Genomic DNA, 138,819 nt, shown 5'->3' with positions numbered 1-138,819 from the left:
CAGGCATTTTTGGGGGGTTCCCGAACTCCTGCGGGTGAAATTCGGGAAGTTCGGGAATTTGGGGAATTTTGGGAAATTTTTGGGAATTTTTGGGATTTTTTGGGATTTTTTTGGGAATTTTTTGGGATTTTTTTGGAATTTTTGGGGATTTTTGGAGGCATTTTGGGGGGATTTTTGGAGGATTTGGGGTGAATTTCCCGGAATCCTCGTCCCCCTCGGGGTTCTCGAACTCCTGCGGGCGAAATTTGGGAAGTTCGGGAATTTTGGGAATTTTGGGAAATTTTTGGGAATTTTTCGGATTTTTTGGGATTTTTTGGGAATTTTTGGGAATTTTTGGGGATTTTTTGAGCCATTTTTGGAGCTTTATGGAGGCATTTTGGGACATTTCCCAGGCATTTTTGGGGGGTTCCCGAACTCCTGCGGGTGAAATTCGGGAAGTTCGGGAATTTTGGGAAATTTTTGGGAAATTTTTGGGATTTTTTGGGATTTTTTGGGAATTTTTGGGGATTTTTTGGGAATTTTTGGGGATTTTTGGAGGCATTTGGGGGGGATTTTTGGAGGATTTGGGGTGAATTTCCCGGAATCCTCGTCCCCCTCGGGGTTCTCGAACTCCTGCGGGCGAAATTCGGGAAGTTCGGGAAAATTTGGGAATTTGGGGGAATTTTGGGGAATTTTTCGGATTTTTGGGGAATTTTTGGGAATTTTTTGGGGATTTTTTGAGCCATTTTTTGAGCTTTATGGAGGCATTTTGGGACATTTCCCAGGCATTTTTGGGGGGTTCTCGAACTCCTGTGGGTGAAATTCGGGAAGTTCGGGAATTTTGGGAAATTTTTGGGAATTTTTGGGATTTTTTGGGAATTTTTGGGGATTTTTTGGGAATTTTTGGGGATTTTTGGAGGCATTTTGGGGGGATTTTTGGAGGATTTGGGGTGAATTTCCCGGAATCCTCGTCCCCCTCGGAGTTCTCGAACTCCTGCGGGCGAAATTTGGGAAGTTCGGGAAAATTTGGGAATTTGGGGGAATTTTGGGGAATTTTTCGGATTTTTTGGGATTTTTTGGGAATTTTTGGGGATTTTTGGGGGATTTTTTGAGCCATTTTTGGAGCTTTATGGAGGCATTTTGGGACATTTCCCAGGCATTTTTGGGGGGTTCCCGAACTCCTGCGGGTGAAATTCGGGAAGTTCGGGAATTTGGGGAATTTTGGGAAATTTTTGGGAATTTTTCGGATTTTTTGGGAATTTTTGGGAATTTTGGGGGATTTTTTGGGAATTTTTGGGGATTTTTTGAGGCATTTTGGGGGGGATTTTTGGAGGATTTGGGGTGAATTTCCCGGAATCCTCGTCCCCCTCGGAGTTCTCGAACTCCTGCGGGCGAAATTTGGGAAGTTCGGGAAAATTTGGGAATTTGGGGGAATTTTGGGGAATTTTTCGGATTTTTGGGGAATTTTTGGGGATTTTTGGGGATTTTTTGGGAATTTTTGGGGATTTTTGGGGATTTCTTGAGGCATTTTTGAGGCTTTATGGAGGCATTTTGAGGCATTTTTGGGGGGTTCTCGAACTCCTGCGGGCGAAATTTGGGAAGTTCGGGAAAATTTGGGAATTTTGGGGAATTTTGGGGAATTTTTCGGATTTTTTGGGAATTTTTGGAGGCATTTTTGGGGCATTTTTGGGGTTGTTTTTGGAGTGGATCTGGGGTTTTGGGGATTTTTTTTTAGGTTTTCGGGGGTTGTTTTTGGGGTGAATCCAGGGTTTTTGGGGTGGTTTTTGGGGTGAATCCAGGGGTTTTGGGGTTGTTTTTGGGGTGGATCCGGCGTTGTTTTTGGGGTGAATCCAGGGGTTTTGGGGTGGTTTTTGGGGTTGGTTTTGGGGTGTTTTCGGGGTGGTTTTTGGGGTGGTTTTTGGGGGTTTGGGGGTTGGTTTTGGGGTGTTTTCGGGGTGGTTTTGGGGGGTTTTGGGGGTTGTTTTTGGGGTGGTTTTGGGGTGTTTTCGGGGTATTTTTCGGGGGGGTTTGGGGGGTTGTTTTTGGGGTGGTTTTGGGGTGTTTTCGGGGTGGTTTTGGGGGGGGTTTTGGGGTTGTTTTTGGGGTGTTTTTGGGGTGTTTTCGGGGTGTTTTTCGGGGTGGTTTTGGGGGGTTTTGGGGGGTTTTTGGGGTGTTTTCGGGGTGGTTTTTGGGGTTGTTTTTGGGGGTTTTGGGGTGTTTTTGGGGTGTTTTCGGGGTGTTTTTCGGGGGGGTTTTGGGTGTTGTTTTTGGGGTTGTTTTTGGGGGTTTGGGGGGTTGGTTTTGGGGTGTTTTCGGGGTGGTTTTGGGGGTTGTTTTTGGGGTTGTTTTTGGGGGTTTGGGGGGTTGGTTTTGGGTTGTTTTCGGGGTGGTTTTGGGGGTTGTTTTTGGGGTGTTTTTCGGGGTGTTTTTCGGGGTGGTTTTGGGGGGTTTTTGGGGTGGTTTTTGGGGTGTTTTCGGGGTGTTTTTCGGGGTGGTTTTGGGGGGTTTTGGGGTGTTTTCGGGGTGGTTTTGGGGTGTTTTCGGGGTGTTTTTCGGGGTGGTTTTGGGGGGTTTTGGGGGGTTTTTGGGGTGGTTTTTGGGGTGTTTTCGGGGTGTTTTTCGGGGTGGTTTTGGGGGGTTTTGGGGGTTGCTTTTGGGGTGTTTTTGGGGTGTTTTCGGGGTGTTTTTCGGGGTGGTTTTGGGGGGTTTTGGGGGGTTTTTGGGGTGGTTTTTGGGGTGTTTTCGGGGTGTTTTTCGGGGGGGTTTTGGGGGTTGCTTTTGGGGTGTTTTTGGGGTGTTTTTCGGGGTGGTTTCTGGGGTTTTTGGGGTGGTTTTGGGGCCGCACCTTGAAGCCCAGGTGGCCGCGCTTGCAGCACAGGCAGGTGAGGAGGAGGAGGACGAAGGCCACGAGCCCCGAGCACGAGAGCAGCAGCGCGGCCCAGGGCGGGGGCGGGGCCCGGCCCGCGGCAACGGCGCCTGCGGAAACGGGCGGAAAAACGGCGATTTTGGGCAAAACCGGGGAGAAACGGGGGGAGAAACGGGGGGCGGGGGGGGCATGGGCTGGGGGGTGGACGGACGGACACGGGGATGGACGGACGGACACGGGGGGGACGGACGGACACGGGGATGGACGGACGGACACGGGGGGGACGGACAGACTGACACGGGGGGGGATGGAGGACACGGGGATGGATGGACAGACGGACAGACACAGGGCTGGCTGGATCCAGGGATGGACAGGGGGGTCCAGGGATGGACAGACGGCCACGGGGATGGACACAGGGCTGGACGGACAGACGGACACGGGAATGGACAGACACAGGGACGGACGGACGGACGCGGGGATGGACAGACAGACGGACAGACGGACACGGGGATGGACAGACAGACGGACACGGGGCTGGATGGACAGACACAGGGATGGACAGACGGACACGGGGATGGATGGACAGATGGACGGACACGGGGCTGGCCGGACCCAGGGATGGACACGGGGATGGACGGACGGACACGGGGCTGGACAGACGGACGGACGGACACGGGGCTGGCCGGATGCAGGGATGGACACGGGGACGGACAGACGGACACGGGGCTGGACAGACGGACAGACGGACACGGGGATGGACAGGCGGACGGACGGACACGGGGATGGCCGGATGCAGGGATGGACACGGGGACGGACAGACGGACACGGGGCTGGACAGACGGACAGACGGACACGGGGATGGACAGACGGACACGGGGATGGACAGACGGACGGACGGACACGGGGATGGACAGACGGACACGGGGACGGACAGACGGACACGGGGCTGGACAGACGGACACAGGGATGGACACAGGGACGGACAGACGGACACGGGGCTGGACAGACGGACACAGGGACGGACAGACGGACACAGGGACGGACAGACGGACAGACGGACACGGGGACGGACAGACGGACACGGGGACGGACAGACGGACACGGGGCTGGACAGACGGACAGACGGACACGGGGATGGACAGACGGACACGGGGACGGACAGACGGACACAGGGATGGACACAGGGATGGACAGACGGACACAGGGATGGACAGACGGACACGGGGCTGGACAGACGGACACAGGGATGGACAGACGGACACGGGGACGGACAGACGGACACAGGGACGGACAGACGGACACGGGGACGGACAGACGGACACAGGGATGGACACAGGGATGGACAGACGGACACAGGGATGGACAGACGGACACGGGGCTGGACAGACGGACACAGGGATGGACAGACGGACACGGGGACGGACAGACGGACACAGGGACGGACAGACGGACACGGGGACGGACAGACGGACAGACGGACACGGGGACGGACAGACGGACAGACGGACACAGGGATGGACAGACGGACACGGGGACGGACAGACGGACAGACGGACACAGGGACGGACAGACGGACAGACGGACACGGGGATGGACAGACGGACAGACGGACACGGGGATGGACAGACGGACACGGGGCTGGACAGACGGACACAGGGACGGACAGACGGACAAGGGGACGGACAGACGGACACAGGGACGGACAGACGGACACAGGGATGGACAGACGGACACGGGGATGGACAGACGGACACGGGGATGGACAGACGGACAGACGGACACGGGGACGGACAGACGGACACGGGGCTGGCCGGATGCAGGGATGGACACGGGGACGGACAGACGGACACGGGGAATAAAATGACCAATGGCCTGAATGATCAATAACCGATAACTGATAAGTGATGAATGATAACCGATAACTGACAAATAATAACCGGTAGCCGATAAATGATAACTGATAACCGATAACGGATAATCAATAACCGATAACTGATAACTGATGATCAATAAGCAATAACCGATAAATGTTAACTGATAACCGATAACTGATAACCAATAACTGATAACTAATAACTGATAACCAATAACCAATAACTGATAAATGATAACTGATAAGTGAAAGCCGATAACTGATAACCGATAATCAATAACAGATAACTGATAACCAATAACCGATAAATGATAACGATAACTGATAACTGACATTTGCTAACCGATAACTAATAACTGATATTTGCTAACCGATAACCAATAACTGATAACTGATAACCGATAATTGATAATCGATAACCGATAACGGATAAACAATAACCAATAAATGATAACTGATAACAGATAACCCATACCCGATAATGGATAGCTGATACCTGATAACAGATAACTGATAACCTATAACTGATAAGTGATAACCACTAGCCAGTAACAGATAACCAATGACCGATAGCCGATAACCGATAACAGACAAGTGATAGCCGATAACAGATAACCGATAACTGATAACTGACAACTGATAACCGATAACCAGTAACAGACAACCATTGACCGATAAGAGATAACAGATAACGAATAACCGATAACAGATACCCGATAACCGATAACAGGTAAGAGCTACCAATACTCGATGACAGCCGATAACCAATACCCGATAACTGATAACAGACAACCAATGACCGATAAGAGATAACCGATAACAGATAACGAATAACCGATAACAGATAACCTGTAACCGATAGGAGATAACCAATAACCGATAAGAGATAACCGATAACCGATTGGAGATAACCGATAACCGATAAGAGCTACCGATACTCGATGCCAGACAGCCGATACCCGATAACAGATAACAAACAACCGATAACAGATAACCGATAAGAGTTAACCAATAACCGATAAGAGCTACCGATACTCGATGCCAGACAGCCAATAACCGATAACAGATACCCGATAACCGATACCCGATAACAGATACCCGATAACCGATACCAGATAACCGATACCAGATAACCGATACCCGATAACCGATAACAGATAACCGGTAACAGATAACCGATAACCGGTAACAGATAACCGGTAACAGATAACAGATACCCGATAACCGATAACAGATAACCGATAACAGATAACCGATAACCAATAACAGATAACCGATAACAGATAACCGATAAGAGATAACCAATAACGAATAACCGATAACAGATAGCCGATAACCGATACCCGATACCAGATAACCGATAATAGATAACCAATAACAGATAACCGATAACAGATAACCGATACCCGATACCCGATAACAGATAACAAACAACCGATAACAGATAACTGATAAGAGATAACCAATAACCGATAACCGATAAGAGCCACCGATACCCGATGACAGACAGCCGATAACCGATAACAGATAACAGATAACAGATAACCGATACCCGATAACAGATAACCGATAACCAATAACCGATAACCGATAACAGATAATTGATAACCAATAACCAATAACAGATAACCGATAACCGATAACAGATAACCGATAACCGATAAGAGCCACCGATACCCGATGACAGACAGCCGATACCCCATAACAGATAACAGATAACCGATACCCGATACCAGATAACCGATAACCAATAACCGATAACAGATAACCGATAACCGATAAGAGCCACCGATACCCGATGACAGACAGCCGATACCCGATAACAGATAACAGATAACCGATAACCGATACCCGATACCCGATAACCGATAACCAATAACCGATAACCGATAACCGATAACAGATAACCGATAACCGATAAGAGCCACCGATACCCGATGACAGACAGCCGATACCCGATAACAGATAACAGATAACCGATACCCGATACCAGATAACCGATAACCGATAAGAGCCACCGATACCCGATGACAGACAGCCGATACCCGATACCCGATAAGCGAGAGGAGATAACGGCCGCACGTGCGGATATCTGGACGTCCGTCCGTCCGTCCGTCCGTCCGTCCGTCCGCACTCACCGCGGGCCGGGGGCGCCCCCAGCGCTCCGGGGGGTCCCAGCGAGGCCATGGCCGCCAGCAGCAGCGGGGGGAGGGGCAGCGGGGGGAGGGGCAGCGGGGGGAGGGGCGGCCCCGCCCTCCTCATCCCCACCCCGGACCCCTCCTCGGTTTTTTTTTTTTTTTTTTTTTTTTTTTGGGGGGGGGGGGGCGGGGAGGGGTCAGTGAGGACCCCCCGGGGGGGGAAGGGAGGGTGGGGAGGGGGGGGGAGGGGAGGGATGGGGCATGGTGGGGGAGGGGGGGGGGGGAAATGGGGAGAAAAGGAGGAAAAATGGAGAAAAAAGGGGGGGGGGTTGAAGGGGGGGGAAGGAGGAAAAAATGGGGAGAGAAGGGAAATGTGAGGGGGGAAATGAGGAGAAAAAAGGGAATTTGAGGGAGAAAAAGGAGGGGAAAGGGGAATTTGAGGAGGGGGAAAGGAGGAAAAATGGGGGAAAAAAGGGGGAAAAAAGGGGAATTTAAGGAGGGGAAAAGGGGGAAAAATGGGGGGAAAAAGGGGAAATTAAGGAGGGGGAAATGGGGAAAGAAGGGAATTTATGGGGGGATTTCGGGGGGGGCGGGGAAGGGGAATTTAAAGGAGGGGAAATGGGGGAAAAAAAGGGGGAAAACGAAGAAAAAAGAGAGGAAAACCGGGAATTTCGGGGGGGGGGGATTTAAGGGGGGGACAAAGAGGGGGGGTTGAAAAAAGGGGCGGGGGTCGCGCGGGGGGGGCGACAAAAGGTGGGGGGGGGGTCCCGGGGGGGTCCCCGGGTGCGGAGGCGGCCGAGGCGCCGCTGTCGCGACCGATCGGGACCGACGGCGACCCCCCCCCCATCCTCCCGGACCCCCCCCGAGCCCCTCCAAATGGTCCCGCCCAGCCCGGAGCCGGCGCTGATTGGCGGAGGAGGCTGTCAATCAACGGCCGAAGGGGCGGGGCGGGGCGATGCAGGGGGTTGTCATGGCAACGGGGGACGGGGATGGGGATGGGGGATTTTGGGGGGATTTTGGGGGATTTGGGGGAGTTCGAGGTGGATTTTGGGGGGGATTTGGGGGGATTCTTGGGGGATATCGGGGACATTGGGGACATTGAGGGGACAATGGGGACAGTGGCGGAATTTCGAGGGACATTGGGGGGGGGGGATTTTGGGGGAATTTGGAGGGATTTTGGGGAGTTTTGGGGGGTATTGGGGACACTGGGGGACATGGTGGGGGGTACACAGAGCCGACCCCTCCGCGAGTCCCCGCCACACGCGGGACACTTGGGAACACCCCCGGACAGGTGCGTGACCCTGCAGGGTCCCCGCAATGTCCCCGCAATGTCCCCAAAGTCCCCAAAAAGTCCCCAAAAAGTCCCCCAATGTCCCCCCAATGTCCCCCCGCTCTCGCTCGGAGGACCCCGCGCTGCCCCCCTCCCTCAGGCAAAGATGGCGGCGCCCGGCGCGACCGCTCCTCATCTCTATGGTTCCCCCGCCGCGCGCTCCCATTGGCTGGCGGTGCGCGAGTGGGCGTGGCCTCCGCTCCTGGTGTATATAAACCCGCGCTGGCGGCCGCCGCCTCTTTTCCGTGCTCGCGACCGCGGCGGAGCTGAGGTGAGGCCGGACCCGCCGGTACCGGGAGGTCTTTCCGGGCGTCCCCTCCCAGGTCCCGGAGCTCTCCCGGAGCCCTCCGGGGCCTCCCCGGGCCGGGCCGGGAGCGGCGGCAGCGCCTTCGGGCTGCTCCGGGGCCTTGGCGAGGCTGCGGGGCCTGCGCGGGGCCCTGAGGGCGCAGGCGCGGCGCGGGCGCCCCCTGGCGGGCGGCGAGGACGCGCATGCGCGGAGCGCGGAGGGCGCGACACGTGGTGGGGGAGCGCCGCGTTTTTTGGGGGAAATTTGGGATTCCAGAAGCGCCTCCGGGGGCATTTGGGGTCTCTGAGGTATCGGGGACTCGCTGATGGCATGGGGGTGGCGCTCCGCTCGAGCTTGAGGGGGCCCGTGTCGCGACATGACGCGCGGGAGTGACAGGCGACAGCTCGGGGAGGGGGCAGGATTCCCTTAGGCCTGATTTTGGGGCGATTTTGGAGGGATTTGAGGGGTCCCAGCTGCTGTGGGTGGGGTGTGTGTGTATCAAACTCCTCCGAGCCGGGTCTCATATCGCGATATGCCCCGTTCTAGTCGCGATGCCGGTCGCCCGGAGCTGGGTGTGTCGCAAGACCTACGTGACCCCTCGGCGCCCCTTCGAGAAGTCGCGACTCGACCAGGAGCTAAAGCTGATCGGTAAAACGGGGCAGAAAAACCCCAAATCGGTCCCTGTGGGGGCGGGGGGGGGGTTCGGAGGCGGGGGAATTCCCGGTTTTTCCCGAATTCCCGGTTTTTTAGGGGAATACGGGCTCCGCAACAAGCGCGAGGTGTGGCGGGTGAAGTTCACGCTGGCCAAGATCCGCAAGGCCGCGCGGGAGCTGCTCACGCTCGACGAGAAGGACCCGCGGCGCCTCTTCGAGGGTGCGTTTTGGGGCAGAAAATCCCCTTTTCCGTCCCCTTCTCCTCCCCGCTTCGTTCCCCGGTTTTGCCCCTTTTGTTCCCTTTTTTTTTTTTATTTTTCTTTCATTTATTCTGGGTTTTTTCGTGGTTTGTGGGGCTTTTGGGTAGTTCTTTTTTTTTTTTTTTTTTGCCTTTTTCTTTCTCGTTTTCCTTCCCCCTTTTATTCCCAAGTTTTCTGGTTGTTTTCCGCATTTTTTCCCTGTTTTCCCTCTTTTTTTTTCCCGTTTCCCCCAGCGTTTTTCCTCCTTTTTTCTTCTCTTTCCCCCCTTCTTTTTCCCCCGTTTTTTCCCTTTTTTTTTTCCCATTTCCCCCAGCGTTTTTCCTCCTTTTTTCTTCTCTTTCCCCCCTGTTTTTCCCCCCTTCTTTTTCCCCCGTTTTTTCCCTTTTTTTTTCCCGTTTCCCCCAGCGTTTTTCCTCCTTTTTTCTTCTCTTTCCCCCCTGTTTTTCCCCCCTTCTTTTTCCCCCGTTTTTTCCCTTTTTTTTTCCCATTTCCCCCAGCGTTTTTCCTCCTTTTTTCTTCTCTTTCCCCCCTGTTTTTCCCCCCTTCTTTTTCCCCCGTTTTTTCCCTTTTTTTTTCCCGTTTCCCCCAGCGTTTTTCCTCCTTTTTTCTTCTCTTTCCCCCCTGTTTTTCCCCCCTTCTTTTTCCCCCGTTTTTTCCCTTTTTTTTTCCCATTTCCCCCAGCGTTTTTCCTCCTTTTTTCTTCTCTTTCCCCCCTGTTTTTCCCCCCTTCTTTTTCCCCCGTTTTTTCCCTTTTTTTTTCCCATTTCCCCCAGCGTTTTTCCTCCTTTTTTCTTCTCTTTCCCCCCTGTTTTTCCCCCCTTCTTTTTCCCCCGTTTTTTCCCTTTTTTTTTTCCCATTTCCCCCAGCGTTTTTCCTCCTTTTTTCTTCTCTTTCCCCCCTGTTTTTCCCCCCTTCTTTTTCCCCCGTTTTTTCCCTTTTCCCCCCCTTTTTTCCCCCCTTCTTCCCCTCTCCCTCCCTGCTCAGGATCCTCCCACTCTCCCTGATCCATCACGTTCCCATTCCCTTTCTTAATTCCCACTGCTCCATCCCCATTCCAGTTCCCTTTCCCAATTCCCGCTGATCCATCCCCTTTTTCCTGTTCCCTTTCCTAATTCCCGCTGATCCATTCCCATCCCTGTTCCCTGATTCATCCCAATTCCCACTGCTCCATCCCCATTCCAGTTCTTTTTCCCCATTCCCTCTGATCCCGTTCCCATTCCCTGTGACCGATCCTCATCCCATCCCAATTCCCTCTGACCCCAATCCCATCCCATCCCCATTTCCTGTGACCGATCCCATCCCATTCCCTCTGACCCTGATCCCGTTCCCTCTGACCCCGATCCCATTCCCATTCCCTCTGACCCCGATCCCATCCCATTCCCTCTGATCCCGTTCCCATTCCCTGTGACCGATCCTCATCCCATCCCATTCCCTCTGACCCCGATCCCATTCCCTCTGACCCATCCCATCCCCTCTGACCCATGCCATTCCCTCTGATCCCGATCCCATGCCATTCCCTCTGATCCCGTTCCCATTCCCTGTGACCGATCCTCATCCCATCCCAATTCCCTCTGACCCCAATCCCATCCCATTCCCATTTCCTGTGACCGATCCCATCCCATTCCCATTCCCTCCATTCCCATTCCCGGTGACTGATCCCGTTCCCTCTGACCCATCCCATTCCCTCTGACCCCATTCCCATCCCATTCCCTCTGATCCCGATCCCATCCCATTCCCTCTGACCCCGATCCCATCCCATTCCCTCTGACCCCATTCCCATCCCATTCCCTCTGACCCCGATCCCATCCCATCCCATTCCCTCTGACCCCGATCCCATTCCCATTCCCTCTGATCCCATTCCCATTCCTTCTAACCCCATTCCCATCCCATTCCGGGCGCAGGGAACGCTCTCCTGCAGCGCCTGACCCCGATCCCATTCCCTCTGACCCCGATCCCATTCCCTCTGATCCCATCCCATTCCCTCTGACCCCGATCCCATCCCATTCTCTCTGACCCCGATCCCATTCCCATTCCCTCTGATCCCATTCCCATTCCCTCTGACCCCGATCCCATCCCATTCTCTCTGACCCCGATCCCATCCCATCCCAATTCCCTCTGACCCCATTCCCATTCCTTCTGACCCTGTTCCCATTCCCTCTGGCCCCATTCCCACCCCGTTCCCATTCCCTCTGACCCCGACCCTGATCCCATTCCCTCTGACCCCGATCCCATCCCATTCCCTCTGACCCCGATCCCATTCCCATTCCCTCTGATCCCAATCCCATTCCCATTCCCTCTGATCCCATTCCCATTCCCTCTGACCCCGATCCCGTTCCAATTCTCTCTGACCCCGATCCCATCCCATTCTCTCTGACCCCGATCCCATTCCCATTCCCTCTGACCCCGATCCCATTCCCAATCCCTCTGACCCCGATCCCATTCCCATTCCCTCTGATCCCATTCCCATCCCATTCCCTCTGACCCCATTCCCATTCCCTCTGATCCCGATCCCGTTCCCATTCCCTCTGACCCCGATCCCATTCCCATTCCCTCTGACCCCATTCCCAATTCCCTCTGACCCCGATCCCATTCCCATTCCCTCTGATCCCGATCCCATCCCATTCCCTCTGACCCTGATCCCATTCCCTCTGACCCCGATCCCATCCCATTCCCTCTGACCCCGATCCCATTCCCATTCCCTCTGATCCCATTCCCATTCCTTCTAACCCCATTCCCATCCCATTCCGGGCGCAGGGAACGCTCTCCTGCAGCGCCTGACCCCGATCCCATTACCATTCCCTCTGACCCCGATCCCATTCCCTCTGATCCCGATCCCATTCCCATTCCTTCTGATCCCATTCCCTGTAACCCCGATCTCGTTCCCATTCCCTCTGATCCCATTCCCTCTGACCCCGTTCCCATTCCCTCTGATCCCATTCCCTCTGATCCCGTTCCCATTCCCTCTGATCCCGATCCCGTTCCCAATCCTTCTGATCCCATTCCCTGTAACCCCGATCTCGTTCCCATTCCCTCTGATCGCATTCCCATTCCCATTCCCTCTGATCCCGTTCCCATTCCCTCTAACCCCATTCCCACCCCATTCCGGGCGCAGGGAACGCTCTCCTGCAGCGCCTGACCCCGATCCCGTTCCCATTCCCTCTGACCCTGATCCCATTCCCTCTGACCCCGATCCCATTCCCTCTGATCCCAATCCCTCTGATCCCATTCCTATTCCCTCTAACCCCATTCCCACCCCATTCCGGGCGCAGGGAACGCTCTCCTGCGGCGCCTGGTGCGCATCGGCGTCCTGGACGAGGGCAAGATGAAGCTCGATTACATCCTGGGGCTCAAGATCGAGGATTTCCTCGAGCGCCGCCTGCAGACCCAGGTCTTCAAGCTGGGCCTGGCCAAGTCCATCCACCACGCCCGGGTGCTCATCCGGCAGCGCCACATCCGGTGGGTGCCCCCCAAAATCCCGGGAATTCCGGCCGGGAACGCCCCAAAATCGCCCGGCTCGGCCGCGCCCCCCTGCGGCGGCAGCCACCCCCCCCCAGGGCGGTGCTGCTGGGTAAAAACCCCAAATCCCGGGATTTCGGGGCATTTCGGGAGGGTTGGGGTGTCAGCATCCCTGAATTCCGAGGTGATTCCCAAATTTTGGGGCTTTTCCCATGGTTTTTGTCGTTTTCTCAGGAATATTCGCTGGGGTTTTTTCAAAACTTGGGAGGTGAATTTTTTGGAGGTTTTTATCTCAAATTTTGGGGTTTTTTCCCAAATTTTTATGGGGAATCAGCAAGGGAGACCCTGCTGGATGAATTTGGGGTGGTTTGGGGTGTTTGCATCCCTGAATTCCGAGGTGATTCCCAAATTTTGGGGCTTTTCCCACGGTTTTTGTCGTTTTTCCCATGAATTTTCGCTGGGGTTTTTTCAAAGTTCAAGAGGTGAATTTTTTGGAGGTTTTTATCCTAAATTTTGGGCTTCTGTTCCCAAATTTTTATGGAGAATCAGCAGGAGAGACTTTTGGGGTGGTTTGGGGTGTTTGCATCCCTGAATTCCGAGGTGATTCCCAAATTTTGGGGCTTTTCCCACGGTTTTTGTCATTTTCTCAGAAATTTTCGCTGGGGTTTTTCAGAGCTCGGGAGCTGAATTTTTGGTGTTTTATCCCAAATTTTGGGGTTTTTTTCCCAAATTTTTATGGAGAATCAGCAAGGGAGACCCTGCTGGATGAATTTGGGGTGGTTTGGGGTGTTTGCATCCCTGAATTCTGAGGTGATTCCCAAATTTTGGGGCTTTTCCCATGGTTTTTGTCATTTTCTCATGAATTTTCGCTGGGGTTTCTCAAAACTCGGGAGGTGAATTTTTTGGAGGTTTTTATCTCAAATTTTGGGGTTTTTTCCCAAATTTTTATGGAGAATCAGCAGGAGAGACTTTTGGGGTGGTTTGGGGTGTTTGCATCCCTGAATTCTGAGGTGATTCCCAGATTTTGGGGCTTTTCCCATGGTTTTTGTCATTTTCTCCTGAATTTTCGCTGGGGTTTTTCAGAGCTCGGGAGCTCAATTTTTGGAGGTTTTTATCCCAAATTTTGGGGTTTTTTCCGAAATTTTTATGGAGAATCAGCAAGGGAGACCCTGCTGGATGAATTTGGGGTGGTTTGGGGTGTTTGCATCCCTGAATTCCGAGGTGATTCCCAGGTTTTGGGGCTTTTCCCACGGTTTTTGTCATTTTCTCAGGAATTTTCGCTGGGGTTTTTCAGAGCTCGGGAGGTGAATTTTTGGTGTTTTATCCCAAATTTTGGGGTTTTTTTCCCAAATTTTTATGGAGAATCAGCAAGGGAGACCCTGCTGGATGAATTTGGGGTGGTTTGGGGTGTTTGCATCCCTGAATTCCGAGGTGATTCCCAAATTTTGGGGCTTTTCCCACGGTTTTTGTCGTTTTCTCAGGAATTTTCGCTGGGGTTTCTCAAAACTCGGGAGGTGAATTTTTTGGGGGTTTTTATCTCAAATTTTGGGGTTTTTTCCCAAATTTTTATGGGGAATCAGCAGGAGAGACTTTTGGGGTGGTTTGGGGTGTTTGCATCCCGAAATTCCGAGGTGATTCCCAAATTTTGGGGCTTTTCCCACGGTTTTTGTCGTTTTCTCATGAATTTTCGCTGGGGTTTTTCAAAACTCGGGAGCTCAATTTTTGGAGGTTTTTATCTCAAATTTTGGGTTTTTTTCCCAAATTTTTATGGAGAATCAGCAAGGGAGACCCTGCTGGATGAATTTGGGGTGGTTTGGGGTGTTTGCATCCCGAAATTCCGAGGTGATTCCCAGGTTTTGGGGCTTTTCCCACGGTTTTTGTCGTTTTTCCCATGAATTTTCGCTGGGGTTTTTTCAAAGTTCAAGAGGTGAATTTTTGGAGGTTTTTATCTCAAATTTTGGGGTTTTTTCCCAAATTTTTATGGGGAATCAGCAGGAGAGAATTTTGGGGTGGTTTGGGTGATTTACATCCCGAAATTCCAGGCCAGATTCCCAAATTTTGGGGTTTTTCCCCACGGTTTTTGCTGTTTTCTCATGGATTTTCACTGGGGTTTTTCAGAGCTCGGGAGGTGAAATTTTGGAGGTTTTTATCCCAAATTTTGGGCTTCTTTTCCCAAATTTTTTTGGGGAATCAGCAAGAGAGACTTTTGGGGTGGGTTGGGGCGTTTGCATCCCCAAATTCCGGGGGTGATTCCCAGGTTTTGGGGTTTTTCCCACGGTTTTTGCCGTTTTCTCCTGAATTTTCACTGGGGTTTTTCAGAGCTCAAGAAGTGAAATTTTGGAAGTTTTTATCCCAAATTTTGGGGGTTTTGCCTCAAATTTTTTTGGGGAATCAGCGGGGGAGACCCTGCTGGATAAATTTGGGGTGGTTTGGGATATTTGCATCCTCAAATTCCAGGCTTAATTCCCAAATTTTGGGGTTTCTCCCACAAATTTTCACTGGGGTTTTTCAGAGCTTGGGAGGTGAATTTTTGGAGGTTTTTATCCCAAATTCTGGGGTTTTTTTCCCAAATTTTTTTGGGGAATCAGCAAGGGAGACCCTGCTGGATAAATTTGGGGTGGTTTGGGGGATTTGCATCTCCAAGTTTTGGTCCAAATCCATCAAATTTTGCCGTTTTCCCCTAAATTCCTGTCGTGATTCTCCAAGGCCCTGCTCCAGTTTTGGGGGTTTTGTCCCAAATTTGGGTTTTTTCCCCAAATTGTTTCTGGGAATCGCTCGGGGAGACTCTGTGGGAATTTGGGATGGTTTGGGGCACTTGAATGCCAAAGTTTTACCCCAAAAACGGGATTCAGGATCCCCAAAAACGCTGAATTTGGGGATTTTTACCCCTAAAAACCCCAAATTTTAGGATTTTGACTCGGGAATTTTTTGGGAAGCCCCAAAATTTTGGGATCCTCCTTTCAAAGACCATTCCCAGACCTTTTCCCCAAATAAATCCTCATTTTCCCACCCAAAACTGGGACTTCCTAACCCGAAACCGCGGAACTTGGGCATTTTTGCCTCTAAAAAACCCAAATTTTGGGATTTTAACCCTGGATTTTTTTTGGGAATCGCGGAATTCCAGGGTGAGGAAGCAGGTGGTGAACATCCCTGACTGTTATCCCGCTAAATCCCCATTTTCCCACCCAAAACCCCCCAAAACCGGGACTTTCCAACCCCGAAACCGCAGAATTTGGGCATTTTTGCCTCTAAAAAACCCAAATTTTGGGGTTTTAACCCCGGATTTTTTTTGGGAATCGCGGAATTGCAGCGTGAGGAAGCAGGTGGTGAACATCCCTGACTGTTATCCCGATAAATCCCCATTTTCCCACCCAAAACCCCCCAAAACCGGGACTTTCCAACCCCGAAACCGCGGGATTTGGGCATTTTTGCCTCTAAAAAACCCAAATTTTGGGGTTTTAACCCCGGATTTTTTTTGGGAATCGCGGAATTGCAGCGTGAGGAAGCAGGTGGTGAACATCCCTGACTGTTATCCCGCTAAATCCCCATTTTCCCACCCAAAACCCCCCAAAACCGGGACTTTCCAACCCCGAAACCGCCGAATTTGGGCATTTTTGCCTCTAAAAAACCCAAATTTTGGGGTTTTAACCCCGGATTTTTTTTGGGAATCGCGGAATTGCAGCGTGAGGAAGCAGGTGGTGAACATCCCTGACTGTTATCCCGCTAAATCCCCATTTTCCCACCCAAAACCCCCCAAAACCGGGACTTTCCAACCCCGAAACCGCGGGATTTGGGCATTTTTGCCTCTAAAAACCCCAAATTTTGGGTTTTTAACCCCAGATTTTTTTTGGGAATCGCGGAATTGCAGCGTGAGGAAGCAGGTGGTGAACATCCCTGACTGTTATCCCGCTAAATCCCCATTTTCCCACCCAAAACCCTCCAAAACCGGGACTTTCCAACCCCGAAAACAGCGAATTTGGGCATTTTTGCCTCTAAAAAACCCAAATTTTGGGATTTTAACCCCGGATTTTTTTTGGGAATCCCGGAATTGCAGCGTGAGGAAGCAGGTGGTGAACATCCCTGACTGTTATCCCGCTAAATCCCCATTTTCCCACCCAAAACCCCCCAAAACCGGGACTTTCCAACCCCGAAACCGCGGAATTTGGGCATTTTTGCCTCTAAAAAACCCAAATTTTGGGATTTTAACCCCGGATTTTTTTTGGGAATCCCGGAATTGCAGCGTGAGGAAGCAGGTGGTGAACATCCCTGAATGTTATCCCGCTAAATCCCCATTTTCCCACCCAAAACCCCCCAAAACCGGGACTTTCCAACCCCGAAACCGCGGAATTTGGGCATTTTTGCCTCTAAAAAAGCCAAATTTTGAGATTTTAACCCCGGATTTTTTTTGGGAATCGCGGAATTGCAGCGTGAGGAAGCAGGTGGTGAACATCCCTGACTGTTATCCCGCTAAATCCCCATTTTCCCACCCAAAACCCCCCAAAACCGGGACTTTCCAACCCCGAAACCGCCGAATTTGGGCATTTTTGCCTCTAAAAAACCCAAATTTTGGGATTTTAACCCCGGATTTTTTTGGGGAATCGCGGAATTGCAGCGTGAGGAAGCAGGTGGTGAACATCCCTGACTGTTATCCCGATAAATCCCCATTTTCCCACCCAAAACCCCCCAAAACCGGGACTTTCCAACCCCGAAACCGCCGAATTTGGGCATTTTTGCCTCTAAAAAACCCAAATTTTGAGATTTTAACCCCGGATTTTTTTTGGGAATCCTGGAATTGCAGCGTGAGGAAGCAGGTGGTGAACATCCCGTCGTTCATCGTGCGCCTGGACTCGCAGAAACACATCGACTTCTCGCTGCGTTCCCCCTACGGCGGCGGGAGGCCCGGCCGGGTGAAGAGGAAAAACGCCAAGAAAGGCCAGGGGGGGGCGGGGGGAGGCGAGGACGAGGAGGAGGATTGAGCCCCCGGAGGCCAAAATTTGGGATTTGCCCAAATTCGGTGAGTTTTGGCAGGAAATTGGGGGGTTTGGGGGAAAAACTGCGGGGTTTGGTTGGAGTTGAAGGGGTTAAAAAGTGGGGGTTGGTGGGGGGTTTTGGGGGTTCAAGGGGATTTCGGGGGGGGTTTAAAGGGTTCAAATGGGATTTTGGGGGGTTTCAAGGGATTTTGGGGGAGTTTCAAGGGGATTTTGGGGGTTAAAATGGGAATTTTGGGGGGTGTTAAGGGGATTTTTGGGGGGTTTAAAGGGGATTTTGGGGGGTGTTAAGGGGATTGGGGGGGTTTAGGGGGTTAAATTGGGATTTTGGGGGAGTTTAAAGGGTTAAAATGAGATTTTGGGGGGTGTAAAGAGGATTTTGGGGGGGTTTAAAGGGTTAAAATGGGATTTTGGGGGGTTTAAAGGGATTTTGGGGGGGTTTAAAGGGTTAAAATGGGATTTTGGGGGGTTTAAAGGGATTTTGGGGGAGTTTAAAGGGGATTTTGGGGGTTAAAATGGGAATTTTGGGGGGTGTTAAGGGGATTTTTGGGGGGTTTAAAGGGGATTTTTGGGGGTTTAAAGGGGATTGGGGGGGTTTAAGGGGTTAAATTGGGATTTTGGGGGGTGTAAAGACGATTTTGGGGGTGTTTAAAGGGTTAAAATGGGATTTTGGGGGGTTTAAAGGGATTTTGGGGGGGTTTAAAGGGTTAAAATGGGATTTTGGGGGGTTTAAAGGGATTTTTGGGGAGTTTAAAGGGGATTTTGGGGGTTAAAATGGGAATTTTGGGGGGTGTTAAGGGGATTTTTGGGGGGTTTAAAGGGGATTGGGGGGGTTTAGGGGTTTAAATTGGGATTTTGGGGGAGTTTAAAGGGTTAAAATGGGATTTTGGGGGGTTTAAAGGGATTTTTGGGGGTTTAAAGGGTTAAACTGGGATTTGGGGGGGTTTAAAGGGTTCAAATGGGATTTTGGGGGGTGTAAAGAGGATTTTGGGGGGGTTTAGGGGGTTAAAATGGGATTTTGGGGGGTTTCAAGGGATTTTGGGGGAGTTTCAAGGGGATTTTGGGGGTTAAAATGGGAATTTTGGGGGGTTTAAAGGGGATTTTGGGGGTTTAAAGGGGATTGGGGGGGTTTAAAGGGTTAAATTGGGATTTTGGGGGAGTTTAAAGGGATTTTTGGGGGTTTAAAGGGTTAAAATGGGATTTTGGGGGGCTTCAAGGGGATTTGGGGCGTTTAAAGGGTTCAAATGGGATTTTGGGGGGTTTAAAGGGATTTTGGGGGGGTTTAAAGGGTTAAAATGGGATTTTGGGGGGTTTAAAGGGGATTTGGGGGGGTTTAGGGGGTTAAAATGGGATTTTGGGGGGTTTCAAGGGATTTTGGGGGTGTTTGGGGGGTTTAAAGGGGATTTTGGGGGGGTTTAGGGGGTTAAAATGGGATTTTGGGGGGTTTAAAGGGATTTTGGGGGAGTTTAAAGGGGATTTTGGGGGTTAAAATGGGAATTTTGGGGGGTGTTAAGGGGATTTTTGGGGGTTTAAAGGGGATTTTTGTGTGTTTAAAGGGGATTGGGGGGGTTTAGGGGGTTAAATTGGGATTTTGGGGGAGTTTAAAGGGATTTTGGGGGGTTTAAAGGGTTAAAATGGGATTTTGGGGGGTTTCAAGGGGATTTTGGGGGGGTTTAAAGGGTTAAAATGGGATTTTGGGGGGTTTCAAGGGGATTTTGGGGGTGTTTAAAGGGTTAAACTGGGATTTTGGGGGTTTCAAGGGGATTTTGGGGGGTTTAGGGGGTTAAAATGGGATTTTGGGGAGTTTAAAGGGGATTTGGGGGGGTTAAAAGGGTTAAAATGGGATTTTGGGGGGTGTAAAGAGGATTTTGGGGGGGTTTAAAGGGTTAAAATGGGATTTTGGGGGGTTTAAAGGGATTTTGGGGGAGTTTAAAGGGGATTTTGGGGGTTAAAATGGGAATTTTGGGGGGTGTTAAGGGGATTTTTGGGGGTTTAAAGGGGATTGGGGGGGTTTAGGGGGTTAAAATGGGATTTTGGGGGAGTTTAAAGGGTTAAAATGGGATTTTGGGGGGTTTAAAGGGATTTTGGGGGGTTTAAAGGGTTAAACTGGGATTTGGGGGGGTTTAAAGGGTTCAAATGGGATTTTGGGGGGTGTAAAGAGGATTTTGGGGGGGTTTAGGGGGTTAAAATGGGATTTTGGGGGAGTTTAAAGGGATTTTGGGGGGTTTAAAGGGTTAAAATGGGATTTTGGGGGATTAAAAGGGGATTTTCGGGGGTTAAAATGGGATTTTGGGGGGTTTGAAGGATTAAAAAGGAGATTTTGGTTTTCAAGGGGATTTTGGGGGAGTTTAAAGGGGATTTTGGGGGGTTAAAGGGTTAAAATGGGGTTTTGGGGGCTTAAAATGGGATTTTGGGCATTTCAAGGGGATTTTGGGGGGATTTAAAGGATTTAGGGAAGATTTTGGGGGAGTTTTAGGAGAATTTGCGGGGATTTTGGGACTTTTAGGGGCTTTAAAAGGGTTAAGTGGGGGATTTGGGGGATTTGAGGGGTTAAAATGAGATTTTGAGGGAGTTTAAAGGAGATTTGGGGGGATTTCAAGGGTTAAAATGGGATTTTGGGGGGTTTCAAGGGTTTAGGGAAGATTTTGGGGTGTTTTAGGAGAATTTGGGGGGATTTGGGGATGTTTTGGGGGAGTTAAAGGGGTTAAATTGGGAGTTTGAGGGGTTAAAATGGGATTTTGGGGAGTTTAAAGGAGATTTTGGGGGGATTTGGGCGGTTTTAGGGGAGTTCAGGAAGATTTTTTGGGAAATTCGGGGATTTTTGTTGGGGTTGTAGGGGTTAAAAGGGGATTTTGGGGGGTTTAGGGGTTTTAAAGAGATTTGGGAGGGTTTCGGAAGATTTTGGGTAAATTGAAGGGGTTTTCTTGGGGTTAAAGGGGATTTAGGGAAGATTTGGGGGAATTTGGGGGAGTTTTAGGTTTTGGGGTGAGTTGAGAGAATTTTGGGGGGGTTTGAGGAGAATTTTTGGGGGAGTCTTAGGGAATTTTGGGGCACTTCAAGGGGATTTTAGGGGGATTTTGAAGGGATTTGGGACAATTTGGGGACTTTGATACCCCTGAACCCCCCCAAAAATTAACACCCACCCCCCCCCCCCCCAGGTGATTTTTGGGGCGATTCAGAGGAATTTTGGGGTATCCTGGAGTGGGATTTGGGGGAATTTTGGGGATTTTTTTGGGGGGGGCCCCCCATGATGGCAGCACTGGGCTCTGACCCTCCCTGAGGATTCCTGTGCCCCTCCCCCCGCCTGGGGGGGGGTCTGAGGGGGCCCCCGAGGGAAAATTTGGGAATTTTTGGGTGGAATTTGGGGGATTCCCTTTAACCCCTCCCCTTTTCTCTCTCCAGGTGACGCCGCCCGAAGTTGGGGTCGGGGGGGTCCCGGCAATAAAAATTTGGCTTCAAAAAAGTCTCTGGGGGGTTTTTTTTGGGGAATTTTGGGATATTCGGGGATTTTATCCCGGATTTTGGATGGGTTTATTATGGGATGGGGGGGGGGGGGGGGGGGGGGGGAGTCACGCTCAAGATGGCGGCGCCCATACGGCAGCACTTCCGGTCGGAGCAAAGATGGCCGCACCCGCTCGCCGGAACTTCCGCTTTTCCCTTCTCAATATGGCGGCATCCGCGACTTCCGGTTCTCCCTTCTCAATATGGCGGCGCTCAGGACTTCCGGTTTTCCCTTCTCAATATGGCGGCATGCGTGGCTTCTTACTTTCCCTTCTCAATATGGCGGCATCCGCGACTTCCGGTTTTCCCTTCTCAATATGGCGGCGCCCACAGGGAGGCGGGATCGGAGCCGGAAGTACCGCGTCACGTGGGTCCAGATCAACCAATCGCCGCGCACTTCCGGGGTGTGCCCGCCATTGGCGGGAGATCCTCAGCGGGGTACGGGCGGCTGGGGTGAGTCCGTGAGGGGAAATTTGGGCAATATTGGGATTTTTTGGGGGAGTTTGGGTTTTTTTGGGCTCTTTGCGAGCTTTAGAAGCGTCTCGGGAGGTCCCCGCGGAGTTTTAGGGGGATTTGAGGGGTCCTGAGGCACGGGGCGGCGGCGCGGGAGCCGTGAGGCGACGTGAGGGGGAGGGGCGGGCTCTGAGGGGTCTTTGGGGTCCCTGAGGGAACTTTGGGCTCTCCGCGGATTTTGGGGGTCCCAGAGGCTTGGGGGGGGTGGTCCTGGGGGATTTTTGAGGGGTCCCTGAGGGGATTTGGGGCTCCCCAGAATTTGGGGTGCCCCGGGGTGAGGGGGGGGTCCCAGCACTGAGACCCCCGCACCCCAAAATTCCCAACTTCTACCCCCCCCCTTCAGTCCCATGGAGGCTCCGAAGCGCCCGGGGACCCCCGGGGGTCCCTCTGGGGGCCCCAAAAAATTCCGGGGGGGCCCTGGAGGGGGTCCCAGAGCCCCGTCCCAGTTCGAGGAGGAGCTGGCGCAACTGGGAGAACTGGAGGAACTGGAGGAGGAGCTGGAGATGGGGGGGGAAGGGCCCCCCCCGGACCCCGAGGGCCAACCCAGCGGTGAGGGGGGGGGTTGGGGGAATTTTGGGGGGGTTTGGGGAGGATTTGAGGGGATTTGGGGGGGTTGGGGGAAATTTGGGGAGGATTAAGGGGGTTTGGGGAGGATTTGAGGGGATTTGGGGAGGGTTGGGGGAATTTGGGGGGGGATTAAGGGGGTTTGGGGGAATTTTGGGGAGGATTTGAGGGGATTTGGGGGGATTTTGAGGGGGTTTGAGGGGGATTAAGGGGGTTTGGGGAGGATTTGGGGGAATTTTGGGGGGGTTTGGGGAGGATTTGAGGGGATTTTGGGGGATTTTGAGGGGGTTTGAGGGGGATTAAGGGGGTTTGGGGAGGATTTGGGGGAATTTTGGGGGGGTTTGGGGAGGATTTGAGGGGATTTTGGGGGGGTTTGGGGAGGATTTGAGGGGATTTTGGGGGGGTTTGAGGGATTTTGAGGGGGATTAAGGGGGTTTGGGGAAGATTTGGGGGGATTTTGAGGGGGTTTGGGGAGGATTTGAGGGGATTTTGGGGGATTTTGAGGGGGTTTGAGGGGGATTAAGGGGGTTTGGGGAGGATTTGGGGGAATTTTGGGGGGGTTTGGGGAGGATTTGAGGGGATTTTGGGGGGGTTTGGGGAGGATTTGAGGGGATTTTGGGGGGGTTTGAGGGATTTTGAGGGGGATTAAGGGGGTTTGGGGAAGATTTGGGGGGATTTTGAGGGGGATTAAGGGGGTTTGGGGAAGATTTGGGGGGATTTTGGGGGGGATTAAGGGGGTTTCGGGAGGATTTGGGGGTGTTTGGGGAGGGTTTGGGGGGATTTTGGGGGCATTAAGGGGGCTTGGGGGAATTTTAGGCGGGTTTAGGGAGGATTTGAGGGGATTTTGGGGGGGATTAAGGGGGTTTGGGGAGGGTTTGGGGGGATTAAGGGGGGGTTTGGGGAGGATTTGGGGGAATTTTGGGGGCGTTAAGGGGGTTTGGGGGAATTTTGGGGGGGATTTGAGGGGGTTTGGGGGGATTAAGGGGGTTTGGGGAGGGTTTGGGGGAATTTTGGGGAGGATTAAGGGGGTTTGGGGGGTTAAGGGGGGGTTTGGGGAGGATTTGAGGGGATTTTGGGGGATTTTGAGGGGGATTAAGGGGGTTTGGGGAATTTTGGGGGGGTTTGGGGAGGATTTGAGGGGATTTTGGCGGAGTTTGAGGGATTTTGAGGGGGATTAAGGGGGTTTGGGGAGGATTTTGGGGGGATTTTTGGGGGGAGTTGAGGAGTTTGGGGGTGGTTTGAGGAGGATTTGGGGGGGATGAAGGGAATTTTGGGGGCTTTGGGGAGGGTTGGCAGAGAATTTGGGGGGGTTGGGGGGATTTTGAGGGGATTAAGGGGTCTTGGGTGGATTTTGGGATGGTTTGGGGGCGATTGGGGGAGTTTGAGGAGGATTTGGGGGGGTTTGGGGAGGATTAAGGGGGTTTGAGAAGGATTTAGGGGGTTTTGGGGGCGGTTGAAGGGTTTTGGGTGGATTGGGGGGGGATTAAGGGTTTTGGGGGGGATTAAGGGGGTTTGAGGAGGTTTTGGGTGTTATTTTGTGTCATTTTGAGGGTTATTTTTGTGCTTTTTGGGGCTGTCTTGGGGTAATTGTGGGGCTCCCAGGGGCCGTTTTGGGGCTATTTTGGTGTTATTTGGTTCATTTGGGATTTTGAAGATGATTTTGGGATGTCTTGGGGTGAATTGGGGGCTGTTTTGGGGTAATTTGGGGTTGTTTCGGGAGGTTTTGGGGTGCTTTGGGCTCTATTAGGGTGGTTTGGGGTAATTTGGGGCTGGTTTGGGGTGGTTTTGGGAGGTTTTAGGGCAGTTTTGGGGCTCTTTGGGGTGATTTTAGGTAACTTGGGGATGTTTTGGGGTATCCGGGGTGGTTTTGGGGTAATTTTGGGGTACATGGGGTGGTTTTGGGGATGTTTTGGGGTGATTTTGGGGTACTGGGGGTGATTTTGGGGATGTTTTGGGGCAACTTTGGGGTACTGGGGGTGATTTTGGGGATATTTTGGGGTAACTTTGGGGTACTGGGGGTGATTTTGGGGATGTTTTGGGGTCATTTTGGGGTACCTGGGGTGATTCTGGGGATATTTTGGGGTCATTTTGGGGTACCTGGGGTGACTTTGGGGATGTTTTGGGGCAACTTTGGGGTACTGGGGGTGATTTTGGGGATATTTTGGGGTCATTTTGGGGTACTTGGGGTGATTTTGGGGATGTTTTGGGGATATTTTGGGGTACTGGGGTGATTTTGGGGATGTTTTGGGGTGATTTTGGGGTACTGGGGGTGATTTTGGGGATATTTTGGGGTCATTTTGGGGTACCTGGGGTGATTTTGGGGATGTTTTGGGGCAACTTTGGGGTACTGGGGGTGATTTTGGGGTGATTTTGGGGTACCTGGGGTGATTTTGGGGATGTTTTGGGGTGATTTTGGGGTACCTGGGGTGATTTTGGGGATGTTTTGGGGATGTTTTGGGGTACCTGGGGTGATTTTGGGGATGTTTTGGGGTAACTTTGGGGTACTTGGGGTGATTTTGGGGATGTTTTGGGGTCATTTTGGGGTACCTGGGGTGATTTTGGGGATGTTTTGGGGTGATTTTGGGGTACCTGGGGTGATTTTGGGGATGTTTTGGGGTCATTTTGGGGTACTGGGGGTGATTTTGGGGATATTTTTGGGTGATTTTGGGGTACCTGGGGTGATTCTGGGGATATTTTGGGGTAACTTTTGGGTACTTGGGGTGATTTTGGGGATATTTTGGGGTAACTTCGGGGTACTGGGGGTGATTTTGGGGATGTTTTGGGGTAACTTCGGGGTACTGGGGGTGATTTTGGGGATGTTTTGGGGTCATTTTGGGGTACCTGGGGTGACTTTGGGGATGTTTTGGGGTAACTTTGGGGTACTGGGGGTGATTTTGGGGATGTTTTGGGGTCATTTTGGGGTACCTGGGGTGATTTTGGGGATGTTTTGGGGTACTGGGGGTGATTTTGGGGATGTTTTGGGGTACCTGGGGTGATTTTGGGGATGTTTTGGGGTAACTTTGGGGTACTTGGGGTGATTTTGGGGATATTTTGGGGTGATTTTGGGGTACGTGGGGTGATTTTGGGGATGTTTTGGGGTGATTTTGGGGTACCTGGGGTGATTTTCGGGATGTTTTGGGGGTGATTTTTTGGCTGCTCTCACCCCCCAGGGAGTTTCTTTGTGGGGGAGGTGCCCCCCAAGTGGCGCCGGCCGGCCCCTCCCCCCCAGCCCCCCGAGACCCTGCAGTTCCTGCAGCTCGACATCGACCACTACGTGGGTCAGGCACCCCAAAAACGCCCGGAACCACCCCAAAAACCCCCCTGGCACCCCCCAAATCCCCCCCAAACCCTCCCAAATCCCCCCAAACCCCCCCCAAATCCCCCCAAACCCTCCCAAATCCCCCCCAAACCCCCCCAAATCCCCCCCAAACCCTCCCAAATCCCCCGAAACCCCCCAAATCCCCCCCAAACCCCCCCAAATCCCCCCAAACCCTCTCAAATCCCCCCCAACCCCCCCCAAATCCCCCCCAAATCCCCCCAAGTCCTTCCCAAACCCCCCCAAATCCCCCCCAAACCCCCCCAAATCCCCCCAAACCCTCCCAAATCCCCCCAAATCCCCCCCAATCCCCCCAAGTCCTTCCCAAACCCCCCCAAACCCCCCCAAACCCCCCAAGTCCTTCCCAAATCCCCCCCAAACCCTCCCAAATCTGCCCCAAATCCCCCCAAGTCCTTCCCAAACCCTCCCAAATCCCCCCCAAATCCCCCCCAAATCCCCCCCAATCCCCCCAAGTCCTTCCCAAATCCCCCCCAAACCCTCCCAAATCCCCCCCAAATCCCCCCCAAATCCCTCCCAAATCCCCCCCAAATCCTCCCCAAATCCCCCCCAAACCCTCCCAAACCCTCCAAACCCCCCCCAAATCCCCCCAAACCCTCTCAAATCCCCCCCAAACCCTCCCAAATCCCCCCCAAATCCCCCCCAAATCCCCCCCAAATCCCTCCCAAATCCTCCCCAAACCCCCCCCAAATCCACCCCAAATCCCCCCAAACCCCCCCAAATCCCCCCAAATCTCCCCAAACCCCCCCAAGTCCTTCCCAAACCCCCCCAAATCCCCCCAAACCCTCCCAAACCCTCCCAAACCCTCCAAACTCCCCCAAATCCCCCCAAGTCCTTCCCAAACCCCCCCAAACCCCCCCAAACCCTCCCAAATCCCCCCCAAATCCCCCCCAAATCCTCCCCAAACCCCCCAAGTCCTTCCCAAATCCCCCCCAAACCCTCCCAAATCTGCCCCAAATCCCCCCAAGTCCTTCCCAAACCCCCCCAAACCCCCCCAAACCCTCCCAAATCCCCCCCAAATCCCCCCCAAACCCCCCAAGTCCTTCCCAAATCCCCCCCAAACCCTCCCAAATCTGCCCCAAATCCCCCCAAGTCCTTCCCAAACCCTCCCAAATCCCCCCCAAATCCCCCCCAAATCCCCCCCAAACCCCCCAAGTCCTTCCCAAATCCCCCCCAAACCCTCCAAACTCCCCCAAATCCCCCCAAGTCCTTCCCAAACCCCCCCAAATCCCTCCAAATCCCCCCCAAATCCCCCCCAAATCCCCCCCAAATCCCCCCCAAATCCTCCCCAAACCCCCCCAAATCCCCCCCAAATCCCCCCAAATCCCCCCCAATCCCCTCCAAAGCCCCCCAAATCCCCCCAAATTCCCATCCCTGGTTTCAGGGCCCCCTCCCGAGGGGTTCCCGGGGTGGCCCCACCCCTCCCCCATCCTGCGGATGTTCGGGGTGACCCGTGAGGGGCTCAGCGTCTGCGTCCACCTGCACGGCTTCAGCCCCTACTTCTACGTGCTGGCACCGCCAGGTGAGAGCCCAAAAACCCCCAAAATCACCCCAAAATCACCCCAAAAACCCCGACCCCAAAAACCCCCAAATTCCCCCCAAAATCCCGCTCGAAATTGCTCGAAAATCCCCAAAATCGCCCTCAAAACATCCCCTAAACTCCTCTGAGATCCTAAAATTCCTCCTCTGGAAACCCCAAATCCCTCCAAAATCACCCCAGAATCACCCCAAAATCACCCCAAAAACCCCAGCCCCAAAAACCCCCAAATTCCCCCCAAAATCCCGCTCGAAATCGCTCAAAAATCCCCAAAATCGCCCTCAAAACGTCCCCTAAACTTCTCTGAGATCCTAAAATTCCTCCTCTGGAAATCCCAAATCCCTCCAAAATCACCCCAAAAACCCCAGCCCCAAAAACCCCCAAATTCCCCCCAAAATCCTGCTCGAAATCGCTCAAAAATCCCCAAAATCGCCCTCAAAACGTCCCCAAAACTCCTCTGAGATCCTAAAATTCCTCCTCTGGAAACCCCAAATCCCTCCAAAATCACCCCAAAATCACCCCGAAATCACCCCAAAAACCCCGACCCCAAAAACCCCCAAATTCCCCCCAAAATCCCGCTCGAAATCGCTCAAAAATCCCCAAAATCGCCTTCAAAACATCCCCTAAACTCCTCTGAGATCCTAAAATTCCTCCTCTGGAAACCCCAAATCCCTCCAAAATCACCCCAAAATCACCCCAAAAACCCCGACCCCAAAAACCCCCAAATTCCCCCCAAAATCCCGCTCGAAATCGCTCAAAAATCCCCAAAATCGCCCTCAAAACGTCCCCTAAACTCCTCTGAGATCCTAAAATTCCTCCTCTGGAAACCCCAAATCCCTCCAAAATCACCCCAAAATCACCCCGAAATCACCCCAAAAACCCCGACCCCAAAAACCCCCAAATTCCCCCCAAAATCCTGCTCGAAATCGCTCAAAAATCCCCAAAATCGCCCTCGAAACGTCCCCAAAACTCCTCTGAGATCCTAAAATTTCTCCTCTGGAAACCCCAAATCCCTCCAAAATCACCCCAAAATCACCCCAGCCCCAAAAACCCCCAAATTCCCCCCAAAATCCCGCTCGAAATCGCTCAAAAATCCCCAAAATCGCCCTCAAAACGTCCCCTAAACTCCTCTGAGATCCTAAAATTTCTCCTCTGGGAACCCCAAATCCCTCCAAAATCACCCCAAAAACCCCGACCCCAAAAACCCCCAAATTCCCCCCAAAATCCCGCTCGAAATCGCTCAAAAATCCCCAAAATCGCCCTCAAAACGTCCCCTAAACTCCTCTGAGATCCTAAAATTCCTCCTCTGGAAACCCCAAATCCCTCCAAAATCACCCCAAAATCACCCCAAAAACCCCGACCCCAAAAACCCCCAAATTCCCCCCAAAATCCCGCTCGAAATCGCTCAAAAATCCCCAAAATCGCCCTCAAAACATCCCCTAAACTCCTCTGAGATCCTAAAATTCCTCCTCTGGAAACCCCAAATCCCTCCAAAATCACCCCAAAATCACCCCAAAAACCCCGACCCCAAAAACCCCCAAATTCCCCCCAAAATCCCGCTCGAAATCGCTCAAAAATCCCCAAAATCGTCCTCAAAACGTCCCCAAAACTCCTCTGAGATCCTAAAATTTCTCCTCTGGAAACCCCAAATCCCTCCAAAATCACCCCAAAATCACCCCAAAAACCCCGACCCCAAAAACCCCCAAATTCCCCCCAAAATCCCGCTCGAAATCGCTCAAAAATCCCCAAAATCGCCCTCAAAACGTCCCCAAAACTCCTCTGAGATCCTAAAATTCCTCCTCTGGAAACCCCAAATCCCTCCAAAATCACCCCAAAAACCCCAGCCCCAAAAACCCCCAAATTCCCCCCAAAATCCCGCTCGAAATTGCTCAAAAATCCCCAAAATCGCCCTCAAAACGTCCCCTAAACTCCTCTGAGATCCTAAAATTCCTCCTCTGGAAACCCCAAATCCCTCCAAAATCACCCCAAAATCACCCCAAAAACCCCAGCCCCAAAAACCCCCAAATTCCCCCCAAAATCCCGCTCGAAATCGCTCAAAAATCCCCAAAATCGCCTTCAAAACATCCCCTAAACTCCTCTGAGATCCTAAAATTTCTCCTCTGGAAACCCCAAATCCCTCCAAAATCACCCCAAAAACCCCCAAATTCCCCCCAAAATCCCGCTTGAAATCGCTCAAAAATCCCCAAAATCGCCCTCAAAACGTCCCCTAAACTTCTCTAAGATCCTAAAATTCCTCCTCTGGAAACCCCAAATCCCTCCAAAATCACCCCAAAATCACCCCGACCCCAAAAACCCCCAAATTCCCCCCAAAATCCTGCTCGAAATCGCTCAAAAATTCCCAAAATCGCCCTCAAAACGTCCCCAAAACTCCTCTGAGATCCTAAAATTCCTCCTCTGGAAACCCCAAATCCCTCCAAAATCACCCCAAAATCACCCCAAAAACCCCGACCCCAAAAACCCCCAAATTCCTCCCGAAAAACCCCCAAATCCAACCCCCCCCAGCACCAAAAATCACCCTCAAAACGCCTCCAAAACCTCCCAAAAACGGGAAAATCCCACCCCAAATTCCCCCCAAAATCCCCCCAAAAATCCCAGCCCCAAAAACCCCAAAATTCCCCCCCAAAACCTCAAAATTCTCCCAAAAAACCCCAAAGTTCCCCAAAAAACCCCAGAATTCTCCCCCCAAAAAATCTCAAAAATTCCCCCCAAAACCCCCAAAATTCTCCTCAAAAAACCCCAAAATTCCCCCCAAAAAGCCCCAAAATTCCTCTCAAAAAACCCCAAAATTTCTTCAAAACCCCAAAATTCTCCTCAAAAAAACCCAAAATTCCCCTGAGATCCCAAAATTTCCCCCAAAATTCTCTCAAATCCCCCCCAAGGTCCCCAAATTTTTGGCTTTTTGGGGAGAAATTTTGGGGAGTTTTGGTGTTTCGGGAGGAATTTGGGGAATTTGGGGAGATTTTGGGGGATTTGGGGATTTCCAGGGGGAGTTTTTGGGGGGGAAATTTGGGATTTGGGTGGAATTTTGGGATCTCGGGGAATTTGGGGGGAATTTGGGATTTTGAGGGATTTTGGGATGGAATTTGGGGGCAATTTTTGGGACTTTGGGGATTTTTGGGGCCGTTTTGAGGGATTTGGGAAAGATTTTGGGTTGGATTTGGGGCATTTTGGGGTGGATTTGTGGGGATTTTGGGGTTTTTTGGGGGGAACTTGGGGGGTTTTGGGGTCAGGGATTTTGGGAGGATTTGGGGAGAATTTGGGATTTCAGGGGGGACTTTTTGAGATTTTGGGGGCATTTTGGGGTGGATTTGGGGCATTTTGGGGTGGATTTGGGGCATTTTGGGGTGGATTTTGGGGTGGATTTGTTGGGATTTTGGTGTGGATTTGGGGCATTTTGGGGTGGATTTGGGGCATTTTGGGGTGGATTTGGGGAATTTTGAGGTGGATTTGGGGTGGATTTGGGGTGGATTTTGGGGTGGATTTGGGGCATTTTGGGGTGGATTTGGGGGAGAATTTTGGGGATTTTTGAGGGATTTGTTGGGATTTTGGGATCCCCCCCAACCCCCACGGCCCCTCCCCCCTTCCCAACCCCCTGAATTTGGGGCATTTTGGGGTGGATTTGGGGCATTTTGGGGTGGATTTGGGGCATTTTGGGGGTGGATTTTGGGAGCATTTTGGGGTGGATTTGGGGGATTTTGGGGTGGATTTGGGGAATTTTGAGGTGGATTTGGGGTGGATTTTGGGGTGGATTTGCGGCATTTTGGGGTAGATTTGGGGGTGGATTTTGGGGTGGATTTGTTGGGATTTTGGTGTGGATTTGGGGCATTTTGGGGTGGATTTGTTGGGATTTTGGGGTGGATTTTGGGGTGGATTTCGGGGTGGATTTGGGGCATTTTGGGGGTGGATTTTGGGAGGATTTTGGGGTGGTTTCCCGGGATGATTTTGTTGGGAAAGTTGCTATTTTTCTGGAGGGGGATTTTCAGGTGGATTTGTTGGGATTTTGGGGTGGATTTGGGGCATTTTGGGGTGGATTTGGGGGGAGAATTTTGGGGATTTTTGAGGGATTTGTTGGGATTTTGGGGTGGATTTTGGGGTGGATTTGTTGGGATTTTGGGGTTTCCCGGGATGATTTTGTTGGGAAAGTTGCGATTTTTCTGGGGGGGGGGATTTTCAGGTGGATTTGTTGGGATTTTGGGATCCTCCCCAACCCCCTGAATTTGGGGCATTTTGGGGGTTTTTGGCAGGAGTGGCCCCGGAGCACCTGGAGCCGCTGGAGCGGGAGCTGGAGGCGGCGCTCAGGAGGGAGCCCCGGGCGGGCACCCCCAAATCCGGGCCCCCCAAAAATGTCCTGGGGCTGCAGCTGGTCCAGAAGCAGAGTGAGGAAACCCCCAGCCCCCCCAAAAATTTGGGATCCCAAAATTTATCCCGGGAATTTATCCCGGGATAGCGAAAAAAGCGGCGAAAATGGGTCCAAAATGGCCCCAAAACGGCTCCAAAATGGCTCCAAAATGGCTCCAAAATGGCTGAAAACTGGCCCCAAAATGGCCCAAATACGGCTTCAAAATGGCTCACAAATGGCCCCAAAAATGGCTCAAAAATGCCCAAAAATGGTCCCAAAATGGCTCAAAAGTGGCTCAAAAATGGCCCAAAAATGGCTTCAAAATGGCCCAAAAATGGCTTCAAAATGGCCCCAAAATGGCTCACAAATGGCCCCAAAAATGGCTGAAAAATGCCCCAAAATGGCTCAAAAATGGCCCCAAAACGGCTCCAAAATGGCCCAAAATGGCTCAAAAATGGCCCCAAAATGGCTTTAAAATGGCCCAAATACGGCCCCAAAATGGCTCAAAACCGGCCCCAAAATGGCTCAAAAGTGGCCCCAAAATGGCTCAAAAGTGGCCCCAAAATGGCTCAAAAATGGCCCAAAAATGGCTCAAAAATGGCCCAAAAACGGCTCAAAAATGGCCCCAAAAATGGCTGAAAAATGCCCCAAAATGGCTCAAAAATGGCCCCAAAAATGGCTGAAAAATGCCCCCAAATGGCTCCAAAATGGCCCAAAAATGGCCCCAAAATGGCCCAAAAATGGCTCAAAGCCTCAAGTTTTGAGCCTAAAAATTCCTGGTGGGAGCCCCAAATTGGAGCACAGAAAATTTGGGAATCCTGGAATTTATCCTCGGATCCCAAAATTATCCCAGGATCCCCAAATTGTCCTGGGATGACAAAAAAAGCACCAAAAATTGGTCCGAAATGGCCCAAAAAGGCAAAGTTTGAGCTCAAAAATCACCCTGGGAACCAAAATTGGAGCCCAAAAAATTTGGGGATCCCAAAAATCATCCTGGGATCCCCAAATTTTTGTGGGATCCCAAAATTTATCCTGGGAGTCCCAAATTTATCCTGGGATAGCGAAAAATGGCCCAAAAATGGCCCAAAATCTCCAGTTTTGAGCTCAAAACTCCTTTGGGATCCTAAAAATTGTGGATTTTGGGGGGAATTTTTTGGGAATTGTTTGGGGTGATTTTGGGGCATTTTTGGGGGGTTTTGGGGCTGGTTCTGGGTAATTTTGGGGGGATATTTTGGGGGTGATTTTGGTTGATTTTTAGGAGGTTTTTGGGGTTGGTTTTGGGGGGATTTTTGGATGATTTTTGGGGTGATTTTGGTGGATTTTTGGGGCATTTCTGGAGGATTTTGGGACAATTTTTGGGGTGGCTTTGAGGGCATTTTTGGGGCATTTTTAGAGGGTTTTGGGGGTGGTTTTGAGTTGATTTTTTGGTGGATTTTGGGGGCATTTTTGGGTTGGTTCGGGGGCGTTTTCAGAGGGTTTTGGGGCTGCCTTTGGGATATTTTTGAAGGGTTTTTTGGGGCATTTTGTGCTGGTTTGGGGGAGATTTTTGGGGTCTTTCCGGGCGGTTTTGGGGCATTTTCGACGCCGTTTTCGAGGCGGTTTTGGTGCGTTCCTGCTGGGTTTTTTTAGGGAATTTCGCCTTTTTTGGGGGGGGTTTTTTTTGGGGGGATTTTTTTGGGGGTGACCCTCTCCCCCTTCCCCCTCCCCCCCCAGGTATTTTGGGGTTCCACGGGGGTGCCCAGGTGCCCTTTGTGCGGGTTGGGGTCTCCCTGCCCCGCCTGGTGCCCCCTGCCCGGCGCCTCCTGGAGCGGGGGCTGCGCTGGGGGGGGCTGGGGGTGCACCCGGCCCCCCCCTTCGAGGCCAACATCGACTTCGAGATCAGGTAACCCCCCCAAAACCCCCCCAAAACCCCCCCAAAACCCCCAAATCCCCAAATCTGACCCCCCCCCCCAAAAAAACCCAAAAAAATCCACCCTAAAACACCCAAAATCGGAGTTTTTCGCAGCAAACTTGACCCTAAATTCCCCAAAATGGGAGTTTTTCACAGCAAACCTGACCCCAAAAACCCCAAAATTGGAGTTTTTCACAGCAAACCTGACCCCAAAAGCCCCAAAACTGGAGTTTTTCACAGCAAACCTGACCCCAAAAACCCCAAAATTGGAGGTTTTCACAGCAAACTTGACCCCAAAACCCCCAAAATTGGACTTTTTCACAGCAAACCTGACCCCAAAAGCCCCAAAATTGGGGTTTTTCACAACAAACCCGACCCCAAAAACCCCAAAATTGGAGGTTTTCATAGCAAACCTGACCCCAAAAACCCCAAAATCGGAGTTTTTCACAGCAAACCTGACCCCAAAAACCCCAAAATCGGAGTTTTTCACAGCAAACCTGACCCCAAAAACCCCAAAACTGGAGTTTTTCGCAGCAAATTTGACCCCAAAAGCCCCAAAATCGGAGTTTTTCACAGCAAACCCGACCCCAAAAGCCCCAAAATCGGAGTTTTCACAGCAAACCTGACCCCAAAACCCCCAAAATTGGGGTTTTTCGCAGCAAACCTGACCCCAAAAACCCCAAAATCGGAGTTTTTCACAGCAAACCTGACCCCAAAAACCCCAAAATTGGAGGTTTTCACAGCAAACTTGACCCCAAAACCCCCAAAATTGGACTTTTTCACAGCAAACCTGACCCCAAAAGCCCCAAAATTGGGGTTTTTCACAGCAAACGTGACCCCAAAACCCCCAAAATTGGAGTTTTCACAGCAAACCTGACCCCAAAAACCCCAAAATCGGAGTTTTCATAGCAAACCTGACCCCAAAAACCCCAAAATTGGGGTTTTTCACAGCAAACCTGACCCCAAAAACCCCAAAATCGGAGTTTTTCACAACAAACCTGACCCCAAAAACCCCAAAATCGGAGTTTTTCGCAGCAAACTTGACCCCAAAACCCCCAAAATTGGGGTTTTTCGCAGCAAACCTGACCCCAAAAGCCCCAAAATTGGAGGTTTTCACAGCAAACCTGACCCCAAAAGCCCCAAAATTGGAGTTTTTCGCAGCAAATTTGACCCCAAAAGCCCCAAAATTGGAGTTTTTCACAGCAAACCTGACCCCAAAAACCCCAAAATTGGGGTTTTTCACAGCAAACGTGACCCCAAAAACCCCAAAATTGGAGGTTTTCGCAGCAAACCTGACCCCAAAAACCCCAAAATTGGAGGTTTTCGCAGCAAACCTGACCCCAAAAACCCCAAAATTGGAGGTTTTCGCAGCAAACTTGACCCCAAAACCCCCAAAATTGGGGTTTTTCACAGCAAACGTGACCCCAAAACCCCCAAAATTGGGGTTTTTCGCAGCAAACCTGACCCCAAAAACCCCAAAATTGGAGGTTTTCACAGCAAACCCGACCCCAAAAACCCCAAAATCGGAGTTTTTCGCAGCAAACCTGACCCCAAAAACCCCAAAATTGGATTTTTTCGCAGCAAACCTGACCCCAAAAACCCCAAAATTGGAGGTTTTCGCAGCAAACCTGACCCCAAAAGCCCCAAAATTGGGGTTTTTCACAGCAAACCTGACCCCAAAACCCCCAAAATCGGAGTTTTTCACAGCAAACCTGACCCCAAAAGCCCCAAAATTGGGGTTTTTCACAGCAAACGTGACCCCAAAAACCCCAAAATCGGAGTTTTTCACAGCAAACCTGACCCCAAAAACCCCAAAATCGGAGTTTTTCACAGCAAACCCGACCCCAAAAGCCCCAAAATTGGGGTTTTTCACAGCAAACGTGACCCCAAAAACCCCAAAATCGGAGTTTTTCACAGCAAACCTGACCCCAAAAACCCCAAAATCGGAGTTTTTCGCAGCAAACCTGACCCCAAAAGCCCCAAAATTGGGGTTTTTCACAGCAAACGTGACCCCAAAAACCCCAAAATTGGGGTTTTTCACAGCAAACTTGACCCCAAAAGCCCCAAAATTTGAGTTTTTCACAGCAAACCTGACCCCAAAACCCCCAAAATCGGAGTTTTTCACAGCAAACCTGACCCCAAAAACCCCAAAACTGGAGTTTTTCGCAGCAAATTTGACCCCAAAAGCCCCAAAATCGGAGTTTTTCACAACAAACCCGACCCCAAAAACCCCAAAATCGGAGTTTTTCGCAGCAAACCTGACCCCAAAAGCCCCAAAATCGGACTTTTTCACAGCAAACCTGACCCCAAAAGCCCCAAAATTGGGGTTTTTCACAGCAAACGTGACCCCAAAAACCCCAAAATCGGAGTTTTTCACAGCAAACCTGACCCCAAAAACCCCAAAATCGGAGTTTTTCACAGCAAACCTGACCCCAAAAACCCCAAAATTGGAGGTTTTCACAGCAAACTTGACCCCAAAACCCCCAAAATTGGACTTTTTCACAGCAAACCTGACCCCAAAAGCCCCAAAATTGGGGTTTTCACAGCAAACCTGACCCCAAAAACCCCAAAATTGGACTTTTTCACAGCAAACCTGACCCCAAAAACCCCAAAATCGGACTTTTTCACAGCAAACCCGACCCCAAAAACCCCAAAATTTGAGTTTTTCACAGCAAACCCGACCCCAAAAACCCCAAAATTGGAGTTTTTCACAGCAAACCCGACCCCAAAAACCCCAAAACTGGAGTTTCTCGCAGCAAATTTGACCCCAAAAGCCCCAAAATCGGAGTTTTTCACAGCAAACCCGACCCCAAAACCCCCAAAATTGGAGGTTTTCACAGCAAACCTGACCCCAAAAACCCCAAAATCGGAGTTTTCACAGCAAACCTGACCCCAAAAACCCCAAAATCGGAGTTTTTCACAGCAAACCTGACCCCAAAAGCCCCAAAATCGGAGTTTTTCACAGCAAACCCGGCCCCAAAACCCAAATCCCACCCCCATCCCAAAAAAATCTGGTCCTCCCCAAAAAATTCCACCCCAAAACCCCAAATTCCTCCCCAAACCCCCAAATTTCCCCGTTCCAGCCCCAAATTTCCTCCCCAAAACCCCCAAATTTTGCTCCTCACCCCCCAAACTTCACCCCCACCCCAAATTTTTCCCCCAAAACCCCCAAAATCTCCAAATTTCCTCCCAAAACCTCCAAATTTTTCTCCTCACCCCCAAATCTTCACCCCCCACCCCAAATTTTTCCCCCCAAACCCCCAAAATCTCCAAATTTCCTCCCCAAAACCCCCAAATTTTGCTCCTCACCCCCCAAACTTCACCCCCCACCCCAAATTTTTCCCCCAAAACCCCCAAAATCTCCAAATTTCCTCCCAAAACCCCCAAATTTTGCTCCTCACCCCCCAAACTTCACCCCCACCCCAAATTTTTCCCCCAAAACCCCCAAAATCTCCAAATTTCCTCCCAAAACCCCCAAATTTTGCTCCTCATCCCCCAAACTTCGCCCCCCACCCCAAATTTTTCCCCCAAAATCTCCAAATTTCTTCCCCAAAACCCCCAAATTTTTCTCCTCACCCCCCAAACTTCACCCCCACCCCAAATTTTTCCCCCAAAACCCCCAAAACCTCCAAATTTCCTCCCAAAACCCCCAAATTTTGCTCCTCACCCCCCAAACTTCGCCCCCCACCCCAAATTTTTCCCCCAAAATCTCCAAATTTCCTCCCCAAAACCCCCAAATTTTTCTCCTGACCCCCCAAACTTCACCCCCCCACCCCAAATTTCCTCCCCAAAACCCCCAAAATCCCCCCAAATTTCCTCCCAAAACCCCCAAATTTTGCTCCTCACCCCCCAAACTTCACCCCCCCCCAAATTTTTCCCCCAAAATTTCCCCAAATTCCTCCCCAAACCCCCAAATTTCCCCGTTCCAGCCCCAAATTTCTTCCCCAAAACCCCCAAATTTTTCTCCTCACCCCCCAAACTTCACCCCCCACCCCAAATTTTTCCCCCAAAACCCCCAAAATCTCCAAATTTCCTCCCAAAACCCCCAAATTTTTCTCCTCATCCCCCAAACTTCGCCCCCCACCCCAAATTGTTCCCCTAAAACCTCCAAATTTCCTCCCAAAACCCCCAAATTTTGCTCCTCATCCCCCAAACTTCACCCCCCCCAAATTTTTCCCCCAAAATTTCCCCAAATTCCTCCCCAAACCCCCAAATTTCCCCATTCCAGCCCCAAATTTCTTCCCCAAAACCCCCAAATTTTGCTCCTCACCCCCCAAACTTCACCCCCACCCCAAATTTTTCCCCCAAAACCCCCAAAATCTCCAAATTTCTTCCCCAAAACCCCCAAATTTTGCTCCTCATCCCCCAAACTTCGCCCCCCACCCCAAATTTTTCCCCCAAAATCTCCAAATTTCCTCCCCAAAACCCCCAAATTTTGCTCCTCACCCCCCAAACTTCACCCCCCCCCCAAATTTTTCCCCCAAAATTTCCCCAAATTCCTCCCCAAACCCCCAAATTTCCCCGTTCCAGCCCCAAATTTCCTCACCAAACCCCCAAATTTTTCTCCTCACCCCCCAAACTTCACCCCCCACCCCAAATTTTTCCCCCAAAATCCCCCCAAATTTCCTCCCCAAAACCCCCAAATTTTTCTCCTCACCCCCCAAACTTCACCCCCCACCCCAAATTTTTCCCCCAAAACCCCCAAAATCTCCAAATTTCCTCCCCAAAACCCCCAAAACCTCCAAATTTCCTCCCCAAAACCCCCAAATTTTGCTCCTCACCCCCCAAACTTCACCCCCACCCCAAATTTCCTCCCCAAAACCCCCAAAATCTCCAAATTTCCTCCCCAAACCCCCAAATTTTGCTCCTCACCCCCCAAACTTCACCCCCCAAATTTTTCCCCCAAAATTTCCCCAAATTCCTCCCCAAACCCCCAAATTTTGCTCCTCACCCCCCAAACTTCACCCCCCCACCCCAAATTGTTCCCCCAAATCCCCCCAAAACCCCCAAAACCTCCAAATTTCCTCCCCAAAACCCCCAAATTTTTCTCCTCACCCCCCAAACTTCACCCCCCCACCCCAAATTTTTACCCCAAAACCCCCAAAATTCCCCCAAATTTCCCCCACAGGTTCATGGCCGACTCGGGCCTGGTCGGCTGCTGCTGGGTGGAGCTGCCCCCGGGGGGGTTCCGCTGGCGGGGGGACCCCAAAATCCCCCCGGGGACCCCCCAAAACCACCCCGGGGACCCCCAAAATCGCCTCGGGGACCCCCAAAATCGCCCCGGGGACCCCCAAAATCGCCCCGGGGACCCCCAAAATCCCCCCAAGGCCACCCTGTGCCAGCTGGAGGCCGACGCCCACTGGGGGGCGCTGCGGGGCCACCCCCCCGAGGGGCCCTGGCTGGGGCTGCCCCCGCTGAGGGTGCTGAGCTTCGACATCGAGTGCGCCGGCAGGAAGGGTACTGGGAGCACTGGGAGGGACTGGGATGGACTGGGAGGGACTGGGAGCGACTGGGAGGGGGATTGGGGGGGATTTGGGGCAGTTTGGGGGGGATTTGGGGGCACTGGGAGCACTGGGAGGGACTGGGAGCACTGGGAGCTGGGGCTGCCCCCGCTGAGGGTGCTGAGCTTCGACATGGAGTGCGCCGGCAGGAAGGGTACTGGGAGCACTGGGAGGGACTGGGAGCGACTGGGATGGACTGGGAGGGGGATGGGGAGGGACTGGGAGCACTGGGATGGAGTTTGGGGGGGATTTGGGGGCACTGGGAGGGACTGGGAGCACTGGGAGCTGGGGCTGCCCCCGCTGAGGGTGCTGAGCTTCGACATCGAGTGCGCCGGCAGGAAGGGTACTGGGAGCACTGGGAGGGACTGGGAGCGACTGGGAGCGACTGGGAGGGGGATGGGGAGGGACTGGGAGCACTGGGATGGAGTTTGGGGGGGATTTGGGGGCACTGGGAGGGACTGGGAGCACTGGGAGCTGGGGCTGCCCCCGCTGAGGGTGCTGAGCTTCGACATCGAGTGCGCCGGCAGGAAGGGTACTGGGAGCACTGGGAGGGACTGGGAGCGACTGGGATGGACTGGGATGGGGATGGGGAGGGACTGGGAGCACTGGGATGGAGTTTGGGGGGGATTTGGGGGCACTGGGAGGGACTGGGAGCACTGGGAGCTGGGGCTGCCCCCGCTGAGGGTGCTGAGCTTCGACATCGAGTGCGCCGGCAGGAAGGGTACTGGGAGCACTGGGAGCGACTGGGAGCGACTGGGATGGACTGGGAGGGGGATGGGGAGGGACTGGGAGCACTGGGATGGAGTTTGGGGGGGATTTGGGGGCACTGGGAGGGACTGGGAGCACTGGGAGCTGGGGCTGCCCCCGCTGAGGGTGCTGAGCTTCGACATCGAGTGCGCCGGCAGGAAGGGTACTGGGAGCACTGGGAGGGACTGGGATGGACTGGGAGGGGGATTTGGAGGCACTGGGAGCACTGGGAGGGACTGGGAGCGAGTTTGGGGGGGATTTGGGAGCACTGGGAGGGGACTGGGAGCACTGGGAGCTGGGGCTGCCGCCGCTGAGGGTGCTGAGCTTCGACATGGAGTGCGCCGGCAGGAAGGGTACTGGGAGCACTGGGAGGGACTGGGAGCGACTGGGAGCGACTGGGATGGACTGGGAGGGGGATGGGGAGGGACTGGGAGCACTGGGATGGAGTTTGGGGGGGATTTGGGGGCACTGGGAGCACTGGGAGGGACTGGGAGCACTGGGAGCTGGGGCTGCCCCCGCTGAGGGTGCTGAGCTTCGACATCGAGTGCGCCGGCAGGAAGGGTACTGGGAGCACTGGGAGCGACTGGGAGGGACTGGGAGGGACTGGGAGGGGGATTGGGGGGGATTTGGGGCAGTTTGGGGGGGATTTGGGGGCACTGGGAGCACTGGGAGGGACTGGGAGCACTGGGAGCTGGGGCTGCCCCCGCTGAGGGTGCTGAGCTTCGACATGGAGTGCGCCGGCAGGAAGGGTACTGGGAGCACTGGGAGGGACTGGGAGCGACTGGGAGGGGGATGGGGAGGGACTGGGAGCACTGGGATGGAGTTTGGGGGGGATTTGGGAGCACTGGGAGGGACTGGGAGCACTGGGAGCTGGGGCTGCCCCCGCTGAGGGTGCTGAGCTTCGACATCGAGTGCGCCGGCAGGAAGGGTACTGGGAGCACTGGGAGGGACTGGGAGCGACTGGGATGGACTGGGAGGGGGATTGGGGGGGATTTGGGGGCACTGGGAGGGACTGGGAGCACTGGGATGGAGTTTGGGGGGGATTTGGGGGCACTGGGAGGGCACTGGGAGGGGACTGGGAGGGGGATTTGGGGCAGTTTGGGGGGGATTTGGGGGCACTGGGAGGGGACTGGGAGCGACTGGGATGGACTGGGAGGGGGATTGGGAGCACTGGGAGGGACTGGGAGCACTGGGAGGGGGATTGGGAGTGGGATTGGGGGGGACTGGGAGCACTGGGAGGGGACTGGGAGCGACTGGGATGGACTGGGAGGGGGATTTGGAGGCACTGGGAGCACTGGGAGGGACTGGGAGCGAGTTTGGGGGGGATTTGGGAGCACTGGGAGGGACTGGGAGCACTGGGAGCTGGGGCTGCCCCCGCTGAGGGTGCTGAGCTTCGACATCGAGTGCGCCGGCAGGAAGGGTACTGGGAGCACTGGGAGGGACTGGGATGGACTGGGAGGGACTGGGATGGACTGGGAGGGGGATTGGGGAGGGACTGGGAGCACTGGGATGGAGTTTGGGGGGGATTTGGGGGCACTGGGAGCACTGGGAGGGACTGGGAGTGGGATTGGGAGCACTGGGAGGGACTGGGAGTGGGATTGGGAGCACTGGGAGGGACTGGGATGGACTGGGAGGGGGATGGGGAGGGACTGGGAGCACTGGGAGGGACTGGGAGCGACTGGGATGGAGTTTGGGGGGGATTTGGGGGCACTGGGAGCACTGGGAGGGACTGGGAGCACTGGGAGCTGGGGCTGCCCCCGCTGAGGGTGCTGAGCTTCGACATGGAGTGCGCCGGCAGGAAGGGTACTGGGAGCACTGGGAGGGACTGGGATGGACTGGGAGGGACTGGGAGCGACTGGGAGGGGGATTGGGGGGGATTTGGGGCAGTTTGGGGGGGATTTGGGGGCACTGGGAGCACTGGGAGGGACTGGGAGCACTGGGAGCTGGGGCTGCCCCCGCTGAGGGTGCTGAGCTTCGACATCGAGTGCGCCGGCAGGAAGGGTACTGGGAGCACTGGGAGGGACTGGGATGGACTGGGAGGGACTGGGAGCGACTGGGAGGGGGATTGGGGGGGATTTGGGGCAGTTTGGGGGCGATTTGGGGGCACTGGGAGGGACTGGGAGCACTGGGAGCTGGGGCTGCCCCCGCTGAGGGTGCTGAGCTTCGACATCGAGTGCGCCGGCAGGAAGGGTACTGGGAGCACTGGGAGGGACTGGGAGGGACTGGGAGGGACTGGGAGGGGGATGGGGAGGGACTGGGAGCACTGGGATGGAGTTTGGGGGGGATTTGGGGGCACTGGGAGGGACTGGGAGCACTGGGAGGGACTGGGATGGACTGGGAGGGGGATTGGGGGGGATTTGGGGCAGTTTGGGGGGGATTTGGGGGCACTGGGAGGGACTGGGAGCACTGGGAGGGACTGGGAGTGGGATTGGGAGTGGGATTGGGGGGGACTGGGAGCACTGGGAGGGGACTGGGAGCACTGGGAGGGGACTGGGAGGGGGATTTGGGGCAGTTTGGGGGGGATTTGGGGGCACTGGGAGGTGACTGGGAGCACTGGGAGGGACTGGGAGTGGGATTGGGAGCACTGGGAGGGACTGGGAGCACTGGGAGGGGGATGGGGAGGGACTGGGAGCACTGGGATGGAGTTGGGGGGGGATTTGGGGGCACTGGGAGCTGGGGGGCGCCACAGGGGCAGAATTTGGGTGGATTTGGGGCATTTCGGGGCGGTTTTGGGTTTTTTGGGGGCGATTGTTCACATTTTGGGTTTCTGGGCTCGATTTTGGGTGGCTTTGGCTGAATTTGGGGTTTTTTAAACTCAGTGGGGTCTCTTGAGCTGCAGTTGCACTTTTGGGTCACCAGGAGGCGCCGCAGGGGCGGGATTTGGGTGGATTTGGGGCATTTTGGGGCGGTTTTGGGGCATTTTGGGGCCGTTTTGAGGGTTTTTATGGGTGGATTTGGGGCATTTCGGGGCGGTTTTGGGGGTTTTCGGGGCGCTTTTGGGGGTTTTCTGGGGTGGATTTGGGGGTTTTTGGGGTGGATTTGGGGGTTTTTGGGGTGGATTTGGGGCATTTTGGGGTGGATTTGGGGGTTTTTGGGGCGGTTTTGGGGGTTTTTGGGGCGGTTTTGGGGCTTTTCGGGGCGGTTTTTGGGGCTTTTTCAGGGCATTTCGGGGCGGTTTTGGGGGTTTTCAGGGTGGATTTGGGGGTTTTTGGGGTGGATTTGGGGCATTTCGGGGTGGATTTGGGGGTTTTTGGGGCGGTTTTGGGGCTTTTTCAGGGCATTTCGGGGCGGTTTTGGGGGGTTTTGGGGTGGATTTGGGGCATTTCGGGGTGGATTTGGGGGTTTTCGGGGTGGATTTGGGGGTTTTTGGATCGGTTTGGGGGGTTTTTGGGGTGGTTTTGGGGCTTTTCGGGGCGGTTTTGGGGGTTTCTGGGGTGGATTTGGGGGTTTTCGGGGTGGTTTTGGGGGTTTTGGGGGTGGATTTGGGGCATTTCGGGGTGGATTTGGGGGTTTTTGGGGGGTTTTGGGGTTTTTTTGGGCGGTTTTGGGGCTTTTCGGGGCGGTTTTTGGGGCTTTTTCAGGGCATTTTGGGGCGGTTTTGGGGGTTTTCAGGGTGGATTTGGGTGGTTTTGGGGCGGTTTTGGGGCATTTTGGGGCCGTTTTGAGGGTTTTTTTGGGGTCCTGGGCTCGATTTTGGGTGTCTTTGGCTGAATTTGGGGTTTTTTAAACTCAGTGGGGTCTCTTGAGCTGCAGTTGCACTTTTGGGTCACCAGGAGGCGCCGCAGGGGCGGGATTTGGGCGATTTTGGGGCAGATTTGGGCCATTTCTGGGTGGATTTGGGGCTTTTCGGGGCGCTTTTGGGGGTTTTTTGGGGTGATTTTTCCGATTCTGGGGCTCCCAGGGGTGTTCCCGGAGCCGCAGCAGGACCCGGTGATCGCCATCGCGGCCGTGGCGCTGCGCCAGGGTGCCCGCGAGCCCTTCCTGCGCGTGGTGCTGACGCTGCTGCCCTGTGCCCCCCTGAGAGGAGCCACGGTCAGGAGCTTCGACACCGAGAGGGAGCTGCTGCAGGTGGGGCTTTGGGGCAAAAAACGGGGATTTTGGGGGGTTTGAGGGGGCTGGGGAGGGGTTTGGGTGGGTTTTGGGTGGGTTTGGGGCAGTTTTGGGGTGGGTTTGGGGCAGTTTTTGAGGCCTCAGGAGAGGCACTGTCAGGAGCTTTGACACCGAGAGGGAGCTGCTGCAGGTGGGGCTTTGGGGCAAAAACCGGGGATTTTGGGGGTTTTGGGGGGTTTGAGGGGGCTGGGGAGAGGTCTCAGGGCAGTTTGGGGGGGTTTGGGGCAGTTTTGGGTGTGGTTTGGGGCAGTTTTTGAGGCCTCAGGGGAGGCACTGTCAGGAGCTTTGACACCGAGAGGGAGCTGCTGCAGGTGGGGATTTGGGGCAAAAACCGGGGATTTTGGGGATTTTGGGGGGTTTGAGGGGGCTGGGGAGAGGTCTCAGGGCAGTTTTGGGGGGGTTTGGGTGGGTTTGGGGGGGTTTTGGGTGGGTTTGGGGCAGTTTTTGGGGTCTCAGGAGAGGCACTGTCAGGAGCTTCGACACCGAGAGGGAGCTGCTGCAGGTGGGGATTTGGGGCCAAAAACGGGGATTTTGGGGGGTTTGGGGGGTTTGAGGGGGCTGGGGAGAGGTCTCAGGGCAGTTTGGGGGGGGTTTGGGGCAGTTTTGGGTGGGTTTGGGGCAGTTTTTGAGGCCTCAGGGGAGGCACTGTCAGGAGCTTTGACGCCGAGAGGGAGCTGCTGCAGGTGGGGCTTTGGGGCAAAAAATGGGGATTTTGGGGGTTTTGGGGGGTTTGAGAGGGCTGGGGAGGGGTTTGGGGGGGTTTTGGGTGGGTTTGGGGCAGTTTTTGGGGGGGCTGAGTGGGTTTTTGGGGGGTTTGGGGTGGGTGGGTTTGGGGCAGTTTTGGGTGGGTTTGGGGCAGTTTTTGAGGCCTCAGGGGAGGCACTGTCAGGAGCTTTGACACCGAGAGGGAGCTGCTGCAGGTGGGGCTTTGGGGCCAAAAACGGGGATTTTGGGGGGTTTGGGGGGTTTGAGGGGGCTGGGGAGGGGCCTCAGGGCAGTTTTGGGGGGGTTTGGGGCAGTTTTGGGTGGGTTTGGGGCAGTTTTTGAGGCCTCAGGGGAGGCACTGTCAGGAGCTTTGACACCGAGAGGGAGCTGCTGCAGGTGGGGATTTGGGGCAAAAACCGGGGATTTTGGGGATTTTGGGGGGTTTGAGGGGGCTGGGGAGAGGTCTCAGGGCAGTTTGGGGGGGGTTTGGGTGGGTTTGGGGCAGTTTTGGGTGGGTTTGGGGCAGTTTTTGGGGTCTCAGGAGAGGCACTGTCAGGAGCTTCGACACCGAGAGGGAGCTGCTGCAGGTGGGGCTTTGGGGCAAAAAACGGGGATTTTGGGGGGTTTGGGGGGTTTGAGAGGGCTGGGGAGGGGTTTGGGGGGGTTTTGGGTGGGTTTGGGGCAGTTTTTGGGGGGGCTGAGTGGGTTTTTGGGGGGTTTGGGGTGGGTTTGGGGCAGTTTTGGGGGGCTTTGGGGCAGTTTTTGGGGTCTCAGGAGAGGCACTGTCAGGAGCTTCGACACCGAGAGGGAGCTGCTGCAGGTGGGGATTTGGGGCAAAAAACGGGGATTTTGGGGGTTTTGGGGGGTTTGAGAGGGCTGGGGAGAGGTCTCAGGGCAGTTTTGGGGGGGTTTGGGTGGGTTTGGGGCAGTTTTGGGTGGGTTTGGGGCAGTTTTGGGTGGGTTTGGGGCAGTTTTGGGGGGCTTTGGGGCAGTTTTTGAGGCCTCAGGGGAGGCACTGTCAGGAGCTTCAACACCGAGAGGGAGCTGCTGCAGGTGGGGCTTTGGGGCAAAAAACGGGGATTTTGGGGGGTTTGAGAGGGCTGGGGAGGGGTTTGGGGGGGTTTTAGGTGGGTTTGGGGCAGTTTTTGGGGGGGCTGAGTGGGTTTTTGGGGGGTTTGGGGTGGGTTTGGGGCAGTTTTGGGGGGCTTTGGGGCAGTTTTTGGGGTCTCAGGAGAGGCACTGTCAGGAGCTTTGACACCGAGAGGGAGCTGCTGCAGGTGGGGATTTGGGGCAAAAAACGGGGATTTTGGGGGTTTTGGGGGGTTTGAGAGGGCTGGGGAGGGGTTTGGGGGGGTTTTGGGTGGGTTTGGGGCAGTTTTTGGGGTCTCAGAGGAGCCACGGTCAGGAGCTTCGATACCGAGAGGGAGCTGCTGCAGGTGGGGTTTTGGGGCCAAAAATGGGGATTTGGGGAATTTCAGGGGTTTTGGATATTGGGGAGGGGTCCTAGGGGGGATTTCGGGGCAGTTTGGGGAAGTTTGGGTGTGGTTTGGGGGGCGTGAGCGAGGCCAGCAGCAGCTGAGGGACAAAACTTGAGGGAAAATCTTGGGAATTTGGGGAATTTGGGGCATCCGGGGTATGGGGGAGGGGTCCCAGGGCAGCTTTGGGGCTCCCCAGGTGAGTTTTGGGGGGGTCCAGGTGAATTTGGGGCTCCCCAGGTGAATTTGGGGCTCCCCTGGTGAATTTTGGGGCTCCCAGGTGAATTTTGGGGCTCCCCAGGTAAATTTGGGGCTCCCCAGGTGAATTTTGGGGCTCCCCAGGTGAATTCTGGGGCTCCCTGGCTGAATTTTGGGGCTCCCCAGGTGAATTTGGGGCTTTCCAGGTGAATTTTGGGGCTTCCCAGGTGTTTCTGGGGCTCCCTGGCTGAATTTTGGGGCTCCCCGGGTGAATTTTGGGGCTCCCAGGTGTTTTTGGGGTTTCCCAGGTGAGTTTTGGGACCCCCAGGTGAATTTTGGGGGGGGTCCAGGTGACTTTGGGGTGAGTTTTTGAGGCTCCCAGGTGTTTTTGGTGCTCCCTGGGTGAATTTTGGGGCTCCCAGGTGTTTTTGGGGTTTCCCAGGTGAGTTTTGGGACCCCCAGGTGAATTTTGGGACTCCCCAGGTGAATTTGGGGCTTTCCAGGTGAATTTTGGGGCTCCCCAGGTGAATTCTGGGGGGGGGTCCAGGTGAATTTGGGGTGAGTTTTTGAGGCTCCCAGGTGTTTTTGGGGCTCCCCAGGTGAATTTTGGGCTCCCCAGGTGAATTTGGGGCTTTCCAGGTGAATTTTGGGGCTCCCCAGGTAAATTTGGGGCTCCCCAGGTGAATTTGGGGTTTTCCAGGTGAATTTTGGGGCTCCCCAGGTGAATTCTGGGGGGGGTCCAGGTGAATTTGGGGTGAGGTTTTGAGGCTCCCCAGGTGTTTTTGGGGCTCCCCAGGTGTTTTTGGGGTTTCCCAGGTGAATTTTGGGACCCCCAGGTGAATTTTGGGACCCCCAGGTGAGTTTTGGGGCCCCCTGACCCCCCTTTTTCCCCAGTCCTGGGCGGAGTTCGTGCGGATCGTGGACCCCGACGTGGTCACGGGCTACAACATCCACAACTTCGACCTGCCCTACCTGCTGCAGAGGGCCCAGGTGCTGCAGGTGAGACCCCAAAACCCCCCCAAAACAACCCCGGGCTCACAGGGACCCCAAAAACCCCCAAAATCCCCCCAAAAAACCCCAAAATCCTCACAAAAATCCTCACAAAATCCCCCAAAAATCCGCCAAAAATTCTCACCAAAATCCGCCAAAAATTCTCACCAAAATCCCCCAAAAATTCTCACCAAAATCCGCCAAAAATCCGCCAAAAATTCTCACCAAAATCCCCCAAAAATTCTCACAAAAATCCCCCAAAAATTGTCACCAAAATCCCCCAAAAATCCTCACAAAATCCCCCCAAAATCCGCCAAAAATCCTCACCAAAATCCCCCAAAAATTCTCACAAAAATTCTCACAAAAATCCTCACAAAAATCCCCCAAAAATCCTCACAAAATCCGCCAAAAATCCTCACAAAAATCCTCACAAAAATCCTCACAAAAATCCCCCAAAAATCCTCACAAAAATCCTCACAAAAATCCTCACAAAATCCCCCCAAAATCCGCCAAAAATCCTCACCAAAATCCCCCAAAAATTCTCACAAAAATTCTCACAAAAATCCTCACAAAAATCCCCCAAAAATCCTCACAAAATCCGCCAAAAACCCTCATAAAATCCTCACAAAAATCCTCACAAAATCCCCCAAAAATCCTCACAAAAATCCCCCAAAAATCCTCACAAAATCCCCCGAAAATCCTCACAAAAATCCTCACAAAAATCCTCACAAAAATCCCCCAAAAATCCTCACAAAAATTCTCACAAAAATTCTCACAAAAATCCCCCAAAAATCCGCCAAAAATCCTCACAAAAATCCCCCAAAAATCCTCACAAAAATCGTCACAAAAATCCCCAAAAATCCTCACAAAAATCCCCCAAAAATCCTCACAAAAATCCTCACAAAAATTCTCATAAAATCCCCCAAAAATCCTCACAAAAATCCTCACAAAAATCCCCCAAAAATCCTCACAAAAAATCCCCCAAAAATCCTCACAAAAATCCCCCAAAAATTCTCACAAAAATCCTCACAAAAATCCCCCAAAAGTCCTCACAAAAATCCCCCAAAAATCCCCCAAAAATCCTCACAAAAATCCCCCAAAAATCTTCAGAAAAATCCCCCAAAAATCCTCACAAAAATCCTCACAAAAATCCCCACAAAAATCCTCATTAAAATCCCCCAAAAATCCTCACAAAAATCCTCACAAAAATCCTCACAAAATCCTCACAAAAATCCCCCAAAAACCCTCACAAAAATCCCCCAAAAATCCTCACAAAAACCCCAAAAATCCCCCAAAAACCCTCACAAAAATCCCCCAAAAACCCTCATAAAAACCTGAAAAACCCCCCAAAAATCCCCAAAATCCCCCAAAAATCCCCCAATCCCGCCTGCCCTCCCTGCTCCAGGTGAGACCCCAAAAGCGCCCGGGGCACCCCAAAAACCCCCCCTGACCCCCCCCAAAACACCTGGGACGTCCCTGGGACCCCCCCAGGTGCCCCCAATGCCCCCCCAGGTGCCCCCAAACCCCCCCCAGGTGCCCCCAAACCCCCCCAGGTGCCCCCAAATCCCCCCCAGGTGCCCCCAATTCCCCCCCAGGTGCCCCAAATGCCCCCCCAGGTGCCCCCAAATCCCCCCAGGTGCCCCCAATTCCCCCCCAGGTGCCCCCAATTCCCCCCCAGGTGCCCCCAATCCCCCCCAGGTGCCCCCAAACCCCCCCCAGGTGCCCCCAATTCCCCCCCCAGGTGCCCCCAATCCCCCCCAGGTGCCCCCAATCCCCCCCAGGTGCCCCAAACCCCTCCCCAGGTGCCCCCAAACCCCCCCCAGGTGCCCCCAGGTGCCCCCAATTCCCCCCAGGTGCCCCCAGGTGCCCCCAAACCCCCCCCAGGTGCCCCCAATTCCCCCCCCAGGTGCCCCCAATTCCCCCCCAGGTGCCCCCAAACCCCCCCAGGTGCCCCAAACCCCCCCCCAGGTGCCCCCAATTCCCCCCCAGGTGCCCCCAAATCCCCCCCAGGTGCCCCCAATCCCCCCCCAGGTGCCCCAAACCCCCCCCCAGGTGCCCCCAAATCCCCCCCAGGTGCCCCCAATCCCCCCCAATCCCCCCCAGGTGCCCCCAATTCCCCCCCAGGTGCCCCCAATTCCCCCCCAGGTGCCCCCAATGCCCACCCAGGTGCCCCCAATGCCCACCCAGGTGCCCCCAATTCCCCCCAGGTGCCCCCAAATCCCCCCCAGGTGCCCCCAATGCCCACCCAGGTGCCCCCAATTCCCCCCAGGTGCCCCCAATTCCCCCCCAGGTGCCCCCAGGTGCCCCCAATCCCCCCCAGGTGCCCCCAATTCCCCCCCAGGTGCCCCCAGGTGCCCCCAATTCCCCCCAGGTGCCCCCAATTCCCCCCCAGGTGCCCCCAGGTGCCCCCAATCCCCCCCAGGTGCCCCCAATTCCCCCCCAGGTGCCCCCAGGTGCCCCCAATCCCCCCCAGGTGCCCCCAATTCCCCCCCAGGTGCCCCCAGGTGCCCCAAACCCCCCCCCAGGTGCCCCCAATTCCCCCCCAGGTGCCCCCAATTCCCCCCCAGGTGCCCCCAAACCCCCCCCAGGTGCCCCCAATCCCCCCCCAGGTGCCCCCAATCCCCCCCAGGTGCCCCCAAATCCCCCCCAGGTGCCCCCAAATCCCCCCCAGGTGCCCCCAAACCCCCCCCCAGGTGCCCCCAAATCCCCCCCAGGTGCCCCCAATTCCCCCCAGGTGCCCCCAAACCCCCCCAGGTGCCCCCAATTCCCCCCCAGGTGCCCCCAGGTGCCCCCAATCCCCCCCCAGGTGCCCCCAATTCCCCCCCAGGTGCCCCCAGGTGCCCCCAATCCCCCCCAGGTGCCCCCAATTCCCCCCCAGGTGCCCCCAGGTGCCCCCAATCCCCCCCAGGTGCCCCCAAATCCCCCCAGGTGCCCCCAATTCCCCCCCAGGTGCCCCCAATTCCCCCCCAGGTGCCCCCAATCCCCCCCAGGTGCCCCCAAACCCCCCCCAGGTGCCCCCAATTCCCCCCCAGGTGCCCCCAATCCCCCCCAGGTGCCCCCAACCCCCCCCAGGTGCCCCCAATCCCCCCCAGGTGCCCCCAAACCCCCCCAGGTGCCCCCAATTCCCCCCAGGTGCCCCCAATCCCCCCCAGGTGCCCCCAAACCCCCCCCAGGTGCCCCCAATTTCCCCCCAGGTGCCCCCAAACCCCCCCAGGTGCCCCCGATTCCCCCCCAGGTGCCCCCAGGTGCCCCCAATCCCCCCCAATCCCCCCCAGGTGCCCCCAATTCCCCCCCAGGTGCCCCCAATGCCCACCCAGGTGCCCCCAATTCCCCCCCAGGTGCCCCCAAACCCCCCCCAGGTGCCCCCAATGCCCCCCCAGGTGCCCCCAAATCCCCCCCAGGTGCCCCCAATTCCCCCCCAGGTGCCCCCAAATCCCCCCCAGGTGCCCCCAAACCCCCCCAGGTGCCCCCAATTCCTTTCCAGGTGCCCCCAATTCCCCCCCAGGTGCCCCCAATTCCCCCCCAGGTGCCCCCAGGTGCCCCCAAATCCCCCCCCAGGTGCCCCCGATTCCCCCCCAGGTGCCCCCAATTCCCCCCCAGGTGCCCCCAATTCCTTTCCAGGTGTCCCCAAACCCCCCCCAGGTGCCCCCAATCCCCCCCAGGTGCCCCCAATCCCCCCCAGGAGACCCCAAACCCCCCCCCGGTGCCCCCAATTCCCCCCAGGTGCCCCCAAATCCCCCCCAGGTGCCCCCAAATCCCCCCCAGGTGCCCCCAATTCCCCCCCAGGTGCCCCAAACCCCCCCCCAGGTGCCCCCAATTCCCCCCCAGGTGCCCCCAATCCCCCCCAATCCCCCCCCAGGTGCCCCCAATTCCCCCCCAGGTGCCCCAAACCCCCCCCCCAGGTGCCCCCAATCCCCCCCAGGTGCCCCCAAACCCCCCCCAGGTGCCCCAAACCCCCCCCCAGGTGCCCCCAATCCCCCCCAGGTGCCCCCAATTCCCCCCAGGTGCCCCCAGGTGCCCCCAATCCCCCCCCAGGTGCCCCCAATTCCCCCCCAGGTGCCCCCAATTCCCCCCCAGGTGCCCCCAATCCCCCCCAGGTGCCCCCAATTCCCCCCAGGTGCCCCCAGGTGCCCCCAGTCCCCCCCAGGTGCCCCCAATCCCCCCCAGGTGCCCCCAAACCCCCCCAGGTGCCCCCAATCCCCCCCCAGGTGCCCCCAAACCCCCCCAGGTGCCCCCAATCCCCCCCCAGGTGCCCCCAAATCCCCCCAGGTGCCCCCAAACCCCCCCAGGTGCCCCCAAACCCCCCCAGGTGCCCCCAAATCCCCCCCAGGTGCCCCCAAACCCCCCCAGGTGCCCCCAATGCCCCCCCAGGTGCCCCAAACCCCCCCCCAGGTGCCCCAAACCCCCCCCCAGGTGCCCCCAAACCCCCCCCAGGTGCCCCAATTCCCCCCCAGGTGCCCCCAGGTGCCCCAAACCCCCCCCAGGTGCCCCCAATTCCCCCCCAGGTGCCCCCAGGTGCCCCAAACCCCCCCCCAGGTGCCCCCAATCCCCCCCCAAACCCCCCCAGGCCCCCCAGGTGAGTCGCTGCCGGGTGCCCGCAGGTGCCCTCGTTCCCGTTCCTGGGCCGTGTGCGGGGGGTGCCATCGCAGGTGCGCGACGCCGCCTTCCAGTCGCGCCAGCTCGGCCGCAGGGAGGGCAAGGCCGTGACCACCCCGGGCCGGGTGACGCTGGACATGCTGCAGGTGAGGGGGCACAGCTGGGCACAGCTGGGCACAGCTGGCAGGGGCTTGGGCACAGCTGGGAGGGGTTTGGGCACACCTGGGAGGGGTTTGGGCACAGCTGGGAGGGGCTTGGGCACAGCTGGGAGGGGCTTGGGCACAGCTGGGAGGGGTTTGGGCACAGCTGGGCACAGCTGGGAGGGGTTTGGGCACAGCTGGGAGGGGTTTGGGCACAACTGGGCACAGCTGGGAGGGGTTTGGGCACAGCTGGGAGGGGTTTGGGCACAGCTGGGCACAGCTGGCAGGGGTTTGGGCACAGCTGGGAGGGGTTTGGGCACAGCTGGGAGGGGTTTGGGCACAGCTGGGAGGGGTTTGGGCACAGCTGGGAGGGGTTTGGGCACACCTGGGAGGGGTTTGGGCACAGCTGGGAGGGGCTTGGGCACAGCTGGGAGGGGCTTGGGCACAGCTGGGAGGGGTTTGGGCACAGCTGGGCACAGCTGGGAGGGGTTTGGGCACAGCTGGGAGGGGTTTGGGCACAACTGGGCACAGCTGGGAGGGGTTTGGGCACAGCTGGGAGGGGTTTGGGCACAGCTGGGCACAGCTGGCAGGGGTTTGGGCACAGCTGGGAGGGGTTTGGGCACAGCTGGGCACAGCTGGGCAGGATTTGGGCACAGCTGGGAGGGGTTTGGGCACAGCTGGGCACAGCTGGGCAGGATTTGGGCATACCTGGGCGCCCCTGGGAGGGGTTTGGGCACAGCTGGGAGGGGTTTGGGCACAGCTGGGAGGGGTTTGGGCACAGCTGGGCACAGCTGGGAGGGGTTTGGGCACAGCTGGGAGGGTTTGGGCACAGCTGGGAGGGTTTGGGCACATCTCAGAGGGGTTTGGAAACAGCTGGGCACACCTGGAAGGGGTTTGGGCACAGCTGGGCACAGCTGGGAGGGGTTTGGGCACAGCGGGGCAGGATTTGGGCACAGCTGGGCACAGCTGGGAGGGGTTTGGGCACAGCTGGGAGGGGCTTGGGCACAGCTGGGCACAGCTGGGAGGGGTTTGGGCACAGCAGGGCAGGATTTGGGCACAGCGGGGCAGGATTTGGGCACAACTGGGCACAGCTGGGAGGGGTTTGGACACAGCTGGGCACAGCTGGGCAGGATTTGGGCACACCTGGGCACAGCTGGGAGGGGTTTGGACACACCTGGGCACAGCTGGGAGGGGTTTGGACACACCTGGGCACAGCTGGGAGGGGTTTGGACGCACCTGGGCACAGCTGGGAGGGGTTTGGACGCACCTGGGCACAGCTGGGAGGGGTTTGGGCACACCTGGGCACAGCTGGGAGGGGTTTGGACACAGCTGGGCACAGCTGGGAGGGGTTTGGGCACAGCTGGGAGGGGTTTGGGCACAGCTGGGAGGGGTTTGGGCACAGCTGGGAGGGGTTTGGGCACAGCTGGGCACAGCTGGGAAGGGCTTGGGCACAGCTGGGCACAGCTGGGCAGGATTTGGGCACAGCTGGGCACAGCTGGGAGGGGTTTGGGAACACCTGGGCACACCTGGATGGGCTGGGGAGGGTCCTGGGGTCACCTGGGCACAGCTGGGAGGGGCTGGGGGCACAGCTGGGCACAGTTGGGAGGGGCTGGGGGCACAGCTGGGCACAGCTGGGTGGGGCTGGGGGCACAGCTGGGCACAGCTGGGAGGGGTTTGTGCACAGCTGGGCACAGCTGGGGGAGGGCACAGCCACCCTGGGCAAGCTGCAGGGGAGCCGGGGGTTGCCCAGGTGGGGTTTGGGGGATTTTTCGAGGGGATTTTTGGGGGTTTTTTGGGATCCCGAGAGGGATTTTGGGGCGATTCCGGGCGGTTTTGGCTCCCTCCAGGTGCTGCTGAGGGAGCACAAGCTCCGCTCGTACTCCCTGAACGCCGTCAGCGCCCACTTCCTGCACGAGCAGAAGGAGGACGTCCCCTACGGCATCATCACCGAGCTCCAGGTGCCCCAAAACGGCCCCAAACGGCCCCAAAACGGCCCCAAACGGCCCCAAAATGGCCCCAAATGTCACCTGTGTCCCCTACGGCATCATCAGTGAGCTCCAGGTGCCCCAAAAGGGCCCCAAACGGCCCCAAAATGGCCCAAAACGGCCCCAAAACGGCCCAAAATGTCACCTGTGTCCCCTATGGCATCATCACCGAGCTCCAGGTGACCCCAAAACGGCCCCAAACGGCCCCAAAACGGCCCCAAACGGCCCCAAAACGGCCCCAAAACGGCCCCAGAAGGGCCCCAAACGGCCCCAAAACAGCCCCAAAACAGCCCCAAAATGGCCCCAAACAGCCCCAAAACGGCCCCAAAACGGCCCCAAAACAGCCCCAAATGTCACCTGGGGGTCACCTGGGGTCACTGCTGAGTTCCAGGTGACCCCAAAACGGCCCCAGGGGTGTCCCCCGTCCTCAGCGTTGTCGCGATGACATCACCGTGACATCACGGTGACGTCACCGATGTCATCGCTGTCCCTGGTGTCCCCACCATGTCCCGGCGATGACGTCACCGTGATGTCACCGGTGTCCCCATGCTGTCCCCAGAACGGTGACCCTCAGCCCCGCCGCCGCCGCCTGGCGCTGCCCTGCCTCAGGGACATCGCTGTCCGTGATGGGGTCACGGCGGTGACGTCACACTGAATGACGTCGCAGCGATGCTGTCACGGCGATGACGTCACCGATGACGTCACCGCTGCCGTCCCCAGAACGGTGACGCGCAATCCCGGCGCCGCCTGGCCCTGTACTGCCTGAAGGACGCGCTGCTGCCGCTGCGGCTGCTCGAGCGCCTCATGACGCTGGTGACGCTGGTGGAGATGGCGCGGGTGACGGCGGTGCCAGTGAGCTACCTGCTCAGCCGCGGGCAGCAGGTCAAGGTGGTGGCACAGCTCCTGCGCCAGGTGACACCAGAGGGGATTTGGGCACATTTGGGGCACATTTGGGCACATTTGGGCACATTTGGGCACATTTGGGGCCATGGGGTGACGGCGGTGCCAGTGAGCTCCCTGCTCAGCCGTGGGCAGCAGGTCAAGGTGGTGGCACAGCTCCTGCGCCAGGTGACACCAGAGGGGATTTGGGCACATTTGGGGGGGATTTGGGCACATTTGGGGGGGATTTGGGCACATTTGGGGGGGATTTGGGCACATTTGGGGGGGATTTGGGCACATTTGGGCACATTTGGGCACATTTGGGGGGGATTTGGGCACATTTGGGCACATTTGGGCACATTTGGGGCCATGGGGTGACGGCGGTGCCAGTGAGCTACCTGCTCAGCCGCGGGCAGCAGGTCAAGGTGGTGGCACAGCTCCTGCGCCAGGTGACACTGACGGGGGATTTGGGCACATTTGGGGGGGATTTGGGCACATTTGGGGGGGATTTGGGCACATTTGGGCACATTTGGGGCACATTTGGGCACATTTGGGCACATTTGGGGCCATGGGGTGACGGCGGTGCCAGTGAGCTCCCTGCTCAGCCGCGGGCAGCAGGTCAAGGTGGTGGCACAGCTCCTGCGCCAGGTGACACTGACGGGGGATTTGGGCACATTTGGGGGGGATTTGGGCACATTTGGGGGGGATTTGGGCACATTTGGGGCACATTTGGGCACATTTGGGGCCATGGGGTGACGGCGGTGCCAGTGAGCTCCCTGCTCAGCCGCGGGCAGCAGGTCAAGGTGGTGGCACAGCTCCTGCGCCAGGTGACACTGACAGGGGATTTGGGCACATTTGGGGGGGATTTGGGCACATTTGGGGGGGATTTGGGCACATTTGGGGGGCATTTGGGCACGTTTGGGCACATTTGGGCACATTTGGGCACATTTGGGGCCATGGGGTGACGGCGGTGCCAGTGAGCTCCCTGCTCACCCGCGGGCAGCAGGTCAAGGTGGTGGCACAGCTCCTGCGCCAGGTGACACCAGAGGGGATTTGGGCACATTTGGGCACATTTGGGCACATTTGGGCACATTTGGGCACATTTGGGCACATTTGGGCACATTTGGGGCCATGGGGTGACGGCGGTGCCACTGAGCTCCCTGCTCACCCGCGGGCAGCAGGTCAAGGTGGTGGCACAGCTCCTGCGCCAGGTGACACCAGAGGGGATTTGGGCACATTTGGGGGGGATTTGGGCACATTTGGGCACATTTGGGCACATTTGGGGGGATTTGGGCACATTTGGGCACATTTGGGCACATTTGGGGGGATTTGGGCACATTTGGGCACATTTGGGGCCATGGGGTGACGGCGGTGCCAGTGAGCTCCCTGCTCAGCCGCGGGCAGCAGGTCAAGGTGGTGGCACAGCTCCTGCGCCAGGTGACACTGACAGGGGATTTGGGCACATTTGGGGGGGATTTGGGCACATTTGGGCACATTTGGGCACATTTGGGGCACATTTGGGCACATTTGGGCACATTTGGGGCCATGGGGTGACGGCGGTGCCAGTGAGCTCCCTGCTCAGCCGCGGGCAGCAGGTCAAGGTGGTGGCACAGCTCCTGCGCCAGGTGACACTGACGGGGGATTTGGGCACATTTGGGGGGGATTTGGGCACATTTGGGGGGGATTTGGGCACATTTGGGCACATTTGGGGGGGATTTGGGCACATTTGGGCACATTTGGGGCCATGGGGTGACGGCGGTGCCAGTGAGCTCCCTGCTCAGCCGCGGGCAGCAGGTCAAGGTGGTGGCACAGCTCCTGCGCCAGGTGACACCAGAGGGGATTTGGGCACATTTGGGCACTTTTGGGGGGGATTTGGGCACATTTGGGGGGATTTGGGGCCATTTGGGGGGCATTTGGGCACATTTGGGGCACATTTGGGCACATTTGGGGGGGATTTGGGCACATTTGGGGGGATTTGGGGACATTTGGGGACATTTTTTGGGGATTTGGGGCACATTTGGGGCCGTTTTGGGGGGGATTTGGGGACATTTGGGGACATTTTTGGGGATTTGGGGCACATTTGGGGACATTTTTGGGGATTTGGGGCACATTTGGGGCCATTTTTGGGGATTTGGGCACATTTGGGGGGGATTTGGGGACATTTTGGGGTATTTAGGGCACATTTGGGGCCATTTGGGGGGGATTTGGGGACATTTGGGGACATTTTTGGGGATTTGGGGCACATTTGGGGCCATTTGGGCGGGATTTGGGCACATTTGGGGGGGATTTGGGGACATTTGGGGGGATTTGGGGCACATTTGGGGCCATTTTTGGGGATTTGGGCACATTTGGGGGGGATTTGGGGACATTTTGGGGTATTTAGGGCACATTTGGGGCCATTTGGGGGGGATTTGGGGACATTTGGGGACATTTTTGGGGATTTGGGGCACATTTGGGGCCATTTGGGCGGGATTTGGGCACATTTGGGGGGGATTTGGGGACATTTGGGGGGATTTGGGGGACATTTGGGGACATTTTTGGGGATTTGGGGCACATTTGGGGCCATTTGGGCGGGATTTGGGCACATTTGGGGGGATTTGGGGACATTTGGGGACATTTTTGGGGATTTGGGGCACATTTGGGGCCATTTGGGCGGGATTTGGGCACATTTGGGGGGATTTGGGGACATTTGGGGACGTTTGGGGATGATTTGGGCAGATTTGGGGATGATTTGGGCAGATTTGGGGACTTTGGGGAGGATTTGAGGACATTTGGGGAGGATTTGGGGACATTTGAGGGATTTGGGGATGTTGAGGGTGTTGAGGACATTTGGGGGGGATTTGGGACATTTGGGGGAAAGTTTGGGGGGATTTGGGGATGATTTGGGGGGATTTGGGCAGATTTGGGGACTTTGGGGGGAGATTTGGGGCCATTTGGGGGGATTTAAGACATTTGAGGACATTTGGGGACATTTGGGGATGTTTTTGGGGATTTGGGGTCATTTGGGGGTCATTTGGGGGACGTTGGGGACATTTAGGGGCAATTCAGGACATTTGGGGGGATTTGGGGACATTTGGGGGGATTTGGGGACATTTAGGGGCAATTCAGGACATTTGGGGGGAATTTGGGGACATTTGGGGGGATTTGGGGACATCAGGGACACGTGGGGCTGCTCCGGGCTGGTTTTTGGGGGGATTTTGGGGCATTTTGGGGTCTTTGGTTTGGATGTTTTGAGGGGGATTTTGGGGCATTTGGGGCTCTTTTTTTTGGGAGGTTTTGGGGGATTTCGGGGAGAGTTTGGGGTCTGGTTTTGGGGATTTTTGGGGGGATTTTTTGGGTTGGTTTTGGGAGGGTTTTTGTGGGATTTGGGGAGGGGTTTTGGGGTTTCTTTGGGGGTTTTTAGGGAATTTTTGGGGCTTTTTTGGGGGCTGGTTTTCGGGGTGATTTTTGTGGGATTTTGGGCCGGTTTTGGGGTGAATTTGCAGGATTTTGGGGTGATTTTTCCCCTTCCAGGCCATGCAGGAGGATTTGGGGGAGGTTTTGGGGTCGTATTTTGGGTTTTTTTAAAGGGAATTTTGGGCTGGTTTTGGGGTGGTTTTTTAGTGGGATTTTGGGGATATTTTTGGGGTGAATTTGGGGGATTTGGGGTGACTTTTCCCCTCCCCCAGGCCATGCAGGAGGATTTGCTGCTGCCGGTGGTGAAGCCGGAGGGGGGCGAGGATTTCGAGGGGGCCACGGTGATCGAGCCCCTCAAGGGGTGAGTGGGGGGCACAAAAAACCCCCAAAATCCCCCCAAATCTCCCCCAAAATCAAAAAAAAAAAACCCTCTGAAAAAAAACCCCAAAAGCCCCAAAAAATCCCTCCAAACCCCCCCCCAAAAAAAGCCAAAAAACCCCCAAAAAATCCCTCAACCCCCCCCCAAAACCCCCAAAAAGTCCTTTAAAAAACCCTAAATCTCCTCTAATAAAACCCAAAAAAAGCCCCAAAACCCCCAAAAAATCCTTCAAAAAAACCCCAAAAAATCCCTCATAAAACCCAAAAAATCCCCAGAAATACCTCAAAAGCCTCTCAAAAAAACCCCAAAAAACAGGAGAGAAAAAAACCCAAAACCCCCCCAAAATCCCTTAAAAAAACCCCAAAAAGTTCCTCAAAAACCCCCAAAAAATCCTTCAAAAATATTTTAAGAACCCAAAAAAAACCCCCGAAAACCCCCCAAAAAATCCTTCAAAAACCAAAAAAAAACCCTCAAAAAAATCCCCTCAAAAACCAAAAAAATCCTTCCAAAACTCCCAAAAAACCCCCAAAAACTCTCGAAAAACAATTAAAAAACCATTAAAAAACTGTAAAAAAACTTTAAAAAAATGCCCAAAATCCCCCCCAAAAAACAGAAAACCCCAAAATCCCCCCAAAAAATCCAAAAAAACCCCAAATCCCCTAAAACCCCAAGAAACCCCAAAATCCCCGAAAAGCCCCAAAATCCCCAAAAATGCCCCAAATCGCAACCTACCAAAAAACCCCCAAATCCCAAAAATCCTCAAAATCTCTCAAAAATCCCTCAAAAAATCCCAAAACTCCCCCAAAATCCCAACTCCCCCAAAACCCCAAAAATCCCAAATCCCCCCAAAACCCCCAAAATCCCCAAAAATCCCCCCAAAATTCCCCCAAATCCCAAGTGCCCAAAATCCCCAAAACCCAAAAAACCCCAAAAATCTCCAAAAATACCCAAAATGCCCCAAAACCCAAAAAAACCCCAAAAATCTCCAAAAATACCCAAAATGCCCCAAAACCCAAAAAAACCCCAAAACCCCAAAATCCCCTAAATGCCCCAAAACCTCCAAAATCTTCCAAAACGCTAAAATCTTCCCAAAAAATCCCAAAAACCCCAAAATCCCCCCAAATCCCAAATTCATGAAATGCCCCAAAATCCCCCAAAAACACCAAAATGCCCCAAAATCCCCAAAAAACCCCAAAAATTCCCCAAAACCCCAAAAATCTCCAAAAAACCTCAAAGTCCCCCAAATGCCCCAAAACCCCCAAAAAACCCCAAATCCCCAAAATCTCCAAAAATCCCCCAAAACCCCAAAAATCTCCAAAAAACCTCAAAGTCCCCCAAATGCCCCAAACCCCCCAAAAAACCCCAAATCCCCAAAATCTCCAAAAATCCCCCAAAACCCCAAAAATCTCCAAAAAACCCCAAAGTCCCCGAAATGCCCCAAACCCCTCAAAATCCCCAAAAAACACCAAAATGCCCCAAACCACCAAAATCCCCAAAATCTCTCAAAAATCCCCCCAAAAAATCCCAAAAACCCCCAAAATCCCAACCCCCCCAAAATCCCCAAAACCCCAAAAATCCCAAATCCCCCAAAAAGCCCCAAAATGGCCCAAAATGCCCCAAAATGCCGCAGGTTCTACGATGTCCCCATCGCCACCTTGGACTTCTCCTCGCTGTACCCGTCCATCATGATCGCCCACAACCTCTGCTACACCACCCTGCTGGGCCCGGGGGGGCCCCAAAAGCACGGGTCTGTACTGGTTTATACTGGTTTGCACTGGTTTGTACTGGTTTGCACTGGTTTGGGCTGGTTTGGGCTGGGAGCGGCCCCAGGGCGGCACTGGGAGCACTGGGATCGCCCACAACCTCTGCTACAGCACCCTGCTGGGCCCGGGGGGGCCCCAAAAGCACGGGTCTGTACTGGTTTGGACTGGTTTGTACTGGTTTGTACTGGTTTGGACTGGTTTGCACTGGTTTGGACTGGTTTGGGCTGGTTTGGGCTGGGAGCGGCCCCAGGGCGGCACTGGGAGCACTGGGATCGCCCACAACCTCTGCTACACCACCCTGCTGGGCCCGGGGGGGCCCCAAAAGCACGGGTCTGTACTGGTTTATACTGGTTTATACTGGTTTGTACTGGTTTGCACTGGTTTGGGCTGGTTTGGGCTGGGAGCGGCCCCAGGGCGGCACTGGGAGCACTGGGATCGCCCACAACCTCTGCTACAGCACCCTGCTGGGCCCGGGGGGGCCCCAAAAGCACGGGTCTGTACTGGTTTGTACTGGTCTGTACTGGTTTATACTGGTTTATACTGGTTTGGACTGGTTTGTACTGGTTTGTACTGGTTTGGGCTGGGAGCAGCCCCAGGGCGGCACTGGGAGCACTGGGATCGCCCACAACCTCTGCTACAGCACCCTGCTGGGCCCGGGGGGGCCCCAAAAGCACGGGTCTGTACTGGTTTGTACTGGTTTATACTGGTTTGGGCTGGTTTGTACTGGTTTGTACTGGTTTGGGCTGGTTTGGGCTGGTTTGGGCTGGGAGCGGCCCCAGGGCGGCACTGGGAGCACTGGGATCGCCCACAACCTCTGCTACAGCACCCTGCTGGGCCTGGGGGGGCCCCAGAGACACTGGTCTGTACTGGTTATACTGGTTTGTACTGGTTTGTACTGGTTTGCACTGGTCTGTACTGGTTTGCACTGGTTTGGGCTGGTTTGGGCTGGGAGCGGCCCCAGGGCGGCACTGGGAGCACTGGGATCGCCCACAACCTCTGCTACAGCACCCTGCTGGGCCCGGGGGGGCCCCAAAAGCACGGGTCTGTACTGGTTTATACTGGTTTGTACTGGTCTGTACTGGTTTGTACTGGTTTGTACTGGTTTGGGCTGGTTTGGGCTGGGAGCGGCCCCAGGGCAGCACTGGGAGCACTGGGATCGCCCACAACCTCTGCTACAGCACCCTGCTGGGCCCGGGGGGGCCCCAAAAGCACGGGTCTGTACTGGTTTATACTGGTTTGTACTGGTTTGTACTGGTTTGCACTGGTTTGGGCTGGTTTGGGCTGGGAGCGGCCCCAGGGCGGCACTGGGAGCACTGGGATCGCCCACAACCTCTGCTACAGCACCCTGCTGGGCCCGGGGGGGCCCCAAAAGCACGGGTCTGTACTGGTTTGTACTGGTTTATACTGGTTTGGACTGGTTTATAGTGGTCTGTACTGGTTTGTACTGGTTTGGGCTGGTTTGGGCTGGGAGCGGCCCCAGGGCGGCACTGGGAGCACTGGGATCGCCCACAACCTCTGCTACACCACCCTGCTGGGCCTGGGGGGGCCCCAAAAGCACGGGTCTGTACTGGTTATACTGGTTTGGACTGGTTTGGACTGGTTTATAGTGGTTTGTAGCGATTTCTACTGGTTTGCAGTGTTTATGTTGGTCTGTACTGGTTTATACTGGTTTATAGTGGGTTTTGCTGGTTTATGGTGGTTTGTACTGGGTTTTGTTGGTCCGTAGTGGTTCATATGGGTTTATACTGGTCCATACTGGTCTATACAGGTTTGTATTGGTCTGTGCTGGTTCTACTGGTCCATACTGGTCCGTACTGGTCTGTACTGGTCTATACCGGTCCATACTGGTCCGTACTGGTCTATACCGGTCCATACTGGTCTGTACTGGTTTATACCAGTCCATACTGGTCCATACTGGTCTGTACTGGTCTATACTGGTCCATACTGCTCCATACTGGTCCATACCGGTCCATACTGGTCCATACCGGCCTGTACTGGTCTATACCAGTCCATACTGGTCCGTACTGGTCCGTATGGGTCCATACTGGTCCATACTGGTCCGTACTGGTCTATACCAGTCCATACTGGTCCATACCGGCCTGTACTGGTCTATACCAGTCCATACTGGTCCGTACTGGTCCATACCGGTCCATACTGGTCTATACCGGCCTGTACTGGTCTATACCAGTCCATACTGGTCCATACTGGTCCGTACTGGTCTATACCAGTCCATACTGGTCCATACTGGTCCGTACTGGTCTATACCAGTCCATACTGGTCCATACTGGTCTATACCAGTCCATACTAGTCCATACTGCTCCATACTGGTCCATACTGGTCCGTACTGGCCTATACCAGTCCATACTGGTCCATACTGCTCCATACTGGTCCGTACTGGTCCGTACTGGTCCGTACTGGTCTATACCAGTCCATACCGGCCTGTACTGGTCCATACCGGTCCATACTGGTCCATACCGGCCTGTACTGGTCTATACCAGTCCATACTGGTCCGTACTGGTCCGTATGGGTCCATACTGGTCCATACTGGTCCGTACTGGTCTATACCAGTCCATACTGGTCCATACTGGTCTATACCAGTCCATACTAGTCCATACTGCTCCATACTGGTCCGTACTGGTCCGTACTGGTCTATACCAGTCCATACTGCCCAATACTGGTCCGTACTGGTCCATACTGGTCTATACCAGTCCATACTGGTCCATACTGGTCCGTACTGGTCTATACCAGTCCATACTGCCCAATACTGGTCCGTACTGGTCCATACTGGTCTATACCAGTCCATACTGGTCCATACTGGTCCATACTGGTCCGTACTGGTCCATACTGGTCCATACCGGTCCATACTGGTCCATACTGGTCTGTACTGCTCCATACCGGTCCATACTGGTCCATACCGGCCTGTACTGGTCTATACCAGTCCATACTGCTCCATACCGGTCCATACTGGTCCATACCAGCCTGTACTGGTCTATACTGGTCCATACTGGTCCGTACTGGGCGCTCTGACCGCTGTGTCCCCCGCAGGCTGGGCCCCGGCGATTTCATCCGCACGCCCACGGGGCAGCTCTTCGTGGCACCGGCCGTGCGCAGGGGGCTCCTGCCCCGCGTGCTCGAGGGGCTGCTGGCGGCACGGGCAAGGTGGGCACACCTGGGGCACCTGGGCACACCTGGGCACACCTGGGCACACCTGGGGCACCTGGGGGCACCTGGGCACACCTGGGAGCTCACCTGGGAACTCACCTGGGCACACCTGGGAACTCACCTGGGAACTCACCTGGGCACACCTGGGGCACCTGGGCACACCTGGGGCACCTGGGAACTCACCTGGGCACACCTGGGGGGGCTGGGAGCTCACCTGGGAACTCACCTGGGCACACCTGGGGCACCTGGGCACACCTGGGGCACCTGGGGGCACCTGGGCACACCTGGGGGTGCTGGGAACTCACCTGGGCACACCTGGGGGGGCTCGGAGCTCACCTGGGGGCACCTGGGCACACCTGGGAGCTCACCTGGGCACACCTGGGCACACCTGGGGCACCTGGGGCACACCTGGGAGCTCACCTGGGCACACCTGGGGGGGCTCAGAGCTCACCTGGGGGCACCTGGGAACTCACCTGGGCACAGCTGGGCACACCTGGGGGCACCTGGGCACACCTGGGAGCTCACCTGGGCACACCTGGGGCACCTGGGCACACCTGGGAGCTCACCTGGGCACACCTGGGGCACCTGGGCACACCTGGGAGCTCACCTGGGGGCACCTGGGCACACCTGGGCACACGTGGGAACTCACCTGGGCACACCTGGGGCACCTGGGAACTCACCTGGGCAAACCTGGGGGCACCTGGGGGGGTTTGGGGTGATTTTGGGGTGGATTTGGGGTTTTTGGGGCCCAAGTGGGCGCTGCTGGGTCCTGGCAGGGTGAGGGCGGATTTGGGGTGAATTTGGGGCATTTTGGGCTCCCTGTGCTGGGAGCGGTGCCCAGGTGAGCGCTGCCGGGTCCTGGCAGGGTGAGGGCGGATTTGGGGTGAATTTGGGGCATTTTGGGCTCCCTGTGCTGGGAGCGGTGCCCAGGTGAGCGCTGCCGGGTCCTGGCAGGGTGAGGGCAGATTTGGGGTGAATTTGGGGTGAATTTGGGGCATTTTGGGCTCCCTGTACTGGGAGCGGTGCCCAGGTGAGCGCTGCCGGGTCCTGGCAGGGTGAGGGCGGATTTGGGGTGAATTTGGGGCATTTTGGGCTCCCTGTGCTGGGAGCAGTGCCCAGGTGAGCGCTGCCAGGTCCTGGCAGGGTGAGGGCAGATTTGGGGTGAATTTGGGGTGAATTTGGGGCATTTTGGGCTCCCTGTGCTGGGAGCGGTGCCCAGGTGAGCGCTGCCGGGTCCTGGCAGGGTGAGGGCGGATTTGGGGTGAATTTGGGGCATTTTGGGCTCCCTGTGCTGGGAGCGGTGCCCAGGTGAGCGCTGCCAGGTCCTGGCAGGGTGAGGGCGGATTTGGGGTGAATTTGGGGCATTTTGGGCTCCCTGTGCTGGGAGCGGTGCCCAGGTGAGCGCTGCCGGGTCCTGGCAGGGTGAGGGCAGATTTGGGGTGAATTTGGGGCATTTTGGGCTCCCTGTGCTGGGAGCGGTGCCCAGGTGAGCGCTGCCGGGTCCTGGCAGGGTGAGGGCAGATTTGGGGTGAATTTGGGGCATTTTGGGCTCCCTGTGCTGGGAGCGGTGCCCAGGTGAGCGCTGCCAGGTCCTGGCAGGGTGAGGGCAGATTTGGGGTGAATTTGGGGCATTTTGGGCTCCCTGTGCTGGGAGCGGTGCCCAGGTGAGCGCTGCCGGGTCCTGGCAGGGTGAGGGCAGATTTGGGGTGAATTTGGGGTGAATTTGGGGCATTTTGGGCTCCCTGTGCTGGGAGCGGTGCCCAGGTGAGCGCTGCCGGGTCCTGGCAGGGTGAGGGCAGATTTGGGGTGAATTTGGGGCATTTTGGGCTCCCTGTGCTGGGAGCGGTGCCCAGGTGAGCGCTGCCGGGTCCTGGCAGGGTGAGGGCAGATTTGGGGGTGAATTTGGGGTGAATTTGGGGCATTTTGGGCTCCCTGTGCTGGGAGCGGTGCCCGGGTGAGCGCTGCCGGGTCCTGGCAGGGTGAGGGCAGATTTGGGGTGAATTTGGGGTGAATTTGGGGCATTTTGGGCTCCCTGTGCTGGGAGCGGTGCCCAGGTGAGCGCTGCCGGGTCCTGGCAGGGCGAGGGCGGATTTGGGGTGAATTTGGGGCATTTTGGGCTCCCTGTGCTGGGAGCGGTGCCCAGGTGAGCGCTGCCGGGTCCTGGCAGGGTGAGGGCAGATTTGGGGTGAATTTGGGGTGATTTTGGGGCATTTTGGGCTCCCTGTGCTGGGAGCGGTGCCCAGGTGAGCGCTGCCGGGTCCTGGCAGGGTGAGGGCGGATTTGGGGTGAATTTGGGGTGAATTTGGGGCATTTTGGGCTCCCTGTGCTGGGAGCGGTGCCCAGGTGAGCGCTGCCGGGTCCTGGCAGGGTGAGGGCGGATTTGGGGTGAATTTGGGGCATTTTGGGCTCCCTGTGCTGGGAGCGGTGCCCGGGTGAGCACTGCCGGGTCCTGGCAGGGTGAGGGCAGATTTGGGGTGAATTTGGGGCATTTTGGGCTCCCTGTGCTGGGAGCGGTGCCCAGGTGAGCGCTGCCGGGTCCTGGCAGGGTGAGGGCAGATTTGGGGTGAATTTGGGGCATTTTGGGCTCCCTGTGCTGGGAGCGGTGCCCAGGTGAGCGCTGCCGGGTCCTGGCAGGGTGAGGGCAGATTTGGGGTGAATTTGGGGCATTTTGGGCTCCCTGTGCTGGGAGCGGTGCCCAGGTGAGCGCTGCCGGGTCCTGGCAGGGTGAGGGCAGATTTGGGGGTGAATTTGGGGTGAATTTGGGGCATTTTGGGCTCCCTGTGCTGGGAGCGGTGCCCGGGTGAGCGCTGCCGGGTCCTGGCAGTGTGAGGGCAGATTTGGGGTGAATTTGGGGCATTTTGGGCTCCCTGTGCTGGGAGCGGTGCCCAGGTGAGCGCTGCCGGGTCCTGGCAGGGTGAGGGCGGATTTGGGGTGAATTTGGGGCATTTTGGGCTCCCTGTGCTGGGAGCGGTGCCCAGGTGAGCGCTGCCAGGTCCTGGCAGGGTGAGGGCAGATTTGGGGTGAATTTGGGGCATTTTGGGCTCCCTGTGCTGGGAGCGGTGCCCAGGTGAGCGCTGCCGGGTCCTGGCAGGGTGAGGGCGGATTTGGGGTGAATTTGGGGTGAATTTGGGGCATTTTGGGTTCCCTGTGCTGGGAGCGGTGCCCAGGTGAGCGCTGCCGGGTCCTGGCAGGGTGAGGGCGGATTTGGGGTGAATTTGGGGTGAATTTGGGGCATTTTGGGCTCCCTGTGCTGGGAGCGGTGCCTAGGTGAGCGCTGCCGGGTCCTGGCAGGGTGAGGGCAGATTTGGGGTGAATTTGGGGTGAATTTGGGGCATTTTGGGCTCCCTGTGCTGGGAGCGGTGCCCAGGTGAGCGCTGCCGGGTCCTGGCAGGGTGAAGGTGGATTTGGGGTGAATTTGGGGCATTTTGGGCTCCCTGTGCTGGGAGCGGTGCCCAGGTGAGCGCTGCCGGGTCCTGGCAGGGTGAGGGCAGATTTGGGGTGAATTTGGGGTGAATTTGGGGCATTTTGGGCTCCCTGTGCTGGGAGCGGTGCCCAGGTGAGCGCTGCCGGGTCCTGGCAGGGTGAGGGCGGATTTGGGGTGAATTTGGGGCATTTTGGGCTCCCTGTGCTGGGAGCGGTGCCCAGGTGAGCGCTGCCAGGTCCTGGCAGGGTGAGGGCAGATTTGGGGTGAATTTGGGGCATTTTGGGCTCCCTGTGCTGGGAGCGGTGCCCAGGTGAGCGCTGCCGGGTCCTGGCAGGGTGAGGGCGGATTTGGGGTGAATTTGGGGTGAATTTGGGGCATTTTGGGCTCCCTGTGCTGGGAGCGGTGCCCAGGTGAGCGCTGCCGGGTCCTGGCAGGGTGAGGGCAGATTTGGGGTGAATTTGGGGCATTTTGGGCTCCCTGTGCTGGGAGCGGTGCCCAGGTGAGCGCTGCCGGGTCCTGGCAGGGTGAGGGCGGATTTGGGGTGAATTTGGGGTGAATTTGGGGCATTTTGGGCTCCCTGTGCTGGGAGCGGTGCCCAGGTGAGCGCTGCCGGGTCCTGGCAGGGTGAGGGCAGATTTGGGGGTGAATTTGGGGTGAATTTGGGGCATTTTGGGCTCCCTGTGCTGGGAGCGGTGCCCAGGTGAGCGCTGCCGGGTCCTGGCAGGGCGAGGGCGGATTTGGGGTGAATTTGGGGCATTTTGGGCTCCCTGTGCTGGGAGCGGTGCCCAGGTGAGCGCTGCCGGGTCCTGGCAGGGTGAGGGCAGATTTGGGGTGAATTTGGGGCATTTTGGGCTCCCTGTGCTGGGAGCGGTGCCCAGGTGAGCGCTGCCGGGTCCTGGCAGGGTGAGGGCGGATTTGGGGTGAATTTGGGGTGAATTTGGGGCATTTTGGGCTCCCTGTGCTGGGAGCGGTGCCCAGGTGAGCGCTGCCGGGTCCTGGCAGGGTGAGGGCAGATTTGGGGGTGAATTTGGGGTGAATTTGGGGCATTTTGGGCTCCCTGTGCTGGGAGCGGTGCCCAGGTGAGCGCTGCCGGGTCCTGGCAGGGCGAGGGCGGATTTGGGGTGAATTTGGGGCATTTTGGGCTCCCTGTGCTGGGAGCGGTGCCCAGGTGAGCGCTGCCGGGTCCTGGCAGGGTGAAGGCGGCGCTGGCCGAGGAGCAGGACCCCGAGCGGCGCCAGGTGCTGGACGGGCGGCAGCTGGCACTGAAGGTCAGCGCCAACTCCGTGTACGGCTTCACCGGCGCCCAGGCCGGGCGGCTGCCCTGCCTCGAGATCTCACAGGTACCCGCGCACCTGGGCACACCTGGGCACACCTGGGGGCACCTGAGTACGGCTGGGCGCAGCTGGGCATGGCTGGGGGCACCTGGGCACATCTGGGGGCACCTGGCCACACCTGGGGCACACCTGGAGCACACCTGGGGGCACCTGGGGCACACCTGGAGCACACCTGGGCACACCTGGGGGCACCTGGGCACGGCTGGGGGCACCTGGGACACACCTGGAGCACACCTGGGCACACCTGGAGCACACCTGGGCATGGCTGGGGGCACCTGGGCACACCTGGGCACACCTGGAGCACACCTGGGCATGGCTGGGGGCACCTGGGACACACCTGGAGCACACCTGGGGGCACCTGGGCACACCTGGCGGCACCTGGGGCACACCTGGAGCACACCTGGGCACACCTGGGGGCACCTGGGCACGGCTGGGGGCACCTGGGCACACCTGGAGCACACCTGGGCACACCTGGAGCACACCTGGGCACACCTGGGGGCACCTGGGCACGGCTGGGGGCACCTGGGACACACCTGGAGCACACCTGGGCACACCTGGCGGCATCTGGGACACACCTGGGCACACCTGGAGCACACCTGGGCACGGCTGGGGGCACCTGGGACACACCTGGAGCCCACCTGTGCCCACCTGTGCCCGGCAGAGCGTGACGGGCTTCGGGCGCCAGATGATCGAGAGGACGAAGCAGCTGGTGGAGAGCCAATACCCGGGGGTGCAGGTGAGGGCACCTGGGCACAGGTAACGGCACGGGGGGCACCTGGGGGCACCTGGGGGGCACCTGGGGGCACCTGGGCACAGGTAACGGCCTGGGGGGGCAGGTGAGGGCACCTGGGCACAGGTAACGGCACGGGGGGCACCTGGGACACACCTGGGGGCACCTGGGCACAGGTAACGGCCTGGGGGGGCACCTGGGCACACCTGGGGGGCACCTGGGGGATTTTAGGGGCGTTTTGGGGGTTTTTGGGGCGGTTTTTGGGGTTTCTGGAGCATTTTTGGGGTTTCTGGGGAGGTTTTTGGGGGTTTTTGGGGTGGATTTTGGGGTTTTTGGGGTGGTTTTGGGGGTTTTTGGGGTGGATTTTGGGGCAGTTTTGGGGTTTCTGGGGTGGATTTTGGGGCAGTTTTGGGGTTTCTGGGGTGGATTTTGGGGTTTCTGGGGAGGTTTTTGGGGTTTCTGGGGTGGTTTTGGGGCGGTTTTTGGGGTGGTTTTTGGGGTTTCTGGGGTGGTTTTGGGGCAGTTTTTGGGGTTTCTGGGGTGGATTTTGGGGTTTCTGGGGTGGTTTTGGGGGTTTTTTGGGGCGGTTTTTGGGGTTTCTGGGGCGGTTTTGGGGCGGTTTTTGGGGTTTCTGGGGTGGATTTTGGGGTTTCTGGGGTGGTTTTGGGGTGGTTTTTGGGGCGGTTTTTGGGGTTTCTGGGGCGGTTTTGGGGTTTCTGGGGTGGTTTTGGGGGTTTTTTGGGGTGGTTTTTGGGGTTTCTGGGGCGGTTTTGGGGTTTCTGGGGTGGTTTTGGGGTGGTTTTTGGGGCGGTTTTTGGGGTGTCTGGGGCGGTTTTTGGGGTTTCTGGGGTGGATTTTGGGGTTTCTGGGGCGGTTTTGGGGGTTTTTTGGGGCGGTTTCTGGGGTTTTTTGGGGCGCTGACCCCGTTTTTGGGGTCCCTGACGCGGATTTCGGGGTGCCAGGTGGTGTACGGGGACACGGACTCGGTGATGTCACCTGGGGCGGTTTTGGGGCGGTTTTTGGGGTTTCTGGGGCGGTTTTGGGGTTTCTGGGGTGGTTTTGGGGTGGTTTTTGGGGTGGTTTTTAGGGTTTCTGGGGCGGTTTTGGGGCGGTTTTTGGGGTTTCTGGGGTGGATTTTGGGGTTTCTGGGGCGGTTTTGGGGCGGTTTTTGGGGTTTCTGGGGTGGATTTTGGGGTTTTGGGTGTTTTTTGGGGCGGTTTTTGGGGCTTCTGGGGTGGATTTTGGGGTTTCTGGGGTGGTTTTGGGGGTTTTTTGGGGCGGTTTTTGGGGTTTTTTGGGGCGCTGACCCCGTTTTTGGGGTCCCTGACGCGGATTTCGGGGTGCCAGGTGGTGTACGGGGACACGGACTCGGTGATGTCACCTGGGGCGGTTTTGGGGCGGTTTTTGGGGTTTCTGGGGCGGTTTTGGGGTTTCTGGGGTGGTTTTGGGGTGGTTTTTGGGGTGGTTTTTAGGGTTTCTGGGGCAGTTTTGGGGCGGTTTTTGGGGTTTCTGGGGTGGATTTTGGGGTTTCTGGGGCGGTTTTGGGGCGGTTTTTGGGGTTTCTGGGGTGGATTTTGGGGTTTTGGGTGTTTTTTGGGGCGGTTTTTGGGGCTTCTGGGGTGGATTTTGGGGTTTCTGGGGTGGTTTTGGGGGTTTTTTGGGGCGGTTTTTGGGGTTTTTTGGGGCGCTGACCCCGTTTTTGGGGTCCCTGACGCGGATTTCGGGGTGCCAGGTGGTGTACGGGGACACGGACTCGGTGATGTGCCGCCTGAGCGTGCCCACGGTGGCCGAGGCGGCGGCGCTCGGACGCGAGGTGGCCTCGTGGGTGTCCGGCCACTTCCCCTCCCCCATCCGCCTCGAGTTCGAGAAGGTGCGGCCCCGAAATGGGGGGAAATCAACCCAAAAATGGGGGAGGGAAACGGGGGGAAAGACCAAAAAAAGAGGGGGGGGGAAAATGACACAAAAATGGGGGAAAATGACACAAAAATGGGAAAAGACAGCTGGGGGGGGTGGGGGGGAAAGGAGAAAAAAATAGGGAAAAAACGGGAAAAAACGGGCAGAGAAATGGGGAAAACAGCAAAAGAAGGAGGGGAAAATGGGGTAAAAATGAGGAAAAAAGGTCAAAAATGGAGGGGGAAATAGCCCAGAAATGGGGGGGGGGGGGGAATGAGTAAAATGGGTCCAGAAATGGTGAAAAAATGGGTGAAAATGAGGAGAAATAGCAAAAAAAGGAGAAAAAAGTAGCTGAAAAAAGGGGCAAGAAATAGCAAAAAAGTGGGGGAAAATGCTGGAAAATGGGGGGAAAATAGCGAAAAAAAAAGGGACAAAGGGGCCCAAAAATGGGGAAAAAATGGGGGGGAAATGGCTGGAAAATGGGAAAAAAATAACAAAAAAACCCAGGAAAAAAATGGGAAGAAATAGCAAAAAAAAAAGGGGAAAATACGAAGGAAAAAATAAAGAAAAATAGAAAAAAATGGGGGGGAAATTGCTGAAAAATGGGAAAAAATAGCTCCAAAAATAATAAAAAGTGGGGGAAAATAGGTTAAAAAATTGGGAGAAACTGCTAAAAAATGGGGAAAAAAGCCTGAAAAAAGAGGGGAAAAAACGGGGAAAATAAGCAAAAAAAAGGGGGGGGAGAAATTGCTGAAAAACGGGGGAAAAAATAGCAAAAAAAATCACCAAAAAATATGGAGGAAATTCCGGGGAAAATGGGAAAAAATAACTTAAAAAATGGTGAGAAATTGCTAAAAAAGGGGGAAAAAAAGGGGAAAAATGGGGGGGATATTTCGAAAAAATGGGAAAAAAATAACAAAAAAAATGAAAGGAAATGGCTGAAAAATGGGGAAAAAGTAGCAAAAAAAGCACCAAAAAATATGGAGGAAATTACGGGAAAAATGAGAAAAAATAAGTTAAAAAATGGTGAGAAATTGCTAAAAAAGGGGGAAAAAAAGGGGAAAAATGGGGGGGATATTTCGAAAAAATGGGAAAAAAATAACAAAAAACCAAGAAAAAAAAGGGAAAGAATGACAAAAAAAATGAAGGGAAATGGCTGAAAAATGGGGAAAAAGTAGCAAAAAAATCACCAAAGAATATGGAGGAAATGGTGGGAAAAATGGGAAAAAATAAGTTAAAAAATGGTGAGAAATTGCTAAAAAAGGGGGGGAAAAAGGCAAAAAACAGCAAAAGAATGGGGGGAAATTGCTGAAAAATGGGGAAAAAGTAGCAAAAAAGCCACAAAAAAAGATGGAGGAAATTGTGGGAAAAATGGAAAAAAATGGGTCAAAGAATGGTGAGAAATTGCTAAAAATGGGGGAAAAAAAGGGAAAAAACAGCAAAAGAACGGGGGGAAATGGCTGAAAAATGGGGAAAAAGTAGCAAAAAAAGCACCAAAGAATATGGAGGAAATTACGGGAAAAATGAGAAAAAATAAGTTAAAAAATGGTGAGAAATTGCTAAAAAAGGGGAAAAAAAAGGGGAAAAATGGGGGGGATATTTCGAAAAAATGGGAAAAAAATAACAAAAAACCAAGAAAAAAAAGGGAAAAAATGACAAAAAAAATGAAGGGAAATTGCTGAAAAATGGGGAAAAAGTAGCAAAAAAAGCACCAAAGAATATGGAGGAAATTACGGGAAAAATGAGAAAAAATAAGTTAAAAAATGGTGAGAAATTGCTAAAAAAGGGGGGGAAAAAGGCAAAAAACAGCAAAAAAAATGGAGGGAAATTGCTGAAAAATGGGGAAAAAGTAGCAAAAAAATCACCAAAGAATATGGAGGAAATGGTGGGAAAAATGAGAAAAAATAAGTTAAAAATGGTGAGAAATTGCTAAAAATGGGGAAAAAAAGGGAAAAAACAGCAAAAGAATGGGGGGAAATTGCTGAAAAATGGGGAAAAAGTAGCAAAAAAAGCACCAAAAAATATGGAGGAAATTGCGGGAAAAATGGGTCAAAGAATGGTGAGAAATTGCTAAAAAAGGGGAAAAAAAAGGGGAAAAATGGGAGGGATATTTCGAAAAAATGGGAAAAAAATAACAAAAAACCAAGAAAAAAAAGGGAAAAAATGACAAAAAAAATGAAGGGAAATGGCTGAAAAATGGGGAAAAAGTAGCAAAAAAATCACCAAAGAATATGGAGGAAATGGTGGGAAAAATGGGAAAAAATAAGTTAAAAAATGGTGAGAAATTGCTAAAAATGGGGGGGAAAAAGGCAAAAAACAGCAAAAGAATGGGGGGAAATTGCTGAAAAATGGGGAAAAAGTAGCAAAAAAAGCACCAAAAAATATGGAGGAAATTGCGGGAAAAATGGGTCAAAGAATGGTGAGAAATTGCTAAAAAAGGGGAAAAAAAAGGGGAAAAATGGGGGGGATATTTCGAAAAAATGGGAAAAAAATAACAAAAAACCAAGAAAAAAAAGGGAAAAAATGACAAAAAAAATGAAGGGAAATTGCTGAAAAATGGGGAAAAAGTAGCAAAAAAATCACCAAAGAATATGGAGGAAATTACGGGAAAAATGAGAAAAAATAAGTTAAAAAATGGTGAGAAATTGCTAAAAAAGGGGAAAAAAAGGGAAAAAACAGCAAAAGAACGGGGGGAAATTGCTGAAAAATGGGGAAAAAGTAGCAAAAAAATCACCAAAGAATATGGAGGAAATGGTGGGAAAAATGAGAAAAAATAAGTTAAAAAATGGTGAGAAATTGCTAAAAAAGGGGAAAAAAAAGGGGAAAAATGGGGGGGATATTTCGAAAAAATGGGAAAAAAATAACAAAAAACCAAGAAAAAAATGGGAAAAAATAACAAAAAAAATGAAGGGAAATTGCTGAAAAATGGGGAAAAAGTAGCAAAAAAATCACCAAAAAATATGGAGGAAATTACGGGAAAAATGAGAAAAAATAAGTTAAAAAATGGTGAGAAATTGCTAAAAAAGGGGAAAAAAAGGGAAAAAACAGCAAAAGAACGGGGGGAAATTGCTGAAAAATGGGGAAAAAGTAGCAAAAAAAGCCACAAAAAATATGGAGGAAATTGCGGGAAAAATGGGAAAAAATGGGTCAAAGAATGGTGAGAAATTGCTAAAAAAGGGGAAAAAAAAGGGGAAAAATGGTGGGGATATTTTGAAAAAATGGGAAAAAAATAACAAAAAAACCAAGAAAAAAAAGGGAAAAAAATAACAAAAAAAATGAAGGGAAATTGCTGAAAAATGGGGAAAAAGTAGCAAAAGAATCACCAAAAAATATGGAGGAAATGGTGGGAAAAATGAGAAAAAATAAGTTAAAAAATGGTGAGAAATTGCTAAAAAAGGGGAAAAAAAGGGAAAAAAATGGGGGGGATATTTTGAAAAAATGGGAAAAAAATAACAAAAAACCAAGAAAAAAAAGGGAAAGAATGACAAAAAAAATGGAGGGAAATTACTGAAAAATGGGGAAAAAGTAGCAAAAAAATCACCAAAAAAGGTGGAGGAAATGGTGGGAAAAATGAGAAAAAATAAGTTAAAAAATGGTGAGAAATTGCTAAAAGAGGGGGGGAAAAAGGCAAAAAACAGCAAAAAAAAAATGGAGGGAAATTGCTGAAAAATGGGGAAAAAGTAGCAAAAAAATCACCAAAAAAGGTGGAGGAAATGGTGGGAAAAAATGGGTCAAAGAATGGTGAGAAATTGCTAAAAAAGGGGAAAAAAAAGGGGAAAAATGGTGGGGATATTTTGAAAAAATGGGAAAAAAATAACAAAAGACCAAGAAAAAAAAGGGAAAAAAATAACAAAAAAAAAGAAGGGAAATTGCTGAAAAATGGGGAAAAAGTAGCAAAAAAATCACCAAAGAATATGGAGGAAATGGTGGGGAAAATGGGAAAAAATAACTTAAAAAATGGTGAGAAATTGCTAAAAAAGGGGAAAAAAAGGGAAAAAAATGGGGGGGATATTTTGAAAAAATGGGAAAAAAATAACAAAAAACCAAGAAAAAAAAAGGAAAGAATGACAAAAAAAATGGAGGGAAATTGCTGAAAAATGGGGAAAAAGTAGCAAAAAAATCACCAAAAAAGGTGGAGGAAATGGTGGGAAAAATGAGAAAAAATAAGTTAAAAAATGGTGAGAAATTGCTAAAAGAGGGGGGGAAAAAGGCAAAAAACAGCAAAAAAAAAATGGAGGGAAATTGCTGAAAAATGGGGAAAAAGTAGCAAAAAAATCACCAAAAAAGGTGGAGGAAATGGTGGGAAAAAATGGGTCAAAGAATGGTGAGAAATTGCTAAAAAAGGGGAAAAAAAAGGGGAAAAATGGTGGGGATATTTTGAAAAAATGGGAAAAAAATAACAAAAAACCAAGAAAAAAAAGGGAAAAAATGACAAAAAAAATGAAGGGAAATGGCTGAAAAATGGGGAAAAAGTAGCAAAAGAATCACCAAAAAATATGGAGGAAATGGTGGGAAAAATGAGAAAAAATAAGTTAAAAAATGGTGAGAAATTGCTAAAAAAGGGGGGGAAAAAGGCAAAAAACAGCAAAAAAAATGGAGGGAAATTGCTGAAAAATAGGGAAAAAGTAGCAAAAAAATCACCAAAAAAGGTGGAGGAAATGGTGGGAAAAATGAGAAAAAATAAGTTAAAAAATGGTGAGAAATTGCTAAAAATGGGGAAAAAAAGGGAAAAAACAGCAAAAGAATGGGGGGAAATGGCTGAAAAATGGGGAAAAAGTAGCAAAAAAAGCACCAAAGAATATGGAGGAAATTACGGGAAAAATGAGAAAAAATAAGTTAAAAAATGGTGAGAAATTGCTAAAAATGGGGAAAAAAAGGGAAAAAACAGCAAAAGAATGGGGGGAAATTGCTGAAAAATGGGGAAAAAGTAGCAAAAAAATCACCAAAAAAGGTGGAGGAAATGGTGGGAAAAATGAGAAAAAATAAGTTAAAAAATGGTGAGAAATTGCTAAAAAAGGGGAAAAAAAAGGGAAAAAACAGCAAAAGAATGGGGGGAAATTGCTGAAAAATGGGGAAAAAGTAGCAAAAAAGCCACAAAAAAAGATGGAGGAAATTGCGGGAAAAATGGGAAAAAATGGGTCAAAGAATGGTGAGAAATTGCTAAAAATGGGGGAAAAAAAGGGGAAAAACAGCAAAAGAATGGGGGGAAATTGCTGAAAAATGGGGAAAAAGTAGCAAAAAAATCACCAAAGAATATGGAGGAAATTGCGGGAAAAATGGGTCAAAGAATGGTGAGAAATTGCTAAAAATGGGGAAAAAAAGGGAAAAAACAGCAAAAGAACGGGGGGAAATTGCTGAAAAATGGGGAAAAAGTAGCAAAAAAAGCACCAAAGAATATGGAGGAAATGGTGGGAAAAATGAGAAAAAATAAGTTAAAAAATGGTGAGAAATTGCTAAAAAAGGGGAAAAAAAAGGGGAAAAATGGTGGGGATATTTTGAAAAAATGGGAAAAAAATAACAAAAAACCAAGAAAAAAAAGGGAAAAAAATAACAAAAAAAATGAAGGGAAATTGCTGAAAAATGGGGAAAAAGTAGCAAAAAAATCACCAAAAAATATGGAGGAAATGGTGGGAAAAATGAGAAAAAATAAGTTAAAAAATGGTGAGAAATTGCTAAAAGAGGGGGGGGGGAAGGGAAAAAACAGCAAAAAAAAAAAAGGAGGGAAATTGCTGAAAAATGGGGAAAAAGTAGCAAAAGAATCACCAAAAAATATGGAGGAAATTGCGGGAAAAATGGGAAAAAATGGGTCAAAGAATGGTGAGAAATTGCTAAAAATGGGGAAAAAAAGGGGAAAAATGGGGGGGATATTTCGAAAAAATGGGAAAAAAATAACAAAAAACCAAGAAAAAAAAAGGAAAAAATGACAAAAAAAATGAAGGGAAATTGCTGAAAAATGGGGAAAAAATACCAAAAAAATCACCAAAAAAGGTGGAGGAAATGGTGGGAAAAATGAGAAAAAATAAGTTAAAAAATGGTGAGAAATTGCTAAAAATGGGGAAAAAAAGGGAAAAAACAGCAAAAGAATGGGGGGAAATTGCTGAAAAATGGGGAAAAAGTAGCAAAAAAATCACCAAAAAAGGTGGAGGAAATGGTGGGAAAAATGAGAAAAAATAAGTTAAAAAATGGTGAGAAATTGCTAAAAATGGGGAAAAAAAGGGAAAAAACAGCAAAAGAATGGGGGGAAATTGCTGAAAAATGGGGAAAAAGTAGCAAAAAAAGCACAAAAAAAGATGGAGGAAATTGTGGGAAAAATGGGAAAAAATGGGTCAAAGAATGGTGAGAAATTGCTAAAAATGGGGGAAAAAAAGGGAAAAAACAGCAAAAGAACGGGGGGAAATGGCTGAAAAATGGGGAAAAAGTAGCAAAAAAAGCACCAAAGAATATGGAGGAAATTACGGGAAAAATGAGAAAAAATAAGTTAAAAAATGGTGAGAAATTGCTAAAAAAGGGGGAAAAAAAGGGGAAAAATGGGGGGGATATTTCGAAAAAATGGGAAAAAAATAACAAAAAACCAAGAAAAAAATGGGAAAAAATAACAAAAAAAAAGAAGGGAAATTGCTGAAAAATGGGGAAAAAGTAGCAAAAAAATCACCAAAAAATATGGAGGAAATTACGGGAAAAATGAGAAAAAATAAGTTAAAAAATAGTGAGAAATTGCTAAAAAAGGGGGGGAAAAAGGGAAAAAAATGGGAAAAAACAGCAGAAAAATGGGGAAAAAAGAGGTGCAAAAATGGGGAAAAATTTGGGGAAAATGGGGAAAGGCTGCTGGAAAGGGGACAAAGGTGTTTGGGGTTTTTGGGGCTCAGGTGTACCTGCCCTACCTGCTGATCAGCAAGAAGCGCTACGCCGGCCTCTGCTTCCCGGGGGGCTGCGCCGAGAGCCCCAAGCTGGACTGCAAAGGGCTGGAGGCCGTGCGCAGGGACAACTGTCCCCTGGCTGCCAACGTGGTGACAGCCTGCCTGCGGAGGATCCTGCTGCACCGGTGAGAAACGGGGCCAAAACGGGCAAAAACGGGGAAAAAACGGTGAAAAAACGGGGAGAAATGGTGAAAAAACGGGGAAAAACGGGGGAAAAATGGGGAGAAACGGGGCAAAAATGGGGGAAATGGCCCAAAAATGGGGGAGTTGTCCCCTGGCTGCCAACGTGGTGACAGCCTGCCTGCGGAGGATCCTGCTGCACCGGTGAGAAACGGGGCCAAAACGGGCAAAAACGGGGAAAAAACGGGGAGAAACGGTGAAAAAATGGGGAGAAACGGTGAAAAAACGGGGGAAAACGGGGGAAATGGCCCCAAAATGGGGGAAATGGCCCAAAAATGGGGGAGTTGTCCCCTGGCTGCCAACGTGGTGACAGCCTGCCTGCGGAGGATCCTGCTGCACCGGTGAGAAACGGGGCAAAAACGGGCAAAAACGGTGAAAAAACGGGGAGAAACGGTGAAAAAACAGGGGAAAACGGGGGAAAAATGGGGGAAATGGCCCAAAAATGGGGGAGTTGTCCCCTGGCTGCCAACGTGGTGACAGCCTGCCTGCGGAGGATCCTGCTGCACCGGTGAGAAACGGGGCAAAACGGGCAAAAACGGGGAAAAAACGGTGAAAAAACGGGGAGAAACGGTGAAAAAATGGGGGAAAACGGGGGAAAAATGGGGGAAATGGCCCAAAAATGGGGGAGTTGTCCCCTGGCTGCCAACGTGGTGACAGCCTGCCTGCGGAGGATCCTGCTGCACCGGTGAGAAACGGGGCCAAAACGGGCAAAAACGGGGAAAAAACGGTGAAAAAACGGGGAGAAACGGTGAAAAAACGGGGGAAAACGGGGGAAAAATGGGGGAAATGGCCCAAAAATGGGGGGAAATGGCCCAAAAATGGGGGAGTTGTCCCCTGGCTGCCAACGTGGTGACAGCCTGCCTGCGGAGGATCCTGCTGCACTGGTGAGAAACGGGGCAAAACGGGCAAAAACGGTGAAAAAACGGGGAGAAACGGTGAAAAAACGGGGAGAAACGGGGGAAAAACGGGGGAAAACGGTGAAAAAATGGGGGAAATGGCCCAAAAATGGGGGAAATGGCCCAAAAATGGGGGAGTTGTCCCCTGGCTGCCAACGTGGTGACAGCCTGCCTGCGGAGGATCCTGCTGCACCGGTGAGAAACGGGGCAAAAACGGGGAAAAAACGGGGAGAAACGGTGAAAAAATGGGGAAAAACGGTGAAAAAACGGGGAGAAACGGTGAAAAAATGGGGAAAAACGGGGCAAAAATGGGGGAGTTGTCCCCTGGCTGCCAACGTGGTGACAGCCTGCCTGCGGAGGATCCTGCTGCACCGGTGAGAAACGGGGCAAAAACGGGGAGAAACGGTGAAAAAACGGGGAGAAACGGTGAAAAAACGGGGAGAAACGGTGAAAAAACGGGGAGAAACGGGGGAAAAATGGGGAAAATGGCCCAAAAATGGGGGAAATGGCCCAAAAATGGGGGAGTTGTCCCCTGGCTGCCAACGTGGTGACAGCCTGCCTGCGGAGGATCCTGCTGCACCGGTGAGAAACGGGGCAAAAACGGGCAAAAACGGGGAAAAAACGGGGAGAAACGGTGAAAAAATGGGGAGAAACGGTGAAAAAACGGGGGAAAACGGGGGAAATGGCCCAAAAATGGGGGAAATGGCCCAAAAATGGGGGAGTTGTCCCCTGGCTGCCAACGTGGTGACAGCCTGCCTGCGGAGGATCCTGCTGCACCGGTGAGAAACGGGGCAAAAACGGGCAAAAACGGTGAAAAAACGGGGAGAAACGGTGAAAAAACGGTGAAAAAATGGGGAGAAACGGTGAAAAAATGGGGGAAATGGCCCAAAAATGGGGGAAATGGCCCAAAAATGGGGGAGTTGTCCCCTGGCTGCCAACGTGGTGACAGCCTGCCTGCGGAGGATCCTGCTGCACCGGTGAGAAACGGGGCCAAAACGGGCAAAAACAGGGAGAAACGGTGAAAAAACGGGGAAAAACGGGGGAAAAACGGGGGAAAACGGGGGAAAAATGGGGGAAATGGCCCAAAAATGGGGGAGTTGTCCCCTGGCTGCCAACGTGGTGACAGCCTGCCTGCGGAGGATCCTGCTGCACCGGTGAGAAACGGGGCAAAAACGGGCAAAAACGGGGAAAAAACGGGGAAAAACGGGGGAAAAATGGGGAAAAACGGTGAAAAAATGGGGGAAAACGGGGGAAAAATGGGGGAAATGGCCCAAAAATGGGGGAAATGGCCCAAAAATGGGGGAGTTGTCCCCTGGCTGCCAACGTGGTGACAGCCTGCCTGCGGAGGATCCTGCTGCACCGGTGAGAAACGGGGCAAAAACGGGCAAAAACGGGGAAAAAACGGGGAAAAACGGGGGAAAAATGGGGAAAAACGGTGAAAAAATGGGGGAAAACGGGGGAAAAATGGGGGAAATGGCCCAAAAATGGGGGAAATGGCCCAAAAATGGGGGAGTTGTCCCCTGGCTGCCAACGTGGTGACAGCCTGCCTGCGGAGGATCCTGCTGCACCGGTGAGAAACAGGGCAAAAACGGGCAAAAACGGGGAAAAAACGGTGAAAAAACGGGGAGAAACGGTGAAAAAATGGGGAAAAACGGTGAAAAAATGGGGGAAACGGGGAAAAATGGGGGAAATGGCCCAAAAATGGGGGAAATGGCCCAAAAATGGGGGAGTTGTCCCCTGGCTGCCAACGTGGTGACAGCCTGCCTGCGGAGGATCCTGCTGCACCGGTGAGAAACGGGGCCAAAACGGGCAAAAACGGTGAAAAAACGGTGAAAACAGTGAAAAAATGGGGAAAAAATGGGGGGAAAAAAGCCAAAAAATGGGGGGGAAAAGCCAAAAATGGGGGGAAAAAAAGCCAAAAAATGGGGGGAAAGCGGCCAAAAAATGGGGGGAAAAGCCAAAAATGGGGGGAAAAAAGGCAAAAATGGGGGGAAAAAAGCCGAAAAATGGGGGGGAAAAGGCAAAAATGGAGGGAAAAAAAGGCAAAAGATGGGGGGAAAAAAGCCAAAAAATGGGGGGAAAAAAAGCCAAAAATGGGGGGGAAAAAAGGCCAAAAATGGGGAAAAAAAGGCAAAAATGGAGGGAAAAAAAGGCAAAAATGGGGGGAAAAAAAGCCGAAAATGGGGGGAAAAAAGCCAAAAAATGGGGGGGGGGGGGGGGGGGGGAAGGCAAAAAATGGGGGGAAAAAAGCCAAAAAATGGGGGGAAAAAAGCCAAAAAGTGGGGGGGGAAAAAAGGCAAAAATGGGGGGAAAAAAGGCAAAAATGGGGGGAAAAAAGCCAAAAAATGGGGGGAAAAAAGGGCAAAAATGGGGGGGAAAAAAGCCAAAAAATGGGGAAAAAAAGCCAAAAAATGAGGGGAAAAAAGCCAAAAAATGGGGGGAAAAAAAGGCAAAAAATGGGGGGAAAAAAGGCAAAAATGGGGGGAAAAAGCCAAAAATGGGGGGAAAAAAAGCCAAAAAATGGGGGGGAAAAAGCCAAAAAATGGGGGGAAAAGCCAAAAATGGGGGGAAAAAAGGCAAAAATGGGGGAAAAAAAAGCCGAAAAATGGGGGGAAAAAGCCAAAAATGGGGGGAAAAAAAGGCAAAAGATGGGGGAAAAAAGCCAAAAAATGGGGGGAAAAAAGGCAAAAATGGGGGGAAAAAAAAGGCAAAAATGGGGGGAAAAAAGGCAAAAAATGGGGGGAAAAAAGGCAAAAAATGGGGGAAAAAAAAGCCGAAAAATGGGGGGGGAAAAGCCAAAAATGGGGGGAAAAAAGCCAAAAATGGGGGGAAAAAAAGGCAAAAAATGGGGGGAAAACGGCCACAAATGGGGGGGAAAAAAGGCAAAAAATGGGGGAAAAAAAGGCAAAAAATGGGGGGGAAAAGCCAAAAATGGGGGGAAAAAAGCCAAAAATGGGGGGGAAAAAAGGCAAAAAATGGGGGGAAAGAAGCCAAAAATGGGGGGAAAAAAAGGCAAAAAATGGGGGGAAAGAAGCCAAAAATGGGGGGAAAAAAAGGCAAAAAATGGGGGGAAAGAAGCCAAAAATGGGGGGAAAAAGCCAAAAATGGAGGGAAAAAAAGGCAAAAATGGGGGGAAAAAAGCCAAAAAATGGGGGGGAAAAAGGGCAAAAATGGGGGGGGAAAAAGCCAAAAAATGGGGGGGGGAAAAGGCAAAAAATGGGGGGAGAAAAAGGCAAAAAATGGGGGAAAAAAAGCCGAAAAATGGGGGGAAAAAAGGCAAAAAATGGGGGGAAAAAAGGCAAAAAATGGGGGGAAAAAAGCCAAAAATGGGGGGGGAAAGGCAAAAAATGGGGGAAAAAAAGCCAAAAATGGGGGGGAAAAAAGGCAAAAATGGGGGGAAAAAAAGCCGAAAAATGGGGGGAAAAAAGCCAAAAATGGGGGGAAAAAGCCAAAAAATGGGGGGAAAAAAGCCAAAAATGGGGGGAAAAAGCCAAAAATGGGGGGAAAAAGCCAAAAATGGGGAAATCCGGGGCAAAAAGCTGGGCGAGGGGGGAAGTGGCCCCAAACTGGGCGGGTTTTTGGGCCGGGCCGGGGTCCCTGAGGCAGCCCCCGGCCCCGCAGGGACCCGCAGGGCGCCGTGGCCCACGCGCAGGAGGTGATCTCGGACCTGCTCTGCAACCGCGTGGACATCTCGCAGCTCGTCATCACCAAGGAGCTGACGCGGGCGGCCGGCGCCTACAGCGCGCCCCAGGCCCACGTGGCGCTGGCCGAGAGGTGCGAGCCCCGCCAGGGCCCGGAGACGGGCACAAGCCCCAAAAACCGCCCCGGAATAACCCGAAAACTGCCCCGAAAATACCCCAAAAACTGCCCCGGAATAACCCAAAAATTGCCCCGGAATAACCCGAAAACTGCCCCGGAATAACCCGAAAACTGCCCCAGAAATACCCCAAAAACTGCCCCGGAATAACCCGAAAATTGCCCCGGAATAACCCGAAAACCGCCCCGAAATACCCCGAAAACTGCCTGGAAATATCCCAAAAACCGCCCCGAAATACCCCGAAAACCGCCCCGGAAATACCCCGAAAACTGCCCCGGAATAACCCGAAAACTGCCCCGGAATAACCCGAAAACTGCCCCGGAATAACCCAAAAATTGCCCCGAAATACCCCGAAAACCGCCCCGGAATAACCCGAAAACTGCCCCGGAATAACCCAAAAATTGCCCCGGAATAACCCGAAAACCGCCCTGAAATGCCCCGAAAACCGCCCTGAAATGCCCCGAAAACCGCCCCGGAAATGCCCCAAAAACTGCCCCGGAATAACCCGAAAACCGCCCCGGAAATACCCCAAAAACCGCCCGGAAATACCCCAAAAACTGCCCCGAAATACCCCGAAAACCGCCCTGAAATGCCCCGAAAACCGCCCCGGAATACCCCAAAAACTGCCCTGAAATACCCCAAAAACTGCCCCGAAATACCCCAGAAATGGGGAAAACGGGCCTGGAAACCCCAAAAAGCGCCCCAAAAACCCCAAAAGCCGCCCCCAGTTTTCCCCCTGAACCCCAATTTTTGGGGGTTTTTCCTCCCCCCCAAATTTCACATTTTTTCCAAATTGTTTTGAGATTTCACCCAAATTTTTGGAGGGGGATTTTCCCCAAATCCCGGCTCCTTTTCCCGAATTCGGGGTCGTTTCTCCCAAATTTGGGGCTGATTTTCCCAAATCCGGGCTCCTTTTCCCCAAATTCTGTCTCCTTTTCCCCAATTCCGGGGTCATTTCTCCCAAATTTGGGGCCGATTTTCCCAAATTTGGGGCCGATTTTCCCAAATCCCGGCTCTTTCCCCCAAATCCCGTCTCCTTTTCCCAAATCGGGGCTGATTTCCCCCAAATCCGGGCTCCTTTTTCCCAAATCGGGGCTGATTTCCCCCAAATCCGGGCTCCTTTTTCCCAAATCGGGGCTGATTTCCCCCAAATCCCGGCTCCTTTTCCCCAAATCGGGGCTGATTTCCCCCAAATCCGGGCCGTTTTTCCCAAATCCGGGCTGATTTCCCCCAAATCCGGCTCCTTTTTCCCAAATCGGGGCTGATTTCCCCCAAATCCGGGGCCGTTTTTCCCAAATCGGGGCTGATTTCCCCCAAATCCGGGGCTGATTTTCCCAAATCGGGGCTGATTTCCCCCAAATCCGGCTCCTTTTTCCCAAATCGGGGCTGATTTCCCCCAAATCCCGGCTCCTTTTCCCAAATCCGGGGCCGTTTTTCCCAAATCGGGGCTGATTTCCCCCAAATCCGGGCTCCTTTTCCCAAATCGGGGCTGATTTCCCCCAAATCCGGGGCCGTTTTTCCCAAATCCGGGGCCGTTTTCCCCAAATCCCGGCTCTTTCCCCCATATCCCGGCTCCTTTTCCCAAATCCCGGCTCCTTTTTCCCAAATCGGGGCTGATTTCCCCCAACTCCCGGCTCCTTTTTCCCAAATCGGGGCTGATTTCCCCCAAATCCCGGCTCCTTTTCCCAAATCGGGGCTGATTTCCCCCAAATCCCGGCTCCTTTTTCCCAAATCGGGGCTGATTTCCCCCAAATCCCGGCTCCTTTTTCCCAAATCGGGGCTGATTTCCCCCAACTCCCGGCTCCTTTTCCCCAACTCCCGGCTCCTTTCCCCCAAATCGGGGCTGATTTCCCCCAAATCCCGGCTCCTTTTTCCCAAATCGGGGCTGATTTCCCCCAAATCTCGGCTCCTTTTCCCAAATCGGGGCTGATTTCCCCCAAATCCGGGGCCGTTTTTCCCAAATCGGGGCTGATTTCCCCCAAATCCGGGGCCGTTTTTCCCAAATCGGGGCTGATTTCCCCCAAATCTGGGGCCGTTTTTCCCAAATCCGGGCTGATTTCCCCCAAATCCCGGCTCCTTTTCCCAAATCCGGGGCCGTTTTTCCCAAATCGGGGCTGATTTCCCCCAAATCCCAGCTCCTTTTTCCCAAATCGGGGCTGATTTCCCCCAAATCCGGCTCCTTTTTCCCAAATCGGGGCTGATTTCCCCCAAATCCCGGCTCCTTTTTCCCAAATCCGGGCTGATTTCCCCCAAATCCCGGCTCCTTTTCCCAAATCCGGGGCCGTTTTTCCCAAATCGGGGCTGATTTTCCCAAATCGGGGCTGATTTCCCCCAAATCCCGGCTCCTTTTTCCCAAATCCGGGCTGATTTCCCCCAAATCCGGGCTCCTTTTTCCCAAATCGGGGCTGATTTCCCCCAAATCCGGGGCCGTTTTTCCCAAATCGGGGCTGATTTCCCCCAAATCCGGGGCCGTTTTTCCCAAATCCGGGCTGATTTCCCCCAAATCCGGGGCCGTTTTTCCCAAATCCGGGCTCCTTTCCCCCAAATCCGGGGCCGTTTTTCCCAAATCCCGGCTCCTTTTCCCCAAATCCGGGGCCGTTTTTCCCCAAATCCGGGCTGATTTTCCCCAACTCCCCGCTCCTTTCCCCAAGTCCGGGCTAATTTCCCCCAAATCCGGGGCCGTTTTCCCCAAATCCCGGCTCTTTCCCCCAAATCCCGGCTCCTTTTCCCAAATCGGGGCTGATTTCCCCCAACTCCCGGCTCCTTTCCCCCAAATCCGGGGCCGTTTTCCCAAATCGGGGCTGATTTCCCCCAAATCCCGGCTCCTTTTCCCAAATCTGGGCTGATTTCCCCCAACTCCCGGCTCCTTTTTCCCAAATCGGGGCTGATTTCCCCCAAATCCGGGGCCGTTTTTCCCAAATCGGGGCTGATTTCCCCCAACTCCCGGCTCCTTTTTCCCAAATCGGGGCTGATTTCCCCCAACTCCCGGCTCCTTTTCCCAAATCCGGGCTGATTTCCCCCAACTCCCGGCTCCTTTTTCCCAAATCGGGGCTGATTTCCCCCAAATCCGGGGCCGTTTTCCCAAATCGGGGCTGATTTCCCCCAAATCCCGGCTCCTTTTTCCCAAATCGGGGCTGATTTCCCCCAACTCCCGGCTCCTTTTTCCCAAATCGGGGCTGATTTCCCCCAACTCCCGGCTCCTTTTCCCAAATCCGGGCTGATTTCCCCCAACTCCCGGCTCCTTTTTCCCAAATCGGGGCTGATTTCCCCCAAATCCGGGGCCGTTTTTCCCAAATCGGGGCTGATTTCCCCCAACTCCCGGCTCCTTTTTCCCAAATCGGGGCTGATTTCCCCCAACTCCCGGCTCCTTTTCCCAAATCCGGGCTGATTTCCCCCAACTCCCGGCTCCTTTTTCCCAAATCGGGGCTGATTTCCCCCAAATCCGGGGCCGTTTTTCCCAAATCGGGGCTGATTTCCCCCAAATCCCGGCTCCTTTTTCCCAAATCGGGGCTGATTTCCCCCAACTCCCGGCTCCTTTTTCCCAAATCGGGGCTGATTTCCCCCAAATCCCGGCTCCTTTTCCCAAATCGGGGCTGATTTCCCCCAAATCCCGGCTCCTTTTTCCCAAATCCCGGCTCCTTTTCCCAAATTGGGGCTGATTTCCCCCAAATCCGGGGCCGTTTTTCCCAAATCCGGGCTGATTTCCCCCAACTCCCGGCTCCTTTCCCCCAAATCCGGGGCCGTTTTTCCCAAATCCCGGCTCCTTTTCCCCAAATCCGGGGCCGTTTTTCCCCAAATCGGGGCTGATTTTCCCCAACTCCCCGCTCCTTTCCCCAAGTCCGGGCTAATTTCCCCCAAATCCGGGGCCGTTTTCCCCAAATCCCGGCTCTTTCCCCCAAATCCCGGCTCCTTTTTCCCAAATCGGGGCTGATTTCCCCCAAATCCCGGCTCCTTTTTCCCAAATCGGGGCTGATTTCCCCCAAATCGGGGCTGATTTCCCCCAAATCCGGGGCCGTTTTTCCCAAATCCCGGCTCCTTTTCCCAAATCCGGGGCCGTTTTTCCCAAATCGGGGCTGATTTCCCCCAAATCCCGGCTCCTTTTCCCAAATCCGGGCTGATTTCCCCCAAATCCCGGCTCCTTTTCCCAAATCGGGGCTGATTTCCCCCAACTCCCGGCTCCTTTTTCCCAAATCGGGGCTGATTTCCCCCAAATCCCGGCTCCTTTTTCCCAAATCGGGGCTGATTTCCCCCAAATCGGGGCCGTTTTTCCCAAATCCGGGCTGATTTCCCCCAAATCCCGGCTCCTTTTTCCCAAATCGGGGCTGATTTCCCCCAACTCCCGGCTCCTTTTTCCCAAATCGGGGCTGATTTCCCCCAAATCCGGCCCTTTCCCGCCCAGGCTGCGCCGGCGCGACCCCGGCAGCGCCCCCTCGCTGGGGGACAGGGTCCCGTACGTCATCGTCAGCGGCGCCCGCGGCCAGGCCGCCTACACCCGCTCCGAGGTCAGCCGGGGTCAAGGGGTCACCCGGGGGTCACTCAGGGGTCACTCGGGGGTCAAGGGGTCAGCCGGGGTCAAGGGGTCACTCGGCGTTCAAGGGGTCACTCGGCGTTCAAGGGGTCACCCGGGGTCACTCAGGGGTCACCCGGGGTCACTCGGGGGTCAGGGGGTCACCCGGGGGTCAAGGGGTCACCCTGGGGTCAAGGGGTCACTCAGGGGTCACGGGGTCACTCGGGGGTCAAGGGGTCACCCGGGGTCACTCAGGGGTCACCCGGGGTCACTCGGGGGTCAGGGGGTCACCCGGGGGTCAAGGGGTCAGCCGGGGGTCAAGGGGTCACCCGGGGTCACCCGGGGGTCACCTGGGGGTCAAGGGGTCACTCAGGGTCACCCGGGGGGTCAGGGGGTCACTCAGGGGTCAGCCGGGGTCACCCTGGGGTCAAGGGGTCACTCAGGGGTCACGGGGTCACTCGGGGGTCAAGGGGTCACCCGGGGTTACTCAGGGGTCAGCCAGGGTCGCTCGGGGGTCACCCGGGGGGTCAAGGGGTCACCCGGGGTCACTCAGGGGTCAGCCAGGGTCGCTCGGGGGTCAAGGGGTCACTCGGGGTCACTTGGGGGTCACCTGGGGGGTCAAGGGGTCAGCCGGGGTCACTCAGGGGTCAGGCGGGGTCATTCGGGGGTCACCCGGGGGTCACGGGGTCACTCAGGGGTTTGGGAACCCCAAAAACTGGGCGGAATTTGGGAGCTTGGGGTCACTCAGGGGTCACCCGGGGTCAAGGGGTCACCTGGGGGTCACTCAGGGGTCACCCAGGGGTTTGGGAACCCCAAAATTGGGGGGAATTTGGGGGTTTGGGGTCATTCAAGGTCACTTGGGGGTCACCCGGGGTCACTCAGGGGTCACCCAGGGGTCACTCAGGGGTCACCCAGGGGTCACCCAGGGTCACTCAGGGGTCAAGAGGTCACTCAGGGGGTTGGGAACCCCAAAAAACGGGGGGAATTTGGGGGTTTGGGGTCATTCAAGGTCACTCGGGGGTCAAGGGGTCACTCAGGGGTCCGAGTGACCCCAAAACCGGGGGGAATTCGGGCGATTTTGGGGGGAATTTGGGCGATTTTGGGGGGAATTCGGGCGATTTTGGGGGGAATTTGGGCGATTTTGGGGGGAATTCGGGCGATTTTGGGGGGAATTTGGGCGATTTTGGGGGGCTTGGGGTGGAATTTTGGCCTCCTGGTGGGGATTCCGGGCTGGGAAACGCCCCCAAAAATCCCCGAAAAAATCCCAAAAAATCCCCAAGAGCCGCAGAATCCCCAAAAGCGCCGATTTTCCCCCAAATCTGCCGCCAGGACCCGGTGTACGCCCTGGAGCAGAACCTGCCCATCGACACCCGCTACTACCTGGAGCAGCAGCTGAGCCGGCCCCTGCTCCGCATCTTCGAGCCCATCCTGGGCGAGGGGAGAGCCCAGGGGGTCCTGCTCCGTGAGTCACCCCCGGAATTCCCGAAATTCCCCGGAATTCCCAAAAAACCGCGGCAAAATCGGGCCAGAAACGGCGAAAATGGAGCGAAAATGGCCCCAAATTCACCCAAAATCGAGCAAAATTCACCCCAAATGGTCCCTCCCGAGCAGCTCCGAGCCCGTCCTGGGCGAGGGGAGGGCCCAGAGGGTCCTGAGCAGGGAATCACCCCCGGAATTCCCGAAATTCCCCAAAAATTCCTGAAAATTTCCATGGAAATAGAGCAAAAGTTGAGCAAAAATGAGCAAAATTCACCCAAAATCGAGCGGAATTGGCCCAAAATCGAGCAAAATTCACCCCAAATGGTCCCTCCCGAGCAGCTCCGAGCCCATCCTGGGTGAGGGGAGGGCCCAGGGGGTCCTGAGCAGGGAATCACCCCCGGAATTCCTGAAATTCCCCGGAATTCCCAAAAAACCGCAGCAAAATCGGGCCAGAAATGGCGAAAATGGAGCGAAAATGGCCCCAAATTCACCCAAAATCGAGCAAAATTCACCCCAAATGGTCCCTCCCGAGCAGCTCCGAGCCCATCCTGGGCGAGGGGAGGGCCCAGGGGGTCCTGAGCAGGGAATCACCCCCGGAATTCCCAAAATTCCCCGGAATTCCCAAAAAACCGCGGCAAAATCGGGCCAGAAACGGCGAAAATGGAGCGAAAATGGCCCCAAATTCACCCAAAATCGAGCAAAATTCACCCCAAATGGTCCCTCCCGAGCAGCCCCGAGCCCATCCTGGGCGAGGGGAGAGCCCAGGGGGTCCTGCTCCGTGAGTCACCCCCGGAATTCCCGAAATTCCCCGGAATTCCCAAAAAACCGCAGCAAAATCGGGCCAGAAACGGCGAAAATGGAGCGAAAATGGCCCCAAATTCACCCAAAATCGAGCAAAATTCACCCAAAATGGTCCCTCCCGAGCAGCCCCGAGCCCGTCCTGGGCGAGGGGAGAGCCCAGAGGGTCCTGAGCAGGGAATCACCCCCGGAATTCCCGAAATTCCCCAAAAATTCCTGAAAATTTCCATGGAAATAGAGCAGAAGTTGAGCAAAAACCAGTGAAATTTGCCCAAAATCGAGTGGATTTGGCCCAAAATCGAGCAAAATTCACCCAAAATGGTCCCTCCCGAGCAGCTCCGAGCCCATCCTGGGCGAGGGGAGAGCCCAGGGGGTCCTGAGCAGGGAATCACCCCCGGAATTCCCGAAATTCCCCGGAATTCCCAAAAAACCGCAGCAAAATTGGGCCAGAAATGGTGAAAATGGAGCGAAAATGGCCCCAAATTCACCCAAAATCGAGCAAAATTCACCCAAAATGGTCCCTCCCGAGCAGCCCCGAGCCCGTCCTGGGCGAGGGGAGAGCCCAGGGGGTCCTGAGCAGGGAATCACCCCCGGAATTCCCGAAATTCCCCAAAAATTCCCGAAAATTTCCATGGAAAGAGCAGAAGTTGAGCAAAAACCAGTGAAATTTGCCCAAAATCGAGCGGAATTGGCCCAAAATCGAGCAAAATTCACCCCAAATGGCCCTTCCCGAGCAGCTCCAAGCCCGTCCTGGGCGAGGGGAGGGCCCAGGGGGTCCTGAGCAGGGAATCACCCCCGGAATTCCCGAAATTCCCCGGAATTCCCAAAAAACCGCGGCAAAATCGGGCCAGAAATGGCGAAAATGGAGCGAAAATGGCCCCAAATTCACCCAAAATCGAGCAAAATTCACCCCAAATGGTCCCTCCCGAGCAGCTCCGAGCCCATCCTGGGTGAGGGGAGGGCCCAGGGGGTCCTGAGCAGGGAATCACCCCCGGAATTCCCGAAATTCCCCGGAATTCCCAAAAAAATGCAGCAAAATCGGGCCAGAAATGGCGAAAATGGAGCGAAAATGGCCCCAAATTCACCCAAAATCGAGCAAAATTCACCCAAAATGGTCCCTCCCGAGCAGCTCCGAGCCCATCCTGGGCGAGGGGAGGGCCCAGGGGGTCCTGAGCAGGGAATCACCCCCGGAATTCCCAAAATTCCCCAAAAATTCCCAAAAATTTCCATGGAAATAGAGTAGAAGTTGAGCAAAAACCAGTGAAATTTGCCCAAAATCGAGCGGAATTGGCCCAAAATCGAGCAAAATTCACCCAAAATGGTCCCTCCCGAGCAGCCCCGAGCCCGTCCTGGGCGAGGGGAGGGCCCAGGGGGTCCTGAGCAGGGAATCACCCCCGGAATTCCCGAAATTCCCCGGAATTCCCAAAAAACCGCGGCAAAATCGGGCCAGAAATGGCGAAAATGGAGCGAAAATGGCCCCAAATTCACCCAAAATCGAGCAAAATTCACCCCAAATGGTCCCTCCCGAGCAGCTCCGAGCCCATCCTGGGTGACCTGAGCAGGGAGTGATCCCGAAATCCTGAAAATTCCCTCAAAATTCCCAGAAATTTCCATGGAAGTCGGGCTAAAATCAGCAAAAAATGGAGCAAAATTCCCCCGAAATCGCTCCAAGTTCCCCTAAAACCGCCCCAAATCACCCCAAAATCACCCCAGAAACCCCAAAATCACCCCAAATCACCCCAAAATCAACCCAAAAACCCCAAATCACCCCAAAATCACCCCAGAAACCCCAAAATCACCCCAAATCACCCCAAAGTGGCCCCAAATCCGGTTTGGGGGAATTTTGGGGGATTTTGGGATCCTCAGGAGGGGTTGGGGGGGATTTTGGGGGGGATTTTGGGGATTTTGGGGCTTTGGGGAGTCCGGAGATTTTGGGGGTTTTTGGGGGGGGTCCCAGGTGGGTTTTGGGGGGTCCCTGACCCCAATTTGGACCCAAATCTGGGGGGGTTTGTGGGGATTTGGGGACTTTGGGGGGTTTGGGGGGAGATTTTTGGGGTTTTGGGGGGATTTTGGGGGGATTTTTGGGATTTTGGGAGGATTTTTGGGGGGTTTGGGGTAGGATTTTGGGGGGGATTTTTGGGGTTTTGGGGAGGATTTTTTGGGGGGATTTTTTGGGTTTTTGGGGAGGATTTTGGGGAGGATTTTCGGGGTTTTGGGGGGACTTTGTGGGAGATTTGTGGGGTTTTGGGGAGGATTTTTGGGGAAGATTTGGGGGGGATTTTCGGGGTTTTGGGGGGATTTTGGGGGTTTTTGGGGGGGAATTTTGGGGTTTTGAGGATTTTTTCAGGGGATTTTTGGGGAGGATTTTGGCGCTTTGGGGGGGATTTTTGGGGTGTTGGGGGGGATTTTTGGGATTTTGGGGGGGACTTCGGGGGAGATTTCTGGGGTTTTGAAGAGGATTTGGGGGAGAATTTTGGGGGGAATTTTTGGGGTTTTGGGGAGGATTTTGGGGAGGATTTTCAGGGTTTTGGGGAGGATTTTTGGGGAAGATTTGTGGGGGTTTGGGGAGGATTTTTGGGGAAGATTTGGGGGTGGGGATTTTTGGGGTTTTTGGGGGGATTTTGGGGGTTTTGAGGAGGATTTTTTGGAGGGGGTTTTGGGGGGATTTTTGGGGTTTTGGGGAGGACTTTGGGGGAGATTTTATTGGGTTTCAGGGCGGATTTTGGGGAGGATTCGGGGGGGGATTTTCGGGGTTTTTGGGGGGATTTTTGGGGTTTTGGGGAGGACTTTGGGGGAGATTTTATTGGGTTTCAGGGAGGATTCGTGGGGGGGGTTTTTGGGGGTTTTTTGGGGTTTTGGGGAGGATTTTCAGGGTTTTGGGGGGGGACTTTGTGGGAGATTTCTGGGGTTTGGAGGAGGATTTTCGGGGGGGATTTTTGGGGTTTTGGGGGGGGATTTTTGGGGAGGATTTCTGGGGGGGTCCCCAGGGGTTTTGGGGGGTCCCGGGTGGTTTTTTGGGGGTCCCTGGGCCGTGCTGAGGCCCCCGGGCCCCGCAGAGGGGGAGCACACGCGCTGCAAGACGCTGCTGACGGCCAAGGCCGGGGGGCTCTCGGCCTTCACCTCCAAGCGCAGCAGCTGCGTCGGCTGCCGGGCGCTGCTGCCCCACCACGGTGAGACCCCTCCCCAAATTCACCCCTTTCGCCCCAAAAAAACGGCGTCCGGCAACCCCAAAATGGCCCAAATTCATCCCTTTCCTCCCCCCCAAAAAAACGGGGAAAAAAACGGGGTCCGGCAACCCCAAAATGCCCCAAATTCATCCTTTTCCTCCCCAAAAAAAGGGGGGTCCGGGAACCCCGAAATGGCCCAAATTCATCCTTTTCCTCCCCAAAAAAACGGGGTCTGGGAACCCCGAAATGTCCCAAATTCATCCGTTTTTCCCCAAAAAAAGGGGCTCCTGGAACCCCAAAATGCCCCAAATTCATCCCTTTCACCCCTGCCACGGTGAGACCCCTCCCCAAATTCACCCCTTTCACCCCAAAAAAACGGCGTCCAGCAACCCCAAAATGCCCCAAATTCATCCTTTTTCTCCTCCAAAAAAATGGGGTCCAGGAACCCCAAAATGGCCCAAATTCACCCCTTTCGCCCCAAAAAAACGGTGTCCGGCAACCCCAAAATGCCCCAAATTCATCCCTTTCACCCCCCAAAAAATGGGGAAAAAAACGGGGTCTGGGAACCCCAAAATGTCCCAAATTCATCCTTTTCCTCCCCAAAAAAACGGGGTCCGGGAACCCCGAAATGCCCCAAATTCATCCCTTTCCCCCCCAAAAAAACGGGGGAAAAAAGGGGGTCCAGGAACCCCAAAATGTCCCAAATTCATCCCTTTCCCCCCCAAAAAAACGGGGGAAAAAAGGGGGTCCGGCAACCCCGAAATGCCCCAAATTCATCCTTTTTCTCCCCAAAAAAAGGGGGGTCCAGGAACCCCAAAATGTCCCAAATTCATCCCTTTCCTCCCCCCAAAAAAACAGGGTCTTGGAACTCCAAAATGTCCCAAATTCATCCGTTTTTCCCCAAAAAACCGGGATCTTGGAACTCCAAAATGCCCCAAATTCATCCCTTTCCCCCCCGCTATGGTGAGACCCCTCCCCAAATTCACCCCTTTCACCCCAAAAAAACGGGGGGAAAAAAGGGGGTCCAGGAACCCCAAAATGTCCCAAATTCATCCTTTTCCTCCCCAAAAAAACGGGGTCCGGGAACCCCGAAATGCCCCAAATTCATCCCTTTCACCCCCGCCACGGTGAGACCCCTCCCCAAATTCACCCCTTTCGCCCCAAAAAAACGGCGTCCGGCAACCCCAAAATGGCCCAAATTCATCCCTTTCCTCCCCCCCAAAAAATGGGGGAAAAAAGGGGGTCCAGGAACCCCAAAATGGCCCAAATTCATCCTTTTCCTCCCCAAAAAAACGGCATCCGGGAACCCCGAAATGCCCCAAATTCATCCCTTTCCCCCCCGCTATGGTGAGACCCCTCCCCAAATTCACCCCTTTCACCCCAAAAAAACGGCGTCCGGCAACCCCAAAATGGCCCAAATTCATCCCTTTCGCCCCAAAAAAACAGCGTCCGGCAACCCCAAAATGCCCCAAATTCATCCCTTTCACCCCCCAAAAAATGGGGAAAAAAAAGGGGTCCGGGAACCCTGAAATGCCCCAAATTCATCCCTTTCCCCCCCAAAAAAACGGGGGAAAAAAGGGGTTCCAGGAACCCCAAAATGTCCCAAATTCATCCCTTTCCTCCACCCAAAAAATGGGGAAAAAAACAGGGTCCTGGAACCCCGAAATGCCCCAAATTCATCCTTTTCCTCCCCAAAAAAATGGCATCCGGGAACCCCGAAATGTCCCAAATTCATCCCTTTCACCCCCCAAAAAATGGGGAAAAAAACGGGATCTGGGACCCCAAAATGCCCCAAATTCATCCTTTTCCTCCCCAAAAAAAGGGGGGTCCAGGAACCCCGAAATGCCCCAAATTCATCCCTTTCACCCCCCAAAAAAATGGGGAAAAAAACGGGGTCCGGGAACCCCAAAATGCCCCAAATTCATCCCTTTCACCCCCCAAAAAAACGGGGTCTTGGAACTCCAAAATGTCCCAAATTCATCCATTTTTCCCCAAAAAAAGGGGCTCCTGGAACCCTGAAATGCCCCAAATTCATCCCTTTCCCCCCCGCTATGGTGAGACCCCTCCCCAAATTCACCCCTTTCACCCCAAAAAATTGGGGTCCGGCAACCCCAAAATGGCCCAAATTCATCCCTTTCCTCCCCCCCAAAAAAACGGGGAAAAAACGGGGTCCGGGAACCCTGAAATGCCCCAAATTCATCCTTTTCCTCCCCAAAAAAAGGGGGGTCCGGGAACCCCAAAATGCCCCAAATTCATCCCTTTCCTCCCGCCAAAAAAACGGGGTCTTGGAACTCCAAAATGTCCCAAATTCATCTGTTTTTCCCCAAAAAAAGGGGGGTCCTGGAACCCTGAAATGCCCCAAATTCATCCCTTTCACCCCTGCCACGGTGAGACCCCTCCCCAAATTCACCCCTTTCGCCCCAAAAAATTGGGGTCTGGGAACCCCAAAATGCCCCAAATTCATCCCTTTCACCCCCAAAAAAACGGGGGAAAAAAGGGGTTCCAGGAACCCCAAAATGTCCCAAATTCATCCCTTTCCTCCACCCAAAAAATGGGGAAAAAACCAGGGTCCTGGAACCCCGAAATGTCCCAAATTCATCCCTTTCCCCCCCAAAAAAACGGGGGAAAAAAGGGGGTCCAGGAACCCCAAAATGTCCCAAATTCATCCCTTTCACCCCCCGAAAAATGGGGAAAAAAACGGGGTCCAGGAACCCTGAAATGCCCCAAATTCATCCTTTTTCTCCCCAAAAAAAGGGGGGTCCAGGAACCCCAAAATGCCCCAAATTCATCCCTTTCCTCCCCCCAAAAAAACGGGGTCTTGGAACTCCAAAATGTCCCAAATTCATCCGTTTTTCCCCAAAAAAAGGGGCTCCTGGAACCCCAAAATGCCCCAAATTCATCCCTTTCACCCCTGCCACGGTGAGACCCCTCCCCAAATTCATCCCTTTCGCCCCAAAAAAACGGCGTCCGGCAACCCCAAAATGGCCCAAATTCATCCCTTTCCTCCCCCCCAAAAAATGGGGAAAAAAACGGGGTCCGGCAACCCCAAAATGCCCCAAATTCATCCCTTTCCCCCCCAAAAAAACGGGGGAAGAAAGGGGTTCCAGGAACCCCAAAATGTCCCAAATTCATCCCTTTCCTCCCCCCCAAAAAAACGGGGGAAAAAAACGGGGTCCAGGAACCCCAAAATGTCCCAAATTCATCCCTTTCCCCCCAAAAAAAATGGGGGAAAAAAGGGGTTCCAGGAACCCCAAAATGTCCCAAATTCATCCCTTTCCTCCCCCCAAAAAAACGGGGGAAAAAAACAGGCTCCTGGAACCCCAAAATGTCCCAAATTCATCCTTTTCCTCCCCAAAAAAACGGCATCCTGGAACCCTGAAATGCCCCAAATTCATCCCTTTCACCCCTGCCACAGTGAGACCCCTCCCCAAATTCACCCCTTTCGCCCCAAAAAAACGGCGTCCGGCAACCCCAAAATGGCCCAAATTCATCCCTTTCACCCCCCAAAAAAACGGGGAAAAAAACGGGGTCCGGCAACCCCAAAATGCCCCAAATTCATCCTTTTTCTCCCCAAAAAAAAGGGGGTCCAGGAACCCCGAAATGTCCCAAATTCATCCCTTTCACCCCCCAAAAAATGGGGAAAAAAACGGGGTCCGGGAACCCTGAAATGCCCCAAATTCATCCCTTTCCCCCCCAAAAAAACGGGGGAAAAAAGGGGGTCCGGCAACCCCGAAATGCCCCAAATTCATCCTTTTTCTCCCCAAAAAAAGGGGGGTCCAGGAACCCCGAAATGTCCCAAATTCATCCCTTTCCTCCCCCCAAAAAATGGGGAAAAAAACGGGGTCCGGGAACCCTGAAATGCCCCAAATTCATCCCTTTCCCCCCCAAAAAAACGGGGGAAAAAAGGGGGTCCGGCAACCCCGAAATGCCCCAAATTCATCCTTTTTCTCCCCAAAAAAAGGGGGGTCCAGGAACCCCGAAATGTCCCAAATTCATCCCTTTCCTCCCCCCAAAAAAACGGGGTCTTGGAACTCCAAAATGTCCCAAATTCATCCGTTTTTCCCCAAAAAACCGGGATCTTGGAACTCCAAAATGTCCCAAATTCATCCCTTTCCCCCCCGCTATGGTGAGACCCCTCCCCAAATTCACCCCTTTCACCCCAAAAAAACGGGGGGAAAAAAGGGGGTCCAGGAACCCCAAAATGTCCCAAATTCATCCTTTTCCTCCCCAAAAAAACGGGGTCCGGGAACCCCGAAATGCCCCAAATTCATCCCTTTCCCCCCCAAAAAAACGGGGGAAAAAAGGGGGTCCAGGAACCCCAAAATGTCCCAAATTCATCCTTTTCCTCCCCAAAAAAACGGGGTCTGGGAACCCCAAAATGTCCCAAATTAAAGCCCCCACCCCAAAATTAACTGGCCCCCCAAAAAATGGGGTTCGGGACCCCCAAAATGCCCCCAAAAATCCCTCCAAATTCTCCAAAATCTCCCAAGATCCTCCCAAAATTCTCCCAAATCCCCCCAAAATGCCCCAAAATGCCCCAAAATGCCCCAAAATGCCCCAAATCGCGCGCTCGCCCCCAGGTGCCGTTTGCGATTTCTGCCGCCAGAGGGAGTCCGAGCTCTACCAGAAGGAGGTGGGGGGGCGCAATTGGGGGTGGGGGCTCCCAAATTTGGGGGTGTTTGGGGTTTTTTGGGTCCCAAATTTGGGGGTTTTGGGGTTTTTTGGGTCCCAAATCCGGGTGTTTGGGGTTTTTTGGCTCCCAAATTTGGGGGTTTTGGGGGTTTTTTGGGTCCCAAATCTGGGTGTTTGGGGTTTTTGGATCCCAAATCTGGGGTGTTTTGGATTTTGGGTCCCAAATCTGGGGGTTTTGGGTCCCAAATTTGGGGGTTTTGGGGGTTTTTTGGGTCCCAAATTTGGGGGTTTGGGGGTTTTTTGGGTCCCAAATTTGGGGGTGTTTGGGGGTTTTTTGGGTCCCAAATTTGGGGGTTTTGGGGGTTTTTTGGATCCCAAATCTGGGGTGTTTGGGGTTTTTTGGGTCCCAAATCTGGGGTGTTTTGGGTTTTTTGGGTCCCAAATTTGGGGGTTTTGGGGGTTTTTTGGGTCCCAAATCTGGGGTGTTTGGGGTTTTTTGGGTCCCAAATCTGGGGTATTTGGGATTTTGGGTCCCGAATCTGGGGGTTTGGGAGTTTTTTGGGTCCCAAATTTGGGGGTTTTGGGGTTTTTTGGGTCCCAAATTTGGGGGTGTTTGGGGGGTTTTGGGTCCCAAATTTGGGGGTTTTGGGGTTTTTTGGGTCCCAAATTTGGGGGTTTTGGGGTTTTTAGGATCCCAAATCTGGGGTATTTGGGATTTTGGGTCCCGAATCTGGGGTTTTGGGGTTTTTTGGGTCCCAAATTTGGGGGTGTTTGGGGGTTTTTTGGATCCCAAATCTGGGGGTTTTGGGGTTTTTGGGTCCCAAATTTGGGGGTTTTGGGGTTTTTTGGGTCCCAAATTTGGGGGTTTTGGGGGGTTTTGGGTCCCAAATTTGGGGGGTTTGGGGGTTTTTTGGGTCCCAAATTTGGGGGTTTTGGGGGTTTTTGGGTCCCAAATTTGGGGGTGTTTGGGGTTTTTTGGGTCCCAAATTTGGGGGTTTTGGGGTTTTTTGGGTCCCAAATCTGGGTGTTTGGGGTTTTTGGATCCCAAATCTGGGGTGTTTGGGATTTTGGGTCCCGAATCTGGGGGTTTTGGGTCCCAAATTTGGGGGTTTTGGGGGTTTTTTGGGTCCCAAATTTGGGGGGTTTGGGGGTTTTTTGGGTCCCAAATTTGGGGGTTTTGGGGGTTTTTGGGTCCCAAATTTGGGGGTGTTTGGGGGTTTTTGGGTCCCAAATTTGGGGGTGTTTGGGGTTTTTTGGGTCCCAAATTTGGGGGTTTTGGGGTTTTTAGGATCCCAAATCTGGGGTATTTGGGATTTTGGGTCCCGAATCTGGGGTTTTGGGGTTTTTTGGGTCTCAAATTTGGGGGTTTTGGGGTTTTTTGGGTCCCAAATCTGGGGGGTTTGGGATTTTGGGTCCCGAATCTGGGGGTTTGGGAGTTTTTTGGGTCCCAAATTTGGGGGTTTTGGGGTTTTTTGGGTCCCAAATTTGGGGGTGTTTGGGGGTTTTTGGGTCCCAAATTTGGGGGTTTTGGGGTTTTTTGGGTCCCAAATTTGGGGGTTTGGGGGTTTTTTGGGTCCCAAATTTGGGGGTTTTGGGGGTTTTTTGGGTCCCAAATTTGGGGGGTTTGGGGGGTTTTGGGTCCCAAATTTGGGGGTTTGGGGGTTTTTTGGGTCCCAAATTTGGGGGTTTGGGGGTTTTTTGGGTCCCAAATTTGGGGGTTTTGGGGTTTTTTGGGTCCCAAATCTGGGGGGTTTGGGGTTTTGGGATCCCGAATCTGGGGGTTTGGGGGTTTTTTGGGTCCCAAATCTCTGGTGTTTGGGATTTTTGGATCCCAAATCCGGGTGTTTGGGATTTTGGGTCCCGAATCTGGGGTGTTTGGGGTTTTTTTGGTCCCGAATCCAGGGTGTTTGGGGTTTTTGGGATCCCAAATCCGTGTGTTCAGGATGTTTTGGGATCCTGAATTGGGTTTTGGGGGTTTTTTGGGTCCCGAATCCGGGGTTTTGGGGGTTTTTTGGGTCCCGAATCCGGGGTTTTGGGGGTTTTTTGGGTCCCGAATCCGGGGTTTTGGGTTTTTTTGGGTCCCCAATGGGTGCATTCAGCATTTTGGGTCCCCAATGGGTTCATTCAGCATTTTGGGTCCCCAATGGGTTCATTCAGCATTTTGGGTCCCCAATGGGTGCGTTCAGCATTTTTTGGGTCCCCAATGGGTTCATTCAGAATTTTGGGGTCCCCAATGGGTGCGTTCAGCATTTTGGGCCCCCAATGGGTGCATTCAGCATTTTGGGTCCCCAATGGGTGCATTCAGCATTTGGGGTCCCCAATGGGTGCATTCAGGATTTTGGGGTCCCCAATGGGTGCGTTCAGCATTTTGGGGTCCCCAATGGGTGCATTCAGAATTTTGGGCTCCCCAATGGGTGCATTCAGCATTTTGGGTCCCCAATGGGTGCATTCAGGATTTTGGGGTCCCCGATGGGTGCGTTCAGCATTTTGGGTCCCCAATGGGTGCATTCAGGATTTTGGGTCCCCGATGGGTGCGTTCAGCATTTTGGGTCCCCAATGGGTGCATTCAGCATTTTGGGGTCCCCGATGGGTGCATTCAGCATTTTGGGGTCCCCAATGGGTGCATTCAGCATTTTTTGGGTCCCCAATGGGTTCATTCAGGATTTTGGGTCCCCAATGGGTGCATTCAGCATTTTGGGTCCCCAATGGGTGCATTCAGAATTTTGGGCTCCCCAATGGGTGCGTTCAGCATTTTTGGGTCCCCAATGGGTGCATTCAGCATTTTGGGTCCCCAATGGGTGCATTCAGCATTTTGGGTCCCCAATGGGTGCGTTCAGCATTTTTTGGGTCCCCAATGGGTGCATTCAGCATTTGGGGTCCCCGATGGGTGCGTTCAGCATTTTTTGGGTCCCCAATGGGTGCATTCAGGATTTTGGGTCCCCGATGGGTGCGTTCAGCATTTTGGGTCCCCAATGGGTTCATTCAGCATTTTGGGGTCCCCGATGGGTGCATTCAGGATTTTGGGTCCCCGATGGGTGCATTCAGGATTTTGGGTCCCCGATGGGTGCGTTCAGCATGTTTTGGGGTCCCTGATGTGTTTTCGGGGCTGTGGGTGCCCGCAGGTGTCGCAGCTGTGGTCCCTGGAGCGCAGCTTCTCGCGCCTCTGGAGCCAGTGCCAGCGGTGCCAGGGCTCGCTGCTGCAGGACGTGCTCTGCTCCAGGTGCGGCGCCGGGGGCACCTGGGGGTACCTGGGGGTACCTGGGGGGCACTTGGGGGCACCTGGGGGGCACATGGGGGCACCTGGGGGGCACCTGGGGGCACCTGGGGGGCACATGGGGGCACCTGGGGGGCACCTGGGGGTACCTGGGGGCACCTGGGGGCAGCTGGGGGGCACTTGGGGGCACCTGGGGGGCACATGGGGGGCACTTGGGGGCACCTGGGGGGCACATGGGGGCACCTGGGGGGCACCTGGGGGTACCTGGGGGCACCTGGGGGCACCTGGGGGTACCTGGGGGTACCTGGGGGTACCTGGGGGGCACTTGGGGGCACCTGGGGGGCACCTGGGGGCACCTGGGGGGCACATGGGGGCACCTGGGGGGCACCTGGGGGTACCTGGGGGCACCTGGGGGCACCTGGGGGTACCTGGGGGCAGCTGGGGGGCACTTGGGGGTACCTGGGGGTACCTGGGGGGCACCTGGGGGCACTTGGGGGTACCTGGGGGCACCTGGGGGCACCTGGGGGGCACCTGGGGGGCACTTGGGGGTACCTGGGGGTACCTGGGGGGCAGCTGGGGGGCACATGGGGGGCAGCTGGGGGGCACCTGGGGGTACCTGGGGGGCACTTGGGGGCACTTGGGGGTACCTGGGGTCACCCATGGGTTACCTGGGGTTACCTGGGGGTCACCTGGGGGCAGCTGGGGGGCACCTGGGGGGCAGCTGGGGACACCTGGGGGCACCTGGGGGCACCCATGGGTTACCTGGGGGTACCTGGGGGGCACCTGGGGACACCTGGGGGTACCTGGGGGGCACTTGGGGGCACATGGGGGGCACCTGGGGGCAGCTGGGGTCACCCATGGGGCACCTGGGGTCACCTGGGTGCAGCTGGGGGTACCTGGGGGGGCACCTGGGGTCACCTGTGTCACCCTGGGGGTCACCTGGGGGCACCTGGGGTCACCCATGGGTCACCCTGGGGTCACCTGGGGTTACCTGGGGGTCACCTCTGTCACCCCAATGTCACCCCCAGTGTCACCCGTGGGTCACCCCCAAACCCCCCCCAGTGCCACCTCACCCGGGACCCCTCTGCCCCCCCCCCCCCGATGTCCCCAAAATGTCTCCAAATGTCCCCAAAATGTCCCCAAACGTCCCCAAATTCCCCCCCAGCCGCGACTGCCCCATCTTCTACATGCGCCGCAAGGTGCAGAAGGACCTGGAGGCCCAGCAGCAGCTCCTGCAGCGCTTCGGGGACCCCGAGTGGTGACGACGGCCCCCAAAAATGGCCCCAAAACCCCCCAAAATGGCCCCAAAACCCCCCAAAATGGCCTCAAAACCCCCCAAAATTTGGGGAGTTTTGGGACTATTTTCATCGCCCGCCCCAGCTTGGGGTGTTTTTGTACGGAGGATTTAATAAAGAGCAGATTTTTGGTGACGTTGTGTTGATTTTGGGGGGATTTGTTTGGAATTTTGGGGATTTTTTTGGGGATGATTTGGGGGAATTTGGGATGGACTGGGCAGCCGCTAGGCGGCGCCGTGCGAGGGGGGGGGTGGATTCGGTGATTGACGCGGCTTCCGACCAATGAGAGCGCGAGGAATCGGGTTGCGCCCGCCTTGTGGGAGTGGCTTCGTTTCCGCTATTGATTGACAGTCGTCCCAGCCAATTAATGGTGGGGGTGGGGTTTCGGGTTGATGGACGTCTGCGCCCGCTAATGAGAAGGCGGCGACCGGAAACCGGCGGCCAATGGAAGGGCGCGGGGGGCGCGCGCCGGCCCCGCCCCCGGTATAAATGGAGTGGGGGGGCGGGGGCCGTTCCTCGCGCTCACAAGATGGCGGAGGCGGCCAATTGTATCATGGAGGTGAGCGGGGCCCCGCGAGAAGGGGCGAAAATGAGGGGAAAACGGGCGAAATCGGGCAAAAACCCGGCTGGCCTGAGGGGAAAACGGGCGCGAAGCGGCGGGAAATGGGGTTAAAAGCGGCTTGGCGGGAGCAGGGGGGGCTCTGAGGGCCCCTCAGGGAGGACGGGGGGGCGTCGCTGAGGGGCCGCTGAGGGCGCTGAGGGCGCTGAGGGGGCCGGGCGGGATTTGGGGGCTCTGGGGGGGTTTTAATGAGGTTTGGGGCGGTTTCGTGAGGTTTGGGGGGGCTCTGAGGGGGTTTTAGTGAGGTTTTGGGGGGTTTAGGGAGGTTTTGGGGGGGTCCCTGAGGGGACTGGAGGGGAGTTTAGTGGAGCCTGAGGGGTCTGGGGGGGCTTTAATGGGGTCTGGGGGGGCTTTAATGGGGTCTGGGGGGGCTTTAATGGGGTCTGGGGGCGTTTAATGAGGTCGGGGGGGGGATTTTAGTGAGGTTTTGGGGAGGGTCCTGAGGATCCTTGATGGGTCTGGGGGAACTTTAATGAGTCTGGGGGCGTCCTGGGGGGGGAGGGGGGTTGGGGGATAGGGGGGTCCCAGGGGTCTTTTTGGGATCTGGGGGCGCTTTTTTGGGTCTGGGGGCGTCCTGGGGGGGCTTTTTCGGGGCCCACGTGGCTCCGGAGTCACGTGGAGGGTCCGGACCCCCCCGCAAAAATCCCGAATTGGGGGGAGGGTGCGATAGGGGCGGGGCCTGTCGCGATAGGGGGGGGGTGTCGTGACTGAGGAGGGCACACAGGAGCTGCTGGACCCCCCAAAATCCTCGGAGACCCAAAACTTTGGGGTCTGGGACCCCCAAATCCTCGGAGACCCCCAAAATTTGAGGTCTAGGACCCCCGAAATTCACAGGGACCCCCCAAAATTTGGGACTTGAGACCCCCAAATCCTCAAAGGCACCCCAAATTTTGGTGCTGACCCCCCAGATTTGGGATCCTGAACCCCCCAAATCGGGGTCCTGAGCCCCTCAAACCCTTAAAGCCCCCCCAAATCTGGGATCTTGGCCCCCCAAAATCATCGGAGACCCCCAAAATTGGGGACCTGAGACTCCAAAACCCCCCCAGCGCCCCCAATTCAGGTCTTGAGCCCCCCAAAATCCTCAGAGTCCCCCCCAAGCCGCCCAAATTTGGGGTCTTGACCCCCCTAAATCCCTTCTGATCCCCTGAAATTGGGGTCCTGAGCCCCCTAAACCTCCCCTGTCACCCCAAATTTAGGTCCTGAGCCCTCCAAAATCCTCAGGGACCCCCAAATGTGGGGTCTGGGACCCCCCAGATCCTCAAAGCCCCCCCCAAATTTGGGGCCGTGACCCCCCCAAACCTCTCCCAGCTCCCCCAGCCCCATTTCGGGGTCCCCCAGCCCCATTTCGGGGTCCCCCAGTCCCATTTTGGGGACCCCAGTCCCATTTTGGGGTCCCCCAGCCCCATTTAGGGTCCCCCAACCCCATTTTGGGGTCCCCCAGCCCCATTTTGGGGACCCCCAGCCTCATTTAGGATCCCTCAGCCCCATTTTGGGGACCCCCAACCCCATTTTAGGGTCCCTCAGCCCCATTTTGGGGTCCCTCAGCCCCATTTTGGGGTCCCTCAGCCCCATTTAGGGTCCCCCAACCCCATTTTGGGGTCCCCCAGCCCCATTTTGGGGTCCCCCAGCCCCATTTTGGGGACCCCCAACCCCATTTTAGGGTCCCTCAGCCCCATTTTGGGGTCCCTCAGCCCCATTTTGGGGTCCCTCAGCCCCATTTAGGGTCCCCCAACCCCATTTTGGGGTCCCCCAGCCCCATTTTGGGGTCCCCCAGTCCCATTTTGGGGTCCCCCAGTCCCATTTTGGGGTCCCTCAGCCCCATTTTGGGGTCCCCCAGCCCCATTTTGGGGTCCCTCAGCCCCATTTTAGGGTCCCTCAGCCCCATTTTAGGGTCCCTCAGCCCCATTTTGGGGTCCCCCAACCCCATTTAGGGTCCCCCAGCCCCATTTTGGGGTCTGCCAGCCCCATTTAGGATCCCCCAGCCCCATTTTGGGATCCCCCAGCCCCATTTTGGGGTCCCTCAGCCCCATTTAGGGTCCCTCAGCCCCATTTAGGGTCCCCCAGCCCCATTTTAGGGACCCCCAACCCCATTTTGGGGTCCCTCAGCCCCATTTTGGGGTCCCCCAGCCCCATTTTGGGGTCCCTCAGCCCCATTTAGGATCCCTCAGCCCCATTTTAGGGTCCCTCAGCCCCATTTTGGGGTCCCCCAACCCAATTTTGGGGTCCCCCAGCCCCATTTTGGGGTCCCTCAGCCCCATTTAGGGTCCCTCAGCCCCATTTTGGGGTCCCTCAGCCCCATTTAGGGTCCCCCAACCCCATTTTGGGGTCCCCCAGCTCCATTTAGGATGCCCCAACCCCATTTTAGGGTCCCTCAGCCCCATTTAGGGTCCCCCAGCCCCATTTTGGGGTCTGCCAGCCCCATTTAGGGTCCCCCAACCCCATTTTGGGGTCCCTCAGCCCCATTTTGGGGTCCCCCAGCCCCATTTTGGGGTCCCTCAGCCCCATTTAGGATCCCTTAGCCCCATTTTAGGGTCCCTCAGCCCCATTTTGGGGACCCCCAACCCCATTTAGGGTCCCCCAGCCCCATTTTGGGGTCCCCCGGGGTGACGTCTGTGCCTTCCTCTTTCCCCAGAATTTTGTAGCCACCCTGGCTAACGGGATGAGCCTGCAGCCGCCACGGGAAGATGTAAATATCCTGCTAAACCCCCCCAAAATCCACCCCCGAGCCCCAAAAATCCCGAATTCCGGGAAAAACCCCGAAATTCCGGGGGGAAAAAGCGAAATTCCCAGAAAATGCCCCCAAAAATCCAGCCCTGAGGGCAGCCAGGGAGGGGCTTTGGGGGGTGATTGAGGTTGAAATCCCCCCCCAAAGTCCCAAAAAAACCCCAAATCCCAAAAAGAAACCAAACCAAAACTCCCAAAATTGTGGATAAAACCTCCCAAAATCCCCCAAAAATCAGCCCCAAAATGGTCCCAGGTGCAGCCAGGGAAGGGATTTGGGGGTTCAGGGAGGATTTTGGGGGTGCTTGAAGGGGAGTCTGAGGTCAAACCCTCCCAAAATCCCCCCCAAATCCCCAGAATCAACAAAATCCCAGGAAAAACGCCAAAAACCCTGGGGGAAAAAAATGAAAACTGCCCTAAAATCCCTCAAATCCCAGGAAAATAACCCAAAAAAAGTCCCAGAACGGCCCTGAGGGAGGACAGAGAGGGGAGCTGAGGTCAAACAGCACCAAAATCCCAAAAAATCCCTAAAAATCCCAAAATTCTGGGAAAAAAACCCCAAAATCCTGAAAAAACCCCACAAAATCTCAAAAAAAAAAAACCCCAAAATCCTTTAAAAAAGCCAAAATCCCAGAAAATTCCCCCAAAAACCAGCCCCAAAATGGCCCCAAGCACAGTCAAAAATGGGAATTTTGGGGGCTCCCCAAATTTTTGGGGGAATTTCCCCACTTAGGGTCCCCCCAGGACCCCAAAATCCCCCCCAAAAATTCAATTCATGCCAGAAAAAAATGGGAATTTTCGGGGTCTTCAGGAATTTTTGGGCTGTCCGGGATTTTGGGGGGGGGTCCCCACTTTGTGCCCCCCCCAGGACCCCAAAACCCTTCCAAGTAATGGGATTTTGGGGGGAATTTCGGGGATTTTGGTGGGGTTTTTGCAGGAATTCCAGGTTTTTCGGGGATTTTCGGGATCTCTGGGATTTGGGGGGGGTCCCCCCACTTTGTGCCCCCCCAAAAACCCTTTTCAACGTTGGGAATAATGGGATTTTTTGGGGATTTTTTGGGGATTTTTGTGGAACTTTTAGGGATTTTTAAGGGATTTTTGAGGGGTTTTTAGAGGATTCCTGTGGGATTTTTAGGGGATTTTTAAGGGATTCTTAAAGGATTTTTGTGGGATTTTTAAGGGATTTTTATGGGATTTTTAAAGGATCTTTTGGGGGATTTTGGTGGGATTTTTAGGGGTTTTTGAGGGATTTTTGTGGGATCTTAATGGGATTTTTTGGGATTTTTATGGAATTTTTAAGGGGCTTTTATGGGATTTTTAGGGATTTTTATGGGATTTTAATGGAATTTTTATGTGATTTTTGGGGGGATTTTTATGGGATATTTAGGGATTTTTAAGGGATTTTGGGGGGATTTTTATGGGATACTTAGGGATTTTTAAGGGATTTTTATGGAATTTTTTGGTGGGATTTTTACGGTATTTTTGTGGGATTTTTAAGGGATTTTTGTGAGATTTTTATGGGATTTTTTAGCGATTTTTGTGAGATTTTTATGGGATTTTTAAGGGATTTTTGTGAGATTTTTATGGGATTTTTAAGGGATTTTTGTGAGATTTTTATGGGATTTTTAAGGGATTTTTGTGAGATTTTTAAGGCATTTTTACGGGATTTTAAGGCATTTTTATGGGATTTTCGCAGGAATTCCGGGGTTTGTGGCTATTTTTGAGTGGGGGGGGGGGGAATTTGGGGGATTTTGGGGATCTGAAGGATCTGGGGGGGGGTCCCAGGGGCCCCCCCAAGCCGTGCCCCCCCCGCAGGTGTCGTGCCCGCCCGGGGAGGGCAGTGCCAAGCCCTCGGCCGAGGACATGACCTCCAAGGATTATTACTTCGACTCCTACGCCCACTTCGGCATCCACGAGGTACCAGAAATACCCCAAACTGCCCCAAAATCACCCCAAAAACCCCAAAATCACCCCGAGATCCGTCCCTGGGGGGGGGGGTTGGGGGGGTTTTAGGGGATTTGGGGTGGTTTTGGGAAGGGGAGTTGATTTTTACACCCACTGTGGCATCCACGAGGTATCAAAAACCCCAAAATCACCCCAAAAATACCCAAGAATACCCCAAAAATACCCCAAAATCACCCCAAAAATACCCAAGAATACCCCAAAAATACCCCAAAATCACCCCAAAAAACACCAAAATCACCCCGAGATCTGCCCTGGGGGGGATTTGGGGGGTTTTAAGGGGATTTGGGGTGGTTTTGGGAAGGGGAGTTGATTTTTACACCCACTGTGGCATCCACGAGGTATCAAAAACCCCAAAATCACCCCAAAAATACCCAAGAATACCCCAAAAATACCCCAAAATCACCCCAAAAGACACCAAAATCACCCCGAGATCTGCCCTGGGGGGGATTTGGGGGGGTTTAAGGGGATTTGGGGTGGTTTTGGGAAGGGGAGTTGATTTTTACACCCACTGTGGCATCCACGAGGTACAAAAACCCCCAAAATGCCCCAAAATCACCCCAAAAACCACCAAAATCACCCCGAGATCTGCCCTGGGGGGATTTGGGGGGGTTTAAGGGGATTTGGGGTGGTTTTGGGAAGGGGAGTTGATTTTTACACCCACTGTGGCATCCACGAGGTATCAAAAACCCCAAAATCACCCCAAAAATACCCAAGAATACCCCAAAAATACCCCAAAATCACCCCAAAAATACCCAAGAATACCCCAAAAATACCCCAAAATCACCCCAAAAAACACCAAAATCACCCTGAGATCTGCCCTGGGGGGGATTTGGGGGGGTTTAAGGGGATTTGGGGTGGTTTTGGGGGGGAGGTTGATTTTTACACCCATTGTGGCATCCACGAGGTATCAAAAACCCCAAAAATGCCCCAAATCACCCCAAAATCACCCCAAAAAACCCCAAAATCACCCTGAGATCTGCCCTGGGGGGATTTGGGGGGGTTTAAGGGGATTTGGGGTGGTTTTGGGAAGGGGAGTTGATTTTTACACCCACTGTGGCATCCACGAGGTATCAAAAACCCCAAAAATACCCCAAATCACCCCAAAAATACCCCAAAATCACCCTGAGATCTGTCCTTGGGGGAGGTTTGGGGGGGTTTTAAGGGGATTTGGGGTGGTTTTGGGGTGGAGGTTGAGTTTTGCACCCACTGTGGCATCCACGAGGTACCAAAAATACCCCAAAATCACCCCAAAAATACCCAAGAATACCCCAAAAATACCCCAAAATCACCCCAAAAATACCCAAGAATACCCCAAAAATACCCCAAAATCACCCCAAAAAACACCAAAATCACCCCAAAAAACACCAAAATCACCCCGAGATCTGCCCTGGGGGGATTTGGGGGGGTTTAAGGGGATTTGGGGTGGTTTTGGGAAGGGGAGTTGATTTTTACACCCACTGTGGCATCCACGAGGTATCAAAAACCCCAAAAATACCCCAAATCACCCCAAAAATACCCCAAAATCACCCCGAGATCTGCCCTGGGGGTGGTTTAAGGGGATTTGGGGTGGAGGTTGATTTTTACACCCACTGTGGCATCCACGAGGTATCAAAAACCCCAAAATCACCCCAAAAATACCCCAAAATCACCCCAAAAATACCCAAGAATACCCCAAAAATACCCAAAAATACCACAAATCACCCCAAAAATACCCCAAACTGCCCCAAAATACCCCAAAATCACCCCGAGATCTGTCCTTGAGGGAGGTTTGGGGGGGTTTTAAGGGGATTTGGGGTGGTTTTGGGAAGGGGAGTTGATTTTTACACCCACTGTGGCATCCACGAGGTACAAAAACCTCCAAAATGCCCCAAATCACCCCAAAATACCCCAAAATCACCCCGAGATCTGTCCTTGAGGGAGGTTTGGGGGGGTTTTAAGGGGATTTGGGGTGGTTTTGGGAAGGGGAGTTGATTTTTACACCCACTGTGGCATCCACGAGGTATCAAAAACCCCAAAATCACCCCAAAAATACCCAAGAATACCCCAAAAATACCCAAAAATACCACAAATCACCCCAAAAATACCCCAAACTGCCCCAAAATACCCCAAAATCACCCCGAGATCTGCCCTTGAGGGAGGTTTGGGGGGGTTTTAAGGGGATTTGGGGTGGTTTGGGGGTGGAGGTTGAGTTTTGCACCCACTGTGGCATCCACAAGGTACCAAAATCACCCCAAAAATACCCCAAAATCACCCCAAAAAACACCAAAATCACCCCGAGATCTGCCCTGGGGGGGATTTGGGGGGGTTTTAGGGGATTTGGGGTGGTTTTGGGAAGGGGAGTTGAGTTTTACACCCACTGTGGCATCCACGAGGTACCAGAAACCCCAAAAATGCCCCAAAATCACCCCAAAATACCCCAAAATCACCCTGAGATCTGCCCTGGGGGTGGTTTAAGGGGATTTGGGGTGGAGGTTGATTTTTACACCCACTGTGGCATCCACGAGGTATCAAAAACCCCAAAATCACCCCAAAAATACCCCAAAATCACCCCAAAAATACCCAAGAATACCCCAAAAATACCCAAAAATACCACAAATCACCCCAAAAATACCCCGAACTGCCCCAAAATACCCCAAAATCACCCCGAGATCTGTCCTTGAGGGAGGTTTGGGGGGGTTTTAAGGGGATTTGGGGTGGTTTTGGGGTGGAGGTTGAGTTTTGCACCCACTGTGGCATCCACGAGGTACCAAAAATACCCCAAAATCACCCCAAAAAACACCAAAATCACCCCGAGATCTGCCCTGGGGGGATTTGGGGGGGTTTTAAGGGGATTTGGGGTGGTTTTGGGAAGGGGAGTTGATTTTTACACCCATTGTGGCATCCACGAGGTATCAAAAACCCCAAAATCACCCCAAAAATACCCAAGAATACCCCAAAAATACCCCAAAATCACCCCAAAAATACCCAAGAATACCCCAAAAATACCCCAAAATCACCCCAAAAAACACCAAAATCACCCCGAGATCTGCCCTGGGGGGGTTTGGGGGTTTTAAGGGGATTTGGGGTGGTTTTGGGAAGGGGAGTTGATTTTTACACCCACTGTGGCATCCACGAGGTATCAAAAACCCCAAAAATACCCCAAAATCACCCCAAAATACCCCAAAATCACCCCGAGATCTGCCCTGGGGGGGATTTGGGGGGGTTTTAAGGGGATTTGGGGTGGTTTGGGGGTGGAGGTTGATTTTTACACCCACTGTGGCATCCACGAGGTACCGAAATTGCCCAAAATAAGCTCAAAGTCACCCAAAAATCACCCCAAAATCCAGCCTGGGGGGTTCCGAGGGGGTTTGGGGGATTTTGGGGGATTTTTTGGGGAGAGGTTCGGCTCCTCCCCCCATTTCGGGATCCATGAGGTACCAAAGGCACCCCAAAATCACCCAAAAAACCCCAAAATGGCCCCAAAATCCAGCCTGGGGGGGCTGTGCTGGGGTCCTGAGGGGATTTGGGGAATCCCGGGCGGATTTTGGGGTTCCCCAGGTGGATTTTGGGGTTCCCTGGGGTGATTTTGGGGTTCCCCCAGTGATTTTGGGGGGGTTCCCTGGGGTGATTTTGGGGTTCCCCCGGTGGATTTTGGGGTTCCCTGGGGTGATTTTGGGGTTCCCCAGGTGGATTTTGGGGGGGTTCCCTGGGGTGATTTTGGGGTTCCCCAGGTGGATTTTGGGGTTCCCTGGGGTGATTTTGGGGCTCCCTGGGGTGATTTCGGGGTGGTTCCCTGGGGTGATTTTGGGGTTCCCTGGGTGATTTTGGGGTTCCCTGGGGTGATTTTGGGGGTTCCCTGGGTGATTTTGGGGTTCCCTGGGGTGATTTTGGGGTTCCCTGGGGTGATTTTGGGGCGCTTCCCTGGGGTGATTTTGGGGTGGTTCCCTGGGGTGATTTTGGGGTTCCCTGGGGTGATTTCGGGGTGGTTCCCTGGGGTGATTTTGGGGTTCCCTGGGGTGATTTTGGGGTTCCCTGGGTGATTTTGGGGCTCCCCCCGGTGATTTCGGGGCGCTTCCCTGGGGTGATTTTGGGGGTTCCCTGGGATGATTTTGGGGCTCCCTGGGGTGATTTCGGGGTGGTTTCCTGGGGTGATTTTGGGGTTCCCTGGGTGATTTTGGGGTTCCCTGGGGTGATTTTGGGGGTTCCCTGGGGTGATTTTGGGGTTCCCTGGGGTGATTTTGGGGCGCTTCCCTGGGGTGATTTTGGGGTTCCCTGGGTGATTTTGGGGTTCCCTGGGGTGATTTCGGGGCTCCCCCCGGTGATTTTGGGGGTTCCCTGGGGTGATTTTGGGGGTCCCCCCGGTGATTTCGGGGTGGTTCCCTGGGGTGATTTTGGGGCTTCCCTGGGGTGATTTTGGGGTTCCCCAGGTGGATTTCGGGGGGTTCCCTGGGGTGATTTTGGGGTTCCCTGGATTATTTTGGGGCTTCCCTGGGGTGATTTTGGGGTTCCCCAGGTGGATTTCAGGGGGGTTCCCTGGGGTGATTTTGGGGTTCCCTGGGTGATTTCGGGGGGGCTTCCCTGGGGTGATTTTGGGGTTCCCCAGGTGGATTTCGGGGGGGTTCCCTGGGTTGATTTTGGGGTTCCCCCGGTGATTTTGGGGTTCCCTGGATGATTTTGGGGGTTCCCTGGGGTGATTTTGGGGTTCCCTGGGGTGATTTTGGGGCGCTTCCCTGGGGTGATTTCAGGGTTCCCTGGGTGATTTCGGGGGCGCTTCCCTGCGATGATTTCGGGGCTCCCCCCGGTGATTTTGGGGCGCTTCCCTGGGGTGATTTCAGGGCTTCCCCCGGTGATTTCGGGGGGGCTTCCCTGGGGTGATTTCGGGGCTCCCTGGGTGATTTTGGGGTGCTTCCCTGGGGTGATTTCGGGGCTCCCTGGGTGATTTCGGGGCGCTTCCCTGGGGTGATTTTGGGGGTTCCCTGCGATGATTTCGGGGCTCCCCCCAGTGATTTTGGGGCGCTTCCCTGCGATGATTTCGGGGCTCCCCCCGGTGATTTTGGGGGTTCCCTGCGATGATTTCGGGGCTCCCCCCGGTGATTTTGGGCCGCTTCCCTGCGATGATTTCGGGGCTCCCCCCGGTGATTTTGGGGCGCTTCCCTGCGATGATTTCGGGGCTCCCCCCGGTGATTTTGGGGCTTCCCTGCGATGATTTCGGGGCTCCCCCCGGTGATTTTGGGCCGCTTCCCCGCCGCCAGGAGATGCTGAAGGACGAGGTGCGGACGCTGACCTACCGCAACTCCATGTTCCACAACCGGCACCTGTTCAAGGACAAGGTGGTGCTGGACGTGGGCAGCGGCACCGGCATCCTCTGCATGTTCGCTGCCAAGGCCGGGGCCCGCAGGGTCATCGGGGTAATTCGGGCTTTTTGTAGGAATTGGGGGGGGTCCTGGAGGAAATCTGGGGGATTTGGGAGCAGTTGGGCAGAGACCTGGGGTTCCCAGGAGGAGTTTTGGGAGATCCCAGATGGATTTTGGGGTGGCCTGCGGGAGATCGAGGGGATTTAGGGGATCCTGGAGAGGTTTTGGGGGAAATTTTAGGGACATTTGGGGGATTCTGGTGAAGTTTGAGCTTCTCCAGGGGAGGTTTGGGGGTGTTCTGGGGGCTCCTGAGGAGGTTTTGGGGGTCTCACGGTGGGTTTTGGGGGGTCCCAGGGGGTTTTGGGGGTCTCAGGGTGGATTTTGGGGATCCCAGGGGGTTTTGGGGGTCCCAGGGTGGATTTTGGGGGTCCCAGGGTGGGTTTTGGAGGTCCCAGGGTGGATTTTGGGGGGTCCCAGGGGGCTTTGGGGGGTCCCAGGGGGGGTTTTGGGGATCCCAGGGTGGGTTTTGGAGGTCCCAGGGTGGATTTTGGGGATCCCAGGAGGTTTTGGGGGGTCCCAGGGGGGATTTTGGGGATCCCAGGGGGTTTTGGGGGTCCCAGGGTGGATTTTGGGGATCCCAGGAGGTTTTGGGGATCCCAGGAGGTTTTGGGGGGTCCCAGGGGGGATTTTGGGGATCCCAGGGTGGGTTTTGGGGGTCCCAGGGTGGGTTTTGGGGGATCCCAGGGGGTTTTGGGGGGTCCCAGGGGGGGTTTTGGGGGGTCCCAGGGGGTTTTGGGGGATCCCAGGGGGTTTTGGGGGTCCCAGGGTGGATTTTGGAGGTCCCAGGGTGGATTTTGGAGGTCCCAGGGTGGATTTTGGGGGTCCCAGGGGGTTTTGGGGGGTCCCAGGGTGGATTTTGGGGATCCCAGGGGGTTTTGGGGGTCCCAGGGTGGGTTTTGGAGGTCCCAGGGTGGATTTTGGGGGATCCCAGGGGGTTTTGGGGGGTCCCAGGGTGGATTTTGGGGGGTCCCAGGGGGTTTTGGGGGTCCCAGGGTGGATTTTGGGGATCCCAGGGGGTTTTGGGGGTCCCAGGGTGGATTTTGGGGGTCCCAGGGTGGATTTTGGAGGTCCCAGGGTGGATTTTGGGGGATCCCAGGGGGTTTTGGGGGGTCCCAGGGTGGGTTTCGGAGGTCCCAGGGTGGATTTTGGGGGATCCCAGGGGGTTTTGGGGGGTCCCAGGGTGGATTTTGGGGGTCCCAGGGTGGATTTTGGAGGTCCCAGGGTGGATTTTGGGGGATCCCAGGGGGTTTTGGGGGTCCCAGGGTGGGTTTTGGGGGGTCCCAGGGTGGATTTTGGGGGTCCCAGGGTGGATTTTGGGGATCCCAGGGGGTTTTGGGGGTCCCAGGGTGGATTTTGGGGGATCCCAGGGGGTTTTGGGGGTCCCAGGGTGGGTTTTGGAGGTCCCAGGGTGGATTTTGGGGGATCCCAGGGGGTTTTGGGGGGTCCCAGGGTGGATTTTGGGGGTCCCAAATCCCCCCTCCCACAGATTGAGTGCTCAAGCATCTCCGACTACGCCGTCAAGATCGTCAAGGCCAACAAACTGGACCAAGGTGAGAGCCCCAAAATCACCCCTGGAGCCCCAAAATCCACCCAGAGCCCCAAATAAGCCCCAAGTGACCCCAAAATTCCTCCCAGACCCCCCCCCCCAAATCCATCCAGGCCTACGAAAATCCCATCCCCAAACCACCCCAAAATAACTCCCACACCCCCAAAATCCCTCCCAGAACCCCAGGAAACTCCAAAACCACCCCAAAATCACCCACAAATAACCCCCAGACTCCCCAAAATCCCTCCCAGAACCCCAGGAAACCCCAAAACCACCCCAAAATCACCCACAAATAATCCCTAGACCCCCCAAATCCACCCCAGGAAACCCCAAAACCACCCCAAAATCACCAGAGGGACCCGAAAAATCCCCCTCAAACCCCCCAAAATCACCCCCAGAACACTCAAAATCATCTCTGAATCACCCAAAATTCCCTCTGGACCCCCCCCAAATCCACCCAGAAGCCCAAAAAATCATCCCAGAACAACCCCCAGCACCTCAAAATCCCTCAAAATCCACCCAAAATCCACCCAGACCCCCAAAACAACCCCCCCAGCCCTCCCTTCCCTCCCGCCAAAATCCCTCTTCAAAACCCCTTAAAAAATCCCAAAAAAATCCCAAAAAATCCCCAACCCCCCCCCCGAGTGCTGTCCCAGTGTGGAATTTTCCCGATTTTGCCGTTTTTCCAGTGGTTTCCATCATCAAGGGCAAGGTGGAGGAGGTGGAGCTGCCGGTGGAAAAGGTCGACATCATCATCAGCGAGTGGATGGGCTACTGCCTGTTCTACGAGTCCATGCTGAACACAGTCATCTATGCCCGGGATAAATGGCTGGTGAGAGCCCCAAAATCCCAGGAATTCACCCCAAAAATCCCTGGAGTATTCCCAGAAATCCCCGGCAACCAAAACCCCCCAAATCCCCCGGTTTTTGGTTATTCCTTCACAAGTCCGCGTTCAAAAAATGTCATTTCTGCAGGGAAAGTGGCCCCAAAATGCACCCAGAGCACCTCAGAATGCACCCAAAATCCCAGGAATTCACCCCAGAAATGCCTGGATCCATCCCCCAAATTTTAGGGACCCCCCCCCAGACCTCTTTCTAAATTTTGGGACCCCTCCCCAAATTTTGGGATCTCCCCCGCAAGACCTCTCTTTTCACCCCTCTCATCCCAACTCCCAAGCCCTGGGGAGCCCCCAAAATCCCCCTAAAATTCCCAAAAAATTCCCAGAAAATTTTGGGGAACCCCCTGGACCCTCCTCCCAAATTTTGGAGACCCCAGACCCCTCCCCAAAATTTTGGGACTCTCCCCCCAAATCTCCTTTTCCACCCTCCCTCATCCCAACTCCCGAGCCCTGGGGAGTCCCCCAAAATCCCCCCAAAATTCCCCAAAAATTTCAGGAACTTCTTTGGACCCTCCCCCAAATTTTGGAGACCCCCAGAAATTTTGGGGATCCCCAAAAACCCCTCCCAAAAAAATGTTTTCCCCTCCCCAGACGCCGGACGGGCTCATCTTCCCCGACCGGGCCACACTCTACGTGACGGCCATCGAGGACAGGCAGTACAAGGACTACAAAATCCACTGTGAGGACCCCAAAATTTGGGGAGGGGGCTCCCAAAATTTAGGGGAGGGGTCTGGGGGATCCCCAAAATTTTTGGGGAATTTTTTGGAATTTTTTGGGGGGGCAATTTTTGGGTGGGATTTTGGGGGGCTCCCCAGGGCTCGGGAGTTGGGATGAGGGAGGGTGGAAAGGGAAGTCTGGGGGCGGGGTCCCAAAATTTGGGGAGGGGTCTGGAGGGATTCCAAAATTTGGGGGAGGGTCCAGGGGGTTCCCCAAAATTTTCTGGGAATTTTTTGGGAATTTTAGGAGGGATTTTGGGGGTTTCCCAAGGCTCGGGAGTTGGGATGAGAGGGGTGGAAAGGGAGGTCTGGGGGGGGGTCCCAAAATTTGGGGAGGGGTCTGGGGGGGTCCTAAAATTTGGGGAGGGGTCTGGAGGGATTCCAAAATTTGGGGGAGGGTTCAGGGGGTTCCCCAAAATTTTCTGGGAATTTTTTGGGAATTTTAGGAGGGATTTTGGGGGCTCCCCAGGGCTCGGGAGTTGGGATGAGGGGGGTGGAAAGGGAGGTCTGGGGGGGGGGGGTCCCAAAATTTGGGGAGGGGTCTGGGGGGGTCCTAAAATTTGGGGAGGGGTCTGGGGGAGTCCCAAAATTTAGGGGAGGGTCCAGGGGGTTCCCCAAAATTTTCTGGGAATTTTTTGGGAATTTTAGGAGGGATTTTGGGGGCTCCCCAGGGCTCGGGAGTTGGGATGAGGGGGGTGGAAAGGGAGGTCTGGGGGCGGGGTCCCAAAATTTGGGGAGGGGTCTGGGGGAGTCCCAAAATTTGGGGAGGGGTCTGGAGGGATTCCAAAATTTGGGGGAGGGTCCAGGGGGTTCCCCAAAATTTTCTGGGAATTTTTTGGGAATTTTAGGAGGGATTTTGGGGGTTTCCCAAGGCTCGGGAGTTGGGATGAGAGGGGTGGAAAGGGAGGTCTGGGGGCGGGGTCCCAAAATTTGGGGAGGGGTCTGGGGGGGTCCTAAAATTTGGGGAGGGGTCTGGAGGGATTCCAAAATTTGGGGGAGGGTCCAGGGGGTTCCCCAAAATTTTCTGGGAATTTTTTGGGAATTTTAGGAGGGATTTTGGGGGTTTCCCAAGGCTCGGGAGTTGGGATGAGGGGGGTAGAAAGGGAGGTCTGGGGGGGGGGTCCCAAAATTTGGGGAGGGGTCTGGGGGGGTCCTAAAATTTGGGGAGGGGTCTGGAGGGATTCCAAAATTTGGGGGAGGGTCCAGGGGGTTCCCCAAAATTTTCTGGGAATTTTTTGGGAATTTTAGGAGGGATTTTGGGGGTTTCCCAAGGCTCGGGAGTTGGGATGAGGGGGGTAGAAAGGGAGGTCTGGGGGGGGGGGGTCCCAAAATTTGGGGAGGGGTCTGGGGGGGTCCTAAAATTTGGGGAGGGGTCTGGAGGGATTCCAAAATTTGGGGGAGGGTCCAGGGGGTTCCCCAAAATTTTCTGGGAATTTTTTGGGAATTTTAGGAGGGATTTTGGGGGTTTCCCAAGGCTCGGGAGTTGGGATGAGAGGGGTGGAAAGGGAGGTCTGGGGGGGGGACCTCCCAAAATTTGGGGAGGGGTCTGGGGGGGTTCCTGAAATTTTTTGGGAATTTTTTTTGGAGGGATTTGGGGCCTCCCAGGAGTTCCAAAATTGGGATAAAAACATTGGAGGAAGGAATCCGAGGACAGAAAAAAACGGGAATTTTCGGGGGGAATCCCCAATTTTTTTTTTTGGGATGGGGTCTGAGGGATCCCAAATTTTGAGGGAGGGTCCAGGGGGGTTTTCTGAAATTTTTTTGGGCATTTTCCTTGGATTTTGGGAGGGATTTGGGCACTCCCAGAACCTCCAAAATCGGGCTAAAAACCCCAGAGAAGGAAGGGAAAAACCGGGAATTTTTGGGGCGTGGAGCCTGGGAATTTTTTCGGGAAGATCCCAAACTTTTTGCGAGGATCCAGGTGGGAATTCCCAAAAATTTCAGGGCTCTCCCGGGACCTCCAAAGTCGGGATGAAAACCTCAGAGAAGGAAACCCAAGCGGGGGAGGAAAAAAAATGGGATTTTTTTGGGGGGGGGGGTGCGGAGCCCCCGGATTTTTTTGGGAAAGATCCCGAATTTCCTGGGGGGGAGGGGAGGGGCGTTTTTCCTGGAATTCCCGACGCTTCCCTGCAGGGTGGGAGAACGTCTACGGCTTCGACATGTCCTGCATCAAGGACGTGGCCATCAAGGAGCCCCTGGTGGACGTGGTGGACCCCAAGCAGCTGGTGACCAACGCCTGCCTCATCAAGGTGCCCGGAGGGAGCCGGGGAATCCTGGGAATTCTGGGAATGGAGCCTGGGAATCCTGGGAATGGAGCCGGGAATCCTGGGAATCTTGGGAATCCTGGGAATGGATCCTGGGAATCCTGGGAATGGAGCCTGGGAATCCTGGGAATCTTGGGAATGGAGCCGGGGAGTCCTGGGAATGGATTCTGGGAATGGATCCTGGGAATGGAGCCTGGGAGTCCTGGGAATCTTGGGAATCCTGGGAAGGGAGCCAGGGAGTCCTGGGAATGGAGCCTGGGAATCCTGGGAATCCTGGGAATGGATCCTGGGAATGGAGCCTGGGAATCCTGGGAATGGAGCCGGGAATCCTGGGAATCTTGGGAATGGAGCCTGGGAATCCTGGGAAGGGAGCCGGGAATGGATCCTGGGAATCCTGGGAATCCTGGGAATGGAGCCGAGAATCCTGGGAAGGGATCCTGGGAATCCTGGGAATGGAGCCTGGGAATCCTGGGAATGGAGCCTGGGAATCCTGGGAATGGAGCCTGGGAATGGAGCCGGGGAATCCTGGGAATGGAGCCGGGAATCCTGGGAATGGAGCCCGGGAGTCCTGGGAATCCTGGGAATGGAGCCTGGGAATCCTGGGAATCTTGGGAATGGAGCCTGGGAATCCTGGGAAGGGATCCTGGGAATCTTGGGAATGGAGCCTGGGAATCCTGGGAATCTTGGGAAGGGATCCTGGGAATCCTGGGAATGGAGCCTGGGAATCCTGGGAAGGGAGCTGGGAATGGATCCTGGGAATCCTGGGAATCTTGGGAAGGGATCCTGGGAATCCTGGGAATGGAGCCTGGGAATCCTGGGAATGGAGCCGGGAATGGAGCCGGGAATCCTGGGAATCTTGGGAATCCTGGGAAGGGAGCCCGGGAATGGAGCCTGGGAATCCTGGGAATGGAGCCCGGGAGTCCTGGGAATCCTGGGAAGGGAGCCGGGAATCTTGGGAATCCTGGGAATGGAGCCTGGGAATCCTGGGAATGGATCCTGGGAATCCTGGGAATGGAGCCGGGGAGTCCTGGGAATGGAGCCTGGGAATGGAGCCGGGAATCCTGGGAATCTTGGGAATCCTGGGAAGGGAGCCCGGGAATGGAGCCTGGGAATCCTGGGAATGGAGCCTGGGAATGGAGCCTGGGAATCCTGGGAATGGATCCTGGGAATCCTGGGAATCTTGGGAATCCTGGGAATGGAGCCTGGGAATGGAGCCTGGGAGTCCTGGGAATGGAGCCTGGGAGTCCTGGGAATCCTGGGAATCCTGGGAAGGGAGCCTGGGAATGGATCCTGGGAATGGAGCCCGGGAGTCCTGGGAATCCTGGGAAGGGAGCCGGGAATCTTGGGAATCCTGGGAATGGAGCCTGGGAATCCTGGGAATGGATCCTGGGAATCCTGGGAATGGAGCCGGGAATGGATCCTGGGAATCTTGGGAATGGAGCCGGGGAGTCCTGGGAATGGAGCCGGGGAATCCTGGGAATGGAGCCGGGAATGGAGCCTGGGAATCCTGGGAATCTTGGGAATGGAGCCGGGAATGGAGCCTGGGAATCCTGGGAATGGAGCCGGGAATCCTGGGAATGGAGCCTGGGAATCTTGGGAATCCTGGGAATGGAGCCGGGAATCCTGGGAAGGGATCCTGGGAATGGATCCTGGGAATGGAGCCGGGAATCCTGGGAGTGGAGCCCGGGAATCCTGGGAGTGGAGCCGGGAATGGATCCTGGGAATCCTGGGAATGGAGCCCGGGAATGGAGCCTGGGAATCCTGGGAATCCTGGGAATGGAGCCTGGGAATGGAGCCCGGGAATCCTGGGAATGGAGCCCGGGAATCCTGGGAATGGACCCTGGGAATCCTGGGAATCTTGGGAATCCTGGGAAGGGAGCCAGGAATCCTGGGAAGGGATCCTGGGAATGGATTCTGGGAATGGAGCCTGGGAATGGATCCTGGGAATGGAGCCCGGGAATGGAGCCTGGGAATCCTGGGAATGGAGCCCAGGAATCCTGGGAATCTTGGGAATCCTGGGAACGGAGCCAGGAATCCTGGGAATCCTGGGAAGGGATCCTGGGAATCCTGGGAATCCTGGGAATGGAGCCCGGGAATCTTGGGAAGGGATTCTGGGAATGGATCCTGGGAATGGATCCAGGAATGGATCCGGGAATGGATCCTGGGAATGGATCCGGGAATGGTGGGAAGGGATCCAGGAATGGATCCTGGGAATGGATCTGGGAGTGGATCCAGGAATGGATCCTGGGAATGGAATCCTGGGAAGGGATCCAGGAATGGAGCCTGGGAATCCTGGGAATCTTGGGAATGGAGCCTGGGAATCCTGGGAAGGGAGCCTGGGAATCCTGGGAATGGAGCCGGGAATCCTGGGAATCCTGGGAAGGGATCCTGGGAATGGAGCCTGGGAATCCTGGGAATCCTGGGAATGGAGCCGGGAATCTTGGGAATCCTGGGAATCTTGGGAATCCTGGGAATGGATCCTGGGAATGGAGCCTGGAATGGATCCTGGGAATCCTGGGAATGGATCCTGGGAATGGAGCTGGGAATGGATCCGGGAATGGTGGGAAGGGATCCAGGAATGGATCCGGGAAGGGATCCTGGGAAGGAATCCTGGAAATGGATCCGGGAATGGTTCCTGGGAATGGATCCCAGAATGGATCCGGGAAGGGATCCCGGGAATGGATCCGGGAAGGGATCCCGGGAATGGATCCCAGAATGGATCCTGGGAGTGGATCCTGGGAATGGATCCCGGGAATGGATCCGGGAATGGATCCCGGGAATGGATCCAGGAGTGGATCCCGGGAATGCCGGGGCTGGGGGGGCTCCTCTGGGCTGGCTCCGACCTTTTCTCCCCGGTTTTGGGGTGGTTTGGGGGCGGTTGTGGCCAATTTTCCCTTTTTTCCCCCTTTTTTTCCCATTTTTGGGACATTTGTGACCAATTTTTCCTTTTTTTTCCTCGTTTTTTCCCATTTTTGGAACATTTCTGACCCATTTTCCCCAGATTTGGGCTATTCCTGACCCGTTTTTTCCCGTTTCTGCCATTTTTCTCCCCAGAAAGTCGCCACCTCCACACTGCAGGGGGAGGAGCCGGGCTCGGGGTGGATTTTGGGTTGATTTCCCCTCATTTTGGGCTATTCCTGACCCCTTTTTCCCCATTTTTTCACCATTTTTCACCCTTTTTTCCCCTTTTTTCCCATTTTTCACTATTCCTGACCCGTTTTTTCCCGTTTCTGCCCTTTTTCGCCCCAGAAAGTCGACACCTCCACGCTGCAGGGGGAGGAGCCGGGCTCGGGGTGGATTTTGGGTTGATTTCCCCTCTTTTTGGGCTATTCCTGACCTGTTTTTCTCCCTTTTTTCACCATTTTTTCCCCGTTTTTTCCCCGGTTTTTGCCCTTTTTCCCTATTTTCCCCATTTTTCGCTATTCCTGACCCGTTTTTTCCCAATTCTTCCATTTTTCCCCCCAGAAAGTCGCCACCTCCACGCTGCAGGGGGAGGAGCTGGGCTCAGGGTGGATTTTGGGTTGATTTTAGGTCAATTTGGGGTTGGTTTCCCCTCTTTTTGGGCTATTCCTGACCCGTTTTTCGCCTTTTTTTCACCATTTTTCCCCCATTTTTTGCCCATTTCTCACCGTTTTTTCCCATTTCTGCCCTTTTTCACCCCAGAAAGTCGCCACCTCCACACTGCAGGGGGAGGAGCCGGGCTCGGGGTGGATTTTGGGTTGATTTCCCCTCTTTTTGGGCTATTCCTGACCCCTTTTTCCCCATTTTTTCACCATTTTTCACCCTTTTTTCCCCTTTTTTCCCATTTTTCACTATTCCTGACCCATTTTTTCCCAATTCTTCCATTTTTCGCCCCAGAAAGTCGCCACCTCCACACTGCAGGGGGAGGAGCCGGGCTCGGGGTGGATTTTGGGTTGATTTTAGGTCAATTTGGGGCTGGTTTCCCCTCATTTTGGGCTATTCCTGACCCCTTTTTCCCCATTTTTTCACCATTTTTCACCCTTTTTTCCCCTTTTTTCCCATTTTTCACTATTCCTGACCCATTTTTTCCCATTTCTGCCGTTTTTCACCCCAGAAAGTCGCCACCTCCACGCTGCAGGGGGAGGAGCTGGGCTCGGGGTGGATTTTGGGTTGATTTTAGGTCAATTTGGGGCTGGTTTCCCCTCATTTTGGGCTATTCCTGACCCCTTTTTCCCCATTTTTTCACCATTTTTCACCCTTTTTTCCCCTTTTTTCCCATTTTTCACTATTCCTGACCCGTTTTTTCCCATTTCTGCCCTTTTTCGCCCCAGAAAGTCGCCACCTCCACGCTGCAGGGGGAGGAGCCGGGCTCGGGGTGGATTTTGGGTTGATTTTAGGTCGATTTGGGGCTGGTTTCCCCTCATTTTGGGCTATTCCTGACCCGTTTTTCGCCGTTTTTTCACCGGTTTTCCCCGTTTTTTGCCCATTTCTCACCGTTTTTTCCCATTTCTGCCCTTTTTCACCCCAGAAAATCGCCACCTCCACGCTGCAGGGGGAGGAGCCACGCTTGGGGTGGATTTTGGGTTGATTTCCCCTCTTTTTGGGCTATTCCTGACCCCTTTTTCCCCATTTTTTCACCTTTTTTCACCCATTTTTCACCCTTTTTTCCCATTTTTCACTATTCCTGACCCATTTTTTCCCATTTCTGCCGTTTTTCACCCCAGAAAGTCGCCACCTCCACGCTGCAGGGGGAGGAGCCGGGCTCGGGGTGGATTTTGGGTTGATTTTAGGTCGATTTGGGGCTGGTTTCCCCTCTTTTTGGGCTATTCCTGACCCGTTTTTCGCCTTTTTTTCACCATTTTTTCCCCGTTTTTTGCCCATTTCTCACCGTTTTTTCCCATTTCTGCCCTTTTTCACCCCAGAAAGTCGCCACCTCCACGCTGCAGGGGGAGGAGCCGGGCTCGGGGTGGATTTTGGGTTGATTTCCCCTCTTTTTGGGCTATTCCTGACCCCTTTTTCCCCATTTTTTCACCATTTTTCACCCTTTTTTCCCATTTTTCACTATTCCTTACCCGTTTTTTCCCATTTCTGCCGTTTTTCGCCCCAGAAAGTCACCACCTCCACGCTGCAGGGGGAGGAGCCGGCCTCGGGGTGGATTTTGGGTTGATTTTAGGTCAATTTGGGGCTGGTTTCCCCTCATTTTGGGCTATTCCTGACCCGTTTTTCGCCGTTTTTTCACCGTTTTTCCCCGTTTTTTGCCCATTTCTCACCGTTTTTTCCCATTTCTGCCCTTTTTCACCCCAGAAAGTCGCCACCTCCACGCTGCAGGGGGAGGAGCCGGGCTCGGGGTGGATTTTGGGTTGATTTCCCCTCTTTTTGGGCTATTCCTGACCCCTTTTTCCCCATTTTTTCACCATTTTTCACCCTTTTTTCCCATTTTTCACTATTCCTGACCCATTTTTTCCCATTTCTGCCGTTTTTCACCCCAGAAAGTCGCCACCTCCACGCTGCAGGGGGAGGAGCCGGGCTCGGGGTGGATTTTGGGTTGATTTTAGGTCGATTTGGGGCTGGTTTCCCCTCATTTTGGGCTATTCCTGACCCGTTTTTTCCCCGTTTTTCCCCGTTTTTCCCCGTTTTTTCACCGGTTTTCCCCGTTTTTTGTCCATTTCTCACCGTTTTTTCCCATTTCTGCCCTTTTTCGCCCCAGAAAGTCGCCACGTCCACGCTGCAGGGGGAGGAGCCGGGCTCGGGGTGGATTTTGGGTTGATTTTAGGTCAATTTGGGGCTGGCTTCCCCTCATTTTGGGCTATTCCTGACCCGTTTTTTCCCCGTTTTTCGCCGTTTTTTCCCCGTTTTTCGCCGTTTTTTCACCGTTTTTCCCCGTTTTTTGCCCATTTCTCACCGTTTTTTCCCATTTCTGCCCTTTTTCACCCCAGAAAGTCGCCACCTCCACGCTGCAGGGGGAGGAGCCACGCTTGGGGTGGATTTTGGGTTGATTTCCCCTCTTTTTGGGCTATTCCTGACCCCTTTTTCCCCATTTTTTCACCTTTTTTCACCCATTTTTCACCCTTTTTTCCCATTTTTCACTATTCCTGACCCATTTTTTCCCATTTCTGCCGTTTTTCACCCCAGAAAGTCGCCACCTCCACGCTGCAGGGGGAGGAGCTGGGCTCGGGGTGGATTTTGGGTTGATTTTAGGTCAATTTGGGGCTGGTTTCCCCTCATTTTAGGCTATTCCTGACCCGTTTTTCGCCGTTTTTTCACCGTTTTTCCCCGTTTTTTGCCCATTTCTCACCGTTTTTTCCCATTTCTGCCCTTTTTCACCCCAGAAAGTCGCCACCTCCACGCTGCAGGGGGAGGAGCCACGCTTGGGGTGGATTTTGGGTTGATTTCCCCTCTTTTTGGGCTATTCCTGACCCCTTTTTCCCCATTTTTTCACCTTTTTTCACCCATTTTTCACCCTTTTTTCCCATTTTTCACTATTCCTGACCCGTTTTTTCCCATTTCTGCCGTTTTTCACCCCAGAAAGCCGCCACCTCCACGCTGCAGGGGGAGGAGCTGGGCTCGGGGTGGATTTTGGGTTGATTTTAGGTCGATTTGGGGCTGGTTTCCCCTCATTTTGGGCTATTCCTGACCCCTTTTTCCCCATTTTTTCACCATTTTTCACCCTTTTTTCCCCTTTTTTCCCATTTTTCACTATTCCTGACCCGTTTTTTCCCATTTCTGCCGTTTTTCACCCCAGAAAGCCGCCACCTCCACGCTGCAGGGGGAGGAGCCGGGCTCGGGGTGGATTTTGGGTTGATTTTAGGTCAATTTGGGGCTGGTTTCCCCTCATTTTGGGCTATTCCTGACCCGTTTTTTCCCCGTTTTTCGCCGTTTTTTCACCGTTTTTCCCCGTTTTTTCACCGTTTTTCCCCGTTTTTTGCCCATTTCTCACCGTTTTTTCCCGTTTCTGCCCTTTTTCACCCCAGGAAGTCGACATCTACACGGTGAAGGTGGAGGAGCTGACGTTCACGGCGCCCTTCTGCCTGCAGGTGAAGCGCAACGATTACGTGCACGCCCTGGTCGCCTACTTCAACATCGAGTTCACGCGCTGCCACAAGCGCACCGGCTTCTCCACCAGTAATTTGGGGCAAAATCCGGCGATTTCGGGCAATTCCGGGCGGTTCCAGTGGTTTGGGGGATTTTTTTGGGCTTTTTTTGGGATTTTTTTAGGATTTTTTGGGGATTTTCTCGGCCGTTTCGGGTGGGGTTTGAAATCCTACTTCAGCATCGAGTTTCCGTGCCCCGGCTGCTCTGCCAGGAATTTGGGGTCAATTCCCAGGATTTTGGGCAATTTTGGGAATTTTTGGGAATTTTTCTGGGATTTTTGGGGGATTTTTGAGGATTTTTCTGGGATTTTTGGGGATTTTTTGGGGATTTTCTCGGCTGTTTCGGGTGGGGTTTGAGATCCTACTTTGGCATCGAGTTCCCACGCCCCGGCTGCTCTGCCAGGAATTTGGGGCCAATTCCCAGGATTTTGGGCAATTTTGGGAATTTTTGGGAATTTTTCTGGGATTTTTGGGGGATTTTTGAGGATTTTTCTGGGATTTTTGGGGATTTTCTCGGCCGTTTCGGGTGGGGTTTGAGATCCTACTTCGGCATCGAGTTTCCGCGCCCCGGCTGCTCTGCCAGGAATTTGGGGTCAATTCCCAGGATTTTGGGCAATTTTGGGAATTTTTGGGGATTTTTCTGGGATTTTGGGGGGATTTTTGAGGATTTTTCTGGGATTTTTGGGGATTTTTTGGGGATTTTCTCGGCCGTTTCGGGTGGGGTTTGAGATCCTACTTTGGCATCGAGTTTCCGTGCCCCGGCTGCTCCGCCAGGAATTTGGGGCCAATTCCCAGGATTTTGGGCAATTTTGGGAATTTTTGGGGATTTTTCTGGGATTTTTGGGGGATTTTTGAGGATTTTTCTGGGATTTTTGGGGATTTTTTGGGGATTTTCTCGGCTGTTTCGGGTGGGGTTTGAGATCCTGCTTCGGCATCAAGTTTCCGTGCCCCGGCTGCTCTGCCAGGAATTTGGGGCCAATTCCCAGGATTTTGGGCAATTTCGGGAATTTTTGGGAATTTTTCTGAGATTTTTTGGGGATTTTTCTGGGATTTTTGGGGATTTTTGAGGATTTTTTGGGGATTTTTGGGGGATTTTTGAGGATTTTTCTGGGATTTTTGGGGATTTTTTGGGGATTTTCTCGGCGGTTTCGGGTGGGGTTTGAGATCCTACTTTGGCATCGAGTTTCCGTGCCCCGGCTGCTCTGCCAGGAATTTGGGGCCAATTCCCAGGATTTTGGGCAATTTCGGGAATTTTTGGGGATTTTTCTGGGATTTTGGGGGGATTTTTGAGGATTTTTCTGGGATTTTTTGGGGATTTTTTGGGGATTTTCTCGGCTGTTTCGGGTGGGGTTTGAAATCCTACTTCAGCATCGAGTTCCTGCGCCCCGGCTGCTCTGCCAGGAATTTGGGGCCAATTCCCAGGATTTTGGGCAATTTTGGGAATTTTTTGGAATTTTTCTGGGATTTTTGGGGGATTTTTGAGGATTTTTCTGGGATTTTTGGGGGATTTTTGAGGATTTTTCTGGGATTTTTGGGGATTTTTTGGGGATTTTCTCGGCCGTTTCGGGTGGGGTTTGAGATCCTACTTTGGCATCGAGTTCCCGCGCCCCGGCTGCTCTGCCAGGAATTTGGGGCCAATTCCCAGGATTTTGGGCAATTTTGGGAATTTTTTGGAATTTTTCTGGGATTTTTGGGGGATTTTTGAGGATTTTTCTGGGATTTTTGGGGGATTTTTGAGGATTTTTCTGGGATTTTTGGGGATTTTTTGGGGATTTTCTCGGCCGTTTCGGGTGGGGTTTGAGATCCTACTTTGGCATCGAGTTCCCGCGCCCCGGCTGCTCTGCCAGGAATTTGGGGCCAATTCCCAGGATTTTGGGCAATTTCGGGAATTTTTGGGGATTTTTGGGGGATTTTTGGGGGATTTTTGAGGATTTTTTTGGGATTTTTTTAGGATTTTTTGGGGATTTTCTCGGCCGTTTCGGGTGGGGTTTGAGATCCTACTTCGGCATCGAGTTTCCGTGCCCCGGCTGCTCTGCCAGGAATTTGGGGCCAATTCCCAGGATTTTGGGCAATTTTAGGAATTTTTGAGGATTTTTCTGGGATTTTTGGGGGATTTTTGAGGATTTTTCTGGGATTTTTGGGGGATTTTTGAGGATTTTTCTGGGATTTTTGGGGATTTTTTGGGGATTTTCTCGGCTGTTTCGGGTGGGGTTTGAGATCCTACTTTGGCATCGAGTTTCCGCACCCCGGCTGCTCTGCCAGGAATTTGGGGCCAATTCCCAGGATTTTGGGCAATTTTGGGAATTTTTTGGAATTTTTCTGGGATTTTTGGGGGATTTTTGAGGATTTTTCTGGGATTTTTGGGGGATTTTTGAGGATTTTTCTGGGATTTTTGGGGATTTTTTGGGGATTTTCTCGGCGGTTTCGGGTGGGGTTTGAGATCCTACTTTGGCATCGAGTTTCCGCACCCCGGCTGCTCCGCCAGGAATTTGGGGTCAATTCCCAGGATTTTGGGCAATTTTGGGAATTTTTGGGGATTTTTCTGGGATTTTTGGGGGATTTTTGAGGATTTTTCTGGGATTTTTGGGGATTTTTTGGGGATTTTCTCGGCCGTTTCGGGTGGGGTTTGAGATCCTACTTTGGCATCAAGTTCCCACGCCCCGGCTGCTCCGCCAGGAATTTGGGGCCAATTCCCAGGATTTTGGGCAATTTTGGGAATTTTTCTGGGATTTTTGGGGGATTTTTGAGGATTTTTCTGGGATTTTTGGGGATTTTTTGGGGATTTTCTCGGCGGTTTCGGGTGGGGTTTGAGATCCTACTTTGGCATCGAGTTTCTGTGCCCCGGCTGCTCTGCCAGGAATTTGGGGCCAATTCCCAGGATTTTGGGCAATTTCGGGAATTTTTGGGGATTTTTCTGGGATTTTTGGGGGATTTTTGAGGATTTTTCTGGGATTTTTTGGGGATTTTCTCGGCCGTTTCGGGTGGGGTTTGAGATCCTACTTCGGCATCGAGTTTCCGTGCCCCGGCTGCTCCGCCAGGAATTTGGGGCCAATTCCCAGGATTTTGGGCAATTTCGGGAATTTTTGGGAATTTTTCTGGGATTTTTGGGGGATTTTTGAGGATTTTTCTGGGATTTTTGGGGATTTTCTCGGCGGTTTCGGGTGGGGTTTGAGATCCTACTTTGGCATCGAGTTCCCGCGCCCCGGCTGCTCCGCCGGGAATTTGGGGTGAAATCTGAGCATTTTGGGCAATTTTGGGGGTTTCAGGAATTCTGGGGAATTTTTTGGCCGTTTTTTGCTGCGTTTTGGGGCTCTCCGTGGAATTTGGGTGGTTTTAGGGCACATTTGGGGTGGGTTTGGAACAGATTTGGGATGTTCAGGAGGCAGATTTGGGGTGATTTTGGGGATTTTTGAGGTGATTTGGGGGCAGATTTGGGGGGATTTTTGGGGTAATTTTAGGCTGTTTTGACGGGCAGGTTTTGGGTGGTTTTAGCGTGTTTTTGGGGTATTTGGGGTATAGCTGAAAAAAATGGGAGAAAGCAGCCCAAAAGTGGGGAGGAAAAATGGCTGAAAAATGGGGGGAAAATCGGAAAAAAATGGCTAAAAAATAGGGAAAAAATGGGAAAAAAATAGCTAAATAATGGAGAAAAATGGGAAAAATAGCTGGAAAATAGGAAAAAAATGGGGGGGAAAAAGCTAAAGAATGAGGAAAAAATAGCTAAAAAAATAGGAAAAAAATGGGGGGAAAATGGGAAAAAACTGCTGAAAAATTAGGAAAAAATAGAGAAAAATGGAAAAAAAAAGCTAAAAAATAGGAAAAAAAAGGGGAAAAATACCTAAAAATGGAGGGAAAATGGGGAAAAATAGGAAGAAAATGGGGGAAAATTTGCTAAAAAAAGGGGGAAAAATAGGAAGAAAATGGGGGAAAAATGCTAAAAAATGGGGAAAAAATGGGAAAAAATTTGGGAAAAAATGGGAAAAAAATGCTAAAAAATGGGGAAAAATTTGGGAAAAAATGGGGAAAAATTGCTAAAAAATGGGGAAAAAATAGGAAAAAATTCAGGAAAAAATGGGAAAAAATTGCTAAAAAATGGGGAAAAATTGCTAAAAAAATGGGGAAAAAATGGGAAAAAATTCGGGAAAAAATGGGAAAAAATTGCTAAAAAATGGGGGGAAAATGGGGAAAAATTGCTAATAAGTGGGGAAAAAATAGGAAAAAATTCAGGAAAAAATGGGAAAAAATTGCTAAAAAATGGGGAAAAAATAGGAAAAAATTCAGGAAAAAATGGGAAAAAATTGCTAAAAAATGGGAAAAAAATCGGGAAAAATTCGGGGAAAAATGGGGAAAAATTGCTAAAAATGGGGAAAAAATTGCTAAAAAATGGGGAAAAAATAGGAAAAAATTCAGGAAAAAATGGGGAAAAATTTCTAAAAAATGGGGAAAAAATGGGAAAAATTTCAGGAAAAATTGCTAAAAAATGGGGAAAAAATGGGGAAAAATTGCTAAAAATGGGGAAAAAATTGCTAAAAAATGGGGAAAAAATAGGAAAAAATTCGGGAAAAAATGGGAAACATTGCTAAAAAATGGGGGGAAAATGGGGAAAAATTGCTAAAAATGGGGAAAAAGTAGGAAAAAAATGGGAAAAAATGCTAAAAATGGGGAAAAAATAAAAAATTTGGGAAAAAATGGGAAAAAATTGCTAAAAATGGGGAAAAAATGGGAAAAAATTCGGGGAAAAATGGGGAAAAATTGCTAAAAAATGGGGAAAAAATGGGAAAAAATTCGGAAAAAATTGCTAAAAAATGGGGAAAAAATGGGGAAAAATTGCTAAAAAATGGGGAAAAAATAGGAAAAAATTCAGGAAAAAATGGGGAAAAATTGCTAAAAAATGGGGAAAAAATGGGGAAAAATTGCTAAAAATGGGGAAAAAATTGCTAAAAAATGGGGAAAAAATAGGATAAAATTCGGGAAAAAATTCAGGAAAAATTGCTAAAAATGGGGAAAAAATGGGAAAAATTTCAGGAAAAAATGGGGAATAATTGCTAAAAAATGGGGAAAAAATGGGAAAAAATTCGGGAAAAATTGCTAAAAAATGGGGAAAAATGGGGAAAAATTGCTAAAAAAGGGGGAAAATTGCTAAAAAAATTTGGGAAAAAATGGGAAAAAATTGCTAAAAATGGGGAAAAAATAGGAAAAAATTTGGGGAAAAATGGGAAAAAATTGCTAAAAAGTGGGGAAAAAATGGGGAAAAATTTGGGAAAAAATGGGGAAAAATTGCTAAAAAATGGGGTAAAAATGGGAAAAAAATCGGGAAAAAATGGGGAAAAATTGCTAAAAAATAGGAAAAAATTCGGGAAAAAATGGGGAAAAATTGCTAAAAAGTGGGGGAAAAGTAGGAAAAAAATGGGAAAAAATTGCTAAAAAATAGAAAAAAAATGGGGAAAAATTGCAAAAAAATGGGGAAAAAAATGGGGAAAAATGGGGAAAAATTGCTAAAAAATGGGAAAAAATTTGGGAAAAAATGGGGAAAAATTGCTAAAAAATGGGGGAAAATTGCTAAAAAAATTTGGGAAAAAATGGGAAAAAATTGCTAAAAATGGGGAAAAAATAGGAAAAAATTTGGGGAAAAATGGGAAAAAATTGCTAAAAAGTGGGGAAAAAATGGGAAAAAATTTGGGAAAAAATGGGGGAAAATTGCTAAAAAATGGGGTAAAAATGGGAAAAAATCGGGAAAAAATGGGGAAAAATTGCTAAAAAATAGGAAAAAATTTGGGAAAAAATGGGGAAAAATTGCTAAAAAATAGAAAAAAATGGGGAAAATTTGCTAAAAAATGGGGGAAAATTGCTAAAAAATGGGGAAAAAATAGGAAAAAATTCAGGAAAAAATGGGAAAAAATTGCTAAAAATGGGGAAAAAATAAGAAAAAATTTGGGAAAAAATGGGAAAAAATTGCTAAAAAATGGGAAAAAATTCGGGAAAAATTGCTAAAAAATGGGGAAAAAATAGGAAAAAATTTGGGAAAAAATGGGAAAAAATTGCTAAAACATGGGGGAAAATTGCTAAAAAAATTTGGGAAAAAATGGGAAAAAATTGCTAAAAATGGGGAAAAAATGGGAAAAAATTTGGGAAAAAATGGGGAAAAATTGCTAAAAAATGGGGTAAAAATGGGAAAAAAATCGGGAAAAAATGGGGAAAAATTGCTAAAAAATGGGAAAAAATTCGGGAAAAATTGCTAAAAAATGGGGAAAAATGGGGAAAAATTGCTAAAAATGGGGAAAAAATTGCTAAAAAATGGGGAAAAAATAGGAAAAAATTCGGGAAAAAATGGGGAAAAATTGCTAAAAATGGGGAAAAAATTGCTAAAAAATGGGGAAAAAATAGGAAAAAATTCAGGAAAAAATGGGGAATAATTGCTAAAAAATGGGGAAAAAATGGGAAAAAATTCGGGAAAAATTGCTAAAAAATGGGGAAAAATGGGGAAAAATTGCTAAAAAAGGGGGAAAATTGCTAAAAAAATTTGGGAAAAAATGGGAAAAAATTGCTAAAAATGGGGAAAAAATAGGAAAAAATTTGGGGAAAAATGGGAAAAAATTGCTAAAAAGTGGGGAAAAAATGGGGAAAAATTTGGGAAAAAATGGGGAAAAATTGCTAAAAAATGGGGTAAAAATGGGAAAAAAATCGGGAAAAAATGGGGAAAAATTGCTAAAAAATAGGAAAAAATTCGGGAAAAAATGGGGAAAAATTGCTAAAAAGTGGGGGAAAAGTAGGAAAAAAATGGGAAAAAATTGCTAAAAAATAGAAAAAAAATGGGGAAAAATTGCAAAAAAATGGGGAAAAAAATGGGGAAAAATGGGGAAAAATTGCTAAAAAATGGGAAAAAATTTGGGAAAAAATGGGGAAAAATTGCTAAAAAATGGGGGAAAATTGCTAAAAAAATTTGGGAAAAAATGGGAAAAAATTGCTAAAAATGGGGAAAAAATAGGAAAAAATTTGGGGAAAAATGGGAAAAAATTGCTAAAAAGTGGGGAAAAAATGGGAAAAAATTTGGGAAAAAATGGGGGAAAATTGCTAAAAAATGGGGTAAAAATGGGAAAAAATCGGGAAAAAATGGGGAAAAATTGCTAAAAAATAGGAAAAAATTCGGGAAAAAATGGGGAAAAATTGCTAAAAAGTGGGGGAAAAGTAGGAAAAAAATGGGAAAAAATTGCTAAAAAATAGAAAAAAAATGGGGAAAAATTGCTAAAAAATGGGGAAAAATTGCTAAAAAATGGGGAAAAAATAGGAAAAAATTCGGGAAAAAATGGGGAAAAATTGCTAAAAAATGGGGGGAAAATGGGGAAAAATTGCTAAAAATGGGGAAAAAGTAGGAAAAAAATGGGAAAAATTGCTAAAAAATGGGGAAAAAATCGGGAAAAAATGGGAAAAAATTGCTAAAAATGGGGGGAAAATGGGGAAAAATTGCTAATAAGTGGGGAAAAAATAAGAAAAAATTCGGGAAAAAATTGCTAAAAATGGGGAAAAAATGGGAAAAAATTTGGGGAAAAATGGGAAAAAATTGCTAAAAAATGGGGAAAAATTGCTAAAAAAATTTGGGAAAAAATGGGAAAAAATTGCTAAAAAATGGGGAAAAAGTAGGAAAAAATTTGGGGAAAAGTGGGGAAAAATTGCTAAAAAATGGGGAAAAAATTGCTAAAAAGTAGGGGAAAAGTAGGAAAAAAAATGGGAAAAAATTGCTAAAAAATAGAAAAAAAATGGGGAAAAATTGCTAAAAAATGGGGGGAAAATGGGGAAAAATTGCTAATAAGTGGGGAAAAAATAGGAAAAAATTCAGGAAAAAATTGGAAAAAATTGCTAAAAAATAGAAAAAAAATGGGAAAAATTGCTAAAAAATGGGGAAAAATTGCTAAAAAATGGGAAAAAAATCGGGAAAAATTCGGGGAAAAATGGGGAAAAATTGCTAAAAAATGGGGAAAAAATGGGAAAAAATTCGGGAAAAAATGGGGAAAAATTTCTAAAAAATGGGGAAAAAATGGGAAAAATTTCAGGAAAAATTGCTAAAAAATGGGGAAAAAATGGGGAAAAATGGGGAAAAATTGCTAAAAAATGGGAAAAAAATTCAGGAAAAAATGGGGAAAAATTGCTAAAAAATGGGAAAACTTGGGGCAGAAGGCGAGGCTGCCAGGTGGGTCAGTCAGGGTGTTGTGGCAGGCCCCGAGTCGCCGTACACGCACTGGAAGCAGACCGTGTTCTACATGGAGGAGTACCTGACGGTGAAGAGCGGCGAGGAGATCTTCGGCACCATCACCATGAAACCCAACGCCAAAAACAACGTGAGCAGCCCCAAAATCGGGGCTTTGCCACCCAAACCGGGCACCCCGGGCTGCTGGGCACCGGGGGGAGGGTGCTGGAGGGGGATTTGGGGCCCTTTCAGCTTAAAATCGAGGCTCAAAAATGATGGGAGAGACCCGAAATCGGGGTTTGAGAACCAAAATCGGGGGGTTGAGACCCAAAACTGTGGATTTGAGACCTAAAATTGGGGTTTGAGACCCAGTATTGGGGGTTGAGACCCAAAAGTGGGGAATTGAGACCCAAAAGTGGGGATTTGAGACCCAAAATCGGGGGTTTGAGACCCAAAATTGGGGGTTGAGACCCAAATCGGGGATTTGAGACCCAAAATCAGGAGTTTGAGACCCAAAATTGGGGATTTGAGACCCAAAATTGGGGGTTTGAGAACCAAAATCGGGGGGTTGAGACCCAAAACTGTGGATTTGAGACTCAAAATCAAGGTTTGAGACCCAAAATTGGGGGTTTGAGACCCAAAATTGGGGGTTTGAGAACCAAAATTGGGGTTTGAGACCCAAAATTGGGGGTTTGAGACCCAAAATTGGGGGCTTGAGACCCAAAATTGGGGGTTTGAGACCCAAAACTGGGGATTTGAGACCCAAAATTGGGGGTTTGAGACCAAAATCAGGAGTTTGAGACCCAAAATCTGAAGGTTGAGACCCAAAATTGGGGATTTGAGACCCAAAATTGCTGGTTTGAGAACGAAAAGTGGGGATTTGAGACCCAAAATCGGGAGTTTGAGACCCAAAATTGGGGGTTTGAGACACAAAACTGGGGATTTGAGACCCAAAATCGGGGGTTTGAGACCCAAAATCGGGGTTTGACACCCAAGATTGGGAATTTGAGACCCAAAATTGGGGGTTTGAGACCCAAAATCGGGGTTTGAGACTCAAAATCAGGGTTTGAGACCCAAAATTGGGGTTTGAGACCCAAAATCGGGGTTTGAGACCCAAAATCAGGGGTTTGAGACCTGAAATTGGGGTTTTGAGACCCAAAATCGGGGTTTGAGACCCAAAATTGGGGGTTTGAGACCCAAAATTGGGGGTTTGAGAACCAAAATTGGGGTTTGAGACCCAAAATTGGGGGTTTGAGACCCAAAATCAGGGGTTTGAGACCCAAAATCGGGGGTTTGAGACCCAAAATTGGGGGCTTGAGACCCAAAATCGGGGTTTGAGACCCAAAATCGGGAGTTTGAGACCCAAAATCGGGGGTTTGAGACCCAAAATTGGGGTTTGAGATTCAAAACTGGGGGTTTGAAATTCAAAATTGGAGCTTGAGACACAAAATTGGGGGGTTGAGACCCAAAATCGGGGGTTTGAGACCCAAAATCAGGAGTTTGAGACCCAAAATCTGAAGTTTGAGACTCAAAATCTGGGGTTGAGACCCAAAATTGAGGTTTGAGACCCAAAATTGGGGTTTGAGATCCAAAACTGGGGTTTGAGACCCAAAATTGGGGTTTTGAGACCCAAAATCGGGGCTTGGGGGACACCTTGGGGACCATTTGGGGACATTTGGGGTTGGTTTGGGGAAGTTTCAGGGAGATTTGGGGACATTTTAGGGAATTTGGGGTCAATTTGGGCATTTTGGGGACATTTTGAAGGAATTTCGGGGGAAATTCGGTGATTTTGGGGCAGGATTTTCAGTTTGGGGAGATTTTGGGGGGGTTCTCCCTGGGATTTGGGGGATTTTGGGGTAGATTTGAGGGATTTGGGGGTTCGGGTTTAAATTCCAACATTTTGAGGACGTTCCGAGGGAATTTCGGGGTAAATTGGGAGGATTTTGGGGGAGGATTTCCAATGTTGGGGATCCCTGGGTGGGTTCCCGAATCCCTGAGGGGTTTCTGGGGTTTTTTGGCAATTTCTGCCTGCCCCAAAATGCCGCTTTTTCCCCCTAAAAGCGCGACCTGGACTTCACCATCGACCTGGACTTCAAGGGGCAGCTCTGCGAACTCTCCTGCTCCACCGACTACCGCATGCGTTAGGGGGCCCCAAAATCCCCCCAAAACACCCCAAAAAACCCCCAAAAACCGCCCCAAAACCCCCCCCCGAAATCCGCCCCAAAATCCCCCCGAGAAACCCCCAAAAAAACCCCAAAAAACCCCGGAATTGGGGGCGCTGCAGTTCCCGATTTTCGCCACCCGGGGGCACCAAAAACCCCCCAAATCCCCCAAATTTTGGGGTTTTTTCCCCACCTTTTTTGGGAGTGGGGGAGGGGCGGCAACCCCAATTTGTGCCCTGACCCCACCCAAATATTTTGGGGCTTTTTCCCGAATTTGGGGACCCCAAGTTTTGGGGGGTTTTCCCCCAAATTTTTGGGGATTTTTTTTTCTTTTTTTTTGACCTCCAAATTTTGGCGTTTCTCCTCCAATTCGGGGACCCCAAATTTTGGGGTTTTTTCCCCCATTTTGATCCCCAGATATTTGGGGGGGTTTTTCTTTTTCCCCATTCAGGACCCCAAATTTTGGGGGGGGGGGGGGGGGTCCTCGATGGATTTTGGGGGGGTGGGGGAGGGGCGGCCCTGATTTTGGGGGGGTTTTGGGGTCGCCCCTCCCCCCCCCTTTGTAAGTTATGTTTTTATATCGAATAAAGGCAAACGCGAGGGGGGGTCCGGCTGCTTCGGGGGGGCCCCAAAATCCGGGGGGGGTCCCCAAAATCCGGGGGGGGAAATCCCAAAATTCGGGGGGTCCCCAGAATCCGGGGGGGTCCTAAAATCCAGGGGGGGGGGCCAAAATCCGGGGGGGGGGGGTCCCAAAATCCGGAGGGAAATCCCAAAATCTGGGGGATTCCAAAATCCGGGGAGAAATCCCAAAATCCGGGGGATTCCAAAATCCGGGGGGGTCCCAAAATCCAGGGGGGAAATCCCAAAATCCGGGGGATTCCAAAATCCGGGGGGGGTCCCAAAATCCAGGGGGGAAATCCCAAAATCTGGGGGATTCCAAAATCCGGGGGGGTCCCAAAATCCAGGGGGGAAATCCCAAAATCTGGGGGATTCCAAAATCCGGGGGGGTCCCAAAATCCGGGGAGAAATCCCAAAATCCGGGGGATTCCAAAATCCGGGGGGGGGGGGGGGGGGGGTCCCAAAATCCGGAGGGAAATCCCAAAATCTGGGGAATTCCAAAATCCGGGGAGAAATCCCAAAATCTGGGGGGAAATCCCAAAATTCGGGGGATTCCAAAATCCGGGGGGGGGGTCCCCAAAATCCGGAGGGAAATCCCAAAATCTGTGGGGGGGTCCCCAAAATCCGGGGGGGGGGGGGGGGTGTCCCAAAATCCGGAGGGAAATCCCAAAATCTGGGGGGGGTGGAAATCCCAAAATCCGGGGGTGGTCCCCAAAATCCGGGGGGGGGGGGGGGTCCCAAAATCCGGAGGGAAATCCCAAAATCTGGGGGATTCCAAAATCCGGGGGGGGGGTCCCCAAAATCCAGGGGGGTCCCAAAATCCGGAGGGAAATCCCAAAATCCGGGGGGGGGGTCCCCAAAATCCGGTGGGGGAAATCCCAAAATCCTGGGGGGAGGGAAATCCCAAAATCCGGGGGGGAAATCCCAAAATCCGGGGGTGGTCCCCAAAATCCGGAGGGAAATCCCAAAATCTGGGGGATTCCAAAATCCGGGGGGGTCCCAAAATCCAGGGGGGGGGCCAAAATTTGGGGGGAAATCCCAAAATCCGGGGGGGTCCCAAAATCCGGGGGGGGGTCCCAAAATCCGGGGGGGGTCCCCAAAATCCGGGGGGGAAATCCCAAAATCTGGGGGGAAATCCCAAAATTCGGGGGATTCCAAAATCCAGGGGGGGGGCCAAAATCTGGGGGGAAATCCCAAAATTCGGGGGATTCCAAAATCCAGGGGGGGGGGCCAAAATCCGGGGGTGGTCCCCAAAATCTGGGGGGGGGGGGGAGGTCCCAAAATCCGGAGGGAAATCCCAAAATCTGGGGGGAAATCCCAAAATTCGGGGAGGTCCCAAAATCCGGGGGGGGGGTCCCCAAAATCCTGGGGGGAGGGAAATCCCAAAATCCAGGAGGCCCCAAATTCCGGGGGCACCCCAAAATCCAGAGAAGGGTCCCAAATCCGGGGGGGGGGGGGATCCCCAAAATATTTTGGGTGGGGTTCAAGTGCGGGAAAGGCCCCAAAAGTGGGGGGAGGGGTGGAAAATTGGGGATTGGGGGGGGGGGGGCGAATTTTGGGGGTCGCCAAAATTGGAGGGGGGAGGAGCCCAAAAATTGAGGGGGGGGGGGGGAGGGGTCCCAAAACTTTTTGGGGTGAGCCCCAAAGCGGCGCTGAGCGGGGTGGGGGAGGGGAACCGGTCCGGGGGGTGTTGCGTAAAGCGGGGGTGGGGGAGGGGCGGGTGGGGTCACGCGTGGCCCCTCCCCCACCCCCCCCCCGCTCAGGTGCGGCCGCGGCTGCAGGTGAAGGGGGGGGGGGGAGGGGATTTTGGGGAGAATTTGGGAGGTTTTGGGGCTGGGGGAGGGGAGCGGGGGGGTCAGGGGGGGGTTCCTCGCCCCTCCCCCCCCCCCAATGGGGCCCACGCGGGTCCCGCCCCTCCCCCACCCGCGGCGTTGCCGTGGGAGCCGCGCGGGGACAGCGGAGGGGGAGGGGCGGCTTCGGGACACCCCCCCCCAAAAAACTGCCCCAAATCGCCCCAAAATCGCCCCAAAAAAACCTCACCGGGACCCCCAGCGCCCCTCCCCCCCCCCGCGTGGGGTGAAAACCGCCCCAAAATCCTCCAAAAATGCCCCAAAATCCCCCCCGCGTCCCTCGGTGCCCCTCCCCCCCCCCCACCGCGGCTCCCGGGGCATTTTGGGGCGATTTGGGGCGATTTTGGGGGGTGCGGGGGGGGGTTTTGGAGAATTTCGGGGGTTTTTGGGGGATTCTGTGGAGATTTTGGGGGGAAATTTCGGGAGGTTTGGGGGGGGGATTTTGGGGGGAATTTGGGGGGAATTTGGGGCGGTTTTGGGGGGATTTTGGAGGGAATTTGGGGCGGTTTTGGGGGGATTTGGGGCGGTTTTTGGGGGGATTTGGGGCGGTTTGGGGGTGGGATTTTGGAGGGAATTTGGGGCGGTTTTTGGGGGGAATTTGGGGTGGTTTTGGGGGGATTTGGGGCAGGTTTTGGGGGTGGGATTTTGGAGGGAATTTGGGGCGGTTTTTGGGGGGAATTTGGGGAGATTTTGGAGGGAATTTGGGGCGGTTTTTGGGGGGATTTGGGGCGGTTTTGGGGGGGATTTTGGAGGGAATTTGGGGTGGTTTTGGGGGGATTTGGGGCAGGTTTTGGGGGTGGGATTTTGGAGGGAATTTGGGGCGGTTTTGGGGGGATTTGGGGCGGTTTTTGGGGGGATTTTGGAGGGAATTTGGGGCGGTTTTGGGGGAATTTGGGGGGGAATTTGGGGAGATTTTGGGGGGAATTTGGGGTGGTTTTGGGGGGATTTGGGGCAGGTTTTGGGGGTGGGATTTTGGAGGGAATTTGGGGCGGTTTTGG

The 138,819-nt window shown here is 53.3% G+C and overlaps 3 protein-coding genes across 7 annotated transcripts; all 3 read left to right on the top strand.

Moving 5' to 3' along the window:
* Positions 1–8,422: 8,422 nt before the first annotated feature.
* Positions 8,423–17,855, top strand: RPS9 (ribosomal protein S9). 2 transcript variants are annotated; one of them, XM_082299775.1, is made up of 5 exons: positions 8,423–8,457; positions 9,019–9,120; positions 9,223–9,345; positions 12,655–12,841; positions 17,640–17,855. In XM_082299775.1, the coding sequence occupies exons 2-5, from the start codon at positions 9,024–9,026 to the stop codon at positions 17,815–17,817; spliced, it is 585 nt and encodes a 194-aa protein (XP_082155901.1). In that variant the 5' UTR covers positions 8,423–8,457; positions 9,019–9,023; the 3' UTR covers positions 17,818–17,855. The 2 variants fall into 2 exon arrangements, with proteins under 2 accessions (XP_082155901.1, XP_082155900.1); XM_082299774.1 differs by lacking the exon at positions 8,423–8,457 and adding an exon at positions 8,647–8,780.
* A 3,908-nt stretch (positions 17,856–21,763) lies between these two features.
* Positions 21,764–101,845, top strand: POLD1 (DNA polymerase delta 1, catalytic subunit). The gene is made up of 26 exons (XM_082299772.1): positions 21,764–21,783; positions 22,187–22,392; positions 25,578–25,685; positions 27,126–27,263; positions 31,544–31,675; positions 33,352–33,520; positions 38,658–38,986; positions 43,679–43,845; positions 47,160–47,264; positions 51,857–51,997; positions 53,839–53,949; positions 54,697–54,888; positions 58,524–58,612; positions 60,261–60,377; positions 63,439–63,552; positions 68,172–68,319; positions 68,975–69,049; positions 70,776–70,913; positions 77,803–77,978; positions 82,551–82,703; positions 87,146–87,248; positions 88,583–88,715; positions 92,587–92,700; positions 97,278–97,330; positions 100,452–100,549; positions 101,709–101,845. The coding sequence occupies exons 2-26, from the start codon at positions 22,191–22,193 to the stop codon at positions 101,803–101,805; spliced, it is 3,402 nt and encodes a 1,133-aa protein (XP_082155898.1). The 5' UTR covers positions 21,764–21,783; positions 22,187–22,190; the 3' UTR covers positions 101,806–101,845.
* A 517-nt stretch (positions 101,846–102,362) lies between these two features.
* PRMT1 (protein arginine methyltransferase 1) lies at positions 102,363–135,392 on the top strand (the record flags this gene model as incomplete). Of its 4 annotated transcripts, none has more annotated exons than XM_082299817.1 (11): positions 102,368–102,397; positions 105,090–105,143; positions 106,994–107,095; positions 112,375–112,530; positions 114,023–114,086; positions 114,772–114,914; positions 115,572–115,659; positions 117,830–117,945; positions 124,893–125,043; positions 133,221–133,342; positions 135,253–135,392. In XM_082299817.1, 11 exons carry the CDS (start codon positions 102,368–102,370, stop codon positions 135,334–135,336), a joined length of 1,110 nt encoding a protein of 369 aa, XP_082155943.1. In that variant the 3' UTR covers positions 135,337–135,392. The 4 variants fall into 4 exon arrangements, with proteins under 4 accessions (XP_082155945.1, XP_082155943.1, XP_082155942.1 ...); XM_082299816.1 differs by having other exon boundaries at positions 106,964–107,095; XM_082299819.1 differs by lacking the exon at positions 105,090–105,143 and having other exon boundaries at positions 102,363–102,397.
* Between the last annotated feature and the right edge of the window lie 3,427 nt (positions 135,393–138,819).

Source organism: Coloeus monedula (assembly GCF_965178545.1).
Source record: "Coloeus monedula genome assembly, chromosome: 34".
Taxonomy (NCBI): domain Eukaryota; kingdom Metazoa; phylum Chordata; class Aves; order Passeriformes; family Corvidae; genus Coloeus; species Coloeus monedula.
This window is presented reverse-complemented; position numbering and strand designations above follow the sequence as displayed.

What these genes read in the sequence shown, in the direction of transcription:
- RPS9 (XM_082299775.1), top strand. Translation starts at nt 9,024, where the DNA reads ATGCCGGTCGCCCGGAGCTGGGTGTGTCGCAAGACCTACGTGACCCCT. An exon ending in CCAGGAGCTAAAGCTGATCG is followed by an intron (nt 9,121 to 9,222) that starts GTAAAACGGGGC and finishes CCGGTTTTTTAG; the next exon opens with GGGAATACGGGCTCCGCAAC. An exon ending in ATCCGGCAGCGCCACATCCG is followed by an intron (nt 12,842 to 17,639) that starts GTGGGTGCCCCC and finishes CTGGAATTGCAG; the next exon opens with CGTGAGGAAGCAGGTGGTGA.
- POLD1 (XM_082299772.1), top strand. Translation starts at nt 22,191, where the DNA reads ATGGAGGCTCCGAAGCGCCCGGGGACCCCCGGGGGTCCCTCTGGGGGC. An exon ending in GCAGCTGGTCCAGAAGCAGA is followed by an intron (nt 31,676 to 33,351) that starts GTGAGGAAACCC and finishes CTCCCCCCCCAG; the next exon opens with GTATTTTGGGGTTCCACGGG. An exon ending in AGCCCAGGGGGTCCTGCTCC is followed by an intron (nt 88,716 to 92,586) that starts GTGAGTCACCCC and finishes CGGGCCCCGCAG; the next exon opens with AGGGGGAGCACACGCGCTGC.